The 144179-nt window shown below is 39.5% G+C and overlaps 6 protein-coding genes across 10 annotated transcripts; 4 read left to right on the forward strand and 2 right to left on the reverse strand.

The window, feature by feature from the left end:
* Window positions 1-1763: 1763 nt before the first annotated feature.
* On the forward strand, window positions 1764-26393 carry ttc29 (tetratricopeptide repeat domain 29). 5 transcript variants are annotated; one of them, XM_079626992.1, is made up of 11 exons: window positions 1764-1845; window positions 1989-2097; window positions 2186-2269; window positions 4012-4187; window positions 4759-4944; window positions 5877-6089; window positions 6323-6408; window positions 6492-6583; window positions 22528-22651; window positions 25814-26042; window positions 26124-26393. In XM_079626992.1, coding segments are annotated over exons 2-11 (1284 nt in total). In that variant the 5' UTR covers window positions 1764-1845; window positions 1989-2005; the 3' UTR covers window positions 26126-26393. The 5 variants fall into 5 exon arrangements, with proteins under 5 accessions (XP_079483118.1, XP_079483119.1, XP_079483121.1 ...); XM_079626993.1 differs by having other exon boundaries at window positions 1787-1845; window positions 2005-2097; XM_079626995.1 differs by having other exon boundaries at window positions 1787-1845; window positions 2005-2097; window positions 25817-26042; window positions 26124-26242.
* Window positions 26394-28184: 1791 nt separating this feature from the next.
* On the forward strand, window positions 28185-50581 carry cyp4t8 (cytochrome P450, family 4, subfamily T, polypeptide 8). The gene is made up of 12 exons (XM_079624878.1): window positions 28185-28439; window positions 31412-31556; window positions 31656-31700; window positions 33905-34032; window positions 34942-35066; window positions 35159-35313; window positions 37317-37423; window positions 37566-37756; window positions 40761-40894; window positions 42581-42645; window positions 43845-43927; window positions 50216-50581. Exons 1-12 carry the CDS (start codon window positions 28254-28256, stop codon window positions 50391-50393), a joined length of 1542 nt encoding a protein of 513 aa, XP_079481004.1. The 5' UTR covers window positions 28185-28253; the 3' UTR covers window positions 50394-50581.
* A 12985-nt stretch (window positions 50582-63566) lies between these two features.
* Window positions 63567-73922, reverse strand: ppp1r8b (protein phosphatase 1, regulatory subunit 8b). Its single transcript, XM_079624930.1, has 7 exons — window positions 73727-73922; window positions 73349-73409; window positions 70855-71008; window positions 70553-70770; window positions 67070-67214; window positions 64946-65010; window positions 63567-64858 (listed from the first exon to the last, which is right to left on the reverse strand). The coding sequence occupies exons 1-7, from the start codon at window positions 73774-73776 to the stop codon at window positions 64505-64507; spliced, it is 1047 nt and encodes a 348-aa protein (XP_079481056.1). The 5' UTR covers window positions 73777-73922; the 3' UTR covers window positions 63567-64504.
* Window positions 73923-75981: 2059 nt separating this feature from the next.
* Window positions 75982-87075, forward strand: themis2 (thymocyte selection associated family member 2). Its single transcript, XM_079624925.1, has 6 exons — window positions 75982-76159; window positions 77408-77548; window positions 80337-80762; window positions 84322-85493; window positions 86690-86798; window positions 86937-87075. The coding sequence occupies exons 1-6, from the start codon at window positions 76063-76065 to the stop codon at window positions 87017-87019; spliced, it is 2028 nt and encodes a 675-aa protein (XP_079481051.1). The 5' UTR covers window positions 75982-76062; the 3' UTR covers window positions 87020-87075.
* rpa2 (replication protein A2) lies at window positions 86495-117470 on the reverse strand. The gene is made up of 9 exons (XM_079624932.1): window positions 117084-117470; window positions 116787-116881; window positions 115832-115933; window positions 110698-110811; window positions 107447-107521; window positions 107200-107316; window positions 95569-95691; window positions 94067-94161; window positions 86495-87415 (listed from the first exon to the last, which is right to left on the reverse strand). The coding sequence occupies exons 1-9, from the start codon at window positions 117094-117096 to the stop codon at window positions 87328-87330; spliced, it is 822 nt and encodes a 273-aa protein (XP_079481058.1). The 5' UTR covers window positions 117097-117470; the 3' UTR covers window positions 86495-87327.
* Window positions 117471-133738: 16268 nt separating this feature from the next.
* LOC307005999 (ladderlectin-like) lies at window positions 133739-140626 on the forward strand. The gene is made up of 6 exons (XM_079626586.1): window positions 133739-133977; window positions 134088-134170; window positions 138616-138730; window positions 139133-139252; window positions 140051-140162; window positions 140306-140626. Exons 2-6 carry the CDS (start codon window positions 134106-134108, stop codon window positions 140371-140373), a joined length of 480 nt encoding a protein of 159 aa, XP_079482712.1. The 5' UTR covers window positions 133739-133977; window positions 134088-134105; the 3' UTR covers window positions 140374-140626.
* The last annotated feature ends 3553 nt before the right edge of the window (window positions 140627-144179 follow it).

Raw genomic sequence — 144179 nt, forward strand, 5'->3', positions numbered from 1 at the left:
CATGTTAATTAATATAATTATAAATTATTACTATTAATTAGTTAGTTTAATTATTAATTATTAGTTTAATTATTTATTAAATTATTTATTAATGATATATTACTGAGACATACAGTAACAACGACGATTTTTTACACGCATTACAGAGTATACAGCGACCCCGTGTGGTAACCAGGACAAGTTCCAAAATTGTTAAAGGGTAACTAAACCCCTGGTCAGAGCCTGACTCCACCCACTGGCAATATTTGAAAAATGCTGGAAAAGTGGGCAGAGCCCAACGGACGAACCGAGGGCGGGGCTGAGCGGGTGATTGACAGACCCGCAGTGACTGACAGCTGCTGTCAGACTCGCTAAGATGGAGAGTGACGCAAGTAGCTTTGCAACAGAGCGGTCATTTAAAGTTGAGGACTTTTCTCACCTGAAGTGGAGGAATTGTCTGTGGACACGGAGCTAAAATCATATCAATTCGAGCCGCTAGCTCAAACTGCGGTGTCGCATCGCATTAACTCCCGCCTCGCGATCGGCATCCGACGATGCTAGCGAAGCAGCCACGCTAGAGAGAATGGGTCCAGTATCTGAGTGGATTATTATTACTATTGACCTACGTTAAGCATATTTTGCCGCTATGTGAAAAAAAATATCCAGCAAAACGCGCCGGCGGTTGTGGAGTCCATGCAGGAAGAGCAGCGTTTGGCACACAAGTGCATGTAAACACTGGCGCCTAATTTCTAAGTCTGGTGGGAAGTTATACAGTCCAGCAGTGCTGTTGCAACCGGCAACATTACACCTATACCAGCCTAACCACTGTACTAAATACAGATAAAGCTAATGCTAAAAATCTACACTATCCTAACTGATGCAATACTATGCTACTAACAAACTTCTAACAACACTAACAACTATGCTAAATAACTACCTAGGCTACACAAAATAATCTAAATAACTATAAATGCTATGCTAACTAGATGCTAAAATACGCTATCCTGATCGTTTTCAAAACTCGTAATTCCAATTTCCAGCTCCTGACTCGCTCTGGTGTTGACGGAAGCAGATGCTTTTATACCAGGGGCTGCCAGGGGCGTGGTGAGCTCGCAGCGTCAGAGAGTACCCTACGTCAGAGAGTACCCCTGCTTCAGGAGATTCCGTTTAACCTGAAGAGGGCAGCACTCAGACGTTTTTACACCATATATTTGAAAATTAAAACACTTTATACTCAAATGTTAAAAAAAGTACTCGAATCAATGAACAGCATTTATGAAGCTCCATTCGTACAGATCATTAACTAAAAAAAGTTGGTTTAGTGTTTAGTTACCCTTTAAGGTGCCTCATGAAAATGTGGATGCACTTTTAATAATAACAGAAGTCTCAAGATTTATGGATACAAAGTTGAGCCCGTTTATGGTTAGGAAATAGTATACTGTGGTAGGCGCCTATGTATGTGTTTACGCGTACATTTAACGACCACAAATCATTCCATCTTTTGTAAACATTTATTTGCTTTTCTGGAAATTTTTAGAACTATAGGCTATACTATTTCACATTTAGTTATTATTTAAGTGCATTAAGTCATTTTAATAAAAATAATAAATAATTATTTTCAGGATTCTTATATGCTCATGAGGAACCTGGAAATCAACGTCAGGGAATTTTAAAGTAAATTGTGTTTTCTTGACATACAACGTACAAAATCAGTGCAAGTAAATATGCTTAGTCCTAAAATTTCCCTCACAAAATAAAAATAATATACAGACAGTTGAGCGGAAGTAGTCAGTTTGGTCGCCATGGCAACGGAACTCCTTTCTGTTAACGTTAACAAGTTACAGAAATCACAAATCTGACAAACAGGTAAATCGCAGCTAAGTGAGCTAACTTTTCGTTTTCGTAGTGAACTTATTCGTGTCTGTTTTAAATTATTTGTTGTCACAGAATTGTTGTTACCTGCCATTATCGGAATGTAAGTTATTAATTTGTTTTCACATGTGTAATAGTAACTTTAACCCGCAGCATGTCTTCAGCAGTGGCTCGCGGCTCGAGGACTCCTCTCCTCCTACCAGACATTCATAATCCACAGAAACACAGGACAACATCAACATCCAAGTAAGCTCTGATTATTAACTCAGAAACTTCACTGACTTGACACGTTTTGACTTCCAACGAGATGCAGACTGTTTGTTATTAAGTTTAGGTCCTTCCGGGAATGGATGAAGGAGAATCCCATCGATCCTGCTGAAGAGAAAACACAGATCCTCACCGAGCACGAGATTGCGCAGTAAGGAGTCTTGCTTTCTTCTTCTTCTTCTTTTATTGAAGCAACATACATTTTGTACAAATACAATTATTAAACCGTATGCATAAAATACAAAATCAAAGCAATATAAAAAAGAAAAGTGTATGGGATAATAACGTAAACATCAGAATAAAGGTGCATTCAGGTATAAAAATATCAAATAAATATGGTGTAAAGTCTTGACAGCTTTCTTATTCAGAGAGTCTCTACTGTTTACATTCAGCCTTACTTCAGTCAACAAACTTATAAAATTGGGTTTCTGATTGGTAAACTTGCATTCATCAATATAAAATTTGGTCAAGTTAATTAATTAAATAAAATAATTTTTCATCTTCTTCAGGATAATCCGTGAAACCAAAGAGTACATTTTCCCATGAGGGAGAGACTGGTCTTGAACACTAAATATATTCATTAACAAAGTTCTGTACCTTACACCACAGTAGCCTATTACAGAAAAAGTATATGCCTAAATAAATGCAAGGTGGTTCCGTGATAATTATTACAGAAAGTACAGTTTAAATTAATATCTTTGTAATTTTTTTTGTAAATAAAGATTAGCTGGGTCAAATCGGTGAATGAGTTTAAAATATCATTCTTTACCTTATTTCTAGTATGAAGTTAGAAGTCATGTGTGTTATAGAAGGCCATTTCTGACACATAAAAACAAAAAACAAATTGAGTAAATCGAAATTAGATTATCGAAATTATGACATACTAAGTTATATTTATGACGGAAAGTCAAAATTATGACAATACACAATTTCACAATTAAGACATAAAAAGTAATGAAAATGTAATAATTATAACATTAAATTGTCTAAATGATTACATAAAAAGTCGGAACCTGACAAAGTCTTATGACATAGAAAGTCATAATTTTTAATCTCATAATTATGACTTGGTATGTAATTTAGGCTATGAATTTTTGTCATAATTTTGACTTTTATTTCATAATGATAATCATGGCTATTTATCATGTCGTAACTGTATGTTCTCTCTCTTTCTCTCTTTCTCTCTCTCTCTCTCTCTCTCTCTCATGAGAGATAATGGGAAATGGGCTTTCTTAGTATTTATAGTTGTTCTGACTAAACATACAGTAATTGTTTTATGTTATTATCGGCTGCATGTTTTCACATTCTTTTATTTTATTTTTTTCGAACAAATAAAATTAAATATAAAAATACAATAAGTGTGTTGCAACATACCGAAATAAAAAACAATATCTATAAAGTATTTTAACAATAATTACAATATGTTCGAAAAGAGAAGCTTATTATTTTCCCCACCCCTTACATAACTCTAAATAGTTCCAGTATATATATATAATTCTATATTCATAGCAAAATAACAATCGTAATTTTTAACACCAACCAAACTTTTACATTTTGCACCAAACAATCCTTCACCCTATATTCACATATCCCAATGCAATCAGTATTATTATAACTCACAATCACCTCTGTTCCTCTTCATATCCTTTTAATAAAGTGTGTTTATATAAAGGGTTTAATGTGTGTACAATGTTTTAACACCTGCTCCAAACCATTCCACATCCTCACCCCACAAATAGTGATGCACATCCCTTTTAGAGTTGTTCTTATTTTAAGCTTTTTTAAGTTGAATTCTTCTCTTAAACTATACCCACCCTGCCTTTCAAGTTTCAACAAACATTTTTTGTAAATTTCCCTCATTTTTTGTAAACATTACAATCCGTATCTCTTAAGATTCAGGAAGCCTTTGCGTCAGAATGTGTGTGTGGTGGTGCTGCGCGAGGGCTTTCACCGCTCGTTTGCGGAGCTGTTTGCACTTCTGCTGCGCTGGAAAGACGCGGAGGAACATCCACACAAAATACAGACAATACAACACCACCTCATCCGGGCCGAGACCGCAGAAAGAGCCGGTAATTACGTATCAATGCACACTATGTCGACTGAATCAAATATTACATTCATTTGTGGGCACAGAAATTAGATTGGGTTGAGTTGTTACTGTTTTGTAATATGGATTTCTAATAAAAAATGGAAACATCTTTACAAACATAACCTATATTTGAGTGGTCATTCTGAATTGATATTTATTGTCAATATTTTGAGATGTAGCCTGTTTCTTTGATTATGTGATTTGATTGTTCAGTCACTTCATTTATTAATTTAATGTACAAATTAATGTGATGCATTATTTTAAAGAGGCATTTGATTTAGGGGTAATAAATGACATTAAAGGCTTATTCAATTGGCCAACTTTATTTAGGCCTTTTTTTTAAATCTGATGACAGCTGGGAGTTTACTCAATCTTCTTTTCTTTTGCAGTTTGTAACAGTTGTTACTTTTGCTAAAATATCATATATCATCTTGAGCATGCTTATATCTAAATAATATATATAATCAGTAAGTGTACATTGGCTTTGTATGTACAAAAGATGGATATTATATTATATTAAATCATCTGCATCTCTGTCTTTCCTGCTCTAGGACAGTATGCAGAGGCGTATGAGGACCACTTGTTTTTGGCCAGGTTTTTCACTGAGCCGGAGGACGAATGGTTGAAGCGTCATTTCTTTCAGCTGGCCCTACATTCGGCTCGCAAATTCAAAATGGACTCTGGCAAAAGAGAGGCTGAGGCCAACTTATACATGGGTCAAGTGTATTTAGAGAAGGGTAACACGCAACAGTCCTCAAATATGGCAGTCAAGTCACCTTTATTTATATAGCGCTTCTTACAATGCAGATTGTTTCAAAGCAGCTTTACAGTGATAACAGGAAAATAATGCAACAAAGATTGTTTTGGCTGTACGGCAGCTCTAGTGATTGTAGTGAAGAAAGTGATTGTCCAGTTTAAGTAAGTTCAGTGATGATTCATTTCTGTTGTAAAATTCATTATTTGTTCATTACACGACACCGTTTGTTTACACGACACCGTTTTTAACTGAAAACAGAATCTTTTAATGCGTTCTGGCTATGCGATATCTATCTATCTATCTATCTATCTATCTATCTATCTATCTATCTATCTGTCTGTCTGTCTGGAGGGGGGGGGAATGTCCCAAATTTTTATGAACATGTAAGGGTTAATGCCCGACGAGGTGTCCATTGTCAGGTTTTAATGGACGACGGCGAGGTGTGAACCGGCCGATGCGCAGCGGAGGATGGTTGCCTCCGCCGAACACTTGCCAAATAACAAATTTTTAAAACATTAGTTTATATTTTAATTAGTTTTACAATCGAAATCTAAAGTTACAAGTTACAAACAATAACTTGGTTTCCTTGGTTACGCCTGGCAGTTTATTTAGGTGTCCTCTATCACTTTTTAACGGACACCCTGCAGCCAATCAGAATCAAGTATTCACCCAGACCATGGTATAAAATATTACAAGTCACACTGCAAACAAATCTTACTGATCCTAAGATAGACTAAATATAAGTTCTTATGTCTTACTTTTGATTGTGGAGAGAAAAATTACCGGTACCCACTTTGTAAAATTCACCCAAACAGAGGAAAGAGAGAGGAAATGCTAGGCATATAAAACCGATGGACAATTCTCAAATCCTTTATTGATTAATTGTAGCAATGCTGTGCATGTGTGTTGCAGGTCAGCTTGAGCCAGCACGAGAGCATTATGAGGCCTTTTACCACCTGACCATGGGCCGGGCATGGCAGGACACCAGCGGGCGCATGCATCACTCACGCTCATGTGAGGAGCTCCAGAGGGTCTACACACTGCTGGCGCAGACACTGCTTCAGGACCAACACTATGCAGACGCCATTAAGATGTTCAACAAGGCCTATGAGATGGCTAAAGAGTGTATGCACACCCACTTCACTCCTCCTTCTGAATGTTCATAATTAGCGATTCCTTATCCAATTAGAATGACGTGTTTTATATCAAAAGTTTGGCCAGTTGTGCAGTCCAGAATAACGTTGGGGCAGCAGCACTAATTTCCACTTCAACCAACAATACAGTCACTTCAGACCTCCAGCAATAAAATCACAGTTGACTCACTCACACCCTTTGTTTCGATTCCTGCTGACTTCTAGCGGGAGACCTAGGACCAGAAGGAGAGGCAGCCTATCGACTGGGCCTGGCCTATCAGAGCGCAGGAGACCAGAAGACTGCTAAACAGGTCCGTATAGACTACAGCACTCACAAACTCTGTTTATTCATTCTGCATCATTTGATCTTTGAGGTTTTTGTTGCTTGTGTCAGCTTTTTAGCGTGTATATTGAGATCTCCACAACACTTGAAAATACAGACAGCCTGGGAAGAGCATATGAAGCCATTGCCAAATCTCTAGAGAGGTATAGAGGCACACACTTTCATATAGTCATATATACACAATCACACAATACAAGTACTGTATACATAGAATGGATTAAACTTGCTGTGGATAAAAGTCAAATGCATAAATGTAAATGGTATAATGTGAAACTTCCTAAATGAGGAATGTGATAGAGCAGACAATTAGATATGTGGACTTTTGTAATTATATTTCATGACCAGGCCTCATTTACTCTGCAGGTCTTGATGCCCAATTCCGATTAGTTGACTAACCAGCTTACATCTTCCTTTAAAAGTGACTCATATCTGATATCTGCATTTACACTATACATTTAGCAAAACAACCCAAGGTAGATGCACAGACCCGGAAAAGCTTAGGCCGAAAAGGAAGTGAAAATGGCGTGATTTGCAATGGATGTAGATAAAATTATAATACAAGCAAAACAATGGGTAGAGACTTTGTCCTCCATTGTGTTTTTGCCACTGTCGCTTTTTCAATGACGGATGACTCGCATTGACAGAGGAATATCCGAGCTTACATGCCAGACGCCATTGCACGTATCCGATTCATATCAGATTTATTTCCACAAATGAATGAGGCCTGAAACCATGTGCTTTTTTTCTGCTTACACATTCTTAGATCATTTCTAATCTGTGCCATATGGGAGGAAAAAAAATCTGAATTGTGTCACTTGAACCATGTAATGAAAATGCGACCTTAAAACGTGTCCTAACTACACGCAACACGTGGTAAAAGGTATCTTTTCCATGTAGAGGTCCTTGCTAATTTTCGTATGCGTTTTTTCGTATTCGTGATTCGGTGGCTCTGAATTGTGAAACACCATTGCTACGGATGCGAAAAACGCAATAAATCGAACCCGATTCGAAAAAATTTTATGACGGACGAAACTTTCGGAGGCAGTGTGTAAGCTGATTGACATAACGTGAGGTCGTATTTATTTTTTGTTACGTGCGAAAACTGCGACGTCGCGGAGAACAGAAAGTATGATAATCTCAGGTAGGCCTACTGTTTATGTGCTTTATTTAATGTTGAAAGCGTCTGTGTGAGTTTTAATATCATGTTGTGTGTATTTTATAGCCATACTGAAAGCAACAATTCACCTCAGATCTTCAAAATAAATAAATAAAAGTGAACAAGAACGTTCAAACGGTCAACTCATTGTTAACAGACAAGTGTATTCTATTACAACGATTGTTTCAGTAACTCAGTATGTATTTTTAATAGTATTAAAATGGTGTAATATTCATGAATTTGATTATGTACTTATCAATTTTGTTGAGAGTGCCGCATCCTGCGTCCAGACCACTCTAGTTAGGTGTTATATCCAGATCCACTGGTGTATGCCCCAGTGTCTATATATCTATCTTATCCAAAATAATGTCCGTCATATTAGATTTAAATAAATAAATATTATTAACTACTCACTTTTTTTTCTTTTTTGTCAATACCCCTGGCCAATGAATTGGTCTGGTGGTGTTTTTTTTTATTTTATTTTTTTTGTTTTTTTATTGCTTTGGCACATTTAACATTCTCTAAACTATAAGTTCAATTGTCACAACTATTTGCTTGAACATCAGAACATAGTATTGAATGTAGTAACTCACCCAAAACATTTAATTCATGCTTCAAAACCTATTTATTGTGTCAGTAAATTGTCAAGTCATCTTCATTTATATAGCGCTTTTAACTATGTAGATTGTTTCAAAGCTGCTTTACAGAGATAAACGTACAATTTAAGTTGCCCAATGGCACCAAAATAAAAAGTGTTTTTGTCATCGTCTGAGCCACACTGGTCAGAATGTTTAGATGTTTTCCCACCATGAAAATATTTGTTATGCAAATTTCATATTTTTTTGTATGCTTTTTTGTTGACACTAACTGCTTTCTATACTATACAAGAATGTCAGTTTTGTCTGTGTTTCACACTGAGCATTTTAAATACAGATTCAGACAGTAGGTGAAAATTGACTGAGAAAAGTCAATACTGTTGTACACAAAAAGAAATAGAACATTATCAGTACATTTATTTTTGCATCAATGTGTTACATGTAAACTGAAAAGTTGCTTGTTCATTTTTACACACTCTATTCCTTCTTTCTCTTACACATACAGTATACATATCTTTGTACACATTATCCTATTGTTCTTCCTTGACAATAATTTTCAGTTTACATGTAACACATTTCTACAAAATAAATGTACATTAAAAATACAAATGTATCTGTATCTAAAATGTAACTGTATCTGCTGCTGTTTAGAGTTGGGATGTCCCTCCTTGTTCAGAAATGGTGTGATTGTGCTGTCAGCAAAATTCATGTACCGTACGTTTACTGTATAAATGCGACTTACGAATGAGGGGAGCAATAGAAGCAATCAGACTAACAATAGAGCAGCAATATGCATGTGCTGTGACCAGTCCCAGTTAGTCTAACACAGTACACGTAGCAAAGTTTTTTATCGATTTTTTCAGTTTCAGTGCAGTTCCTGAGATGCCCTTTGTCTTGAGGATTGATAGGAGGATCTGGTGGTTAACTGTGTCAAACGCAGCAGACAGATCTAGCTAGAAGAGTACTGATGAGCTGCTCTTCCCAGTCTCAGAGCTTCAATAACCGAGAGCAGGGCCGTCTCAGTTGAGTGACCGCTTTTAAAACCAGACTGGTTGTTGTTCAGGAGGTTGTTCTGTGTGAGAAAGGTGGAGACTTGGTTGAAGACGACTAGTTCAACAGTGGGGTTATTCGAGCCTGCTTAAATGCTGTGGGGAAAGTACCAGTGTGAAGAGAGGTGTTGATATGAGTGAGTGTGGGTACAACTGAAGAAGAAATGGCTCAAAGGAGATGAGTGGGGATAGGATCAAGCGGATGATTAAAAAAGGATGAGTTTTGAGACTTCTGCTTCCGAGAGCGGAGAGAAGGAGGGGAGAATGTGTGTGTTTACTCCGTTAAGATGCGTGTCAAATTGTGGTGTGTAAGAATTGGCCGCTGATCATGGGCGGTTTGGTTTAAAATGTGCTGGGGACAGAGACGCATTCGGAAGTGCATTTTCAGAAATGCTGGGTACTACAATGACGCATTAAAAAAATATATATTTCATGCAAGTCATGTTTTGAAAGATGATGTCCTGTAGCTTACTAATGTAAATAAATAAAAATGTATAAAAAAAATGTGATGTCCGACACGTTTTATGAAGAAGAAAGCCTTAAGTTTTCAAAAAGCATTAGACATATGACCCACTATTCTGAATCATAAGTACCATGTGGACAATATGACATGACGTGGTTTAATCTACCTAAACAATGAATTTCTCTCTCATATTGCTCCTCATAACCACTGAAAACGGTCAAAAAATCGAACCCAAAGTCCAATTATTATGGACGTTATCTGACATTAAGCGTTTCTGCTTTATTGAGGCTATTGTAGGAAAAAGCTTAATGGTTTAATGTACCTAACAACGATCCGTGATCACCAAATTTCTGGTTCGATTTTTTGACGGTTTTAAGTGGTTATGATGAGCAATATGAGAGAGAAATTTGGTGATCATTGATCGTGGTTTAGGTAAACCACGTTAAGCTTTTTCACATTAAGCGTTTTAGAATGTCCCAAGGAAAATAGTGGTGGGAACAAAATGGCGAAATCTGGTGGGTACGCACCTCCACCGAAATCGCCGCCTATGCCGCTGATGGTGGTTTTATTTATGAAGAATGTGGCAAAGGAGGAGGAGGGGTTTTGAAAAGCATGCGAGGGTCAGAGGAATTGTTCATTTTGTTGTGGTAGTAAGTCATTTTAGCAGTAGAGATATTAGCAGAAAAGGAACAGAGGAGGGATTGAAAGTAGAAGTTAGAATGAGAAAGTGCCTATGCTGTTGACTGATATGTACAGTATAAGGGCCATTCATTATATATACTAGCAGTCAACAGCATAGACACTTTCTCATTCTAACTTCTACTTTCAATCCCTCCTCCTTTAGCCAGAAGATGGCAGTATAGCAGTGACAATCTGCTCCTCATCAGCTGCGAAAGGCTGGGTCTGTTGATGGTGTTGCATTGGAGTTTCAAAGCAAATTCAAAAATCTTGGTGTCATATTTGATGCCGCACTGTCATTTGAGCCTTTTGTGCAGAATACAGTTAAGACACCCTTTTATCACCTCAGAAATATAAATGTTTACGTCCTATGTTGTCCTTCTCAGTTGCTGAGAGGTTGATAAACTCTTTTGTCTTTCCACGTGTTGACTTCTGTAATGGTCTTCTAGCTGGAGTATCTAAATCATCAATTGACAAGCTGCAATATCTACAAAATTCGGCTGCTAGAGTATTGTCTGGGGTCAGGGCTAGGGCTCATATTACCCCTGTCTTGGAGTCTTTGCACTGGTTACCTGTCAGGTACCGTATTGATTTTAAAATCCTTATGTTGGCATATAAGGCTTTGGATAATCTGGCTCCTCAGTACTTGACTGGGTTATTAATGCCTTACACACCACGTCATAATTTGCGTTCCTCTCAGAGCGGTCTCTTGGTTGTTCCCAAGACATGGCTTCGTTCTAGGGGTGATAGAGCATTTTCTTCCTATGCTCCTAAGCTTTGGAATTCTCTCCCGGCCAACATCAGGGAAGAAAATACATTAGTGACTTTTAAATCTCTCCTTAAAACATTTTATTTTAGGATTGCTTTTACTTGATTCTTCATTTTATTTGTTTATTTTTGTATTTAAAATGTGTAGTTTTTCCTATTGTTATGTTTGCCTGTAAAGTGCTTTGAGAAAGCAACTTTTAAAGGCGCTATATAAAATAAATGTATGTATTTACAGTGATAGACCTGTATATAACTGCACGGTAAATGTAAATACTTTGGTTTTAATAGATTGACTTGTGAGTCAATTAAAAACAGTTCATGGTACTTTGACCCTAATTATTGCAGCTTGTTCTTGCTTGCTGAATGTATATCTACAATGACTTAAGCCCCCTTTTCTTTCTATGACTTAAAGGCCGTGTTGCAGGTTTAATTTTTTCAACGAATTTGTGCAATTTGCTTGTTGGTAATGAACATTTAAACTGTTATCCATTGTATTTTATGTTGTTGGGTATCACAAAACGGAATATATTTTCTCTCCCTTCACAGTGACTGCTGCAGAGGTGAGTGTGTTTTCACCCGCTTGCCTCGTTGTTGTCCCCAGTCTGTTCAGTGGTTAGCGTACTAAACTGCGTTGATTACATTGCGGACTGGGTTGTGTTGTGAGCCTGGTTGGCTAACATGTAGCATTAGCGTGGTGTTGCTGTGTCGCTTGTGGCAACCTTACTGTGTCGGTGTCATGTTTCCCGCTGGCAGCTTGATTAATGTCCTCTCAGCTCGCTTTATGCTGTGCCTGTGTGTTTTTTGTAATCTGTTAATGGAGCCTGTTTACACCCCTGCTGATCTCAAACTTTTACGCTCCCACGCCCCCCTGGACCCGTCGCTGTATAAACTCTGCAGCTCGCTCGGAATTATTCGTCGTCCACGTTATGTTCATCGCTTCAAAAGAAAACCGACTCTCATCTATGGACATGTTGCTCACATCCCAACTGTTTACACGCCCGATCGTTGTCAACGATACCAGCCAAAGACCAGGGGAATTAATTTTGACAACCTTTGTCACCCTCCAAGGCTGCCACCTCCTGCCTCGTCATCATGCCAGAACTTTAACATTGGCCACCTAAATGCGCGCTCAATCACAAACAAAACGGCCCTAATAAACGATATCATTGCGGACAAAAAATGTGACTTGTTTTGTCTCTCAGAGACCTGGCAACAACCTGGTGACTGCATTAATTTAAACATGCTGACCCCCCCTGGCTACTGCTACTTATCCAAACCCAGATCTGTAGGGAGAGGGGGTGGGTTGGCTGTAGTGTACCGCTCAGATCTGACTGTTAAAGAACTTAGGCCATTTGAAGTGACATCATTTGAATATATTGCTGTGAAAGTTGTTTCTACTCCATCCCTCTTACTATTGCTAATCTACCGCCCCCCTAAACCATCTGTAAATTTTCTGTCTGAACTGAATGAACTTCTCACTGTCATTTCATCTCTTTGTTCTGCTGTGATTATGTTAGGGGATTTTAACATTCATTTTGGATACTAATTGTTCATACACCTCGGAGTTTAACTCTGTATTGGACTGTTTTAGTTTGACACAGCATGTTGACTTTCCTACTCACACTCATGGCCACACTTTGGATCTGCTCTGCTCTTCTGGTCTGAATGACATCTCTGTCTCTGGTTCCATCTCTGGTGTCTCCGATCATAAGCTCATTGAATGCCATTTCCATATGATTACCCCTCCTCCCTCCTCAGAGAAAACAAATATTACATGTCGTAACATCAGGTCAATAGACCACAGCATGTTTTCTGCCTCTACACAGGCCTCGCCACTTTTCGACCTTGACGAGCTCTTGTCCGCGGATGACTTGGTTGCTATGTACAATGGCACCCTGACCAGCCTGCTTGATAGCTTAGCCCCTGTCAGGACTAGGCTTGTACCAGCAAACCGTACATGTCCCTGGTTCACCCCTGAGCTCAGGCAACTTAAGGCCGCTGGCCGGCGTCTTGAACGGCTATATAAGAAAACTGGCCTTACAATTCACTCCATGCTTTACACCGAACATACTCAGGCATATAGGGATGCCCTCAATGCTGCCCTCTCAAACTATTACTCATCACTCATAACCTCCTCCATGTCCAGGCCTAAAACCCTGTTCAGGACCCTGGACAAACTCCTCAAACCACCCTGTCACCGCCTGTCCTAAGACCCCTGAGCAGTGCCAGGCCTTCTTACACTTCTTTGATGACAAAATTAGCCAAATCTACCACTGTTTCAACCCAAATGCTATCACTCTCTCTGCTTCTCCTCCCTCTCTTGGCCCTCAGCTCTCCCATTTCACCGCTATAGACTCACTCACTATCACTGACATTATTAATAAGTCCAACTCTACATCGTGTCAGCTTGACCCTGCCCCCACCCCTCTACTTAAAGCCTGCATCACATCCTTATCTGAACCCATTGCATTGATTGTAAACACCTGCCTCAACTCTGGTGATGTGCCTGCTGCCCTTAAAACTGCTGCAGTCACACCCATCCTCAAAAAATCGAACTGCGACCCTACATCACTAGTAAACTACCGCCCTATCTCCAACCTCCCCTTCCTGGCCAAGGTATTGGAAAGAGTGGTGGCCTCACAACTACACACCTTTCTCAATCACCATGACCTATATGAGCCTTTTCAATCTGGCTTCCGTTCATGTCACAGCACAGAGACTGCCCTTCTACGTATAACTAATGACCTCCTTCTGTCTGCTGATTCTGGTTCACTTAACATTCTCATCCTCCTTGACCTTAGTGCTGCTTTCGATACCATCAACCACAATGTTCTAATAGCCCGTCTGTCTGCTATTGGTGTTTCTGGCACAGCCCTCAATTGGTTCCAGGCATACCTCTCAAACTGAAAGCAGTTTGTAACACTTGGTCCACATCAGTCTTCCATGTCCCCTGTCACTCGTGGTGTCCCCCAGGGTTCTGTACTTGGGCCCCTCCTCTTTCTCATATACATCCTGCCTATTGGCCAGATTATACGCAGCCACGGTCTTAACTTCCACTGTTATGCAGATGACATCCAACTCTATTTAACCACTCCCTCTGCCCCTGACCTTCCACCACGCTCCCTCACTGACTGCCTTTCTGATTTAAAACTATGGATGCAAAACAATTTTCTCAAACTCAATACAGATAAAACCGAAATTCTGCTGATTGGCCCTAAAAGCATCCTCTCCAAATCTCCCAGTTTCACTCTTAACATTGATGGTTCACCTGTCCATCCTACCCCCGTTGTTAAAAACCTTGGCATTCTACTTGACTCCACCCTAAGCTTTGATCCTCATATCAAATCACTCACTAAGACTGCCTTCTTTCACCTCCGTAACATTGCTCGCCTCAAACCTTTCCTCTCTGTTAGTGATGCACAGACTTTGATTAACTCGTTCATTATGTCCCGTCTAGACTACTGCAACTCACTTTTCCTTGGTCTCTCTGCTAAATCCCTTCAAAGGCTACAATATATTCAAAACTCGGCTGCCAGGCTCCTCACCCACACCAGACGATCAGCACACATCACCCCCATTCTCCACCAACTCCACTGGCTACCAGTTTCATCCCGGATCAAATACAAAGTCCTACTACTCACCTTCAAAGCCCTCCACAACCTTGCTCCCCCCTACATCCGCGACCTCCTGACACTCCTTACCGCTCACTCAGATCCTCTGACCAAAATCTCTTGACCATCCCCCGCTTCAGACTTTCCACCCTGGGTGGCAGGTCCTTCAGTGCCTTGGGCCCCAAACTCTGGAACCGCCTCCCACAACCTCTTCGTGACTGTCCTTCTCTTCCCGTCTTTAAAGCACATCTTAAGACCCTTTTGTTTACTGAACATTTCTCCACACCAAACTCATAGCTTCATCCAGATAACCTGTCTTTGTAGTATTGTTTTGGTTGTTTGTTGTTGTGTTTCCTTGCCTTCCAACTATGTAAAGCGACCTTGGGTTTGAGAAAGGCGCTATATAAAATAAACTTATTATTATTATTATTATATTATATACTACGAAAAAGTAGGTACTATCTTACAGCGCCAACGATTCTCCTTTCCGCCACAATGCATTGCATGACGTCACCTTGGGGAGAGAGTTTACCAAAGCCCGCCTGGAGAGCGCTGAGAGTGACAGTGACTAGAGAGACGAGAGTATTCAGATAGCGCAGATTATATAACATGATCATTGTCTATACAACACATCTATAGTCACCTATAACTGTTTAAGTTGGTTTATAAGACTTCGTGAAAAAAGTAAACAAACAACATACTCGTGCGTGCTGGCTTGAAGGGGACCATGATCCTGCGATGTGTGTATGCTATCTTCAGCACAAACGGATTCAGGCAGCATGCATTCAGCATTCAGTCACATATGTCACGGGGTGAGCTCCTCGACCAGCGACCAAAACGCACTCACTGCCCTACAGCACAAGCTTTCCAACACAGTTTCCACGGGACAGCACCGCCCGCGCGAGCACCTGCCAAACACCGCGACAGACGCGCGGCGGCTACGTTTGCAACAACATTTTCACCGGAGGAAGAGAAACGCTTAGAAACGCCCATATAGCTAGCACGATGCCTTCTATTTCTAGATGACAAAGACAAAGTTTACCAGTAGGCTATGTAGCGTATATGCCTCGGACTCTGGGTCCGTATGAATTAGCTCAAATGATCTATAGGGAATTTTAATAACTAATCATGAATATGATTAATATTTTGCATATTACAGTTACATTAAATTATCGAAATTGAAAATGTATAGATTATATGAATATATGAATAATCGATCACAACGTCTTATAATTCCTCATTCATATATCAATAATCTTATTTAACTTCGATTATGAGACAACCCTTAAGGGAAATTCATGTACCGATCAAAGAGGTGTTTGTCCCGCAAACCCATCAAAGATCAATCCATCAATCTCTCAGTAAAGCTATCTCCTTATAAACTCCCAGAAACATTAACTTCCGGCCGGGAACATTAATTTTCCGGTGTTTATAAAATTAAAACTACTTAATGTAGTAAACAAGGAGCGCGGTAGCTCTTTTGGATATATCTCATTGACTCGTATTTATTAACTTTCAACACCCTTGTTCTGATTCTGGATCAGAGAATACACGGATCAAAGCTTGTCGCAGCTGCTGGTAGTCCCTTTTGACAGTCTCTGGTTGACGGTCTAGGAAGCTGCGCACGTCACGGCTAGAAGTAATTCTGAGCAGGTAAAACTTGTCCCAAGCTGTCATGTTGGCGACAGTTTGCAGGTGAAAGTCAATGTCTTGAAGGTAAGCATGTACATCATGGCCTCCTGCAAAGTTTGGAGTGAACGTGGGGATGTTTCTGGCCAACTTGTCAAAGTTTGTGGGGGAAGAGCTGTTGCTGGGGGCCCAATCCGTCTGGAGGGGATTCTGACCCTTTTCAGCTCCGCCCCCTTCAGCTTTGGGAGCCGTGCCGCATTTAGCAGTAAGTGTTCTCTGTGAGGGCCCCCCCCCCTTTCTGCTGACAGGGGTTTTTGTTGGCTGGCTGGTGTGTACCGGCTGGTCAGGGGAAACTTTGTGGTGTTTGTTTCCCCTACCCGGTCACTGTTAAGTCTGTAAGAATGTCTCAGTTCTCTGCGAACAATGTCAAGTTCATCTTGGAGATCGTGTCTCTGCAGAGTAAGCTCATGGATTTCAGCTCTGGCCACCTGTAAGTGTTTTTCACAGGCTGTGGCTTTAGCGTTTTTGTCTCTTAGTTCAGTCTTTGCTCTCTCGAGGAGAGCGTCACTTTGTTGGAGTCTTTCGTCGAGTTCTTTACGGGTTTCTTTCTCCGACTGTTCTCTTTGGTCTGTGGCGTCCTCTTCCTTGGTCAGGAGAAGTAGCTGTTCTAGACGACTTTGGGTGTGGGCCTGGTTCCTCCGGGCCTCCTCTGCTTGAAGCTTTAGCGCTGCTGCTTCCTGCTCCAGGTTGATGTGGCTCCTTTCGCTGAGCCGTGCCTGGGCGACGAGTTTGTGTGCGAGGCTTCCGACGATCTTGGCCCAGTCCTTGTAGTTGTAGCTCTGTGTCGGATCGTGGGTCATCAGTTCGACCAGGTCGGTGTCCAGCTGTTCTCGGCTCCGGGGCTCTGTGTCAGCGGCGTCTCCGGGCAGGAAGTCGGTCGTCATGGCTCTCAACCACAACTCGAGTTCGTCCTACTGGGCAGCCATACTGGACGGCCGTGACCTTGGCACACTGTGGCGAGAGAGAACACAGAACACACACACAAAGAGACCAATGCAAGTTCGTTTTAAGGTTAACGAATTATGATCATACGGCTATGCCGTTTATGAGAATTTTGGGGCTAACTGATGCCAACAGTTAGACAGTTCACGGAGCCAATTAACTTGGGTCGTCTGAGGACCTGCACTAGAGGTTGTGACGAGCAGTAGCCTGGCGGGTCACGTGGTGGCCCCGGCTGCTGGTGGTCACTCTACTGCTTAGCTTCCTTGATGGCTCTCTCAGGTTACTGTTTCTAGGTGAAACGAAAGAAACAAATCACAACAGAACAAAGGATAGAACAGATCAAAGTGAAATAAGATCAAGTATGTGTTAGAGAGAAGAAGGAGGCCTAAACCTATTACCACTGCCAGAGTTTACGATAGGGCCTACAGGTGAGTGGGGCTATCGGGGTAGAAAACCTAGGAAGATAGTGAGGCTTGGAGAACAGGAGATGGGCCAAACACTTAAACGACCGGGGAATATCTAATATTCTGTGGCTTGTACTAAGTGTATGGGTTTTACCTTATTTAGTTTGCCTGGGGTGAAATGAGGTCACTCAGGTGGGAGCCGGCGGCGCGGTCAACCTTCTCGACGGTCCCAAACACTCGAACGCAGTGGACCCGGGCCCTCTGTTACTCTGTGTACCACGGTGCGACCTTCTCAAACAACTTGCGACCTTAAACACAACCTGGCAACGCCAAGGTGTCAACTGCCAGACAGCACGACAAAATTGGGTTTTCCCCGGAACCCTGCCCCTGCAGCAGGCCCTGGTTCAGGTAATTGTCCCGAAATTGCCTTGTGTGTCAGCTGGCGTGGTTGACTTTACCCTTGGAGTGCTAAATTGCTGATGTAGCAGTTGCGTGCCGCCCCAATGGTAAGAGACAGAAGCGTCCGAGGTTCACTCACGGCTAGTGTTGGTAGTGAACGACCAGGTGACCCCGCTCGCTGGAAACCAACCAGAGATGACTGTCAAATCACCACAGTGCCCTAGGGAGAACTACATATGGGTACACAAAGAGGGGTAAACAGGTGAAAGTTAATGTAAATTAAGGCTTTCTTGTTTAAACCAAATTTAGTAATTAGTATGTAGAAATAGAGGCAAAGGCTTTGAAATAATGATAAAACAAAGAGGGAATTATGATAATGTTGGTGATTATCAGAATAACCTAACCTAAAAGAGAGATAAGAAAAATTAGGAATAAAAAAAAAATTGTAGTAATTTTTTTTGGAAAAAAAAAAATTAATAATAAAATAAAATAATAAAAAGACAGGATGACCCCAGAAGAAGAGACAGGCCGCAGTAGTGGGTTTGTCCCAAAAAAGGGGCGTACCTCCTCTCAGCGGTCAACCTGTTTGAACAGACAAACTCATTCAAATTAAATTCAAACTGGTTTAAATTCAAATTTAAATAAGCCTGTGCAGAAATGAGAAAAAAATATCAGAGTGATATTTTATAATAATCCAGATAACATTGAAGTATCAGTAATTATTATGAAATAATCAGAAGGGAGAGACGAAATAAGTACAGTCTTCACAAGAGTGAAAGGAGGAAAGAGAGTGGCACCCACTATCCACAAGGCCACGCGGTGGCGCTGTTTCCTTCTAGTGGATATCCGTGGCTGACAGCCACACACAATTTAAATCCAAATTTAAATCTGGTTTAACTCGAATTTAAATAAGCGTGTAAGGGAATTGAGAAATCAGAATGATATCAAATAATAATTTAGATGCATTAAAGTATCAGTAATTATTATAAAATAATCAGACGAGAAAACAGAAATAAAGCAATTCACACAGAATTGGAAACAGAAAAGCGAGTTGAATGAACCGCCTTAGCGGGAGGCGGCCACTAGGTGGCGGACTTCCCTCTAACTGGGCTCTCAATGGCTGGGCTGGGATTTAATTTAAGTTTTAATTCAAGTCTTGTTTGAACCAAACTCAAAGTAAATGTACCAGTCACAAGCAGAAAAATTGTCTAACACAAAATAATATTCGCATGAGCAAAGCTGTAACTGCCAATAATTATTTAGAATTTTAGACAAGCTAATTCACCATTCATTATGACACTTGAATTTGGAATTTAGCAGTACGAGAGCATTATCTGAAACGGCCACGAGATGGCGTAGTTGCGCACATGCAGGCTGACGTCAGTGGGAGGCTGTGCTCACGCAGGGTGACGTCGGTGGGGCGCGTATTTTGAGGCTTAAACACCTAAAGGACCTCTGGTGTTTAGTCCGCGGAATTACAACCAATTTTAAATGTGACTCTCGGTCACGCTCTGATTTTCTGCCATAAAAATCACAAAGGAACAAAGATCTCTGCGGATCTTTGGGTGCTATTGCACAAGAGCGTGAAGCAGGGTTTCTTCGCTGTAAAACACAATTGTGGGCAACAGGACTTTTCGTCTGTTGCTAGACTCCCATAGACATTTATCCAAATAGCACGGATTTAAATGTATTAGGTTTTCGATTGATTAGCTACGTCAATGTTAACCAGGAGTTTGATCGTTTTGTTGAATATCACTGGGTTAACCACGAATTCAATAACGACATTTGCATGCAAGGCCTAATATGTTTGGAAGGAATCTCGCTTAGAAACATATTTATTAATACCGGTAATACGCACGTGAGAATTATTCGTTCACAGCGGTTTCAACAAATATTAGAAATGTATCGACTGCAGAGATATTTATTTATCTCTTAACAGGGCATTTGTAATATTAAAATACTGCAGTTAGCATTTAACAGTGCTAAAATTGTCTAGGCATATTTTTAGCAACTTGTTAAAGTATAACGTTACTGACTTAGGCTTTTTGCCTGGTCAGTTAGGAGTGAGTTCGCGTTTGCGGCTTATCTCACAATTTCATAACACATGTGCACAAAAATTATTAATAACCATATAAACAGACTGGAACTGGATATTGCTCATAAAAAACAGAGTTTGAGATTGCCCGCATTCTCCACCATAAAATATGTAGCATATATGCCTCGGACTCTGGGTCGGTATGAATTAGCTCAAATGATCTATAGGGAATTTTAATAACTAATCATGAATATGATTAATATTTTGCATATTACAGTTACATTAAATTATCGAAATTGAAAATGTATAGATTATATGAATATATGAATAATCGATCACAACGTCTTATAATTCCTCATTCATATTTCAATAATCTTATTTAACTTCGATTATGAGACAACCCTTAAGGGAAATTCATGTACCGATCAAAGAGGTGTTTGTCCCGCAAACCCATCAAAGATCAATCCATCAATCTCTCAGTAAAGCTATCTCCTTATAAACTCCCAGAAACATTAACTTCCGGCCGGGAACATTAATTTTCCGGTGTTTATAAAATTAAAACTACTTAATGTAGTAAACAAGGAGCGCGGTAGCTCTTTTGGATATATCTCATTGACTCGTATTTATTAACTTTCAACATTCAGAAACAGTCATATAATATATGGTTTTAATAAATGCACAACTACAGAATATAAGTACTACACATACTGATTATATGTTTGTACATATCTTACATGTGAACAAACAAGACAACGAATAACAGATGAGAGAGAGAAGGTGAGAGAGATAAAGTTCTGAGAATGTGAGAGCGAGGTCAGGGGCGCGCGCTCGCTTTGAGTGCGGGAGAGAGAGAGAGGGAGAGAGAATGGTCACGAGTGACCATATAACAACAACATCACAGAAACCTTGAGAGCCATCAAAATGCATCGAACCTTAAAACATTAAAACTCGTTAGAGTGGATACTTGCAAAAGTTCTTTGTGTGAGTCTGAGAGGAGCGCGCGTTCTCGTGCTGAGGCGCGTTCTCTAGTGGAGGCTCGGACAGGGTGCGTGCTCTGTCTCCGGGGCGCGCTGGGCGCGGGAGTTTTGAAGGCTTCTTGAAAGTGAAGTGGCTGAAGGGATAATTCACGCTAAATTCGTTCACTCTTAGGTGAAGGCGAACCAAGGAGAATTTGAAAATGAAACAAAAGAAACTTTATAAAGAAAACAAAAAGGAGGGAACTCCTGAAGGAGTTCAGGTCCGAAGATTTCACATGCTGAAGCAGCGATGAAGGCAGGAAGCGAGAGAGAAGGGAGGAGCTTTGGCTCTCTTTTTAAAGACTGTATGGGTTACGCCTTTGTTCGGCGTGATCAGCCAATCACCTTCAGCATTTCGAAAGCGGGAAACTCTCTTTGTCTGGTCGAGAAGAGACCCCCTGCTGTATAATTTATGATAGGGCTTTTAGTAATTCCTATGACTGGAAAGGATGCATATAGTAATAATCATATCATTGCAGTCTATTATCGAGATTCAACTCCGTTAGGTCTCAAGATTTAAAATGATATGAAACACATCAGGTTACGGTTAGGAATACAACGTTTGATTATTATGCATTAGTATAGACATTTAAAGTTCGATTAATGTTACACTTGGACATATATATGCTTTCCTATGGTTTATAAACACATCTTAACACAAAAAGGGATATATTTATTACATTTAAGAGTGACTATTTAGCAGTCCTTTTTCTCTGTGCAAGACACGTGGGTGTCTTGGTGTGTGTGTGTGTGCTTCTTTGGGAAAGGAATGTTTGGGTGTCGCGTTACATGTTGGTGTGAGCCATGTTGGTGTCCTGTCCTGTTGAAGTGTGTGTGAGGATCACGATTCATTAATTTGACCAGATGTCAATAGTCAATGTTGCTACAGCTACTATGACAAAGACTACCGGTACTTATCTGAACTAACGTCATGATCACCGCCACTATAAAGAAAACGTTGATTTTTCACTCGGTGCTATTCAATGACAGTTAAAAAAAAAGTGTCACTTCACCAACTCTCCACTCATTCTCCTCGGACCATGCATTTCATCGGCTTTGACGGCCATCAGGCTACCTTTCCTCCACTTCTCCCCAACGTTACGTCATCACCGAATTGCGTAGAAAAAAACGTTAATACCAAAAACGTAAAAAACTGGTATTTAAGACCATTTTTGAAACATTTTAAAAATGATATACATATCTTGAGTGATTTATGTACCCATTAATTGACAGTGGTGGTTAACCTGCAACATGGCCTTTAAGTGTGTTTGTATGTTCCAGTGAAGGCAAACTAACAGAAGCAACAGAATATTTGGAGAAGTTTGCTGAGATTTCTCTAAACAGCAAACAGGACAGAAACCTGGAGAAAGCCTGCATGTGCCTCGGAACCACCCTCAACTCTAGAGTAAGGCTTGATAACTTACACTAATCATTTTGCAATTGTTTAAATCTGCATATGACTTAAAGGTGCTATGTGGAGTTTCTCTACTAAAATTAATCCATTTTTTATTGCCTGTGCTGTGTGTGAAGGGGTTGTAATCTCACAATAAAATGATCCACTTGGCGGGTTTTGCTATTACCTCTGAAAGCAAGTATTCCTATTTCTATGTGAAGGCTCCGGGTCGGATTTGCCGCGAAATCCAGTGACGTGACTGAGACCTGCATGCGCACTCCCGAGCGTCTCGCCTCTCGCCTCGTCTACTGACTTTGCACTCAACAGCGACGACACTGCAATTTTATGACATGGAGTCTGCTAATACTAAGAAATGACCAGCACAACACAGACTCCAACACAAACTCCACATAATAATAAAAAACAAAAAAAAGCACTCGCACTCACACTCGCTTGTAAACGTATTGGTTGCAATCCAGGGTGGGAAATTAACTTTTTTGCCCACCAGCCACAGTGGCTGGTGGATGCCCAATTTTACCAGCCACTTATATTTTTTACCAGCCACTTTTTCCGGAATTCAAATTTATAAAAGAAAGTGCACTAGCATATTTTGAATAGCTTCAATAATCTATTTTTTATTATTATTAATACATATTTTCTTAATGTAGGCAAATAACAAGTTATGTGAAAAAAAGCCTGCAAGACCATGGTAAAATTGTGTTTGGTCATATTCTACAGTAATTGTAGGCCTACATGTTTAATGAAAAAAAAATATATATTGACTCATCTCTCAGTAATAGGGTTGGGCCAATAGGGCCGACTGTGAATCTGATATGAATAAAACAAGTCGGCAAATATTTGAATGGATTGTTATAGGCTCTGCACGATCGCTTCTGCGTTTTGTCTCAGCCCGCCCAGTTACATCCGGTGCTGCTGCGTCAGAAGCCGTTTTTGCATTAGGTGGAGATAATGGCAAATACACATTATTTGCCCAGATATTAACATAAATACATGCATAATATTCAATAAAAATTAACATGAATAAGACTTATTCATGTTCATTTATTTATTTTTATCGATTGCAAAAAAATTAACTAGATTAAACACATTTTTGCTCTGATTATAGCCTACTCACGATGGACCACCGTTAAAAAATTTTTTAAATATATTTTATAATGTAATAATTTCACATTTAATCTCCAAATTAATGTAGAAACAACAAAGACAGTCTATTTTAAATATTTGTCTAAAAGTTAGGAAATATACAGAAATTGAATAAAGTTAAATGTTAAATTATACACAGATTAATCCTTATTAAAATTACAAAAGTTTTTTAGTCAAGAGCAGGGAGTGTTTTTCTCTGTTCCCTTTGTTCTGTGATTAACTTTACTGAAAGAAAGCTTTATTGGCTACTGTCCCTTTAAGAGCAGCCGCTGCTGACAGAGACGCGGATCTCACACGCGCCTCATTCTCTCACAACTCTGTGTTAATTTAAGACTTTATTTAACTAATTTAAGAGTGCTCAGTCTGCTCTTATGAGGATACCCGTCAAAACGGACATGTTGGCATAATTGCGTGTGTTAGTTCGGTCAATTTCAAGCCGAAAGAGAAATTGATTCTGGCGCTCAATTTGTCTTGAATGGTTTAAAAGCATTTGCTAGAATAAAAGTGCATCATATAATGTAACGCCAGCCGAAAGGATGACAGAAATAATGGATGATGCGTTAATTACGTTAAATATTTACCACGGAGTCTTCTCTTCCCATTTCTACCAGGGCAACCATGGAATAATATTGATGTGATTATTCATATAACGACGTTTGGGAATACAGATTACGGGAGTTAGTTTCACGGGAGAAATTACAAAACGGGAGGGGGCGGGAGATGGGTGTGAAATACGGGAGACTCCCGGGGAAAACGGGAGTGTTGACAGGTATGATTATGTGGTAGCCTATATGACAAGCACTGAGCGCGTCAGGTTTTTATCGACTGAAGTGAGATCGCTAGTCGTTCGCACCCGCCACTGTGGCTGGTATACAAGTCTAAGTCTCCCGCCACTTTGAAAAAGTACCCGCCATTGGCTGGTGGCGGGTGCTAATTTCCCACCCTGTTGCAATCTGAAACATCACCGCTAGATGCCGCTGAAAACTCCACATAGCCCCTTTAAGAATTCATAAACAATGCTCTAAAACATTAGGGGCCCTATCTTGCACCCAGCGCAATTGACTTTGAACACCGACGCACGCATTCCTATTTTGCACCCGCGCACAGCGGACTTTTCCCTCCACAGACGCACGTCGGTAAATTAGGGAATGAACTTGCGCTCGCGTGGGCGGTTCAGCGCAAAGAGGAGGCGTGTTCCGGCGCAAAACTGCCCTGGTGCTATTTTCCAGTTTTAGAAAGCAATTGCGCCACTGACCAGGATAAAAACAGTCTAAAGACAGTGGCGCGTTGCGCGTTAGTGATATGGTATTTTAAGGGCGCGTGCTTGGCCATAATGTAGCGTGTTAACGCGCATCCACTTTGATTCTCTAATAATTATAAACAGACGCAGCAGTTTTCATTTTTGCAAATCATACATTATTACAAGGAAAAATATTAACACACGAGGGAGGTTGTGTCCGTGAAGATGTGAAAAAGATCTATCTAGATTTTAAAAAAATATCTAGATTAGGCTACACATTTACCCAAATTATACGCCTGTTTAACCGAAGCTAATTTGGGTGGGTTTCTCCCATCATCCCCAATGTCACTTCTCTGTGTTTTACGGCCCTGACGAGAACGTCGGTTTCCTCGGCTGTGAATCGCTCCTGGCGTGCGCCGGCAAACCCGCCGTTATAATAGCGATCCGCCGTGGAACAAGCGCGTCTGCTCTTAAAGGGAATGTGAGAGGACGCTCTGATTGGTTTATTTCACGTTACGCCCAAACCACACCTATGAATAATGAAGCTACTTCAGACCAACCCCTTTTAGATTTGCGTCGGGCGCAAGAGTCGTTTATCCGCCGGGAAAATAGCAACAGCATCGGGATCCGCCCACAAAGTTACTTGCGCTTTGCGCTTTGACACTTGCGTTTCAGATCGTTAAAATAGGGCCCTAGGAGTGTTTGTAGTGTGTCGAGATCTTAGTATTCTTATAACAAGTGTGTGTCTGTGTGCTTATTTGTGTACATAGAAGCAATATGATGGAGCTTGTGTACATTTTGAACGTGCATATGAGATCGCATGTAACCTGGCATCAGTGCCCAGACTGCAGAAGGCTCAGGTGTGTGCGGGCAGTGCCCGTGCTCTCGGCATGATGCAGACGTATCACATGATCATAGAGAATCCTGGACGCCAGAACATCCAGAAAATCATCAGCTGGAAGGAGAGAAGAGAGGATAACTTCAGTGCTGCTACATCATGTGAGTGGCTGTATTAGAGGTTTCTGAATTGCTTTCGTGTGTTAGATAATGCTCAAACTCACACTCTTCTTTTCTTAACAGAGAGCAAGAAATGAAGACTGTGAGCAGTGGACAGACAAGATGGAGGGGGAATGTTTATTTGAAGGCTGAATAAAGAATTATGTGTTTTAAATCTGTCTTTTAAACAAGTACACTTCAAGAGACTTTTAAAAAGAGTAATTATTACTGAAATAATGTAATAATTACTAATATTGTTTTTGGGTAAAATGTACTGCCGAATGTACTGACAAGCATTTATGGTAAACTAAAATATACTTTAATGTAATTTCTGTTGAAACGTGTATATAATCCAAAAGACGAAAGGAAATGAAAGCAAATAATTTTTACGAACAGAGTAACACACCAGCATAACAATATCAGCATCAATGCAAGACAAAAGACTGAAGAAACTGAGGGCTTAAATACACAGGGATGGCAATCAACTGAACAACAGACAGGTGAGGACTAATCAGGAACCATGACAACAAACAAGTGGCGGGAAAACTGGTAAAAACCAAAACACATGGACAAGAACTCAAGCAAATCAGAAAATACATGTGACAATGTACTCATATTTGTAATAACACATTTGTAAAGATGAAGTTGCAATGTACATTTAAAATGTATTAACTTCAAATGTAATATTAACATATATCAATATTATTAAAATTATAATGAAGTACTTAAATGTGCTTTAGTGTGTTAGTCAACACATCAAAATAAGTGTCATTTTTAAAGCATGACAAAAGATTATTAAAACATTATGACTTGAAATATTTTAAAGTTTAGCATATGTTCGATGATGATGCGTTATTTTAGGAAATAAATGGACTGATTTAGTTGTTATAGCACACAATGCTTAATATAAAAACATATATATTTAATTAATATATTATCTGCAAGTCAAACATTTTAGAATATACTTTAACATTTTAATGACAAATGCACATTCAAGTGTCATTTAAAACATGACTTTCTCTTATAGACCACAAAATGAGATGTTGGGTTATTACACAATAACAATATTACACATTTACAGACCTACTTTGAACCTACTGAAACTTATAAGCCGAAATGTTTAATAGCATATTACTCTGTGCCCCGCTGTTAAACTTGTTATCTTTATCTTCTGTCTACTGTGAATGAACTAACTAAACAACCTGCCAATTGATTCTGATAACACTTTGCCTTTTTAATCAGTAGGCTAGTATTAACAAACGTTATAACATTGTAAAATGTGTCACACCCAGATAAAATGTAATTAAATTTGATTATATAAGAAGGTCTGATCTGAGAAGCGTTATATAATAATAAAGTTAATAATCGCTTAACCCTCTGGTGCTGCTTGAGTGGCTGTCAAAAATAAATACATGTAGGCCACTATATTTTAGTTGAATTTATATTTAATATTTTGCATTTTTAGGTAAATTAATTGTAACTAAATTAAAGCCATGGACTAGTTATGATCCATTTATTATTATTCATCACTTTTTGAGTTTGAACTTAAACTGTAATAAATCGTGAATGCTTGGAGCACAGACAATTACGTTTGGTCTCTTTTAAAAACAACACTTGGCAGATTGCTTTAAAGTGAAAAAAAAAAAAAGTTGTAGAAGTTTAATTTTATTATTGTGAAAAATGCACAAAAATACTATTTGAAATAAATAGTTTCTTAAACATTTTTATTCTAAAACTGTGACAAAATCAAAGCCATAATTCTAAACAAGCTGCGTTTCTTGAGGATGATATCTCAAAACAGGAGCTTTTAGTGAGCAGTAAATATTCCACTAGATAAAATTCGCTTCCCAATCTTTTCCAATGCGCACATTTTTTGACCGCGAACAGTAGAGTGTGTGTGTGTTTTATTTTTATTTTTTATTTTTTTGGGCCATACCTTTTCAGATCACGAAGCATTTAGCTGTTACAACAATAAAACACTTTGTTGTTTGGGTGTTTTGTTGTTGTTGTTGTTGTTACCTGTATTTTTTTCACAGTGTATCTACAACAACTAGCTATCAGAAAAACTGATGAAATTGTTTATTTGTTGTATAAAAGGTTGTTTGTTATGTCCAGCAGCAGAAAGTCCGTCCCTCTCTCTCCTCATCACTTCCTCTTTCCCACATCAAGATCAGACCGCGGTCCACCGAGCGAGATTGACTGGCAGCTCGTGTCATGCAGCTCCACTGGATTTTCCCGTTGAATTTGGAAGTTCTCTCATTGAATCATGCCTTTGCACTCGCATTGCTTGTGTGTGTGGTGATAGTGTTTAGATTACTGTTAATAAGGAAAAATGGGATGCGAACTATGGAGCCTTTTCCAGGACCACCTGCTCACTGGCTCTTCGGACACGTTAAGGAGGTAAGTTAAGTCTACTATTAATGAATAACTAAATCGCATCAACTACCCAGCTAACAAACAAGTTTTTTCTATAAAAACAAACAAACTTGGTAACACTTTAGAATACTGTTCCGTAATTACTAATGAATAGCCTAACTACACAGGATATAACTACACGCAATATATTAACACTCGTAGTTACTAAGTTAGTTCAAGAAACTCCGATTAACGAATTTAGTAGCCTATAGTGCTTAGTCGAATGTGGTTTATTATTAGCTAATCTCATATCTCCCAGAGGACTACTATAAGAACTATACAGGTTCATAATTGAATAAAGCATCATGTATCATTAATTATAATGTGAGATAGTAACCTACTAGTAATGACTCAAGTTAGTATTACCAAATCCTTCAGATTTGAACAGTATTCTAAAGATATTGTAAGCTTTCGAGGTTTTTGTAATGTTTTGGTAAGTAATTTCTTCTGATGGATTTGGCAACACTTGAGCCAGTGGGTTACAAATGATCTTCACTTTAGAAGAATACTGTTTAAAATAATTAGTAGGCTAATTATTTGAGTAAAACATCCTAGTAAAAGGATGTAGTAACACTTGAGTCATTACTATCCAAAACCTCAAAAGCTTACAATGACTTCAGTCAATATTAGGGAGTTTTCATGCTTTTCACTTTAGAATACTGATACAAATAATTAGTATTTCCTTTCTGGAGGATCTGTACTTGAGTCTTTAGTGGGTTACCATGATCTTTAATTTAGAATTAATTATAGCCTATATTATGCTTTATTCACATCAATTATGAACCTGTATATAGTAGTATTTATTAGTAGTCCTCTGGCAGGTATGAAAAAATAGTAGATGATTAGCTAATAGTATACTAGTAGCCTACCACATTCAATGAGCACTATGTAAGGGATAATGTAGAGCGAGGCGGACGTTATAGTGAATACAACCCCGACGGGTCTTGAATCAGCCTGAAGGGGTTGTATTCGCTATAACAACCGCCTCGCTCTACAATTTCCCGCTTGGCTCCATGGGTACCTACCAAATAAATTAATAATTGATTTAAAAGGGAGTTATTGATTTAAAGGTGGGGTATGTAATTCTCTTTTTTGGCCATTTTTTCAAAATCACTTAAAATCCTATTCCTAACCCACTTACAGCCACTGAGTTAGAAGCACTGAAATAAAAATTAAGCAATTTAATAATCTGTGGAGCAGGCAGGACTCAAAAAACACCAGCCAATCATTTCCAAGACCACCTAGAATCATTGGACAGTAAGTGTGTCAATCAATCGGTCGTACCATTGATTGGCCCATGTTCTTTGAATGGGTGGAGTCAAAGGAAAGAAGGTAGGACCATTTTAGTTGTGTATTTTCAAAATCTACCGGCCGTTTTGCAAATCACATACCCCACCTTTAAAAACGATTGTATTGCTTCCGCTAAAGAACACCGTGTCCATGGCAACGCTCTGTTTTTCATAACTACGGCAAAGTTGTGTTATCCTTAGCAGCGGTCTGTTATGTAACTGTGCGTTCACACCGCACGCGGCGAGAGCGTCAAAGTGGCCGGAACCCATTCATTTTCAATGAGAGCCGGCGGCGAGCTCCGGCGAGAGCGGCGCGGCGCGTCTTGGACGGCGAGAGCGGCGAGAAGAGTTGAAATCAAGTCAACTTTATGGTAATAAGCTATGACGCGGTTCGGCGGCAACCAGCGGCAACCAATCGGAATGTAGAAGTGCTCCGCCTGAGAGGATACCAGAGAACACAATCCTGTAAACTTTGGTTCCGACCACATTAGTTCCTAAGCAAAATGGAGGAAAAGTTCATTATTTCTGTTGCGGGTTTCCCGTTATTGTACGACGTGTCCCTGTTTACATACAGGGATATTAATAAAAAGAACGACGAATGGAAAAAGGTGTCTGAAATTGATGGTGTTTTGTTACTTTCACATTTAAAAGATTTTAATAGGTTAACTTTTACCCTACGTGTGGCCAGTATGCACAAAATAGGATACTGATTTATGTTCAGTTCTTATTTGCTTTGCGGCTCCTTTAAATAAAGTTTAAAAAAAATCACGCATTCTAAAATCTACGTCAGAGCGCCAGAGAGTCCCGAATCTCACGGCGTCGGTGGCAGGGCGGCGAGAGCGAATTTTGCCGCTCTCGCCGGCGGCGGTGTGAACGTACAGTTAGGGTTAATGCCCGACGAGGTGTCCATTGTCAGGACGACGGCGAGGAGTGAATGCGCGTCGGACGGTTGCCTCCGTCGAAGTCCATTAATACCTGACAATGGACACCTCGAAGGGCATTAACCCACTTATACCGTGTTCACTTGCCAAATAACACATTTTTAAAACATTAGTTTATATTTTAATTAGTTTTACAATTGAAATCTAACGGTTTTAGATCTCCTTTACTAGGTGTCCTACTTCACTTTTTAATGGATAGCCTGCAGCCAATCAGAATCGAGTATTCACCCAGACCATGGTATAACAAGAAATAACAGACCGCATTCTACAATGACAGAACAGTATTCTAAAGCAGTACTGAAAACTTTATTTCTGATTGTCTTCTGAGCGTTCAACAAAACATTCAGTTTATTAATGGTTTTAAAATACTTTTTTTTCTTGGTTATAGAAACTTTAAGGGAACTATATATCATTGTATTTCAATATCCATTAAATATGTTATGTAAATTATATAAATGTTAGGTTGATCCAAGTTTTCACATGTTTTTTGTTGCCAATTCATGAATACTACAAAATGTCTGAATGAAAATTCCTCTGTATTTATTTAACCCCGAGGACAGTAACCTCATGCCTGAGCCGTTGTCTATTCACTGCAACTAAACAATTACATTGTTACATTGTAAGGCAAAAAACAGAAGAGCCTTGCATTGCACTCACATTCTTCAGCAGGAATTGGAAGAATTCACGTGAACTTAATAACTTTAGAGGGTATAAACTTTTTTTATAGTTTCACCAGGATGGACATGATTTGGAAAAGATTATCAGGTGGAGTAAACAGTATCCATTTGCTTTTCCACTGTGGTTTGGCCCGTCACTGTCCATTTTGAATATCCACCACCCATCATATGCGAAGACCATTCTCACCACAACAGGTGCTGATCTTTGATTGGTTGTTTGAATGATACATTTCAGATTTAATTCATAACCAAAACCAGCATTTTTAAAATGACTTTATTTTGCTTTTTTGACAGAACCCAAAGATGACTATGCATATAAGTTTTTCATCCCTTGGTTAGGTAAGATTACACAAAATATCACACACACATATATACAAAAGACCATTGTTCAATAGTTTATTATCGGGTGTTTCTTCAATTATGGGCACTTTTGGATTTTACTAGTTTACTTTATTTACTAACAATGTCCAACAGTCTGAGACACCATGTTAGAATTCTGTTTTTGTCAGTTTTTCTGTCGTAAACAAATGTAATGTTCACCATCTCAAGTCACCATTCATTCTGTGGCAGACATGACATTTTATTATATAAGTGAAAATAGCAGTATTTTCTTTGCACTAAGTGTAAATAGTTGTGAGATGCTATTTATACTTAGTGCATATTGTCAGATAGGCCTACTATTTGCTCATTAGTGTATTGTAGTTTATACTACAGGGTCGTTGAATGCTTGAATCTGATTGGTTGACAAACGTTCGGAGGTGTGCAATTATTTTCAGGGAACCGCACGGCTAAAGTAGTTCCGGCAGGTCTTGACCGCATTACAGCTCCATATCACTTCACATAGTTAAATGTAATAACGGAAAATAGGATACAATTCATAACAAGAAAAGCTGCAGCCCCATGCGCTTGATCTGCCATTTTCAATGTCTAACTTCACAATCAATGGAAACATGCAGTTTAATTTTAATAAATAAAGTATAGTCCTATATATCAATAGAAAATTAAACTGAATATTTAAATAAATTGATAGTCCTGCTGCACGGGCTTTCGTAATTATTGCAGATAATATAACAAATAAATTATTATTGATAGGCCTATACTTGTTAAAAGGGCTTTGTTTTTCATTTATTAGGCTAGTCTACTGTCACTAATAGAAAAAAAGAATGAACGAATTAATTAAAACTAATTGAATAAAAAAATATATATTGACGCACATGCTTCCCTCTCTCTCTCTCTCTCTCTCTCTCTCTCTCTCTCTCTCTCTCTCTCTCTCTCTCTCTCTCTCTCTCTCTCTCTCTCTCATAACTGCATTAATAACTGGATAAAGTCAGAGAATGTTTCTAGTCGAAGCATGGGTTTAGATGCGCAAGGAATTAGTCCTACATACAAGAGTGTTTTAATGACAAAAACTTTACAAACGTCTTGAAATACATCATCTGAACAATATTTTGAGGTGTGGTAACTGTAGTATAAGCGGAATAATTTACTTCAGGCCGTTGAATTACTAGAAAATTAATGCACACCCGAGGTGTAACGGCCACTCCGCTTTGCGTCTGTATTTTTTTTAGTCTATGGTCATGACCGCATTACCACCTCGGGTGTGCATTATTTTTCTAATAATTCAACGGCCTGTCGTCAATTATTCCTTACATATTATAAAACAGTATGCAGTAATAACAACATATTCCGTGTATATGATTATATTTATTAAAATCATAAACAGATGCTTATTGGGACATTACTGCCCCTAAAGCTACCCCTACCCCTATACCCGTTAAACACTTTAATCTCATTATTAAATACCCATTTGGCTCTTTATGTCCACTTTTTGAATTTTTTTTCTTAGTTTTTATTTCAAATAAACACTATCTGAGCTGATATGCGATGGGAAAAGCCAAGGGAGAAGAAAGAGTTCGGAAAAAGGCAGATTCAAACTCGGGTCGATCGGGTCAAAAGCCAACGCCACTCGATCCTGCTATCAAACGGGATTTCTTTTGTCATTTCGTCTGGCTTAATCAGTCAATGGTGGATGGAGTTACAGTTGTGTAAAGCCTCTGCCAACAAGGCTGACTATTTGCATTTGATGTAAATAGACACTCTGTTTTAGTTTTCAAATAAAATGGCAATCTCATTTAAAATGTATTTTTGTATTTTAACCATTATGTAATTTACACAGTTAAATAATATGTTCGTGCTTATTGTTAAATGTGACTAAATTCAATAAAATAAAATAAAATTCATATCAAAGAACTTGACTGACAATGTTGTCCCCTTGGCAAACATATAAACAAACTTTATTAGGAAAAATGTAACTTGGCAAGTTAGGCATCTGTAGGACAGTTGTTAAAAAACGGATTATATTTCACATTTTGTCTCTGGGTTTGGAACAAAGGTAAAACAATGAAATCTTAGACATAAACAGCATTTGAAAAGTAGTGTAAAAACAGCTTTAATAAGAATCTACCCATGGGACATACAAGTGTGTGTAAAGTGTGTAAAGAAACACCCTGTTATCATCACTGAACTCTTCACTGTCTCCTCAGGCGATGGCTTGCTTGTGTCTGCTGGACAGAAATGGTTTCGGCACAGACGACTCCTTACTCCTGGTTTCCATTATGATGTTTTGAAGCCTTATGTGAAACTTATTTCTGATTCAACCGAAGTCATGCTTGTACGTGTAAAGGCACTTGTTGAGTGTGTATTTTTCTATGTTAAAACACTTTGGGCCAGATTTACTAACAGCTCAAGCACAAACCCTCTTTTGCTGTTGAAAACTACTTTTAGGATTTACTAAAGGCACACAGTGTTATTTAGCGGCTGCACTTATTACACGTGCACTTGTAGGAGTTTCCCTTTCAGATGCAAGATTTATAGGAGATAAAATATATATTTTTTTAAAATAAATTGATATTTAAATGAATCACGCAAGGTGATTTACTAAGGTTTTTTCCGCAGGAAATGTTCTCATAACTTTGGCTAACGTTCTGGCAAGGTTCTCTTAAACTTCTTCGAGTAATGTTACTTGAATGTGTATTTAAAGTTCACAAGTTGATCATTTTACTTCATAAGCTCATGGTTTCTGCCCTAAATTAATACATTGTTGGATAACTGCGTGATTTGATAGTCACCTCTGGTAACAGATCACTCTAAATATTAATGTGGGCAAATACATTTTCTGTAAAGCTTCTTTGAAATTAATATTGTGAAAAGCACAATAAAAAAAGTGAATTGAATTAATAACGTTCTCACAACATTAGTACAAAAACATTATTTATACATTGATCATGGAACATCTTGTCCTTCAACGTTTTAGTTGGATGTTCATCTAACGTATTTTTAAAATGTTACTACTTGTTCAGAAAACATTCAAAAGTAGCATTGCCATAATGTTGGACAATTTAAACATTCAGAGAACATTCAGAGATAATGTTTTCATAACTTGATGGTTCTTGGAACATATTTTTGTTAGCTTGGTTGAGAAACCTGTTTGAAAACAGTCATTGGTTTTGTAATTCCTTATTGTTTGGTGATACTAGTGACATAGTATGATACACTTTAAATGCATTTTTCTGTTTTTTAGGATAAGTGGGAAGGTTATGCCAAATCAGAAGAGTCATTTGAACTGTTTAAGCATGTAAGTCTCATGACCCTGGACAGCATCATGAAATGTGCGTTCAGCTGTAACAGCAACTGTCAGACAGACAGGTGAGTAAATACTCTTTTACCTCGTCCGTGTGTACATATCCATTTCCTTTTAGTAAAATCTCCCTGATCTTTTGTTATGTAATTGATTGCAGTGGAACCAACCCGTACACCCAGGCCGTGTTTGACCTCTGCCACCTGGTGAACCTCAGGTTCAGAGTTTTTCCATACCACAGCAAGGCCATATTTCATCTCAGTCCACATGGATACAAATTCAGGAAGGCAGCTGACATAGCACACAACCATACAGGTGATGTTTCTTTTTCAAGCCACAGTCATGTCCATCATGAGCAGGCCCACAGGAGATGTAATGTCATATTTACATTTTAATCTGAAAACATTTTAATCGTGTTCCTCTGAATTTTATGAGGCTCTGGAAATTTTATGATATGGCTTTGTATTACTGCCTAAAAAGAAAAGAAAAGAAAAAAACATTATGCATTTTCTCACTGACGCAAATGGACTATACATTTAGACTCAACATTTAGTGCTATACCCTTTTTTCAAGACTCTTGCTTGTTGATTTGAGCAGTCTTGCCAGTCTGACTAATGAAAGACTGGGAAACCAGTTCGTACAACCAGTTTGAAACAAATCCATTTCTCAGAATTGTGCAAATTTTGTGAAAGATTATATCTGAGCCTGCTCACGGGCTACTATTTTATCCATACCTCCTATATATCTTAGTTAAACCAAAACGTACAGGCTCCGATATACTCATAGCGAAGTTCTTTTTTGTTCTTCGCTTTGGGGCAAAAATAAGTTCGAACTTCACCCGTTTGATCTTTGATTTAATTTACTAATATACTAATACTTTTATGCTGCAAGGATGCATTAAATTGATCAAAAGTGACAGAACATTTATAATGTTACAAAAGATTCCATTTCAAATAAATGCTGTTCTTTCGAACTTTCTGTTGTCGAAGAATTCTGAAAAAAGTACCACAGTTTCCACATTTATATGAAGCTGTTTTTAACATAATAATCAGAAATGTTTCTTAAAGGCAGGGTAGGCAGGATTTGTCTAAATAGCTTTTCCCCAAATTTGTTTAAACTGTCTTTATATACCAATACATAACTAAAATGTAAGCACTCTGAAAAAGAGAGTATAAAAATCGAGTGTCTGTAGTCCTCTCAGGGCTGCAATAAACACAGCTACTTATTTCCATTCGGGACGAATTAAATGATTGGCTGGGCAACTGTCACTCTCCCTCGCTACCATGGCTACCACCCCTGCCGCTACAGGAGCTGCCCACATGAGCGCGCCCGTTTGACTCGAGGAGGGGAAGAGGCACGGAAGATAAATCACAATTATGGCAGAAAGAGCAGTCAAAATTCCCAGTACCTGCATATACAGTCAGCGAAGGCAAACAAGGCAAAAACAAGGCAAGGACCTGTCCTTGAGCCAGCGATGCGGTACTTGTCTCTGGAGTGTAGTCCTCATCAGAGTCAACAGTGCTTTCATCGTGGAAACTCTTACATGTATATGTACATGTATGTACACCGTATATGTTATGAATCTTACACGAAATTCACCTTCATCACAGTGTAACTGATGGTAATGGGAAAACGTGTATCAATGCAACCTGTTTTTAGCTTTGCCTTATGTTACTAGCTCGTTACCGAATCAAACTCAATATATTTTAAACTTTACCAGTATCGATATGCTAGCTTGATAGTGAGTACTAACAGCCATGTTAGTTATTAGGTATTTTATTACATGTGATTCTGACATGATCACTACATGCACTGCGCTCCTCTCCGCTCGGCGCTGGTAAACGCGTCCTCCTCTAGCTGAGCGGTCGCCATCGCGCGTTCATGTGTTTTGGGGGCGTGGCTTTGGAAGGAGCCCAGAAGGGAGGGGCTGGGAGTGAATGGAATAAGTAGCTGTGTTTATTGCAGCCCTGAGAGGACTACAGACACTCGATTTGTATACTCTTTACTTACATTTTAATTATGTATCGGTATATAAAGACAGTTTAAACAAACTTAGGAAAAAGTTTTTTAGAAAAATCCTGCCTACCCTGCCTTTAAGCAGCGAATCATCCTATTTTAAAGATTTCTGAAGGATTATGTGACACTAAAAGCTGGAGTAATGATGCTGAAAAAACATTTATTTTAAATTGTAAAAATATTTTTTACAATATTACTGTATTTTTGATCAAATAAATGCAGCCTTAAACTTTTGAAAGGAAGTGTAGGACTTTAACAAGCAAAACTCTTAATGTCTTTTCAATTTCTTAATATTTTTTCAGCGGAAGTTATCAGAAAGAGGAAGGAAGTCTTGAAGATTGAGAAGGAACAGGGCCTTGTTAAAAACAAACGATATTTGGACTTTTTGGATATTCTTCTGTCTGCCCGAGTATGATATTCCCAAGCACTTACACAACTCTTATATTCTGACTTAATGAAAATCCTTCATAGCTGATATGTTGTTACCTATTGCATAGTACCGTTGTGTTATTATTAATGTCACAGATTGTGATTTTGTGTGTCGGTCTCAGGACGAGTATCAGCAGGGTTTGTCAGATGAGGATATCAGGGCTGAAGTGGACACGTTCATGTTTGAAGGCCATGACACTACAGCCAGTGGGATATCTTGGCTCTTCTACAATCTGGCATGTAACCCTGAGCACCAGGAGAAATGCAGGGAGGAGATCTTACAAGCTCTGGATGGAAAAGACACGCTGGAGTGGTACTGTCATACTGTCTCATGTCACGTTGTGTTGGACAGTTGAGTCAAGTGTAGGAAGAGTAGGATCCTGGTTTGTGGTATGATTGGAAATGTAGGTCTGTCACAGTAACAAAAAGGGCTGCTCCGTTTTGGCAAAAATCTGGACTTTTGCAAGAAAACTGATTTGTTGTCTAAAACATCGAGTAACATCTGTGAATGTTATCTCATAAACGTTAGTTAATAGGCAACCAGTAGCGGGAACGCTCACAAGCAACCTAACTGCCAGCCGAGCAGCTACACAAATTTCACAATTAACCGTTCGTAAAGACCCGCCCCCCTTAGTTACTGTCGCTATGTCCGACAAACTACGCCGCTCTCACACCACACCAAGTTCTCACGCAGTGAAAAACACATCGCGGAGCAGAGAGGACACTGACAACACGCTGACAGACAGGACAGACCAGGTTACTTTTCGGTTACTTTTGATATTAAACAAAGTCTCATCTTTCAAATTTGGTCATTTTTAAAAAGAAATTAAAAATAATTAAAATAAATTTTAAACAATAAATACCGTTTTGTGGCTCTTTAATGTGTCGTGACAGATCGCTGTTGGGCATCAGTTAAAGCTGCTCGTAAACCGATCTCTTCCTTCTAGTTCATTTATAGCATCAAATAAACATGAACATCAGAAGGAATGTTGTTTTAACTGTGGAAAGGCGTCAATACACTCCGCTTTTCAAGTTAAAATCCTCCCATGTTAATCTACTGACTCTCCTGACTGCTTTGTCGGACAAAATGGCGGATGGCGAAGTATGATTGGTCAGATGAACTGTCAATCAAGCTCCCTGCGAAGGGTCAATTCCCATTCCCAATACCAATTTCTATATCACAGCAGAAACTAATACTAGACCAACTAATGTAGGTAAAAAAGTCCTCCGTTATTGAAGACAAATAAAACAACAATAAAAAACAAAGAAGAAAATGAAACGCAATATGACAAACACAATGAAATAAACAATGCTTTAAGTTTTTCATGTAAGTCTATCTAATGCTCAGCTAGCCTGCAACAGAAATTACATGAAGTAATGAAATGTAAAAATAAAACACTGCATAGTCTTCACTGAATGCCCGTTTTATCTCGATTGTTATGTTTTCATAATTACTGGAAGTTAAAATAAAAAATGCACTCAATTAAACAGTCATGGGGCCCTATTTTAATGATCTAAGCGCTTGGTCTGAATCAGTGGCGGGCCGTGCATTTCACACCTAGGCCTTCAGTGATGTCCAACCTGAATTAATAACGAAAAACAGAGTAATTCCTGTTTTTATTTTGCACCGGCAGTTATATGGTTAATGCGGTGAGTTCGGGAAAGGCCGGGTAGAGAGAAACAAGCGAGTGAGTTCAAAAGTTTTGTGTTTGTGTACAGTGGTTCTTGCGTTCCGATTATAAATTCAGAAACGGATCCTCCCTTGTTTTATCCTTCAATGATTACAATAGTATTAATGTTTGAAAAAATAAGTTGCTTCGATCATAAATTTACAAGAAAAATTAGGAAGAAAATATTATGCACGGACAAAAACGGGGGCAAAAAATGCATTATACTCTCCAAAACTACTGACTATTTTTTTTACACAAAATCCATCCTAATTTCTTTCCTCAAAAAGACTTAAAATTACTTGGTTGTACAGGTTGTCTGTGCGTTTCAGTCCCAACAACCTATCGCCATAGAGGCTAATGTGCTGAAAGTCGAGTCTGTCCCGTCGTGTTTCTGGCATAAGTTTTAAATCGCTTTAGTGCTGAGAGTGTCTGCTCGACAGAAGCAGTAAACCGGGAAAACACCGCAAAACATGACGATGTGTAACGTTACAGCCGACACAAGCTCTCACACAGATTTTTGAACGATATCATTGAGATCAGCGGGACTTTTGCCTTCCAAATCAGTCCTGGCATAACTTTACATTGCAGTCAGTTCTGTTTTTACCCGGACAGATCGATAGAGATCCGTGACTCTGCGTAAGCTGGATAAGGGATTTTTTCCGGTAGGTTTGAACCTGCTGGTGGTCGAGGAAGGAAAGAAACATTAATTTGTGGGTTGAAAAACTATTAAATCTACAGGAATATATTCTAGTTTACACAGTTCGCTACTGATGTGGTTAGCTATCTCTGACTACCAGTAATAATAGTACACACTCTGACCATCCAATCAAAGGGCGTGAACATGCTTACGTTATTGTATGCAGTCAACTCGAAATCTGATTGGCTGCTTAAATCTGACTGATTATCTGATTGGTTAAAGCAACAGTTTCATTGCCATTCATTTTATGCTACAGGCGCCCGCACTATCGATTCTGAAGGCCTCGAGGCAGATATATTTGACCTGGCAACACATGATGGCTGAAATATGATTGGATAAAAGCGCTAAAATAAATATACACTACTGGAAGCAGCGCAACCAAGAGAAAAGCTCTGAAATTAAGAGACTGGACTATTGGGAATAATTTAATTCTCATTCATAAAAAAAAGATATATTAAAGTGCAAGGCAGTGATTCTGGTAATATTTAGGCCAGCAGAGAAGGCCTTGCTGGCCCTGACGGCCCACCACTGATCTGAATCCACTTTTGCTAGTTTAACGACGAGAAAAATGGTCGGTGCGCCCGGCGAATGGTCTAAAGGTTTGGCTCGAGGTCATGGTGCAAAGGACCCTAGGTTGAAATTACTCCGAACGATCCCTTTAAACAACATGGCGCAGGACGTGAAAATGATAACCGTGTCGGGCTGAAACTAGCAAAACACAGCGCTACATTGAGCTGGTGTATGATAGGGCCCCTAGTAACAAATATGTCAAGGAATTTTTCTAGTATTTTTGTCTTTTTAATCTAAAAAATTACATTTACAAATACGATATTAGCAGCTTTGGCTCAGCTATGCTATTTTCATAGCAAACCAACCCAATGCATTTCCTCATTATGACTTACTTTCATTGGAAATGCCTTATATGCCATCTGTCTCTCCTTCTGTTTCAGGGAAGACCTCAATAAAATTCCTTATACCACAATGTGTATTAAAGAATCTCTGCGGCTTTGCCCTCCTGTGCCGGGAATATCTCGAAAGTTGACTAAACCCATGACTTTCTTTGATGGACGGACTGTACCTGAAGGTAATTCTGTGATCACCCAGTGACTGTCAAACTCCAAATACCATAAAAGTATCTTCATAGTAGTCCATATGACTTGTGTGCCAGATTCCAAGTTTTTTAAAGCCATAACAGCTCTCCTAGTGTGTTCATAATACAAATCTCATTCACCTCCACAGATCTAAACCTGGTACGTTCACAATGCACACGAAAGGCAATGTCTTTAGCACCTTTCATTCTTTCTGGCAGTGTGCAAGTACTGTTATTTTTTTAATGAATAATGGCCAATGTTTCAGTCTGTTCCTCACACAATGGCTATCAGAAGACTAAAGAAGGCAAGTGCACAAGTCATATACTACTTTTATAGTACTTTTTTATGGCATTTTATGGTACTTTTTTGTAATTTTAAAGCGTGCCAATCACTTGGGTACCACCCAGTTTTATTGCAAGACGATATTTGGTTTTACTTTATATTAGGTGTCTTTAACTATGTACTTGTGTCCATAAAAAGAGTTTGGTACAGGACTTTTACTTTTTACTAATACTTTTGCTGCTATTTAGGTGGTATAGGTATATTTAAGGGTGAGATAAGGTGTCAGGGAAGGGGCAAATGTGTAATTATAGATGTAATTACAGATGTAGTGATGTTATAACATGCAGGTATTTTTAAAAGGTTACACATTATTTTAAAGCTACACTGTGTAGGAATTACTCCCATCTAGCGGTGAAATTGTATATGACTATCAACTGAGTATTACTTTCTAGCCCCTCCCATTTCGAGGGTGTTTTAACTCCTACGGTGGCCGTATTAGTCCAAATCTGCCGGCAGTCGCGAGTAATCTCCCCCTCGCATTCGTCATGGTGCCACTGAGTGTGAAAACGCGAAGCTTGAATTTCCAGGGATGTCCCTCTTTGGCTAATGTATTTTCAAGATGGAGGCGCAACATGGCTTCCGCCATTCGAGCAGCTCACCCGTATGTATTATAAATGGCAGATTCTACGCTTACGAGAATACATGATTAGTTGGTAGAAGTAATTATACATTAATGAGCACATATAATTTTGAAAGAACAAAGTGGTTTTTGCTAAGAATCAACTTAAAAAATTACACAGTGTAGCTTTAAGGTGTCATTGTTACAGTGTAATTATATATTTAAGTACTGAGTAATATTAAGCAACTACATGTACTTACTTACTATAGGGTTAGGGTAGGATTAGGATTTGGTTGAGGGTTAGTGTCATGTAATTATGCATAATTTACGTTTATTACTATGGTAAGTACATGTAACATATACGAGGACATTGTAAAATAAAGTGCCACCGACCAGAGCAACATAAAAATTAGTTGAGGACAGAATTTACATTTTTGGTTAAACAATTTCATTAATGGTCCAAAAAGAGGCCAAATAGTCAGACACAAAACCGCAGCACTGTATGTGAAGAAAGAACAGCCAACATGGACATGGCTTGTTTTGGCCACCAGTAGGTATGAAGTTTGAAAAATTGCCTACTGCTTTAAACCTCGTTCACTTGTAAACAGACACAATGACCTCTAACTCAGAGAACATCTGTTCAAACATTAATCTAGCTGCTTGTTGTTCAGTTACTTGATATATGCAGCATGACACTGAACATTATCAGCTCATCACAAAACTGGCTAAATACATACAGTAAATGCATGCCTTAAAACACTGTTTTACTCTTCCATAGGTTGTACCATTGGAGTTAGCATTTATGGGATCCACATGAATGCCACAGTGTGGGAGAATCCATATGTATGAGTGCTTTCTTTACATCTGAAATATGCAATGCATCGCTCACTACAAAACATAACATATTGAGTGAAAAATTAAAGGGGGTCCAAATGCTTGAGGCGAATTGTGAAGTGCTCTATTTGCATTTTCATTTTAAAATATTTTTTTCAATGCAAATTATTTTACCAGCATAATCTGATTTGTTGAAAAAGATTTGAATTGAGAATGTCTCTGTGTAGTGTGCCTGTCGTTTGCTTTAAAGTCCCCCTGGGCGGTTCAGTGAAAAGAGGAGGCGTGTTCCGGCGCAAACGTTCCCTGGTGCTATTTCGCAGTTTCAGAAAACAATTCCTCCATTGACCAGGAAAAACCCAGTCTAAAGTCAGTGGCGCGTTATTCAGATGCTATTTTAAGGGCGCATGCTTGTCCATAATGTAGTGTGTGCACAACGCGCATACATTTTGCTTCTCTCATCTACACAGACACAGCAGTTCCCATTTTTGCAAACCATACATAATTATAAGGAAAAATATTACCCGAAGTCAGCCCACAAAGTTACTTGCGTTTCGCGTTTGATACTTGCGTTTCAGAACGTTAAAATAGGGCCCTGTAGATTGAACACGCAATACGCATGTGCATGACGTCATCGTCTTCAGAGATTTGTGTTTTTGTTGTTTACACGGAGACCGTTTTCAAAAACTTGCACTTTAAGTTTTCGGGCACCCAAAACGCCGTTGTCGTGTAAACGAACGGTCTAAACACATAAAAACGTTTAAGTTTTTAGTTGTAAACAGCCCCTAAGGCATGAAGACATTTTTTCAAGGAAAAAACATTTAAATATGTCATTTTGGTGATCAAAGATGAGTTTTAAGGGAGACAATTATTGACTTTAATGAAAGCAGCACTGGAGCTACGTGAACAAAACCTGATCATGTTCTCCAGCATGATATAAGATGCATCTTGTGTGCAAAGAGTCACATGATCAATGACAGGCTTTTTAGATTTACATCACAGATTTTGGTCTCATACTGTCGGACCCCACTTTAATATAATCAAAATACCCACAATCAGAACACAACCATATTTGAACCTTAATCATTTTATTTCATGAAAAGAAAATATAAAAATAAGAGAACAAAACAAGTACATTTCATGTGTTTTTAAAGTCTGTATATATACTTTAGAATTCTGTACGTGTATTTAAAATGTAATGTCGTCCACAGGTTTTTGATCCATTGAGATTTCTGCCGGAGAACTCTGCTAAGAGGTCACCTCATGCTTTTGTGCCCTTCTCTGCTGGACCCAGGTTTGTAAGCCAGCGAGTGTTGAAGAGACATGAGCTGTTTTAGCAAGTGGGTCATTCACTCGCACAGAATAGAGCTGGAGTTCGGTTCACTGACCCCACTTCAACCCGCATGAGAACAAATAGCAATGAGATTCTTAAAACTGAACATTTGAAAAAGAAAAAAAGAAAGTTCTTCTAGGAGCTCTTTCCTGTTTAATGACAGCTCATAGTAACAAACAAAAACATAAAATTACCATACAAGTATTTGCTATGCCACAATGCTATATTTCAAGATTTCTGAACTCATATAGTAGAGCTGCACAATTCTGGATAAATGTATTTATTTGCAAGATTCTCAGTAGAAAACTAAACAAAATAACATGGAATTTACTAGAGGATCAGACAAAATGTGAAATGCTGTAGTCTATTTAAAAAAATATTTCATTAATTTGAAATATTATTTTTTCAATTGGTTTGACTGAATGCTTCAATGGTTTGCGCATAAAGACTTCACTTGTTTCATTACTGGATGAATCGGCACTTTTGAACAAATCACGAATGAATAATTCAATGACAAATTCATTGTTTTAACAGCCATTTGTCGCCACCTACTGGTGTAATGATGTAACCGATACAATCTTTATTTGAAGCATCAAGTTCGCTACCGACCATAGACATCAGTGTATATATCCAAACTTTAATCTTTCTGTGATCATATGCTTTCTGTGATCATATGCATTATTGTAACATAAATATTAATAATGTGTGGTTGAAAATACTGCTGGTGAAGCGGTTTCATACCGATACATGGCAACTTCTCAGACTGATCATAGACACAGCCGGATCATTGTCATTTAGAAATAAAATCACGTGGGTGTTTGAATCGAGATCACGATCTTTTAACAAGTAATCGTGCAGCTCTATCATAGTAGACGAACAAACTGAAATTTAAGTCATTATTCACTGAAAATATTGCCTATGCTGCAGCCTTTAAATGTCATTCTCCATTCTGCATATTTAAACAATTGCAAAAAGCAATAGCGTTTTGCAATCAGTGTTGTGCTGTGAAAAAGCAACCTGTCTTAGCACGCTGTTTTACAACCTGAGCGCAGGTGCCTTTGGAAGTTGGCAAGATTATCAGTGAATAAATGTTTTTGCTATGTTCCCTACTGAAAACATATCATATCGGAATTGGAAAGTAGCGCACAGCTCATGTGGACTACATGTGTGAGTTATTGTCCTAACAGCTTGACACACATCACTATGAACTGCTGTTGTTTGGAAAATAATTACATAAAGAAAAAGAACTGACCTTTCCTTCAACTGACCTCAGTTCAACCCTGATGTGAGCAGAGAGCAAACAACAATAAAGCAACTGATAATGCAGGTCGTTTGACATTGCTTTTGTGTCTGAAAAGGTTTACCAAGTTGGCTTAGCTAGGCTACTTGTGAAAAATAATTGTACTGAATGTGCACTTGTACTTCAAATTTTAAAAGTATACTTTAAAAAAGTACTTGTAGATAATATAATATTAATTAAATAAAAGGCCACTTAAATGTAGTTAAAGAGAGCAAACTTTCATGATGTTAAATACATGAGACGTTTTACAAATGACATGAAGTATGTCATTAAGAAATGTTATGTAATCAATTCTTGTCAGTACATTTATTTCAAATACAAAAGTAGTAATTATGAAATGACAAATAGGACCGTTAGTATTAAAGTGGGTCAAAAAGCAGTATAAGGTTCAGCTCAGTTATAATACATTTTCATTTAATTGCAAGTAACATGCAATTAAGGGCCAGATTTAGTAAACAGGGCAAATTACAGAGACCGCAATCCCATAAAAGTGCAGATGGGAGAGGATCTACTGACAGCGCACACATGAACACAGCTCATTTCTATTATGACCAACACAATCTAGTAAGAGAAGCACAGATGAGCGCAGGGTTGCGAACAAGCAGAGCCAATGATAATCAGGTGTGGGTAATCTGCAATAAATGATGGAGCAAATTCCTGTACATGACTTCCTCAAACCTTAGTAAATCCCGTTGCATGATTCATTTAAATGTATTGAAAATGCTCTTCCTTCTAATCACTCTGTTTGTTCTCCTCCTAGCAGCAACTGCCACAGCATGTCAAGTGCAAATGTGGGTTAAAACTGCAGTAAATGGCACACATGCCAGTAAATTACTGCGAACCTCAGTAAATCACTTTGCAGGATTTATTTAAATACTCTCCACCCATAAATTTTGCGTTTCAAAAGGGAAACTCCTAAAAATGCATATGCCGTAAGGTCCAGGTTACTCCCTTAAAAGTAACTACCGGTAATTGCGTTTGCGATACTTGTTATGGAAAGTAATGCGTATGCTACTTTTGAGTTACTTTTTATCACCTGGGCTGCGCTTGCTTGTTTATTTTTTAATAACACACAAAAAAAAGTTATATTTTTGGCAAATATAAAGGCCCTTTCACACCAAATTTGAAACTAATAAAGCCTCAGGCTGAAGGACATGTACATTCACATCGGTACAGTAGAGGGCGCTACTAACACTAAACCGTTAACTGCCATGCCCATTTCTGAGTGTAGACCAGGGGCCTCATTTATAAAACTGTGCGTAGGACCCTTACTAAAAGTGTACGTGCGCCCAAAAGCCAGAAATTGCGTGCGCAAAAAAATATTCAGACTTATAAAACCGTGCGTACGCCAGAACCTGCGCAGGATTCACTTTATAAATCCCACTCAGCGGAAGATTGTGTGCACATGCGTCTCCTCCCCGAAATAACCATATATGGAGCTTACAACGCCTCATTTTACTATGCATATCCTCATCTGCATATCATTTGCATGTGATTATTCATCCACGTGATAACATGTTTAACGGTACAAGACATTAGGTAAATATGAAATACGGATGTGCCGTCACATTACATTAATAAAAATAATTTAGTAGCCTATCCTTGCCTTGTTTTTGAATAATTAAATCAAATAGTGTAAAATACATTTCAGAGAAAGTTTTTCTCAATCTTTTCCACTGACCAAATAGTATTTTTAATTGATTTATATTTTTAATGGAAACATAGATAGACCTTTGTTGTGCATTATATTTGCACAATCTGCTATTATCATGATAAGCAATTATCTCTGTAGTTAAAACATTAAAACACAACATGCCAAAGGAAAAGTGTTCAAAAGTATTGCATTCACAACAAATATTTATAGGCTATTTATATATATAGGCTAAATATATATTAACTTTTCAGTAAATTTCATGTAGGCTAGTTTAAGTGTTTAACTCCATTAATGAGAATGGCAAATTTAATCTAAATGTTTATATCGGAAGTAAAACATATTTTAAATCATTATTTTATTTAAACTATAATTGTGAACATGCACTGTAGCCTATTATGATTAGGACTCATAATGAAGATTTACAGTTTTACTTCATCTGCCGGTTAGATATGCATCAGTTTCACTAAACGGCCCAACGCGCTCGGTGGCGCGGACATTTAAGATGTGGATATTTGCTTCAAGTGATAGGCTTGGTGAGTGAAATTATATTTGAATTATCTTTCTGTATATGTATAATTTAATTTCGATTTTCTGTCTAAAAAAGTCACCAAAAAGACATTTAACTCCAGCTCACCATCGGTGTCGCCAAACTACTCCGTCTCCAAAACGTTCGTACGCATGGGTCAGAGTTTGCGTGCAGGTGCGCACATTTTCCCGTCAAGTTTGTTTTTATAAATCACAACTTATGCGTCGGAAGTGGCGTACGCCTCTTTCAGGGCCGGTTTTGTGCGTACGCACCGGTTATAAATGAGGCCCCTGGAAACTGAATTCAAATGAATGTAATTCTGGAACGCTTTGGAATATAAACCTCATTCTGGTCTTGTTTTAAAGAAGACACTTTGAAGTCTGTTGCACAGGTTATAGCTGTTTAAGTTTATTGTAATAAAGTGCTGCAATTAAAAACATTTTTTGTAAAATAATATTTTTTTTTAAATTGGTTCACCCTAAAATTAGCTTTTTGTGAGTTGCTATACCAATAAAGGCCACTAGGTGACATTCTTGCTCCATTGATGATTCCTAAAGGACACTTGTTTACTACTGACCTCACACCACAACACAGATTGATATCCTTTTTTTTTTATTCAAAACATTATGTACAGGATGTAAATTATTTTAAAACAGTATTCATACTGTTTTAAAATAATTTACATCCTGTCCATAATTCACCTTTGGCTAAGCCCCGCCCACCTTAGTTACTGTTGCTACCTCCGACAACTTCATCTGGGCTCTGGTTTGGTATCAACATGGCTTATGCTGTGACGGCTCTTCCTGATGAAATTGTATCAAACTTTTATAAAGCAGCAAATAAAGTGTCCGATAGAAGTAGGCAAAAGTGTCTGCAGTGTGCGTTTGAAGGCTTTATTCAAGACAAACGGTGAAACGCAAGCAACAACAAGGCATCCAAATAGAGGCAAAAGCATAACGGTCACAGTCAAAAAATGAACACAGCATATCCTAATCGAGACGGAGGCTGTGACTAACAATATCAGGAGAAACACTGTCATGCAAAGCTGGGTAGGTCTCTATTCCCTTCTATAATCGTTATTATTTACAAAGCAAACGGACTACGCGAGTATAACGTTAAAGTTGTATTTATTAGCAGCGTGTGCTAGCGTATCAACAATTAAGTTAGGGCAGATAACCGAAATCATAACCTAAACCAGCATAAAACTGTCTAACTAGTATAACTTCACAGTAAGGTTAAAAGCTAAATGTATCTTAGAGCACAAAAGTGAGCTTGTTGATCCTTGAGGGGTTTCGCTGACGGTCAGGACGTCCACACAGTTTAATCCAAAGACGACACTTGTCAGTATTTGACTTCGGTTTTGGGAAGGGGAAAAAACGGACACCCCCTCCAACCTCTCGGGGAAACGCGTATCTGTGTTACAAATGCCCCAGGCACAACGTTTAACCATATTTTTTATAAAACGACGACGTAATAGCCTGCCGAGACCAAAAATATGAGACGCCGGTGTTAAAGTCAATGGAGCGCCGTGAAAAAGTGTCGGAGCCTCTGTGTGGGAGCTCGTTCTTGGCTGCGCTGTGATTGGTCAATCTACATTCTGGGCGTGGCTTAGCCAAAGGCGAATTGTGCATTAACATACAAACTGAAGTTTACATGATTGTGCGTTTATTGGCTTTTCATAATAAAGGCCGAAAAAGAGAAAGAAACACAAATGTTAAAATGTAATCATCTTTGCTTATTATTATGCTTGAATTGGATCATCAAAGGTCAACATCAAAGACATTGATTAATAAAGTGACAATAAATACATTTAGTATATTTATATTATTATAGGTTTGCATAATATTTGGAGTTTACATTTCACTGTGTAAATGCTCAGAACTACAATAAGCATCATGTTCACACTGGTCACATGACTCCTCTGCACTTACTCACGATTTCTCAGGACAGGAACTCTGTCAGTCAATAAATGGGAAAACAAAGCAACCAACACAGGTTGCTTTGTTTTCCCATTATTGAAAATGAACTCATTGAAAAATGAATCTAAATTTAAAAGTAATGTGTTACTTTACTAGTTACTTGAAAAAAGTAATCTGATTACATAACTCACATTGCTTATAATGCGTTACTGGTAACGTAAGCCACAAAAATAACTGTCCACGTCATCGCCAACTCTTCACTGCTTGTCTTTATTGTGTTTGTTAACTCCAAAAGAGGGTTTGCGCTGGCATAAGCTGTCACTAAATCTGGCCCAACGTGTCTGAAAAACATTACAGTTCAAAATATTTATTATTTCCCTAATAAGGTCTCATCTTAAAAGTTTGCTCAAGTATATACTTATATATATGTATATATATATATAATATATATATATATATATATACAATGATATCAATACACTGGCATTCTTGGCACTGACACAAAATGTTTGTTCAATGGTGGAATTTTATTTCTTCAGTAAGTTTGTTAGATACCCAATTTTTAGATAACTAATCTCAGTTTTCTCTGGAATGACTGTCCCTGCTGTATCATATTACTGTGTGTGAATTACAATGATTTCTAAACTCCTATGACTGTGATTGAAAAAACGACTGTAAAACCGTCCAGTAGATTGTGCTACTATATCCAAAATAGTGTTGTCTGATTTGTAAACAAATTGTTGTGAATTTATGCAATTGCTTCAGATAGAAAAAGATATGGCGTTTATTAAAAGACAGAAATGGTATAAATAAACAGCTAATAAAGCTTCTGATGTATATCTGATTACAGAAACTGCATTGGACAGAACTTTGCCATGAATGAGATGAAAGTGGCAGTGGCGCTGACACTGAAGAAATATCGCCTCATGAAAGACCCCAAACACACCCCGAAGATGATCCCTATGGTAGTGCTCCGATCACTCAATGGAATTCACATCAAGATCAAATTAGTGGAAAATGATTCATGAAAAGATGTGTACATTGAGGCTGTTTGACGTGCTGGAGGCCTATTTGCTCTGAGAAGAATGACTTAATTGAAATATTTACTGCACACTGCGCACAGCCTTATTCAGCACATTTGGTGCCTGGAAACCAGATGGTTATTGAATAAAATGATTTCCACACGCTAAAGTGGTAAAACTGCTTAGCGAATTCACTCCATCGACAAGTTTCTTTAGTTTTTTTTGCACAACAAACGTTTTTCCTCTGTACAGAAGAAAACATTATCAAAATCTGTATTAGCTATGCATGCCAGAAGTAATTGGTAATGTCACTTTGTAAAGACACTCGCACATAGGCCTACGCATCAACCGCGCATGCCTATAGACTAAACTCGTAATGCGAATGTGCATGCCGTCACCGGTTTCAAAGATTCAAGTTTTGAAGTTTACATGGAGATGATAACGGTGTCTCTTTCAAAATCCGTTTTCAAAAACTTGCACTTTGAAACTTATTTCAAAGTTTGCATTCTCGGGCCACCAAACACCGTTGTCGTGTAAATGAATGGCCAGAAAACGCATTCAAGGTTTTCTGTTTTCAGTTAAAACATGTCGTGTAAGCGCCCCCATAACTAATGATTTTTACAACGGAAATGAATCAATTAAAAACTTAAGCCAGACAATGACTTTCTTCTAGAGCTGCTGTACGTACAGCCGAAACAATCTTTGTTGCATTATTCTCCTATTACCTCTGTAAAGGCTTGCTTTGAAACAATCTGTATTGTAAAAAGCACTATATAAATAAAGGTGACTTGACTTAGGCTACGCCACAGTCAGCAGTTTTGTCTCTTGTCGTCAGTACGGGGGGTTGCTGTCACTCGTGTCACCAGCTCTCGTTGAATATATTCTCCTGAGGTCTGTTATATTTACAAGCCATTTAAAAGAAATCTAGGAAATATTTTCAAGTAATATGAATTAATTTGATACGGATTAATATTTTGCCTCAGCTACATTACATTCATTCTATAATTAGAACTCAAGTATGGAATAAATACTGTAGGCTACCAATAAACTCTTGTGATTTTTAACTAGTGAAAAAGAGGAAAATGTTTATTAATTAGCTTGCTTTAGAATTGTTTCACTGTTTGATGCATGTAAACTAATTTTAATGGTTATTGTGAATAGTTTCCTCTCATTTGCACTACGCGTTTTAAATAAAAAAATCTGTTTTACAACATTTGAAATTGTGGTGATTCTTAGAAGTATAAAACCCAAAAATTATAAGTATTTAATTTACTCTCCAAGGCTGTAAAGAAGATATTTTAAGTATTTTGAAGTTTTGTAATGGTTAATAAACACCCTTTGATTGACCCTTTAACAGCCTTAGGGTCCTTCAAAAAGGACTTATTGAAGGATATACGTTTTTTAGAGCCACTCACCGGACATTTAAATTCAGAACTGCAGTGATATGTACAAACTGCGACATAATATAACATTGCCATATTCACGTTCATCTGTTCTGGAAGCAGTGAAACAAGCTTTAAGCGCCACTTAACTTTGGTAACTTTGAAACTGTCACGAAACGTGCACGACGCATCGTATTTTGCGTTTTGCAAAAATGTTGCCACAGGTACGTTTTTCGAATGAGCCTGGGCTGAAAAAAATGTGTTATTAACCACCCAGACAAATTTGAATGATAAAAGAACTGCCAAGTAAATAAAATAAGTCATTGCTAAGCTACATTTTAAATTCTCCTGTTGGTGTTTTTGATGGTTATAAAACCAAAGGAGAAAGATTGTTAACCTGCACGGTTGTGAAGATTGAGTTTGGAATAAACCACATGCTAAGTTTGTTCAAAGACTGCTGGGAAAAGCCACAATGTGTTCATCAACTGGGATGCTCCTTTTAGGGCAAAGACACGTTTCTTTAGTGACTACAGACTACAGATGTTGTGCATGTTTGGAAGTTGTTTGTTGATGCTAGCAGTTTTAGCATCTAACATGCTACTGGCCATGTGCACTAAGTGGATGTGATTTTACATTGCTGTTAAGTTGCTATGTAAACTGAGTATTTTAACAATGTTGTTTGTACTTTAAAAATCATTGAATGTACAATGATCTAAATGCTGTGTGTAGTGACTCATTACTCATATATTTGTATATTTTTTTCTGTATAGGTTATTAAGCTAACCATCTGAAATAATAATTGAAAACCAGTACAAGAAGATCAAGTCATTGCTGATTTTCAATAAGTTGCTTGGATGATGAATAATCAGATGTTCATGCATGTTTTTTTTTTTTTTCAAGTTTGGGCAGACATTGAGGCAAAGAAACCCTGATAACTTGACAGTCATCAAAATCTTAAAAATGAAAAAATAAGCAGTATTCTCTGATCTAAAACGCTGGGAGCATGTCCGCTATCGCACGGAAGCTGCCACCTCTCTCAATCGTCAAATACCGCTACAAGGGCGGCCTTACAATACGTATATAAATATAAACGGAGCAATGATATGTTGAGGTTTTGCAACACTTGTACAAACTCCATTGTAACATTGAGGGCTAATCGTTGGAAGACCATGCTTTCCATATGTGAGAGGCAGAAGAGGATGGCTGTCAAGAAAATAGGCTACTTGCATTTGGTCAAATGTTGAATGAATGAATATCAGGGGCTCTCTCCTCAACCACCACCATTGAGAGCATCCACTTGGATGATGCAATGGCGGCCACAGTAGTACACCGGCGGCAGTGCGCTCACCACACACCAGCTATAGGTGAAGAGAGGAGAGAGAGTGATAGAGCCCACTCAGTGGATGAAGCCCATTCAGTTATTCTTTACGAGAAGTGCCATGGGATTTTTAATGACCACAGAGAGTCAGGACCTCGGTTTAACGTCTCATCCGAAGGACGGTGCTTGTTACAGTATATTGTCCCCATCACTATACTGGGGCGTTAGGACCCACACAGACCACAGGGTGACCACCCCCTGCTGGCCTCACTAACACCTCTTTCAGCAGCAACCTAGTTTTTCACAGGAGTCTCCCATCCAGGTACTGATCAGGCTCAATCCTGCTTAGCTTCTGTGGGCAACCAGTCTAGGGCTACAGGGTGATATGGCTGCTAGCCAGTTTTCCAGTTTTAGACCGCGTTTAGCTGTCCCAAACAATACTTACGATAACCTGTTTGTACCGGTTTGTTAGCGAATAAACACACACACACAGAAAGGTTCGGGTTCTCTGGTTCGGCTCCTCCAGCATCGGGATCTGGTTCGGCTCCTCCAGCATCAGGATCTGGTTCGGCTCCTCCAGCCTGGGATTCTGGTTCGGCTCCTCCAGCATCGGGATTCTGGTTCGGCTCCTCCAGCCTGGGATTCTGGTTCGGCTCCTCCAGCATCGGGATTCTGGTTCGGCTCCTCCAGCATCGGGATTCTGGTTCGGCTCCTCCAGCATCGGGATTCTGGTTCGGCTCCTCCAGCATCGGGATTCTGGTTCGGCTCCTCCAGCATCGGGATTCTGGTCCAGCTCCTCAAGCATCGGGATTCTGGTTCGGCTCCTCCAGCATCGGGATTCTGGTTAGGCTCCTCCAGCATCGGGACTCTGGTTCGGCTCCTCCAGCATCGGGACTCTGGTTCGGCTCCTCCTGCATCGGAACTTCGGCTCCTCCAGCATCGGGACTCTGGTTCGGCTCCTCCAGCATCGGAACTCTGGTTCGGCTCCTCCAGCATCGGGACTCTGGTTCGGCTCCTCCAGCATCGGGACTCTGGTTCGGCTCCTCCAGCATCGGGACTCTGGTTCGGCTCCTCCAGCATCGGGACTCTGGTTCGGCTCCTCCAGCATCGGGACGGCTCCTCCAGCATCGGGACTCTGGTTCGGCTCCTCCAGCATCGGGACTCTGGTTCGGCTCCTCCTGCATCGGGACTCTGGTTCGGCTCCTCCAGCATCAGGATCTGGTTCGGCTCCTCCAGCATCGGGACTCTGGTTCGGCTCCTCCTGCATCGGGACTCTGGTTCGGCTCCTCCTGCATCGGGACTCTGGTTCAGCTCCTCCAGCATCAGGACTCTGGTTCGGCTCCTCCAGCATCAGGACTCTGGTTCGGCTCCTCCAGCATCAGGATCTGGTTCGGCTCCTCCAGCATCAGGACTCTGGTTCGGCTCCTCCAGCATCGGGACTCTGGTTCGGCTCCTCCTGCATCGGGGCTCTGGTTCAGCTCCTCCAGCATCGGGACTCTGGTTCGGCTCCTCCTGCATCGGCACTCTGGTTCAGCTCCTCCAGCATCGGGACTCTGGTTTGGCTCCTCCAGCATCAGGACTCTGGTTCGGCTCCTCCTGCATCGGGACTCTGGTTCAGCTCCTCCAGCATCAGGATCTGGTTCGGCTCCTTCAGCAACGGGACTCTGGTTCGGCTCCTCCTGCATCGGGACTCTGGTTCGGCTTCTCCAGTATCAGATTTTAATAAATTTATTAGACCCCAAGGGGGAAATTCAGTTTTTCAACCAACCCATCCATTAAGGGTTAAAGTTAAAAAGTGCATTAGCACACAATGTATATAATATAATGGTAAAAAATAATAATAAGTACTGCAGCAGTCATACATCCCCCTGTATACAGATGCTTCTCTCTCTCCCATAACATCCACACACACACGACCCAATAATTGGACGGACGGATGCCGAACCAGAGTACTGATGCTGGAGGAGCCTGGTTACAATCCTGCTATGGGAATAATTAAAACCAATTGTCTACATTTATCCTGATAGTAAAATACAATGAACAAAGAGTCATTCAGAGAGGTGTGTTGGGATTGGCCACCTGTGCAGTGTCACCAGGGATGCTGTTCTGTTACATAGAACACAGAACTTGACTTCAATAACACAAGAACTTCTCGCTCTGGCCGCGATTTCTGTCTCCTCTTTGTGAACAACTTATTGTTTGCTATCTCTTGCCTGCAGACATGTGACTAGGGAAGCGCAGTCTGTGAAGCCTCCATGTGCGTCTGAAAGGTAAAGAACCGCACAGGAGGTTATAGAGTGGCACACCCAGAGACCAAACAGTAGCTGGTCCTGCATGATAACTGTGGGAATGAAACCACTCAGGAGGGGTGTATGAAAGAGTGTCTGAGAGACCCAAGAAGAGGAAGAAATTAGCTGAAAAGGTTCTGGTCAAAAACAGAGACCAGATGTTGATCACATACATATCCACGTATAAGAACACATCCACCTGCAAACAATTTGAACTCCTAATCCTTCAGCAGGTGTCCACAGCCAAAGTCCACCAGCTTGATCTTGTGTGAATCGGTGCAAATGAGCAGGATTTGTGGCTTGACGTCCCGATGGAAAACCCCGTGGCTCTCGCAGTGTTTGAGAGCATTGATGAGCTGCACCAGCACTTTCTTGGCCTGGCTCTCATCCAGACAGCCATTCCACTCACAGAATCTCCAGGATCATGACGTAGCGGCCGGGATGGTCAAACCAGTCCACGAGCTGTAGGACATTGGGGCAGGCAGGAGCTGAATTGACCCGGGTCATCAATGCCACCTCCAGCGGCAGCAGACCCTGACCATCCTGCAGTGGCAGAAGAGGACATAATATTCTTAAACTATCGTTGGAGGGCTAAATGCGGATGCAAACCAATAAGACATCAAACAGCCACAACTAATTAAAGACTAAACTTACAACTTACATCTCCTCGAGCTCCTTATCTTTAGAGATATACTTGATAGCAACCTGCAGACAGATAAACCACAGTAAATTACACCTGCTATTTTTTACAATAACCTCATGCTCTGTAAAGATTACGGGCCATTGCACAGTGTCATGAATAAGAGCTGTTGAATAAAGTTGTGGGTCCCAGCATACACAGAGCCAAATCCCCCTCGACCCAGCAATGGGCCCTTTATATACTCTTCTGCAACATACGATGACAAGAAATTTCTTCAAATGAAAACATGTTACTAAAATTCTAAAAGAATGTTACTTTAGATCAATCAGTGAACTTACATTTTCATTTGGAGAACATGTTTTAAGAATAAGCCTGACCTTTACGAGAGCATTTGGCGGGTCTCTCGTATGAAGTAGTGCGATCTTCATCTTCCGAGCTCGGCCTCTTCCTCTGAGTCGACGTAGAAGGCAGAGGACCGATATAGCCAGACACCTTTTGACTCCATGGCTGGATTGGTTGTGACAGTGTTTTCTGAATGTGATCACCAAAGCCCAACTTCAAAAACTCCTGACCGACCATCTGGGTGGAAGCAGCACTGGATCCGCCTGAGGCTGAAAGACAATCTATTTCACACATAGTTCTTGTTATTTTTGAACACCATTATTATAACATGGGAATGTTGACTGCTTGATTCTGATTGGCCATTTTAAGATATAGTTCAAGGTCTGTCAACTGCAATACAGTTCCCTATCATTTAGCCAAATTATTTCAGTTATTTCAAAGGTCCTTAGAGCCTACAACAGCAAATGGACCAAAACCCAGAAAGACACGTGACCAAGAAAACAATTATGACAAACAATAGGATAAAAAAATTACAATTTGCATGTTCTTCCAATGAAATTACATTTGATCATATATGTCACACTCTCTCGCACAAAGGTGGAAACGTACACAACTGTAAAGCTACATGACAATGAGAGAAGTAGCAAAATGATAATGTCGCTGTTCATGGAGCAGTTAAACTTACAGCTTTAAAAACAAATAAATTAAATAAAACTCCCCACACAAAATATAATAACACAAAATAGAATATCAAAATCGACTGCTGGCGGTAGATCCTTTTCCTATTTAGTACCAAAACTTTGGAACAGTCTTCCTACCATTGTCCGGGAAGCAGACACACTCTGTCAGTTAAAGCTAGATTAAAGACACATCTCTTTGACCTAGCATACACATAATGCATTATAGACTTATATAACTCAATGTTAGGCTGCATAGATTAGCCTAGGTCAGCCGGAACTGGGAACACTTCCCTGAAATCCTGATGTACTCGTTACATCATAAGAAGAATGGCATCTACGCTAATTTTAGTGTTTTTGTTTATCCCGAGGTTTTCCCGCAGCCTGCCGGATACAGGCCGTATCCAGATCTGAGGAAGGACCTTCGCCTGGACCCGATGTCAACGCAGTGCTGAAGTGCCAACTAGCCTCTCCCTATGGAGGATCCCTTTACAACTCTACAGAAAAAGCATTGTGGAAAATTTGCGTATCCACCCGTAGTGATAAAATAAAATAAAATTCTGTATCAAATTTATAGGCAGGACAAGTAGTTTGTTTAGGCTTGGTTTGTAGAGAATTACAACCATGCGCACATATATTCAAACGCATATAACTATATAATTAATTCTTGATGCGCACATGAGCGCCATCAGTGTTTATCACAGGTTCACGTTTAAAGTCTGTGTAGAGAGAACGGTGTCGTCTGGGCGGCCCCTAATTTAATAACAAATTATCCTTTCGACGGAAGTGAATCAATCAAAAAAACTTTAGCTGGAAAATAACATTATTCAAGAACCGCTATAAAGCCAAAACAATCTGTTACCTTAAATTATACGTTTATCTCTGTAAAGCAGCTTTGAAACAATCTACATTGTTAAAAGCGCTATATAAATGAAGATGATTTGACTTGACAAAATGCTCCGAACTCCTTAAAATAACTTTCTCCACACAGTCATAGACAAGGCATTGCATAGACAAGTATGTCTCCAAATGTCTCGCCGTCAACCCAACAATCGAGTTTAAGCTTAGGTTGTGTCGTGCACCTGAGACCCGCAGTGACGGAGTGATTGACAGCTGCTGTCAGACTCGCTAAGATGGAGAGTGACTGGAGTGACGCAATTAGCTTTGCAACAGAGCGGTCATTTGAAGTCGAGGACTTTTCTCCCCCACCTTCCCCTGAAGTGGAGGAATTGTCTGTGGACACAGAGCCAGAGCCATATCAATTTGAGACGCTGGCTCAAACTGCGGTCTTAACTCCTGCATCACGATCGGTATCCGACGATGCTAGCGAAGCAGGAGACAATGGGGCCAGTATCTGAGTGGATTATTATTACTATTAACCTACGTTAAGTATATTTTGCCGCTATGTGAAAAAAATATCCAGCAAAATGCGCCGGCGCGTTTGTCGACACCAAATATAGGCCTATCACTCACTGGAGTCCATGCAGGAAGAGCAGCGTTTGGCACACAAGTGCATGCAACCACTGGCGCCTAATTTCCAAGTCTGGTGGAAAGTTATGCAACCAGCAACACTACACCTACGTACCAGCCTAACCACCAAACACAGATAAAGCTAATGCTAAAAAACTATACTATCCTAACTGATGCAATACTAAGCTACTAGTACTAACTAACTATGCTTCTAACCATACTAACATCACTAACAACAACTATGTGAATTAACTACCTAGGCTACACAAAATAAATAACTATATAAATGCTATGCTAACTAGATGCTAATATACGCTACCCTGGTCGTTTTCAATACTCGTAATTCGGACTCCTGACTCGCTACAGTGGTTCTCTTACGAGAGTTCTCTCGTACTGCGTCGAAGACGCTACGGGAAAGATTCTTTCTCGAGATGTTGAAGCCTAAAAATTAATCCTTAATTTTGTAATAATTTAAAACGCATTTCTGCAGCATACAGCCTTAGGCGGAACAGCTTGCGCGCCTATTGGCTGCTCTGCCAGAAAAGCACAGCCTATGCGAGGCCAGTGACGCCTTACCCAATGAGGGCGCTTCTCGCCCTCTGCGTCACGTCCCGCCGAAACGGGCGTGGCCTAGGCCTATAAATATTTGAGCATAGCTGTCTCCAAACTGATTTCTTTAAACTTCACGAAGCTCTCGCATCGTTGGATCTGGATAGCAAGCCACCACCGCCGTTTGAGAAAGCAACTCTGCAGGACGCGCTCTTCACCTGAAGCAGCTCACCTCGCCGCCTTCAGTAGCCGTTCCCTGCAGCGCTATCCGGCGTTGGATATCTCCTTTTCGCTTTGTGTGTGTTTTGTGTGTGTGTTTCGCCGCTACGTCACACACTTTTTCCTCACAAAAAGAGTACGAGTGTCTTTTTAAAGATACCTCGTGATTCCTGCGGCTCGTGCAGAGCCACACTCATCGACGGGGACCACCACGTGCTGTGTGCTTCCTGCTTGGGTGAGGAACACGCAGCTATCGCTCTCGGTTTTTACATTTACATTTACAGACTGAGCATCCTGCATATGCTGAAATCCTTCCGCAGCGGTCGCATAGTCCCGCTCAGGAAGTTTCAAAGGATGCTGGGCCTTATGGCCTCAGCCTCGTCAGTACTACAGCTGGGTCTGTTGCGCATGCGCCCACTGCAGTTCTGGCTGAAAGCCCGAGTACCGCGCCGAGCATGAATCCACGGTCACTGTCGCCTCAAGGTCGATCAGGTGTGCATGACAGCCCTGACACCATGGAGTGCGTCAGACTGGTACCGCTCAGGTGTAAGCCTGGGGACTTCCTCAAGCGTGAAGGTGGTGTCCACGGACGCGTCCACCTCAGGCTGGGGAGCATTGCTCGAGGGCAGACCGCGCTTTGGCCAGTGGCCAGAGCGGGTCAAATCACTACACATAAACTGCCTGGAATGTTGGCAGTGGACTTAGCGCTGAGGCGCTTTTGTCCTCGGATAAAGGGACACCACGTCCTGGTCCGTTCGGACATCATGTCGGTAGTGGCCTACATAAACCGCCAGGGGGGTGTAAAATCCCAAAACCTATACAGGTTGACGGAGCGCCTCTGTCTCTGGGCCCAGCACAACCTGCGCTTACTGAGAGCAGTACACGTGCCAGGGCGCCTGAACGTAGGCCCGGACAGACTCTCACGGAACAACGTTCCTGCGGGAGAGTGGTCTCTACACCCACAGACAGTACAACTGCTGTGGAGGAGGTTCGGCAGAGCACAGATAGACCTGCTTGCGTCTCAAGAGAATACTCACTGCCCGAAATTCTTTTCAAAGAGCACGAACGTGCTTGCCAGTGTCTGGCCCCGCTGTCTGCTCTATGCTTTTCCTCCTGTCTCACTCCTGCCTCAGGTGTTGGAGCGAATCAGAGAAAGCGGAGGCTCAGTGCTACTCGTTGCCCCATAATGGACGGACCAAGCATGGTTTCCAGTATTGATGCAGCTGACGAGCACTGCTCCATGGCCGATACCGGTGAGGAGGGACCTCCTCTCTCAGGCCAAGGGCGCGATTTTGCATCCTCGCCCCGATCTATGGTCCCTACATGTGTGGGCTATAAACGGGTACACGCTAACCTCCCGAAGGGAGTATTAGACACGATCGAGCAGGCTAGAGCCCCATCCACTAGGCGGCTCTATACCTCTAAATGGTCTGTGTTCTCTGGTTGGTGCTCAGACCGGGGTCTGTCACCCATGCACTGCGGGGAAACGGAGATTCTCTCCTTCTTACAAGAGCTGCTGGATAAGGGTAGGACCCCATCCACGCTTAAAGTTTACGTGGCGGCCATATCAGCGTTCGTTAATCCGACGCTTGGCCGTTCACTGGGCAGTAACGACCTGGTGGTCCGTTTCCTGAAAGGAGCCAGGAGGTTGAATCCTCCCAGACCTCCTTCAGTCCCCATCTGGGACCTTTCTACGGTATTGAATGCCATGAAGGGTGCCCCATTCGAGCCTATACACTCAGTTGACATGAAACACCTGTCTTTCAAGACCGTGTTTCTTTTGGCTCTTGCTTCAGTGAAGCGCGTGGGGGATTTGCATGCACTCTCAGTCAGAGCGTCATGTATGGAGTTCGGGCCTAACGACTCTAAAGTAGTGTTAAAACCGAAACATGGGTACGTGCCTAAGTCCCTCAACACACCGTTCAGGGCTCAGGTCATCTCCCTGTCGGCTCTGCCGGCCTCCGAGGACGGAAGTAGCTCCCTTTGTCCGGTCAGGGCATTAAGAGCTTATGTGTCCCGCTCTGCTGTTTTTCGACAGACAGAGCAACTCTTCGTTTCGTTCAGTGGGCGTTCTAAAGGGCGAGCCGCAACGAAACAGAGCCTGTCTAGATGGGTGGTGGATGCCATAGTGCTGGCCTACGCATCTGAGGGCTTAACATGCCCACTGGGCATCAGAGCACACTCTACGAGGGGCATGGCCTCCTCGTGGGCCTGGTATAGTGGAATCTCGTTACAAGATATTTGTATGGCGGCAGGCTGGGCCTCCCCGTCTACATTTATAAGGTTCTACAACCTAGAGGTTCCTGCGTTGCAAGCTAAATTGCTCTCAGTCTGAAAGACTAAAAAATGGTGTCCCTGCCCCGCAGGGCGGCCCAGGTCACCTTATGTTTTAAGCATCACTCACTGACAACGTGTCCCATGAGCATGCTATGACCCCCCATATATATCTATCTGTTACATATATATGCTTTTTTAAAGGGATGATGCTATTCTAGCCGCTCTCCTTATAAAACTCTTTGTGAGTTGTTGTGTGTAGGCACTTGCATGCCCGGGCGTGCGCGCCCTTGGGTGTCTGTGCTGAATCCGAGCACGCACGGCGTTTTACAGGCGTTCCCGTAGCGTCTTCGACGCAGTACGGAAGAACTCTCGTAAGAGAATGTACTCGGTTACTAACGTAACCTCGGTTCTCTCTAGAAGAGGAACGAGTACTGCGTCTCAGTGCCGTGCATGCCCACTCTGCGTCGCTTCAGTGGCGAAATCAGTTTGGAGACAGCTATGCTCGAGTATTTATAGGCCTAGGTAACGCCCGTTTCGGCGGGACGTGACGCAGAAGGCGAGAAGCGCCCTCATTGGGTCAGCGTCACTGGCCTCGCATAGGCTGTGCTTTTCTGGCAGAGCAGCCAATAGGCGCGCAAGCTGTTCCGCCTAAGGCTGTATGCTGCAGAAATGCGTTTTAAATTATTACAAAATTAAGGATTAATTTTTAGGCTTTAATATCTCGAGAAAGAATCTTTCCCGTAGCGTCTTCGACGCGGTACTCGTTCCTCTTCTAGAGAGAACCGAGGTTACGTTAGTAACCGAGTACGTTTTGACGGAACCAGATGCTTTTATATCAGGGGCTGCCAAGGGCGTGACAGAGTACCGTCACAGAGTTCACTACGTCACAGAGTTCCCCTACTTCAGGAGCTTCCGTTCAACCTGAAGAGGGCGTTTTTACACCTTACAGATCTTACAGATCATTAACTAAAAAAAGTTGTTTTAGAGTTTAGTTACCCTTTAAAAGAAGCTTTGTAACATTACACTACCATTCAAAGTTTAGGGAGAGTAATGTACTTTTTTAAAGAAATTAATATTTTATTAATGACATTTATAATGTAACAACAGTTCTGTTCTTTTAAACTTTCTATTCATCAAATAATCCTGAAAACAAAATCGGACACAGCTGGTTTCAACATGACTGTTTTCTATGTGAATACATTGTAAAATGTATTCCTGTGATTAAAGAGTAACTAGACTCTAAACCAACTTTTTTAAGTTAATGATCTGTAAGACTGGGGCTTTATTAATGATGTTCATTGATTCAAGTAAAATGTTGACATTTGGGTATAAAGTGTTTTAATTCTACAATACAGTATATGGTGTAAAAAACGTCTGAGTGCTGCCCTCTTTAGGTTGAACGGTGGCTACTGCAGTTGAATTTTCCTATTGGATGTTGTGGTACTGTGAGGTAAGCAGGAACCAGCTCACCACGCCCTGGCCTACAGAGAGATATGGGTCTCAGGTGCACAAATTGGTCACATTTCTGTGAAATGTAATAGTGAACAAGCATGATAAATTTGGCTTTCTAATAATCCTCGAGGTTTCATTACTGGAGAGCAGAAGTATAAAGCAGAAGTGAGCAGCAATGTGAAAATCATTGAGGCATCACAAATACAAATAATTTCCTGTCAGTAACAGAAGGAATCCTAGGGTCAAAATCCCATTCATTCTATCCACGTAGAAATGTAGTATACAAAGCTTTCGGATCATGTCAGTGTAACTACTTTTATCTTTAATTTTCAAATTCCTGGTCAAAAATAAATGTGAAAAATGCTTCCAGAATTGTTTCACGCCATTTTCAATTATAATTATGCTTTAAAATGCGATGTTTGTTTTTGTTCTTCTGCACCCATCATGCCTATACCTGGACTATTGGATTGCTAGGAATTCTTATAGCATGCTTCCCAGCATGCATCTCTATTAGTAAAAATACAACCACCACCACCAAAAAAAAAAGAGAGTCTGAAATTGGTAATTACAAAGTTTAAATATATAAAAAATACACAAGGTTTTATTGTGAGTGATATGTACAAACAAATGTACCAAACAGAACATAAGAGTATAAAACATCATATTTTTTCTTTCTTCAACAGTGAAGACAGTCTGGAGGGAGACACCTGATGAACAACATTACCATCATCTAAACACTTCACTCTGCTCGTATATTAAGGGAAAGAAAACCGCGTGGAACAGCTGAGGAAGGTCAAAGCATCTTCACGAAAGGTCAAGTGTTACAGTAATGCCGATTCTCACCAGGTTTGTGGAAGATCTATCTCATCTGAATTAATGATGCTAGTGGAAGTGTATCGGACACACAGCTAACGGTTTCAAAATGTGTACATAAAAAGCCTGTGCTTGTAAACATTTTACATAAATAGTAATATAAAAAAAGAGAGTACACTATAAAAGGTAAACCCTTGTGAATCTCAAGCTAATTATGACACATTTTGCTTATTTGGGTCAAGTGATGTACTTTTGTTTCCTTTTCATTATGCTGGTTTTTAAGTCCAACCAAAAATGAAAACTGTCGTTTACTCGCCCTCATGTCACTGTGAACCCTGTTGTTTTTCTGTAAAGCACAAAAGTTCTAAAGCACAATATCCAAACAGCTGTTTTACATTTAAAAAAAAAAACCCGGATGATTTATAAGGCCAGAATCAGATTATCTACTGTGAGGAACAGAGTGAAATGCTCCTACTTTTAAATTGAAGTGAATTGAGCAAAATGACGACATTCTGCCGTTTGTCATCATATACAGAATATGATACCAATCTGGAATGATGTGCAAGTCAAATGTTCATTTTTGGGAAAATCATTCCTTGAAAACGTCCATTTCTTGCATTAAAGCAGATTGCAGTCCAGTAGAAGCCAAAGCTTCTTCGAGATACCGTTCATGAGGATAGAAGAGTCCGACTAAATAAGCAGAGACGGAGTGGGCTTCTTGCCAGGCCAGGCTTCTTTAGCATACTTCTTCTTGCGGGGTTCGTTGAGCAGCTCGGAGACGTACGGGCCGGTTAAAGGAATGGGGTTGAGCTTGAGCGGGGGTGGCGGGGCCTCCTGGGCCAGGTCTACGTCCGGCGCCGGGTTGGGCAGGGGTAGCGGCAGGCCTCCCAGGATCGCGGCTCCGCTGGGAGCTCCTGCGGATTGAGCTTCGTGACCGGCAGGAGGAAGGTCTCTGTAGAGTCCACCTTGCAAGGGGAACGCGTGCATGTGTCGCGTTACGCTTTCCTCGATTCCCAGCGCATTACTACCCCCCATTTTCTTCCTCTGTTGAGTAAACCAACATAGACGTTTATGTAAAACCACACTCCCTTTTAGCATTTGGCAGAACGACTCGAGATATGAAGACGTTACCTTAATAGGAACGACAGCTGTTGAGACCATGTTTCTGAAACGCCCGACAGAGGGGTCGATGTCCTCTAAAAGAGTGAACACAAACACGGTTAAAAAGAAAAAAGGTAGTATGAAAGCTTCACAAAAGTAGTGAGAGATGCTATAACCCAAGTCTTCTGAAATCAAACAACAGCTTTGTATGACGAACACAGCAATATTTGAGTCATTTTATGATGATCTTCCTCTCCATCAAAAAAATAAAAGGCACTTCGGACACCTGCAGGTCTTGAGTTCAGATTTATCCAATTTAAGATCAATAAATGTCTTTAAATTTGTGGACGGAATGGAAGTAGTCGCAACACGGATGAAGGTATTTACTAAACTTCAACAGCCGATTATTTAATTAAATATGAGATCTGCACACTCCGAAGTAGAAACACGGCACTGTAGTGCGCTCTACTGTTTGGCAGTTCGCAATCAATAGAGACAGAGCGTAACGCGTCATAATCTGAAGACCAGGGGGGGGGCAATCCAACCGTCTCCATTGACTTTGCATTGCGAGAGGCTGCCTCCTTGTCATTTCTTGCTTCTAACTAAAGACAGAAAAATGCCTAAAAGCTGCTCTGTGATGATGTGTACAGCAAACAAGCTAAGAAACCCAGAAATAAGTTTATATAAGATGTCGACCCCAAAAAAAGGACTTAAAAGTGGATACAGGCTGGAAGGAATGGGTAAATTGTGGGATCCTGACACTCAGTGTGCACTAAAAACACAGTTACGTGTGCAGTAAGTTCAACATTTGGTCACTGGTGAGTCAAATATCCAAATGTCAGTTTTATATATTATATTTATGTAAGATAAGCGATCCTGTGTTGCCGATTACGTTCTCCTCCAGCGGGCGTACGTTAGTTCTCAGAGTAATGAGACACATTACGCTCTGTCTCAACTTTTAAGACCTTAAACACTCGTTTTTTGGGGTCGACAGCTTATAAAAACTTATTTCTGGGTTTCTTAGCTTGTTTGCTGTACACCTCGTCACACAGCAGCTTTTAGGAATTTTTCTGTCTTTAGTTAGAAGCAAGAAATGACAAGGAGGCAGCCTCTCGCAATGCAAAGTCAATGGAGACGGTTGGATTGTTTCCGCCCCGGTGTGGGCGTGGCCTAAATACACTGTCTCTATGAATGCCATGCATTTATGCAAAATGATTGCTTATTGCTGTTGATGAATTGTGTCAGCGTTTACGTCATGGTGTTTATATAGTAATATGTTGTAGATGGTTGTAAGAGTGAGTATTTTATCTTCCTCATATGTTTGAATAGTTGAAGCTGTACTACGAGGCCGTTGAATGCTTGAATCTGATTGGTTGACAAACTTTCTAATGAGTGTAATTATTTTCAGGGAAACGAAGGCTTTTTTCCAGGCTTGGACCGCATTACAGCTTCATATCACTTTGCGTAGTTAACTGTAATAACGCAAGATAGGATACAATTCATGAAATAAAACCGACAGGCTTGATCTGCCATTTTCCATGTCTAACTTCACAATCAATGGAAACGTGCAGTTTAATTTTAATAAATAAAGTAAATAGTCCTATCTATAATCAATAGAAAATTAAACTGAAAATTAAAGAAATAAATATTGATAGGCCCTACTTGTTAAAAGGGCTTTGTGTTTCATTTAGGGTAGACTACTGTCAATAATAGACAAAAAAGATTTGACTAATTAATTAATTAATAATATTGACGCACATGCTTTTTTTCTCTCTCTCTCTCGATCTAAAATTACATTTTGGAATTTGCAACGGAGGCTTGGGATTAGATGCATAAATTAGTCCTACATATAAGAGCGTTTTAATGACAAAAACTTGACAAATGTCTTGACATACATCATCTGAACAATGTTTCGAGGTGTGGCAACAGTAGTGGAAGCGGAATAATTGACGGAATAATTCAATTATAAGCAGAATAATTGACTCCGGGCCGTTGAATTATTAGAAAAATAATGCACACCGAGGTGTGAACGCATTACCAGCTCGGGTGTGCATTATTGATGGCCCTTCGTCAATTACCCCTTACTTAAGCATCTAGTCCTAAGTGGCTCAGTCGTGGATTGGCTCAGGTTTTCTTTACGGCGGCTCACTCTACCTGGGTTAATGACCTCATCCTCTTCATTGAAGGTCACTCTGGAGTTCTTCCTCTTCCTCTTGGGCCTCTGGATATCCAGGTTTCCCTCTTCTATGGTGAGGGTGGAGATGCGCTTGTTGTGAGCGGTGTTGAACTCGGTCAGGTTCTGCCGAAAGAGGCAAAATTCATTGAAAAATTATAATTTCAGTTAATTCACTGCAACATCTATTCATTGCAAAATATGCAAGTTTAATCAAAAGCCTGAAAACAGCTAAATAATTGAGACAAACGTGAGCAAAAAAATATGATCAGAAAATCAACATGCCTAATAATTCTGCACACACTGTATTAGGGATGCTCATATTGACTGCTTAACCGTTAACCGAAAGTAAACATTTTGACCGATTAATACAATCAGTTTAAAGGTTTAAAAGTAAAAAAAAATATATATATTTTTAGCTTTTTTTGTTGTTTGTTTGCTGCATGGTTAAAAAAAAATAGTATATAGCCTATATTTGTTAACTCAAAGGGTGCGTTGGCACGCGCAACCGCACGCGCCTAAAGACATATTTCGCTGAGCAAGCTAAATGAAGCAAGCGAAAAGTAGCAGCCTACTGTGTGGGACCATTTCGACAGAAAGGGCGACGAAGTTACTTGCAAAATATGCTACGCGGTGTTAAAATAAAGCAGTAGTGCAAGTACAATGCAAAAGGCTATCACTTGCGAAGCAAACATCCACAAACAAATAAAAGGCCACTCTAACGATACGTTATCTCAGTGTTGTTTTTGGCAGCCCTTTTAGTTTTAGTCTTATTGACGAAAATGCTTTTTAGTTTTAGTCACTTATAAACTTGATAGTTTGAGTCAAGTTTTAGTCGACGAAATCGCAAAAAGGTTTTAGTCAATTTTAGTAAAAAAAAAGAATTAAAAAGTAGTCTTTAAGTAGTCTCTTAAATTAATTTAGGTTAAAAAGTATTGGAAATGGGCTTAGGTTTGACAGGTTGCAGCAAGTGTTGCAATTCATAAAACAACAGTTAACCTTAAAACCTTTGCATAATAAACTAGACTTTCTGAATAATTCGATTGGTTGGGTCCTTACATGCGCTTCGTGAGGCACACACGCACACTAGCACACACACGCAAGGTCTCTCGCTACCTTTCTCTGCTGTGTGCGCGCTACACATGCGCGCTCTTGCTCGCTCGATCTAGATTCCAGGAGATTTTAACTAATTTGCGGGCAATTCTGAAATTATCGTACATTATGGGATTTGTTCATTATTGATCGTACATCGGTCAAAATTATCGTATTTACAGGCAGAAATGACATGCATTGTGAACGTCAGACTTATAATAATTTTCGTTCCATCTTGTCTCGTCAACGAAAACTAGAAAACGTCTCGTCATGTTTTAGTCACCTTGGAGCCATTTTTAGCTAGTCATCGTAACGTTATCGTCGTAAAAAAAGTGCGTCAACGAAATAATTGCGTTATCGTCATCGTTGACGAAAACAACATCGCTCTGTATTCCCGGGACATCTGTGCCACTGGGGACCCAGACTAACCCCACATCATGTAGACACGTTACTTTTTTTAAATAAGAATTAGACAAGCTGTGGATTGAGGTAGGCCTGCTATTTTTATTTGACGAAAAAACGTAGTCTGATGGGGAAAAACCCTGTTTTTTTTTCAAAGCTTCAACCTGATTCAGGGTTTTCTTCTTGTTATCTTAATTTGTTAATTATTTAAGTTTAAAATATATATTTAGTGTAGGCCTATTTTCAGGGGTGCACATAACTTTTTCAGTGAGTTACTCAGATGAGGACCAGGAGATGGTGTTTGGTACTCACCCCATATGTAGCGTGGCCACAGCTGTCGATCATGACGTCACATTTCCATTTTTATAGCATAAAATAACTAACTAAAACCAAACTTATAAAATTAAAATAAACGAACACTTAAATTTACATCAGCGTGAAAAGAACGACCTAAAATGATAGAATTTTTTTTTATTTGAAGTGTTATTTGATTGTTCAGATATATGTATTTGTATAAATTAAATATAATTAATCCTTATTAAAGATATTAAAGAGCAGTGAATTTTCTCTTTTTATTTTGTTGTTTGATCAATATTAAGTGTACAGAAGGCATTAGGTTTATTACGCACTGTCACTTTAAGAGTGTGCAGATCCAATTGCACTGATGCACGGTACGTTCTGTAAAGACATAACCGACTGTGTTTACGTGAATACTCTCCAAAACGGATATTTAGACATAATGTTGTGTGCATTTGTCCATTCAGACGCGAAAGAGAGCTCGATTCAGTCCTTGCGCGCAGCGTCTATGTGCGGGGCTGCACGCTTCGGGTCGTGTGTGTGTGTGTGTTCGCACAGAAAAACATACCGAATAAAGCTGTCTTTCGCGTCGTCACTCTTATTCAGATCTATCCATATGTCTGCTCTTCTCTTTCTCCCAGACGTTAACATTTTTTAACGATTTGAGACATGCATGAAGCGCATGCCGACTCGGTAGATCAGCACGTTACAATTCAAATGTGCGCATCTTCCACAAACGCAAATCAGTTTTGACTGGATCACTTCCCCAATCGTCCCTCCCTTACATTTCCGTCTAGTTTTTATTCGTCATAGTGGTCGTCATTTAAAACAAGGTTTTTATTTAGTTATCGTCTCATTTTCATCTGTGAAAAAATTTAATTAACACTGCCTAGGTTGCATTTTGGCGACAGTACGCAAAGGCGCGTAGTAACACAAGTGGCATTACGCATTCCTGATTTTTGTCGCGCATGCGTACCTGCGTACCAGTTATGTGCACCCCTGCCTATTTTAGTTTTTTTATATATATTATTTCATTCTGTTTTTCTCTGTTGTCACTGTCAGAAATGCTGCAGGTGCGTGATCATGTGGATCCAGGTTCTGTTGTTGATCTGTTCTGCTGCTGTTTACACGTTAAAATAAACCTGTGATCTTTTTATTTTTGAATTTTAAACGGGTCACAGACACTCGTTAATTTTATTTTTATTTAATGCCAATTCAATATTATAATCTTATCAGTTAACGGTTAATAATCGGATAACGAGCGGCGGTTGTCGGTCGGGGAAATGAACCGAAATGAGCATCCCTACACTGTATAAATATAGTCCAATGCCAAAATGATAGCATTTGCTTCTGCTGTAAAGTTGAGCTGTTTAGGGATGGATATTCCTCTTTTTTGATGGTCAAATGCAGATGATACACGGTCCTCGGATTTTGATCCGTCAGTATATATATATATATATATATATATGGATATGTGATGGAAACATTTCTCTGATGTAGAGGAGTTGTTGTAGTGATAAAATGTCAAATTTGACCTCTATTGGTGGTGACAACTGAAAATTTGAAAACTGGACACGGAAAATAGCCTTTCACTACAGAATTCCCATTCTTGTGTTATTCAGTTTTTATGAATATATCAAATATAGAATAAGAGGAATAAACTAGTTATGTACCTCCAGTTCAGTTTCTTCCTCTGGAAGTCCCAGAAGTCCCTTCAGCTCCTCGTCGTCACCAGTTTTACTTTCCCCGACGCCAGAGCCCGGCTGACTCTGAGGTTTCTCCCGAATGGTGTAGACGCGCGTGGATGCGCCAAACGACATAGTTGAGTCGATGGGAACCTGCTGGGGCTTGTGGGGCTCCAGGCGAATGTGTCCCAGGAACGTACCATGAGCTACAGGACATGCATGCATGTTTAGAGACTTGTATATTGTTGATCTGACTGATAAATGTTTCTCATTGGTCTAGATGCACTTACTGCTGTTGAGGTCGATGAGAAACACCCGCTTCAAATGCCTGTGGTAGACGAGGGCCGCATGCACGCGGGAGCACGACTGGTGGTCGATGGTGAAGTCACAGACATCTGGGTTCCTCCCAAACAAATAATACTTCTTTTCATCAATGATCAGTTTCTGCGGAGAGAGCGCTTCAGTCGTCTTACATTCAAACTTGTTTTGTGAGCTCAAAACTACTTTGTCAACACAAACAATTGGGCAGAATGAGAAATGAATTGACCATTTAATAACCTTCTCTTTTGGATTGTGTCCAAGTTCCAAGAAAAGTAAAATAACTAATATAAAATGGAAAATAATAGAAATATGCCTAGTGGAAAAAAAACTTGTATTGTTGCATTTTTTTAAATGATTTGCAACAGAAATGGTGCCGAATCTGAAATATTTCATAATGTTGCTTTGTTTCTCAAAATCCTGCAACTTTCAATTTGATTTTGAATATCAGAAATTAAGGCAAGACACTACAGTCTCTAAACCATTGTTTTGTCAAGCACTGGTACATGTTGGGCTATTTTGCTTCAATAACATCATCATATTTCAGACTAGTGGAAAAAAATATCCAAAATACATATTTAAGTGTTTATTTCATTATACTTTATACATTTATGTATGCAGATTCAATTATAATACACATCTTTAAAGATAGTTTCCTCTCCTGCACCGAGACATAAATCTCCACTTTATTTATTCCTATAAAACTGTCCAAGTTTTTCCATCCAGTTGACAGTTTTTCCATATGTATGGCATGATAAAGAGAGATATCCAAACTCCCCTCTGTAAAAAACCTTTAATATGTCAACAAAATTAAAATAAAAAATTCAACCTGGCTTTATGACCAGATTTCAGTGCTGTAAATGTATGCATATTAGGGCATTTTTATCTAGATGATTAAATGAACATGTTATTTTTAAACATCAGATTTGAGGAAACTTGTACAAAATGTACAGTCTTAATGTACTGTGATTAATAAACTGGGGAATTATGGTGATTTCTATGAGTTAAAAGTGTTACCATATTCACCTGTGGTGTCTTGCACTGTATATATTAAGATTTACAACAACATTTTCAACCTGGCTTTATGTCCAGATTTCGGTGCTATAAATGTATATACATATTAGGACATTTTTTATCTAGGCCTAGATGATGCCTCATATTTAAACAAACTTTTCATTTTTATTTTGTCTTGCGACCCATTCCTACAGAAGTACACATAGCATGTCATGATGTGCCCTGGAGTTATAACACCTGAGGAGTGACTCCTCTCTCAGAGCTTAAATCTCAGGGTCTTGTGTTTCTCTAGCACCGGTTTTGGACCCGACAGCCACCATCACGCACGCGTCAGTTTGGGGAAAATAAAGACCTCAACTGAGCGGCAGGCGGTCAGGTCAGTATCTGGTGCATTTATTTTATTTTATAAAAAGGTATGGTTTACCCAAATAATTAAATAAAACCATATGCTGTTATGTTATGGTTATATACATGTCATATGGCCCTATTAGGCATATATATATATATATATACAGTACTGTGCAAAAGTCTTAGGCACGTTAGCATTTCCACCCCCCAAAAAATGGTTTTAACCCAGTTGTTTAAATCTTTTGCTGTAGTGTGTCTTTAGGAAACATCAGTTTACATTTTCAAACATTAATTTTGCCATTACCGGTAATTGTAATAATCCAGTGAGATTGTTGTATGCACAAGGAGTCTGACAATAGCCGGTATGATCTGATCTCACGGTCAGCGAGTCTGTCTGCGATTACATGAAGAAACAGAAAAAACTGAGACGGACTAAATCCAGAAGAACTGCGGCAACGTTTCCAAGACGCTTGAAGAAATCGACCTGCAAATCTACAGTACTGTGAAGTTTCAGGCACTTGTGTAAAAACGCTGTAAAGAAAGGGTGCTTTTAAAATATGTAATAAATAGATTTTTTAAAAATAGCTTTTGTCCAGGTACATGTGCACATAGTTTTTCAGGTAGATTTGCAGTTAAGTTTCTTTAAGCGTCTTGGAGACGTTGCTGCAACTGTTCTCAAAAAATCTCACTCAGGATTATTACAATTAACGTTAATGGCAAAAGGAAGGTTTGGAAATGTAAACTGATATTTCCTATTGACATACTACAGAAAATAAGTGACTTAAAACCATTTTAACGTGGCATCTAACGTGACTAAGACTTTTGCACAGTACTAATATATTATATACTGTATATATATAGCTTATGTTTGTCCTTTTTGGAGGTGTGGTCACTTTACACTTTGCATGGAAAAGACTTGCATCAAGAATCTTTAAAAATGATTTTCCCTTTTGTCCTCCATAAACAGCATTCAGGTTTGGAAAGACACAATGTGGAGTAACTTACTAAGAACAATTCACAAAATATGTGATGGTTAAGTTCTTATTAACAAGTCCACTTAAGCTATTAACCAATATTTTTATCAGTGCAAAATCAGTGCAATACCTCAACAAGTTTGTCTCCTTTCACCACGTCCAAATGCAGCCCTGCCGGAGGCTTCCCTGCCCTGCAATGCAAAACTCATGAACTCATCTCACTCCACAAATCATCCACTGTGTAGATTATGATCATAAATAAAGCATTTGGCTGCTGGGATGTTCCCTAGTTTGATCAATTAACATTGATATACTCTTCTACACAAAGAATGCTCTTTGTAAAACAAGTTTCAGTTCCATTAGTGTGACGGTATACGTTATATCTGCTAAAGAGCAAGAGCTAACAGTTCGGTGTAAGATTATTGGTTTAATGCTGGGTAAGAATAAGCCTTTTTCATGCACTAAACCTAGCATGTACTGCAATGTTTTGTTTTGTTGTTGTTTTTACCATGAAGGACAGTCGAAATTTGGATTAATCTCTGTAGTATTTGTTGCCATTGTCACACATTCTTCAATGCTATCGACACGCCGAGCATCCTGGGTAAGCTGCTAAAACGGCACGTCTTCCGGCTCATGAATATTAACGACGCAACGCGCATTTCTCTCAGTAGTCGTGACTGATTGGCTTACAAATATACGTCAGTAAGTGGGCGTCAGGTCAACTAGCGAATTAACGAATCTCTCTGTGGTGAAAGGCGGAACGTGTGTGAACCATAGAATATATACATAGATTCCTCATTATTGGCCGCTATCGTAAGCCGTTCGCCATATTGGAACGGTCAAAACACCGGTCTGTTGTCATGGGAAATCTCCTTTAGGACCCAGGCGGTAATGCCCGATTAAACGTTATCGCGATGTCTTGACTAATTATTACCTATTTAACTATTGTATGTGGTTTATTGCATTAAGTACACAAAAACATGCTTGAAATATAATAATGAATGCCTATGTATTGCATAATAAAACAAACTCAACCATGCGTTAACAATGTATTTTTTTATAGCTAAGGATAAGGATTGTTGCAACATGTTCTGTAAAAGTAATTTAATATAAATTTTACACAATAGTAATGTGATACAGTATATAATAATAGGCTACTATAATGTTAATAAATTAAATGTCAACACAAACATAATTAATTTGAAACATGTTTGGGAACTATATTTGAAGCAAAAAACATACCTAATATAATATAAGCTAAGCTAGCAGGCTAATCGGGTAGATGTATTCTATGCTAGTTACTAGCTATAAACTGTAAGAACGAGAAAAGCTTGATTTATAACGCATTTTAAACGCTATAAATCATAACGTAATTTTGCAGGAATTGTTTAATCAGGTGTTAAAAATACTACAGGAGACCCAATTTCTGGAGGGACTCGATTTCTCACAAGGGGGTAATCCATCAGCCGGAAACCGAAGCTTCCCCGGGGCCGCCATTAATTAACATCCCTGCTGTTAGCATTCCATTGACTCCCATTCATTTTGGCGACAGCGAATAACTTTACATCTGAGGCGTTTAAAGACTCCATTTTGTCCATTATTTATTTCTAAAGAAACACAACAATGTATAAAAGGCTCCATTACCTTGTATCTTATGGCCCCGTAGAAGCAGTTTTTGTAAAAATAGGCTAACGATTGCGTCATACCACTCGACTCTCTGTCGCACATTCAAGAAATTACGGAAAAGCTTGCAGGCAATCGGGGGGACGTGGAGGCATAAAGCCTGATAAAATCAGGGGAGAAGCCCATAGAGAGTGATAAAGTTGATCCTGCTGCTAGCTCATGGACAGCTAATACTCACGCTCTCCGTCTCTGCGAGATTCGGAAGGGAATGACTCAGATTTCTCTCGGCACAGCGACTAGAAGACTGACAACTGTCAGACACGTTGCTCACGTCACATCTACTGTACGTCATCAAGCTCAGTTTGAGCCTGCGCAGTTCGCCTGGCGATCAGGAAGTGAGTGCTTCTAATTGACTTCACTTTTCTCCGTTGAAACCTATGGGGTCGCTGAGTCCATCTTATATACTGTCTATGATTTCTCACCACATCGTGACACTCTAGTCTTGAGAGTCTGCAACCGTAGTTAGACACATGTAGACTTCAGCAGATGATTTTAGTAAACTAACACAAAACAACAAGACGAAGGTGTCAGCTAACATAAAATGAACAAACTGGAGTTAATACATATAAAAACACAAACAATGTTAAAGGTTATCCCATTTCTTCAGAAATTTAAATCTACCAGAATTTACAACCAGAATCTGCAGTGTTGTGGTATTATTGAGTGACCACATGTTCACCGTTACAAGATGGCGGACGCACTGATGTGCCTGGAGTGGTCGAATTTTGAATCTATGTATCTATGGTGTGAACGCCCTTTTAGGGAGGTTAACCAATCAATATCAGCATTACTCAATTAATATTCATGAGCTAAGCCTTCACCATAAAAGGATTTGTAATTCCGGGAGATAGTTGCAAGCATTGTATAGACAGGATGACAACAGTTGTGGTCACACAATTGAAACCGCATAAACATTTATTGTTAATGCAGTTATTATATGTTGAAACAGAATATTCAAGTAGGCTATAATACAATACATCAAATTGAATATTTAAATAAAACAGTAAATTAAAAATATACAAAATAAAAAGGCTGTGCGCAGTTCACTATGGTGTTTGTGGTTTCTGGGTGAGTCACTTTTGAGACTTCCTCTCTTGACTATATGAGTGTTATGTGTGCAAACAGCAGATCAGCGCAGTGTGTGACTGTCCGTCGTGAGAGATGGGAGACCTCCAGTCCTTGCGAGTCTTTATCAACTGTCTGGATCAGCAGTCTCTGCCCCGCATCCTACAGGTCTGCTCTGGGGTTTATTTCCAGGGTACGTTTCATGCTTTTATCCTCTCTGCATATTCTGGATGACTCTTTTTAAAAGGGAAAAATATAAACAAGCAATATACTAAATCCTACGGTTCTTTGTTCAGAGTTTCGTCCAGGCTTTCCATTTCTGTAAATGTATTTTGCATTGTAATTGTTAATTATTACAGTTTTGTATATTTTAACCATCATCCTTTAGTAAAAATAAGGAACAATAATGTTATAATACTCTTGTATTCTTTGGAATTGATTGTATTGTTTGTACGTTTTGGTCCAATTGCATGTGAAAACATGAATTCACCGCATATTTTAATCTCAAACAGAAGTGATTTGACATTTGTCAAGTGTGCCATCAATTTAAATTTATGTTCACACTTCACACTAAAGTATGTTTTGGTGTTATTAAAATGGCTGTGAGGTCCCTTCGACCACAAACAGGACATGACCATTTTCCCCCCCATCAAAGTAGTTTACGGCGTGCGTTGTTCACTACAAGGAAATATGTGACCGGATCTAGTTTAGTATTGTCTGCATTGCATCAAAACCCAATAGCCTAACGATTGTTTAAAGGGGGAACTCAAATCAAATGTGAACAAAAAGTGAAGAAATCATGCATTAAATCAGTGGTTGTCAGCTGCTTTCTGTTTGTCAGATTTTAGGTCAAATTCAAAAATAAAAATATCCTTAAATTCCCAAACCGAAATGTATTAAAATTAAAATCGGTTTTGAGAATGAGGGCATGTCTCACGACCTGTCCAGGTTGGCATCTGCCTGTTAGGCTTCGAAAGTGACATATTTGTCATTCAAATTAATTAGATAATTCATATTGAGATTGATTAGACGCATTTGAGATCAACAACAATAAATGAGTGTTTTCTCTTCACTTTTAAAATATGGTTTATTTTCCTTTCCTAATTATACACTGAATTGTTTGATTTGAATATAGTTTGTTTTCCGCTGCTGCAACAGATTTTGGGGTTGCAAAAGTTGAAATCCACTGCTTTAAATAAAGAGAATGTATATTTGAGTGAAGTACAATATTAAAAATGAAATAAATAGGCCTTTAAAAATAATATATAATCCATACCACATAAAGAATTTACTTTCAGACTTCAATGTAATAAAAAAAAATGGTCTGACTCCCTGTGGCATGTTTGACTTTGTTTTAATGCGATCAAATGTTGTCGGAATAAACTTTTCAAATGAACGCAGATGGTTATGCAAATAGGACATGATGATGTGTTATTTTCAGGGTCCGTATATGAGATTTCGGGAAGTGAGGTGTGTTTATCTACTGGAGATTTCTTGAAGATCATTGGCTTACAGCTCCTGTCTGTATCTTGTGAGGAGATTGACACTGGAGCTTCATATGAATTGCCAACTGACTATTCAGGTGAGCCTCTAAACAACAACAGCAATACACACAAACTATTTGATTTAGTTGATTTAAATAACGTCCTGTATTATTCAACATATGGTCTCATTAGCAGGTGTAAAGTCCAGGTTCAGAAAGTCAAAGTCCTTCTCAGTATGTTGTTCCAATCACCTGGATTTGCTAATTATCACAGTTTTTCATGGGTTGAATAAACATACGGCAGGACTTTTACTTTCTGACCCCTGGACTTTACACCTCTGTACATTAGCATATGTGAATAACAACCCACATGATTAGAGGTAACATTAGCATATGTGAACAGCATTCATGGAGACAGGAATGGCTGCAGGAAGGAGTTTTTTGGTTCTATTATTGTCTGGTTTGTTGATTATTGTGTGTTAATTGTGTACTGATAAAACCAAGACAAATTTCCCCATGTGGGATAATAAAGATGTACCTTACCTCTCTGGTCGAGGAGCTTAAATATGCCATTGAGGGATATATACAACATTTTAAAATAAATATGGTGGGTAACAAGATTAATTTGGAAGCAAGGGTTTACAGATCACAATGCAAACGGGAGAAACCTCATGTTACGGTCGTAGATGACAACATCCAGGATCAACACTGTTCATGTACCGCAGGGTACAATTTAATTAATTTACATTTAACCAGTTTAATAGAGGCAATGAATTGTAGACCAGTCTGTACATGACTTGAGAACAGTTAGCTATTTAGGTTTGAATGCTAGCATGGACTCATTAACTTTAATTGTAACTTAATGAGAGTAAGAACGTTTTCGTCTTCATTGGGATTGGGGTTGAATCTTTAGGGAACCAGGTTACTGCGCCCAAAACGTCAGATTAATACACAGCTTAATCCAAAGCACATGGTTTGGGTTTAGGAAATGGAATAAAATAAATCCCCTTGCCCATCCTCTCAGGATACCTGGAATCAGTGATACAAATACCCCTGGCACATCGTTTTACCATTTTTGTAGCATAAACACCATCAAACTGATGAGAGCTTCAGATCTTCCAATGTTTCTCTATGGCGCTGAAACCTAAAGATGTCCGAGTTCCCCGTGCAACTGATACTCAACTCCCATTGGCTGTTGGCTCATCTGCGTTCAAGTTCTGTTTATTTCTAAAGCACATTTACTACCGGCCACCGGCCGACCAAAGTGCTGTACACTAATTACAATATAGATACACAAAAAAATAGTCACAATCACTTAATAAAAACAGGATAAATTACATGTTAAAAGCCGAGACAAACAGGTGAGTTTTAAGAGCAGCTTTAAACTCAGACAAAGTGGAAGCCATTTTAATTTGGGTCGGGAGATTATTCCACAGGCTCTATTTCCACTTTTTTTCAAGCGGTTTCTAGGAATGTGAAGAAGAAATTTGTTTCCTGATCCAAGTCCTCTCTTAGGAGTGTACAGGTGAAGTCAGTCCGTCAAAAAAGATGGTGCAAGATTATTAAAGGATTTGTAGACAAGTAATAGAATTTTATATTCAATTCTATACTGAACAGGTAACCAATGTAGAGATCTCAGAAGGGGTGTAACATGATCAAATTTTTTACATCCCTTCAGGAATCTGCATTTTGAACGACTTGTAGACTGGAAATTTGAGTCTTTGAAACACCATAATACAGAGAGTTGCAGTAATCCAGCCGAGATGTAATAAAGGTGTGGATAGCAACCTCTAGAGAGGCGTTAGAAAGAAAGTTTTTAATTTTAGAGAGAGAACGAAGATAAAAAAAACTAGAGCCCACAGAGGCAATTTGTCTGTCAAATTTCAATCCGTTGTCGATTTCCACACCCAGATTTCGCACTTTGGATGAAATAGAAAAATGTAAGAACTTAAAATGTGGTACGTTTTGTGTTCTAGTTTCAGAGGGGCCAAAGACAATAACTTCCGATTTATCTGAATTTAGGAAAATCATTTTTTTTTTTTACCATGATTTACCATGATTTTACATCATCCAGACACGCTGATAAACTATTAAGAACATGCTTTTTTTCTGTGGACAAAGGCAGATAGATTTGCATATCATCAGCTTAACAGTGGAAAGAAACATTGTGTTTCCTGAAGATGGACCCCAAGGGAAGTAGATAGAGGGAAAAGAGAGTAGGTGCAAGAACAGACCCCTGAGGTACACCACAGGTTAGCTTGCGTAAAGACGAAGTGATTTTTTTTTATTTTCCTATTTTAACTGAGAAAGTTCGATTTGTTAGGAAAGATTTGAACCAATTTAAAACCGCCCCTCCTAGACCCACATAAGACTCCAAGCGAGAGATGAGAATTGCATGATCAATAGTGTCAAAAGCTGAAGACAGGTCAAGCATAACTAAAATGACAGAATCACCAGAATCAGTAGCCATCAGAATATCATTAAGAACTCATTATCATTAAGAAGGGCAGTTTCAGTACTATTTTAAAGTAGATTAAAAGCAGAACAGAAACAGGCCGAAAATTGCTAAAATAGAAGCATCCCGTGAAGGTTTCTTTAGCACAGGGGTGACTGTGGCCATTTTTAAACTCTCAGGGATGAAGCCTGATTGCAAACATTTTTTGAGTAGAACAGTTCGATGGGAGGGGCTTACGATAGGTCAATTGTAAGACCTTTCGGCACGTCAATTACTCCAACCTACAGATACCCACACTTGTTTCTCCATTAATAAGTCATGATGCTGGTTCTTCAACTTAAGCTCAAGGTGGCTTTTATCCTATTGGGAATTAATTCTAAACCAAAAGCTAGGGCAAATTTATTGATTTTCCCACACTGTGAATCTCTCTAGGCCAGTTCAGACTCGTCGCTGAGGACCTCCCGTACAATGCAATTGAGGAAATTGTGGGTCTGTGTCCGGTTGGAGTGGACGCCTGTGGCTCCTTCATCTTCACAAGCAGAGAGGATTTGACTATAGACAACTTCACGGTCCCCGCAGGAAAAGAGTTGACCCTGCTTTCAGTGGAGGCCGCTGTCGATGGAGAAAGACTTGCACGTTGTCATGTGGTGGGGCAGAACAAGGCGTCTGCAGAGATACTCCTTCCTCTATCCCTGAAAGGGGAGTTTTATGAGTACGAATGTGAACGTGGTTTCACTCTACAGGAAATCATGTCATCAGCCAGGCTGAGCTGCCGGCACTTCCGCAGCACAAATATGAAGAACTGTGGAGCCTTGATGGTTTTCAGCCCAGTGTATGAAATCAGCGCCATTATGCATAGTAAGTACCACAGTGTTACTCTACTTTGGAAATCTTTGTCAAGTCCTTTTTCCACTGACATGGTGCTGGTGCCAAAGCCAGATATGTACCTGTCCAGAACAGAGTGCTGCAGTTATGATATATTTTTGTAGGCCGGCCTGTATATTCGCATTACCCTGGTTTCCTCGTCAAAAAACAAATAGGATTTTTCTATTGGCTTCTGTGCAGATTAAGCTCTGTGACCAAGAAAACAAATGAACACAACTCATGAATGTTGAAGGCTAAATACAATCGCCAGAAATAAAATAAAATGTTTTATACCAAAGTTGCATTACTTCAACTCTTTCAATCTTTATTTTTTTTAAAAACAAAAAAACATTCACCCTGAAAGTTTGAGTGTACAATAGTTTACAAGAGCGTGATTATAAACACAATGAGGCTGAAATAGTGGACTAGTGCTGTAGGTGAGTTTACCTGTTCTGTGTGATGATGCTTAATGTCCCCGACAACCTCTGAAGTCCCATTTAGACACTTCATAGCAACTGAATTTTTCAAGACAAATAAAACCTTTAAAGAAATCACAAGGGCCCGGTTTCACAGGCAAGGCTTAAGCCTAGTCCCAGACTAAAATGCACGTTTGAGCTGTCTAATAAATAAAGCAACTTGCACTGATATATCTTAAAATATGTCAGCACCATTATTTTGTCTCAAGATGCACACCACACATGTCCTAATTTAACTAAGGCCTACAACTGGCTTAATCGAAGCTCTGTCTGTGAAAGCGGAGGAAGGGGTATTACTGATACATTTTATGTCATAGAATAAAACGTGAAAACATCCTGAACTTGTGTTCACTAGAAACCTTATTTCAGGCTTTTAAACAAAAGGTCAATGACTTCAGGGCAATGGAAGCAGAAGTGCCAAAATGCGAACTCTTTTCTAGGGTTTAGCATACAAAAATACAACATCCCTCCGTCCTAGCTGTGGGCCAGACAAATTGGCTCCACACTGACCCACAAAACCTGCTGGCCTCAAATAAGGAACTGCAAGCGTCTCAGACTGGAAATCTGCACTAAACGTTTTCTAAAAAGCAGCAACTCAATCTATCAAGAATGAAGCAAAAATAACTAGATACACAAACCAGATTCCTTGAATTAAAACAAACACTATAACCACCAAGATAATTCACTCATTAATATGAATGGGAGAAAATGCAGCGTGCACAAATACTATCTTATTAAAAAAGAGCCAATCTGTTAAGAAGCTCTGGTTTCCATGGAAAAAGTTGAGCTCTTGGGACTGCACATGTGCATTGGCTGGACCAAATTGCTAATTGAGGATAAATATTTATAGAATAGCGCATATCAGACTTTTTTTGTTGTTGCTAATTTTGCATTATGTTCTTTAAATGTGGATTTGGCCAGACATTTTTGAGATTTTGATATTGTCCCATTAAAGTAAATAGGAATTGGTCTTGCATCCCCCCCTTCCCCTTTCCTTCCTTTGATTATAATCAATGAAGCAGTCTGAACTGAAAATGAGTTGCAATTAATTTTGTTATAACTTTCATCGTTTTATCAAAAGCATCTTGTTATTTCATTAAATTATTTTTTAGGCTAATACATGTACTCAAAATTGAAGCACTCATAAGGTCTAATGAGCACAAATAATTAACGTATGTGATCAATTACTGTACATCACTGATTGGCACGATAATGGAAGCATTGCCCGGTTCCAAGAGAGGTTTGCAAATACCCCAACACCAATAAGTGCTTTCGCACCGGGTAGTTCTAGGAACTAGACACCGGGGTGGTTCCCCCGAGAATTATTTATTCCCTTAGGAACATTTTCCTGGTTGCATTCGCACCACCAGTAGGAACTCTGAAGTGACATAAGCCTTGTTTGTTGTTGTGACCTTTATTTTAACTGCGCTGAGAATGCCAGAGCCTCTGAATGCCATTCTCCATGTTCATTAGTTTACGATCTGTCTAACAGTCCTGCCTAAAAACTATTAGATAGAGCTGTTATACATAGAAAGTAGACAGTAATGAAAAGGTATTAACGTTTGTCGTCTGATTGATATCCAATGTTGCTAGCTGAGCAGAAATACATATAATCATGTTCTCTTAGTCCCCTCAAAGTTGCGTTGGATTTTCTCAGTTAAGAGGTCCACCTATCACTGTTTTCCATTTTTGCACACCTTTTTTAAAAATGGTGGGTGCTGGTGTTTCGCGTGAGTTCGGCCAATCAATGTACACTTACGTCACTGGTAGTTCGTATAGTGCTGGTTTAGGAGCTAAATTAGTTCCTCCAAAAGGAGTTCCTAGATCTAAAATCGTTCCCAGTACTTGCGGTGCCAAAATCCGGGAATTTCCGCCAATAGTTCTAGGAACTATTGCCCCTAATGAGAACCACCATGTTGGTGGAAATAGGCAATCAGCTTTCACTCAATCCTGCTCCTGGAGGTTGAAGAATAACAAATTTATTAAATGTTTAATTTAGGAAACTGCAAAAGTGAAGAGACTATGTTTAGATCAGCTGCGAAACTTCCAGCAAGAGAGTCCGGTCAGTCCTGTTTTCGGTATTTGTTAGATTACTGAAAACTGGCTCTTGGAGCTCCTGTTCCAGCAAGAGAATCTGCCAGCCCTGCTCTCGCGTCTCAGCGTTTGAATAGTTATGCTAACTGGGTCTAGGGCAGGTTCCAAAACCTGTAATACTTAATTTCTCCCTGCCCCTAAATGTACATAAATTGAGAGTTCACTGTTACAGATTCAGACCGTTTGAAAGAATTGCAGCCGCGCTCAATAAAGAATAACTTCTGCTTGAACGTGATCCAAACGTCTCCTGGTCTTTGCTTAGAAGAAGGAAAAGTTTCCTACAAGGTCCACCTTCCATCGCCTTCCTAATCTAACCTACATTAGACCCAACTACTCAAGTGTTTCGCGTGAGTTCGGCCAATCAATGTACACTTACGTCACTGGTAGTTCCTATAGTGCTGGTTTAGACCCGACTCTGAAGTAGGAGCTAAATTAGTTCCTCCAAAAGGAGTTCCTAGAACTAAATTCGTTCCCAGTACTTGCGGTGCCAAAATCCGGGAATTTCCGCCAATAGTTCTAGGAACTATTGCCCCTAATGAGAACCAACATGTTGGTGGAAATAGGCAATCAGCTTTCACTCAATCCTGCTCCTGGAGGTCCACCTTCCATCGCCTTCCTAATCTAACCTACATTAGACCCAACTACTCAAGGTCTTTGGCTTTACCTGAAAACTACAGGCTGGTGTGTTGAGTTGGACTCCTCCAGGAGTGGAAGGGAGTAGACCTGTCAGAACAGGGGTGTCCGATCATCCGCCTGAAGGGCCACTGTGTTGAGAAGTTTAGCTCCTATCCTAATAAAAACACCTGAACCAGCTAAGCAAGGTTTTAAGGATTACTAGAAACATTTAGGCATGTGAGTTTGGGCAAGTTGGATCTAAACTCTGAGCCCTCCAGGAGTAGATTTAGGAACCCCTGTCATATAGGCTTGATACATGGAAATGGTACTGGAATAAATGATTGGTAATGATTTTTTTTTGCATTTAGTGAGGAAGAACGTGGTCAAGTTCCCCTCCAGCCTGGAAGTGGATGTCCAGGACGTGACAGACGAGTTCCAGGATTTAGTGTTCATAACTCCACTATCGCTGACCGAAGTTACAAGTCAGTCAAAGGAGTCGTTCCCCACTATGGCAGAGATCATTGATAGCCCAGAAGGTGATCCGTTTTTTAATTGCAGCTGGTTCAAAGAACTGCAAAGTGGAAGGCAACTCGTGTTGCATGGGTGTGGCCACACAACATTGCTATTAGCCTCGACTCCAAAGGGAAAGAAGGGAAAACAGTACTACTGCATCTCAGAGAGGTATGGTGGACGAATGAGAAGAAGGGCCCGGGAATTCGGATCAGTGTACGAGCTATACTTGGCATCTTCTCAGTCTCCAGGTTTGAAAGTAAGCGTGACCCGGCACAGCGAGGCGGAAGAGGATGAGGGAATTCCTGCGCTCAGCGTTGGCGAGCAGCTAGAAGTGTTAAGGGTGGATGGACTCAAGGATAAATCTGGAGCTGCTAAGAAAGTAGAAAGTCTAATTTGTAAACGGACCATGGAAGTGGGCGACGAGGATGATGAAGAAGACGAGGAAGACGACAGTGAGGAAATCTCTCTGCCACTGTTTATGGCAGGTCACTTTGTGGAAAAGCTTTCGGACAACAAGAAGTATAAGCTAACTGATTTAATGAGCAGCTCTTTGCCTCTGGATGTCAAAGTGGTGACTCGGGATAAAGACCTAGAGAAAGATCCCCTGATGGGGTTAACAGCACTTAAGCTTGAGGAGACTTTCACAGAGACCACAGTATTGGCAAGCCTATGCAATAAACCAGATTGGTGTTTTGAGTTGCCGGTACGTTGGCTACAAATGTCTCTCTGCTTCACCTCTGATCATCTGCCGTGGTCTAGCGATGAACCCCCAGAACTTCATATAGAGAAAGTCACTGAGGTGACAGAGAAATTCTACTATGAATATCACAAACTCATAAGCAAAGTTGAGGAACCCCCTCCTCGTCCACCAAAGCGGAAACCATCCACTGCGAAAGCACCTAAGAGGTCCCCCAAGCCTAAAAACGTATTACCAAATGTAAGGAGCAATGTGACCGAACAACTGGACGACCTCTCGCTTCATCAGACAAAGGGTAGACGGGCCCCTGCTCCACCTCCGCCAGATGATGTAAGCACACACTTTTATTCACCCAACTAAAATAGAAATGTAGGAATCAAACAGTAATGGTTTTGTTTCCGAGTCACATTCTCAGATTAGCTACTACAGGATTATCTATTAAAGCATTTCCCAAATTCCCCTCCGTAGTTAATGTTTATGATGAGTGATGGAAAAATCGATTGCTCACATACTTCCATGGTCAAGTTAACAAGTTATCAATTCTTTTTAAAGGAATAGTTCACCCAAAAATGTGATCATCTTGTCCAAAATCCATTACTTTTTTCTGTGAAACAAAAGTTCTGCTGAATTATTAACATGCTCTTTGCTTTGCTTTACAATGAAAGTGTAATTGAGACATTTCTACCCAAAGAATCATGTAATAAAGCAATTAATAATAATTACATTTTGTCAGTGACATAAATTAACTTTTTCCATTAGGGGATGATATTTGCCCATTCAATTGATTTCCAGGGGCATTTTTACCTTGGCATATGGCATAAGTCAATTGAAATCAGTATCAACAAAATCATCTTTTCATGGAAAAAAAGTGGCATTTAGATGCATTTACAGACTATTGCAGTTCAAAGGGCAAGGATGCATTTTCACAGCGACTACAAATGCATTGATTACTGTAAGAGATTCAGGTTTTAAATAAAATTTTAATTAAAAAAGATGAAATTATGAGAAAAAAAAGAGAACAGTTAAAAAAAAAAATTGCAACTGGTTATAAGAACTACAAAGAAATCATTCATTCAGGAATAAAGCAAGCGACTGGCTTTATGAATAAGTCATTGATTAATTCACTAAACTATTCCATTCAAAACAGAGACAAAGTTCAGATAAGGCTTGGGAAGGCATTGCACAAATTGTATTGACCACTTTTATGGTGCTGTTATGTCATTGGAGATGGTCTGTTTCCTTATTTTCAATGTATGAACTATAGCATGTAATGCATAATCGCATTAAAAAATGCATGTTTGGAACAACATGAAGATGAGAAAATTATGATCGAGTTTTCATTTTTGGGTAAACTATTCATTTTTCTCCTAAGATGGTAAAAACATAAATCTGCCCTTATAAAGTCTTGTATGTAACCATGCGCTTATGCATACTGAACAGGAAAAAATGCATTGTGTTCCTCTTTTCTTATTTGATAAGCTGACTCAGTTTATAAAGTGACTCTTTTTTTCCTGTGAAACTCCCAGACTGCAGACCAGCCCCCTCCAATCCTGCCTAGGAAAAGCATATCAATAACAGAGAGCGTCAGTATGCCCAATATGTACGTGAAAGGTCCCACGAATGCACGAAATGCAGGTTGGTTTGTCTTTACATTTAGATATTTGATAGTTTTTAATGATTTTTAACATCTTTGAACAGCAATGACCCAAAATCAGGGAGCTAAAATATGTAGATTTTAATCTTTTCTTTTCTTTCCTTCCACCAAAAAAAAAGCAAGGAGACTCTCTGACTCGGACCATGACTATGAGTCTATCGAGGACACATTTAAAAATCCCCATGAAAGCATTTTCTATTAGAACAAGGACACTTTGTATTCATGTTAACAAAGGAATATTGCTACTGTCAATGCGTCTAAAAACTCAAAGTTGTGTCAATGCAAGGTTTAACAAATATACACTTTAATGTAAATTAGGCAATGTCATTTGTACTGCTAATTCTTAAGTAAATGCTGAAATGTAAAGAACAGAATTAAGTTTGTGAATGTGTATGCTTTTATTAAAAATTACCAAAAAGAACTGAAATTATGGTTATATATATATTGTGCACTGTTTTCCTTGAAAACTACATAGATATGAAATGGGTAACAGATATGACAGAACGGTGGTTAGGCTTCATTGTCTGTTGATCTGAAGTGGTCCTCGTCAATGGTGGAGAAAATGTGTCCCTCGTTGCTGAGAAAGTCCACAATTTGTCTGTAAACCGGTAAAGAGAAGCGAGAGTTAAAAGGACTGTTTCGTGACAAGTTGAATGTGCAGCAGACAGATAAGACACTTCATTTATCTCATTTTTTCTGTTCTGAATAAGGAATTGATTCACTTTGAATGTCGGCTTGGGTCGTGTTTTTTTTTAGATGGCTTTTGCACTAGAAAGTGTTTAAAAAAAAAGGTGCTGACAAGTGTTTGCATATTGTGAGCTGTGAAGCATTTGGTGGGAAATGAGTGAAGTTCACAAATGAACAAGTGTGTGTCTGAAAAAGCCTACGTTCACACATGGTATATAAAAGCTAGGGTTGGCATTGTTTGAATTTTTTTTAAACTATTTGAACATTAAATAAATTAAATTAGTTAATGTTTAATGCTATTATTGATCTTAAGTAAATAATTCATTAAAAAAGGGCATCTAAAACGGCAGACTGCGGTTTGGTTCGGACCGTGAGACAAAATGACCACTATAGGACCATTGTACAGTTTCTACAGCTTAAAGTGAGCAGCGCATCAAAACAATGGAGCGGTTCATACCACAAGCGCTCAGGGCCGTTTACGGTAACACCATATCTGCTAATATCATCATCTAAAGCTTAACGTGCTATTTATGGTCTTCCGCTCAGTGTGCGTCAATTCTCTCTCCTGCTTAAGTTGAAAGCACTACAAGATCAGAAACAAGATGCTTCAGAAAATGAGAATACATTTTCTTTAAACAGCAAGTTTATAAATTATTATAGTTATTTCTATCTGTCATGTATACAGTACATGACTCCAAACCAGATATGTGATAAGACGGTTATACATATATACACACACATTTAGCATTAGGCCTAATAATAGAGAATTTCATGATAAACAATGTTATAACTGGGAACATTATTTGTATATGGCAAGGAAAGACAAAACTTTGAAATTACTAGTTAAAGGGAAACTGACGCCAAAATTGAACCTAGGCTCTTTTTTTTTTTATCTACCCGAGTCAAACTTTCATTTAAAAGCATAATTATAATGGAAACGCCACTTTTGAGATTGACTGTATTTTCGTTTTAGGCCAAAATGCCTTTTGAATGGGAGTGCTAGGGGCACTACACTGATAGCATTTCTAGGTTCAATTTTGAAAACAATTACCATTTAAACATACTATATTAAGTATGTTGTTTGTTTGTTTTTAGTAAATCCTTATTTTAAGCTAAATATAAAACTGGTCCAGACTTCAAGAGGAAAACCCTGAACGGTCTCTTTTCTGTCACGTGTCCTTCTGCCATAGTTATCTAAAATGTAAAAACAATAGCCTGATAAAACACCTGATCCTAATATTCATATAAAATTGGTCTCAATAATAAAATATAATTTGTTATATTAATTTGTAAATATAATTCACACGCCCCTTCAAACAGAGCGTTCAAATCAGAGGCTATAATCAGGCTAGGACAAAAATGCCTTTTATTTCTAAATTATGCCTATTTTTGATCTAAAAAACATACTAACATTATAAGGGAAACATTATAAAATAATAAAATAACCCCATGTCATGGGACCTTTAACAGTTGATAAAATCATCTAGGGTAACAGCTCAGTACGAGAAAACGTCACTTTACGGTTTTATTTCTGTTATTGGCACTTTACATTTACTAACAAATCTTCACACTCACACACTTGTGTTTTTCTGGCACGGATATACCGCAAGACGTGCAAAAGAGCATTCGCTTCTCTGCTTAAGCACATTGGTAGCAGTGGCATAAATTATTTGTCAAGAAGATAACAGATTCTTAAACATGAGAATCCGTTTTAATGCTGCAATGAATGATCCACACTACAAAATGGACATGCAGAATGTTTCTGCTTATTGTTGACAAAACACAATCACATATTCGAAACGGGAATGGCCTTAAATTAGAAATTATTCAAGGATTATTTTGCATAGATGTTACATTTCAATCAAATGCCAATGCAATAGATCTGTGTCCAGAGGCAAATGAGCAATTTATATGAGCATCAAAGACTGGTTTCAGCAACTTGTTTTTGGACTAATCTGTTCATTTAATGGTTCAATTGTTCACTCATGAAGACAGTCACTTGTCGCCACCCACTGGCTGAATGATGCAAGTTGCGCAAACACTCCCAATGCTGATACTGGGGAAATATAACATATTCGAGGACCATGTACAAATATTAATATATATACAATACTACTATTATGGCATTATAATTAATAGGTGCTTGTGTTGTTAAATTGAGCTTATATTTTCCACTGTAATTAGCAAAGAACATTTATATGCAGGGCTTTACAGTGCGACATATATGTGCTAAATACGAAAAAATTGGTCTGTGCGCTGAATACATTTACCACTGGAGCATGCGTGCGATACAGTTTCGCATGTTCATAACACAGCCGCTTAAATAGTGTGAAGTGATTGTTGTGCTTATTTGAGTGTGAGATTGATGGCGCACTGCTATTATAGTTGGTAGTTGTAGTCTATTGTGCGATTAAAACTTGCCACTGTTGCCTTTGGCTTGCTCAGTTGGGGATATTCAATTTAATTAATCAATGAATAATACTATTGATTAGCATTACCAAACATGGATGTTTTATTATTATTTTTTAATACTGTGAAGCTGCTTTGATACAATCTGTATTGTGAAAAGCACTATACAAATATTCTTGACTTGACTCGTGTCCCGGCTGCATTGAGTCATTTTGTCCAACTCCATTTCCCACAATTCCTAAGTAACGCACCCATAATTTCTACGCAGCTGCTAGTTGACGAGAAAATGAAGCGCTATTTTCAAGTGATCCACGAAAACCCCAAACAAGCCCGCGAGGAAGAATCAACAGAAGCAATTTTACAAAATCCAAGTAAGAGAGAAACAAAAATGAAAATGTATAGATATAACCCGAGTGGGAAAAGGATTTTCCGTGGCTAACTTCCGATGCTGACTTTTACTGTTATTATACTGTTTTGTCACTCCGGTTTTAAGGTTTCGGTGTGCTGCTCTTACTTGTGTTTATGTGTTGTTATGCAGGTCTTTATTTTAATCTGGTTGTTCTGTAAAGCACTTTGGTCAGCCTAGCGACTGTTGTAAATGTGCTATACAAATAAAGTGAACAAGAACTTGATCTGTGACACACACACTATGCACTAAACAAAGGAAACGGTTGTCATGGAAGAGCCCTGACCCTCCATCTCACACTCGCTGGGTTAGAGATGTTCTTTATTTCATGAAATTAGAGAAAATTAGGTACTCTTCACCGACCTAGCGCTATTTTTGTCAAGATTTGGCAACCCCTTCGTGAACATGTCCAAACTCTCCAGCTTGACCCTGCTCTCCGTGTTTGATTTTGGACCCTATTCTCTGACCCCAAGCTCACCAATCAATCTCCAGCCTAGATGATACTACTTCTGTATTGTCTGGTCATTGGGTTTACTTTAAGCAGGATTGTATTGGATTGCACTCGTAAGTTTTTTTTTTTTCTTTTTTTTTTTTCTTGTGGGACTTCGGTGTGTCTATTTACTGTTACATATTTTAGTGTCTCTTTGTCTCCCATTGTTTTGTAATGTATTTTAAAATGTAAAAATAAATCATAAAAAAAAAAAAGAAAAAAGGAAATGGTTGTCATGGGTTGTTAGTGCTAGTCTGCAAACGAGAGTTTTTATTTAGTGATGTCTTCCCGCAGATCTGTTCTACTTTGATGAGTAATGTTGAGGTTTTATGTTTCTGCACGCTTCCATTTTTAGCAAATAAATAAAAAGTTTGTCTAAAAATAATTTGTGTGATGGTTTGTATTTTTGGTGCACTTTATGGAACATCTTTAAGTGATGAACTCCATTACTTGTGTTTGTTTTCAGGGATGATAACAGACGTTTTATACTTGTGCTACAACTGTTTGGCCTGTGCTACAAAACTTTCAACCTCTGTAGTACCAGTGCTGTGTATTGTAATTGTAATAATGCTAATCTCATGGGCACACTATGCAATACCTGCTCTTCCTCTCTCATCTCCATCACATTCTCTCTTTCTTCTTCTCGCAGTCTCCTAATCTTTACCTGTACCGTATTTTCCGGACTATAAGTCACACTTTTTTTTCATAGTTTTGCTGGTCCTGCGACTTCTAGTCAGGTGCGACTTATATATCAAAATTAATTCATACTGACTGAGATGAACCAAGAGAAAACATTACCGTCTACTAGGGCTGGTATGGATTTTTTCTTACCGTGGTTGAAAAGCAAGAAATTCCCCCGGTATATAAATAAACCGCTTTAAATCCCCCAACCACCCCCTGACAACAGATTTTCACGCAAACACCAGAGGCTAAGGCAATTAAACATAATAAGGAAAACGTTTATTACATTTTATTATTTCACATTTAGGACAGAAATGGAATGATGTCTAAATAAAGTGCTGGCAAAACGAAATATAGGCTAGGCTATGGTTTACATTTTTTGCTAGACAGACTTTGTTAAATGTTGTTACCTCAGAAAAAAACAAGCACACTTTGAAATAGTCAAATTTTCATCAGGCAGTAATTAAATTATATTCCATATTTATGTTTACATAATATAATGTTATTTTATTATTTTAATTTAATCTATGTTGATTACCGGTATATGAAAAGTGAACAGCAGGAGTAGGATCATAAGATGGGTCAGAGATTATTTTGACCACTTTATTAAGATTTGTTTTGTAGAAAGTCTTTCTTTAAATTGAATAAATTGTATCTTCATTTTAATCAATGTTTCATCAACCAATTGTCTGGAATTAATAAATAAGAAGCAAATATAGCGGACATATAATCAGGACGCGGAGGCGCCCGTGCGATCTCTTGCATTGCATTTCGTAGAGAAGACTTTACTCTGTGAAAATATTTATTTACTTTTGTCTAGGGCTGAACGATACATAGAATTTTCATCGTCATCGCGATATGAACTCCCGCGATGAACACATCGCAACAGACAGCCTGACACGATGAATAATGCCTGGTTCAGATTAGCACTAACTTACACGTTTTTGACTCCTAAAATCTTGTCGTGGACAAGAAACATGTCAGACTACACGTTGCTTTCCGACCAGTCATCGCGTGCCGTCACACACACACATTCACTCGCAAACATTCACTCGCACGCACAGACACACAAACACACACACTCACTGTCCCTCGCTCACTCACGCACGCACGCACGCACGCACGCACACACTCACTGTTGCACTCACTCACGTCTCGCCTCGCTCACATATTCAACCCGTCGTGGAGGACTGTTAAAGAATTAAACATGCTATATGCTATAGTCTTTCTGTCGTGAAGCATCGCAGACGCGACGTAGGTTGTCGCCCACTATAAGAGATGAAACGATCGAATCTTGCGTCCCGATGCCCGTTGTCGTTATTACGAATCTCCACGACACCCATACGTCAAACGGATCGTGCCAAAATCGCGCTAAAATCGTGTATTCTGAACCAGGCAGGTAATAAACGTTTGACCTATCACGCAAATAACCTATTAAAGCACTAAGACATGGGAACAGTATAGTTAACAATCACATTTATCGCAAGTCATATCGTCATCGCAATATTAAACTGTTATCGCACATCGCAGCTTTTCCTCATATCGTGCAGCCCTACTTTTGTCCCTGTGCACCGATCAGAATCTGGAGATACAACAGAGCCAATAGGCTATACTACGGACTTTAGCCGTTAAATATCTTTGCTGCATTGGATCAGTCTCCTTTCAATCAAAAATCAAGCTTTTGATGTTTTTTATGTCTATGTGGAGTTTTTAATATGCTTTAAGACAAACCATGTGCAAATTCATAAGTCAACACCATTGCTGAGTATTTTCTCCTTAAAACTGCAGTGAACCAAAGACAGTCTCAAAAACACGGTTTGAAATCGCTGGTGTTTCTGACGTCACAAACTACCTTGTAACCAATCAGATCAACGAGTGATCGTCAACCAGTGGATCTCTGAGCTGAGTGAGTGAGTGGAGGTGGGGCTCATTTATATATTCATAGAACTGGGTATACTAAATGAGGCAAGGGTGTAGGGTTACATTCAAGCTATTTTAAGGCATAACAAAAAAAAATTGTAAAAAGGAAAAAACCTGTCATTTTGATGATCAAAGAGGAGTTTTAAGGGATAAAATGATTGACTACAGGGGTCTTTAACTGAATAAATCTTAGTATGTACATCTAGAAAAGTTTTTTCTTGCACCACATTATCACAACGATTTCACAATGAAAACATCTCTTTGGTTTATCCGCTAAACAATTGCTTTCACGAGACTGATTTATAACGGTGAACTAATGTGTCAGCTTAAGATGTGCTGCTCTTATCATTGGAAAATCTGGAAATGTATCTATCCAAGAACAGACTAGGAAACAAACTATTGAGTCCCAAGTCTTGTGAAACTGGAGCTCAAGTTCATGAGAAATAACATATTAAGTTTCCTATGACAACCAAAAGAGGAAGCCCTTTCAGAGAAATTTAAGGACGTGCTATTCTCACAGCTCATTCGGGTTCAAAGAAGAGAAACGGAAACTAAAAAAAAGAGGAAGAGAAAGGTAGAATCTTTTCTTTTGGGTCAAGGTCCACTACAAAAGCTCTTTGTTTATAGACGCATATCTCAGGAGGAGAAGTTTGTACCTGATAACATTGACGCTCATGCTATTCAGCTTCTGCTTGAGGTCTTGCATGCTGATGCCTTGAGGCTCGTGACAACTCTTGATCAGACCCAGAACCTGCACAAAGACCACAACTCAACATCAGCAAAACACAACTCTAAACGTATAATGACAGTCAAAAAGGGCGCAGACAATGGAAAAGAATAGCAGAGTTGTATATAAAAATATATGTTATATTTAAGATCATATTTTATGATCTTTTGTGGAAGAAAAGACAATATAATGTCTGATATGTAGGGCTGGGTACCGAGTCTCGATACTTTTTAGGTACCGACCGAATTGCCTCGATACTATCGAGTATCGAGAAATGACATGTTGTTCGGTTCCAGATTTCGATACCTAAGGAGTTAACTCGTCAACGTCAGTGCTCAAACACATACATATGAAATGCACAACGACACACATAAAGTCGCTCACGCACATACACGCGGAACTCTCCACGCGCATACTCATATGAGACGCGAGCACACACACATACCTTAAAGTTGTGGAAAAGTCGATCAAAAGTGTGGGTGCATTTCTCCAGGCTCGATGCCAACAGCGCGCGATGCAGTATTTGCGGTAAAATAATTGCTGCAAAGACCGGTACCACGACAAATATGATGAAGACCTTGTCAGTGCACGGAGTAAACATAAGAGCAGAAAGTTGATCTGTCTTCGACTGGTAAATTAAGAGATACCTTGTTGATCACTCCAGTGTTTATACTGCAATAAATAATAACCTACTGAATGCACACTGCCGTTCAAAAATGTGTTGGTTAGTACGAATTTTTTTCAGTAAGGATGCATTAAAGTTATCAAAGGTGACATTAAAACATGTGTAATGTTACAAAATATTTCGTTTTTAAATAAATGCTTTTCTTTTGAATTTTTTATTCATCAAAGAATCATGAAAAAATTTATAATATTATACATTTATATCCAAAATATTAAGCAGCAAACTGTTTTCATATTTCTGAAGGGTCATGTGACACTGAAGTAATCATTTTGAAAATTCAGCTTTGACATCAGAGGAATAAATTACATTTTGAAATATATTCAAATAAGATTTTAAATTGTAATACTATTTCACAATATTACTTAAGTTTTACTGTATTTTTTTATTGAGTATGAGCTCTTTATAAAAATGTTTTTGTATGAATTACTTTGTGCACTGGCTAAGGAGCATGAGTCAAACTGAAAAAATAAAACCAAAGTTTTTCTGAGATGTAATCTTGTTAAAATGGATTTCATAAAATTGGTATCGAAAAAAGTATCGTCAGGAACCGGTATCGAAACTGAGGTATCGAAATTGGCACCGGATCGAAAGATTTTGAACAATACCCAGCCCTACTGATATGTAATGCATGATCTCTAGATAACCATTTAAAATATATTTTGTTGTTACATATACATGTCATCATCACATACAAATACATTGCGTACACATACAAAACTCTTGCACAATGAGGCACTTTGACTCACCTGGTTCTGGTTGGCACTCAAACCATTGACTAGCATACTAGCACCAGAATAGCTTCCTGTGGACCCAATGCTAGCCATGCTGGTATGTGAGACAGCCATCGTGGTCATCCCTCCGCCCCCTCCCTATGAAGAAAGAGCATCTATCATCAAACACAATCTAAACAAAACCGTTTATGACATAATGAGACATATTGGCAAGGTTGATCACAGTATCCAGTCATAAAGATAGCATTTACTGTATAACATGTCAGAATTTGGATGAAGAAGTCAAAAGTATGACTACTATTAATCAAATCACGTTATAGACTAGTGGCTGTGAACATTACTGCGCAAAAAAGACTAGTCAAGTCAAGTCAAAAAGACTAGTCAGCATGTTGTGCTGGTCAGTTTGGTCTACTACACACACTCAAGCAAGCGTGGTGCTCGTGCTGTTTTTAACGTCTGCCGTCTCGTATTTGAGGAACTGAACTTCATCTCCAGAGCTGCTCTGGGAGTCACTTCAGCAGCATTTCAACATTTCATTTGAGAAAACTAGCATTAGATAAACAGAACCTCAAAGGCCTTCACTAAAACCCACCACACGCTTTGGTTAAAGAAATTGTGACAGACATGCACTACCAGTCAAAAGTTTTGGATCTGTAATAATTGTAATGTTTTTAAAAGAAGTCTCTTCTGCTCACCAAGGCTGCATTTATTTAAAAAAAATATATATATATATATTGTGAAATATTATTAAAATGATAAATAACTGTTACATTATATATATATATATATATATATATATATATATATATATATATGAATATAAATGATTTGATTACCACCTTTATTTTATAATAATTTTATTAAAACAAACACAAAAGAAAAATTTAGACAATTAATTTAAAAAGAAATAAAAAGTTTCATAGGATAGGGCCCAATTATTGTTAAAATTTTAATAAATCCTTTAATTGCTAAACTTCTATGAATTCATCTGATTAGACATTCCTTTTAATTATTCATTTAATTAAAGCCCAATCCAGGAAAATTTAAACTGAAAAAAAAAAAAACTGAATTTGGAAAAAAAAAAAATATTTATTTCATAGGGCACTAATTATTATACTATATTATACCACGGGCTGTTTAAATACTCGATTCTGATTGGCTGGAAGGTGTGCAGTAAAACCGTTTAATGCACAGGTAGTTCCAGTCAGTTTGATTACAGTTCGAAATGAATCCGCTACTATAAACATTGGTAACCATAGTAACACTTTTCCACCAAGGCAGAGCTGGTGCTGGTTCGGAGCCAGAGCCTAGTTTCAAATCGGTTCTTTGTTTTTCGACCACCAAAACACCAGCTCCGAACCAGTAAAAGTGGTTCTTAAGAAGCACCAAAACATTGCTGGGCTAGAAGCAAGAACCGCTTGCGTCAGGGGCTGGGGGGCGGGGTTACCGTGACCACAGAGGAACAGAAACTTGTGACCACCATTTTTTAAATAGCTGCTAATCGAGCTAATAGCAGCTTGATTGTAATCTCCGTCTACGCAAGTTACGGCGAGCTGCACGAACGCGTTGGATTCGCCGTGTTTGGATGCCGATGTAGGTTCGCAAAGCCATGAGCATCAATAGTAACGCAACGACCACCATTGTTGATGAGACTTGTTCAAGAAGCATCGGAGCGGCGCGGACCGATCAGAGCTCCGGGAGTGTTTGGAGAGCATACGACTCCTTGTGCTTTTGGATCGCTTTCGCAGTGCTTTGATGTCATGCGGCGATCGGTCTGCGAGAAGCCGGACCATCTTGAACAAGCCTGGTGTGTTTTTGTTTGGCGCTGCCGTGCTAGCGTTGCTGGGCAACATGAGATGTATACAGTGACGTAAGACCTGGCTCTGTGGCGGCTCTCTAGCCTGTGGAAAGGCAAACCGGTTCTTAGAAGACCCGTCAGTAGAACCAACTCCGAACTGGCTCTAGCTCTAGCTCTGAACCAGCACCTGGTTCTTGCTGGTGGAAAAGGGGTAACAGTTAACACTTGCAAACAGAGTGAGAGACACATATGAACACGTTTATTTAGGTTTATTTACCCTTTTCCATGTCTAACTTCACGATAAATGGAAATGTGGAGTTTAACATCAATTAGTATAATGATGAGTAAAACAATCCCTTATCGAAATTTCCAACTGTTTTATTTTATTTTTTCGTTTAATTTAATGAATTTCAATAAATGTAATGAGTCTTTATATAGTATTCGTGGTTAGAGACGCCTAAGAGAAAACCCTAATCGTAGGTTTTATTTCACACTCTACATAATTAAATAAATTACATGATTAGTTCAAATAAAGATTGCCTTGTCACTGTTGCCTGTCATTCATAAATAATTTTAAAGCAACGAGGGGAGTGTAACGTTCGACCTCAAAGAAGAGACGCACACAGGTAACTCGCGCACGCACGCACGCACCTCTCTCTCTCTCTCTCTGTTCTCTGTCTCTCTCTTTTAATAATGAATTTAAATAAATGTGATAATTCATTCAAATAAAAGCAATCCGATGGCTCTACTTTATTTAAAGCGGACGGAGTGCTAGAACTAACGAGTCATAACTTAACCCTCTGGGGACTAAGCCCTTTTTGGTCCGTTTTCTTTATTTTTACATTTGGGCTTATAAACCATATGTAATGGAGATGGAACACCATGTGTTTGGTATCTATGGATTCAGAAGACCCTAAGCTAACATAAGCATGCATGTAATGTGTTTATAAAGGAAGTATGTGTGAAAAATGTACAATAATCGAGAGAATTTCAAAACCGAAAATTAGATTTTTGTCATTTATTACTGAAAATCACACCTCACACAACAATAGTGAACAGTTTTTGAACCAAAAAAATATTTGTCAAACCCTTTGCTTGACAGCCATTTGTAATTGTTCAATCAAATGTGTTAAGAACAATGAAATAAGGAACTTTTTTTACAAACAGTCCCAGGCGTGAAAAAGCGTCTGCTTCGAACTAAATGAGAACTGCTTGCTCTGAAGAACATGACACACTCACAACCTGGCAGATTTACTTTCCACTAACTGTTCCAGAGCTTGTTCTGCCGTAAATCTTACTGCTTGCCATCATAACAGTGCTAAAACAATACAATAATAATGCTATTTAAGTTATTCTGTCTCTCTCTTATATAGATCTCTGTGCGCTCTGTAATACTCTGCTCCGTTCGCTATCTGTCTCATTCTCCGTCCACATGACGCTGTTTGTTTGTACATGTTGAAGACTACAGAGTCCTCTGATTGGCTAGAATACGTCATGGTAACCTTCCTCTGATTGGGTAAAAAAAAAAATCCTCCCAGCGGCAATTTTTCCATTGGTGGAATTTGCCTAACAACATCGATTTCATTGGCCTTTTTATGCAGTGGTATTGCGCAACAGCGAAGCGTGTGTATAATACAAACGGGATACCACTGTTTTCAGCGGAATCTGAGGAAGACGGCAAAAAAGACCGCACCTCTCTATCATTAATAGTTTTGAAGATAATTGCACATTTGTAAAAGTATGCCATTTTGGGCGGTACCGCCCAATTTGTCTCCAGAGGGTTAAGAAAATAACCGTCATTTTTACCCGTCTGTTAAAAAATTACACAGTAACAGCTTTAACTTTTTAACTTGGCAAATAATCAAGGTATAAGTGGGATAATCCACGGCTAGCCATGCATTAAAGGATTTTCGTTCTAAAAAAAGTGGTATCGGTGTATTCCCAATTAATATTTTTTTATTTTAATAAAAATAATTAATCGCTCCAATAATTAATTTTTTTACTATTTCAGATATTTAAGACTTTATGGGCTTAAATTCTTAAAAGTAAGTTAAGACATAAAGGACCTTTTTTTTAGTTTTCGTTAATACCATCATCAACAACTAAAACATTTATTTATAAAGCACATTTAAACAATATGATACAAAGCAGGTCTACACAATAAAAACAACAATTACAGGTTTCCAAATTCTAAAGAACATTGTTGGACCGCACATGGACTGGTCAAAGATCGCTAGTTGTCTGCAGAAGAAGGATGAAACTGTTAGTGAGTACACTGAAAGATTTTGTCAGACAGCTGCAGCATACAGCTGACACTTCAGAGAAGGTGCTAGATGCTAATGGTCCCCTAGTTCGCACATGGTTTGATGTTCTATTGTTAGAACATAGAAAGGCATTGCCTTTCTTAGACTTAAGATGGTCCAACAGAACCCTACAAAACAACTTGGAGAGGTTAGCTACTTGGGAAAGAGATTCTGATGTCAAGGCAAGAGTACAAATTGCAGCAGCATTCATTAAGGTCAACTCAGAGAATCAACAGAAACGCAAATGTCCTAAGAGAGAGGGCAGTTGTTATTGCTGTGGTAAGCATGGACATGGGAGAAAAGAGTGTAGGAAAAACAAAAATAACTTTAGCCAAGTTAACAATGTTACTGAGCTTCTACTCAGTCTGCTTGCAACTCTGAAGCTGCCCCTCCCCTCGTCATTAAACTCGTGGGTCAGCTTGTTGAGGTGTTAGCCATTTGGGCTGTGAGTGCTTAATTTCCCCAGTAACTTACAACAAAGATGAAAGACTTGTTTATGTTTAATAGAACAAAAGAAAAGTGACTGTCTCAGTTTTCCTTTGAGGGACACTGATTAAGTAAACTCACAGCCTAAAATGTTATCCTACAGCACAGGCTTCATCAGTAATGGTGTTGGGTCAGTCTGTAAATGTAAAATGCCCTCCTGCAGTGACTAATGAATCAAGCAAGTCACTTCTGTCACCTCCTTCCGTTGGGGAAATTGGTTAACAACCCCCAGAGCCCGAATATTGTATTACAGCGTGCACCCGTCACGAACCCATCCTCATGTATGATGTCTGCCATGACTGAAGTTGTGTTAGAGGATGAAGCCGAAATGACTCATGATTGTGTTACGCTTACATACGCAGCGACAAGTGCAGTGGGGTGTGTCAGGGAAAGAAAACTTGGACTCATGTGTCACTAGGGCTGTCACTTTTGTGAAAAAATCCTTTTCGATTTTCGAGACATAAGTGTTCATTGAATCGATTGTAAAATCGATTTTCCATGTCTAAAGACGTTTCCATTTTCAACGCCAAATATAGGCCAATCCACGGACAACTAACAGGCATTAGGACGAACGTAAAGAGGGCGCTTGAGACGCACAATATTTCTGATGATTTATTGGCATGAAATTTCGTGTACAATTACAAACAGGAGTGTAACATTCTCGAAAAGCAGGGTGGACTGCCATAACATCAATGTAAAACATTACTGCAGGCTTTAACATGGCTGTCAAACAAATTTCACCTACGTAGCCTGTAGCCCGAGTCTGTTAGCTATCTGTAGCCTATGCTTGAAATTTTCTAAATACTGGCGACACCTTATGCAGAAGTAGGCTATAATTTGCTGTTATGGGTGTTTATCAGAACCTGCAGTTGCTGTGTGATGCGCGTTCGCTGCGGGCGTATCGTGACGAGCTGGACACGCTCTGAGAGAAAGCGCCTTTCAGACAGGGCACGGCATTCGCGGCGCTATGAGAAACAATGAACAATCCTTATACAATCCTGTTTTGTGAAAGCAGCTCTTTTGTTTTTACCTCCAAAACACACCAACAATTGGTCAGATCTATGCCATTGGACTGTGCGGTTCAATGCCTGAGCCATTCAATAGGCTACAGATAGCGCGAGACGTTTTGTTGCTGTGTCGACCAAGCGGTGCGCACGCCGCGGTCAAAGTTCAATCGTGCAAATCGCGTTGTATCTGAAGCGCAACTCTAAACCCAGCGGCCAGCGCCGCGCATTCTGCGTCCTGAAAGCCATTAAAATCGATTCCCTATTTTCATTTTCGAAACTTGTGTTGGTTGGTCCGATCGATTGTGCAATCGATTTTCGAACAAAAAGTGACAGCCCTATGTGTCACACTGTAAAGTTGTGCTTCCCCCTGCAGGGATAGGATAGGGCGGACACATGGACCAGTGAGGAGCCCAGGGAAGAACCGAAAGCAACAGGCTTCCCTTATAGGCCCTTCCCCTCCACTAGTTCTTTAGGTGTCTCATGAATTAAGAATTAGGGAAAGAAGGAACAACAAATAGCAGACTCAGATTGAACAGAGGATACAACCCTAATGTTGCAGTCTTTACAACGAATCCTGCTCTGTTGCCGTTGTTCTCTTTTGTTTTCTTTCTTCCTCTGTACAGATACCACTTGATGGCTGTCCTGAGACCCATATGCACCGACCTTCTGACCTGCGTATGAAGCCACAAACTTCCAGGAAACAACTAGACCCACTGCTGAGCCAACTATCACTAAGTAAAAAAAATACAACGCAGAGACTCACCTACGGGAACTTCAGTCATCCATCAACATTAAAGGTCGACCGATTCATCGGTTTTGCCGATTAATCGGCACCGATAGTTGACTGGTGGAACTATCGTTATCGGCAAAAATATACACCGATAGTTTTTCCTGGTTGCGTCCATTGCTGGAGCGGCTGAGAAGCGCACGCTGTCATTCATTACACAGTGTAAGAGCTGAGAAGGGTCTGCTGGCATGATGCAGTACAAGAGCGGCCTCTAGAGGTGTAATAAAAACTATCGCCTCGTGTTGTTTATTTCGACACGTGATGCTGCGTGCTGCACTGAGAGCACATGCTGCGTGGAGAGCGCTGACATCAGATGCACGTTTAAAGCACCGACAGCTAAAAGGTATGTATACAGTACATTTTGTCATATCATTATAAAGTGATTAATTTGTTGACTAAATGCTGCATTAGTAGAGAAAGAACAGCACAACAGTATGTTTGTTTGCCTTCGAGGCTGAGAGGACGCTAACATTAGTAGTACCAAGCGGTTAAAACACTGACAAACATAAACGTAAGTCCGACCCGAATGTTTAATGTCACTATTGTTACCTCTATTTGCATTAGTTCATATCCAGCTGGTCACTTTTATTCATTAAATATGCAGAGAAGTTGCATATTTAAAGCTAGAGACGTAAGCAAACTGATATGTTCATACAGCCGACAGATACATAAACGAATCAGAAAAGCATTCGATTTCGTTTTTTTTTTATCTTCACTTTAATACATATTTTGTTATTTTGATTAGATAATCATCAAGTGTTTATAAAATAGAAGCAAAAGTGTGAGACTGACTATACATGAAATATTTATGTCATTTCAATGCTCTGGCATTGTAGATATTTAAACTTGGCCATCTTTAAGTATGACTGTTTGGATTTATATGAAATGAACAAATGATAACACTTACAATAAAATTCCATGTGACATTAACTAAGGTTAATAACTGCTGTATAAGGATTGTTCATTGTTTGTTAATTAACATGTATTAATACATTTTTAAATTAAGGTTTTTATTTGTTAACCATAGTTAATGTACTATTAAACTAATATGAATGATCAAGGTGCAATTGTATTGCTCAAATATTAATACATGTTGTAAAAAATGTATATTGCATAATGTGTTATAAACACACATTTGACATATAATATTTTAATGTTTAAATTATTTTCAGATGGCAAATGCTTTGAAGAAAGTGCCAGTGTGGGAGTATTTTAATAAAGTTCAGCACTGTTTTACTTGGAGTGTTATGTTTGTTTTTATCCCGTATCAATTTTAAAAACTATCGGTTCATTAATCGGTTATCGGCAAGTATGGCCCAACCTAGCTATCGTTATCGGTAAAATCCACTATCGGTCGACCTCTAATCAACATGATCAAGATTGTCGTACTACTAACCTTCATGGACATTGCGCAAAGTGTACACTCCAGAAACAACATATTCTTAGAGCTGATGAATATGTCAAAGAACGCCTTGTTTGCATGCCACACGCACCTTTAGCTTCTACCACAAACAAAGAAGATGGCAGCATTCCAGGACTCACTTGTGCACAAACATGGTGGTCAAGAACTTTGAGCATTAATCCCGTCTCACAGGTTTAATGGATCCAACAGAGAACTTGAACAAAATACAACAAGACATTCTTGATTTTTCAGCAAAATTACACCAGATGACTGAAGATACTTCACGAACTAATTGCATGCAATTACAGAAAATCATCACAGATCATGTGCTTTGTGCCTGTAACGATCACAAGTTACAAGAATGAACTTTTAAGTGTCTAAATTTGTATTTTGTGAGAGTTTTTAAGAACTCTCAAACAGGGGACTGAAGAATAACAAATTTATTAAATGTTTAATTTAGGAAACTGCAAAAGTGAAGAGACTAAATGTTTAGATCAGCTGCGAAACTTCCAGCAAGAGAGTCCGCTCAGTCCTGTTTTCTGTATTTGTTAGATTACTGAAAACTGGCTCTTGGAGCTCCTGTTCCAGCAAGAGAATCTGCCAGCCCTGTTCTCGCGTCTCAGCGTTTGAATAGTTATGCTGATTGGTTCCAAAACCTGTAATACTTCATTTCTCATCACAATGTAAATCCCTGCCCCTAAATGTATATAAATTGAATGCATACTGTTACAGTTCAGACTGTTTGGACGAAACTGCAGACACGCTCAATAAAGAATAACTTCTGCTTGAACGTTATCCCAACGTCTGCTGGTCTTTGCTTAGAAGAAGAAAAAGTTTACAACATTACAGACGCATTTTGAACAACTTTCAATTGTGATAATCAAGATTGAGGGAGACAAGAGTAAAGAGAGTTACACTAATCTAAATCGATCAAAGATCACTCCAAGGTTTTGATTTGTTTGCGTACACTGGTTGAGAGAGGACCTAACTGAGCTTCCAGAGCTGTGGAGGAATTTGCAGGACATTTTTTATCCTCCGTTTCATTCTCTACCAAGCACAAATAATCACGCATAAAAGTCAAATAGCCATCAGCTACAGTGGCTATATTTACATGCACACTTTTTGTTTCAATCTGAACGAATTCATCCCGATAGATGAATCTGAACATAGCGTTTACATGAACCATAAATAAAGTGATCGGGTTGATGTGCATGTCACAAGCTTCCAATCAGAATTGATTTTTGTACATGCACACACACACTGCACAAATATAGTTTCTGCTGTTTGCACATACTATTCTCCTACATTGCTTCTTTTCTTTGTTTTAAAGAGACTTAACATTAATCTATTTCAGGTCCTGATTAGGAGACGGCGAGCGCATGAACCGTTATGCCGTGCATTTATATTTATCAAACAGTAAAAACTCATGCAAACAAATGCAAATCATACGTCATTGCACATGCGCAGTCCTTTCCAGCTTTAGTTTTCAATCCGACAAAGTGCTCACATGTCGTCTCGATTGGATTAGAAATGGAATAATCCCCCCCTTTCAATACGTTCAAAATTTTATTCAGATCGAGCTCAATTGGATCGATTAAGGTGTTTACATGAACGCTCTTCAGTCTGATTGAGCCGTCAATTTGATTACTAACTAGGGCTGAACGATTTTGGAAAATAATCTAATTGCGATTATTTTTACCAATATTGCGATTGCGATTTAATATGCGATTATTTTTTAAGCTCTTTTATCTTTTATATTATTCAACAAACACAAGCAATACATCATTGTAAAATATGGATGGGAATCTTTAGGCACCTCATGAGCCGATCAACTTTTTTTATTTATTAATTAATCTTATTAATAAAACTTTAAATATTTATTTAATTACATATGTACTTTTAAAAAATAATTACACATTAAAAAACTAAATTAATACAATTACATGTTAAGAATTTTAAATAGGCTATATAAGCGAATAGCTTCAAAACATAAAACCTATCAATAACAAAGAGGGGAAAAAACATTACAAGCAATAAACAAAGAGTGCTTTCAGTATTTTAAGAGTAGTCTGAATGTTTTCCACTCGAGCTGTGATTAAGTGATTTTTCTTTCTCAGTTTAGATACGATAAGCTGCTTCACACTAATGCACAGATCTCTTTTGAAATATAAGATGTGGTTTGTCCTGTCTGTTTAATATACATAACTGACTGTTTACATTAATTTCGCGTCATAAACGCATTTTGAGATGCAAGTAGCCTACATTTAACCACGTAGACAGAGTCGCTCACAGCCGCATGTGATAGCGCTCTTCACAAAGCGGGCGTGAGTATTTGAAGTTTAAAGCAGCTTCTGTCGATGGTTTTCATATTTTTATTTTTAATATATAAGCTAACTGCATTCCAAAAGACATATAATGCCTTTATAGAGCATTTGTAAGGAAAATACCGGCGGGCGGGACCGCGCACTACTAGAGTAACATCAAGCGCGCGTATTTCACAGCGAGTGCCATATGATCTTCTAGTCAGTGCAATGAAGCCCGCGAATGTCCAATTCGCTTCAACTTTTCCGAACTGTAGGCTATGAAAGACTATTTTTCGGAAGGTTCGAATGTGTGTGTGTGACAGAGGAATTAGAAGCAAGCAGAATATTGTGTATAAAGCACACGCAGCGTCATCACGCATCTGTGTTTAAAACTAAGCTCAGACTCGATTCTGAAATTATCTGAATCCATACAGAATCGTTGAAGAGAATCTATAACACAATCACATAAATTAAACAAACTGTTCTTTCCTGTAGCCTATGCCAGGGCTATATGCGTAGCGTGCCAAGTTTATGCTTCATTTGCTGCAGTGCAGACTGCTTTACTATCGCGTGTCACGTGACCAGAGTGTAATCGCAGCTTCTGCGATTACAAAATCGCGTTTCATCATATCGCGATATTATCGCAAATGCAATTAATCGTTCAGCCCTATTACTAACGGACTGTTTGTTTGCATGTAAACTTAGCCAGTAGTGTTGCACGCTATACCGGTACCAGCGATACCCTGCTATTAAAAATGGTATGATATGAAATTTTACTAGTACCGGCACTTTAAGAGTGTAAGTATAATAAGAGCGGTCTTAATTTACTGTGTCACATCAGGAGTCAGGGTGTGTGTGCAGAGCTCTGCTTCCACTCTTCACGTTCACTAAACAACGGAAAGTAAAATATATACGTACAGCACTTGACAAAGAAACATGCATGTGTGAGAAAATAAAGTGTGGGATGTGCTCGCGCTGCCGGACTCAGACCTGTAGCGCACACGCCTTTCACACAGCATGCGATCGCAACTTCAGTTTTCTTTCATGGATTAAAAATGCACGTCCTAGTGAATATTCACGTAAACACAGTCGAGTATGTCTTTAGTGAACATTAACCGTTTGTAAAAAGAAATCGGATGTTCCAATGAATTAGGTACGTGCAGGTCTTAAAGGAACAAATAATTTTGTTGCTAATTTGAAGCTAATTTTCCAACTCCCCTAGAGTTAAACAGTTGAGTTTTACCGTTTTCTAATCCATTCAGCCGATCTCCGGGTCTGGCGGTAGCACTTTTAGCATAGCTTAGCATAGATCATTGAATCTGATTAGACCGTTAGCATCTCTCTCAAAAATGAGCAAAGAGTTTCGATATTTTTCCTATTTAAAACTTGACTCTTCTGTAGTTTTATTTTTTCCCATGGTATAGATTCAGTATTGGTATTGAGGTATTTTTTTCTGGTATCGTATCATAGTCATAATTTTGGTATCGTAACAACACTAGTAGGCAGTGTGTGCTAGTGAAAAGCAGAAGTGTCGGGTGGGCAAGTACATGTTTGTCTCACCATGTTCTGTGGTTTGCTCAGCAGCATGTGAGCGTTCACAACCTCCAGCATATGTGAAGTGACTTCATTCATGTCCTCCAGCACTCGCACACTGAACGCAACCAAAGACCTGTTATTCTGCAACGACAACCAAAAAGATTCAGTTTGACACTTTGTGAAGCTGAAAATGCAAAAAAAGTGTGTGATCTGTTCACACTTTCATATGTAAAAGGAAGCAATATGATGCACATTAACATTCAGTTCTGACCTGAAAAGAGCGGAGGTTGCCGGAGACTTTGACATACGTGCTTGGAGGAATCACAGAGTTATCCACACCCATGTCCTGGAGAGATTTAGGAATAAATATATGTAGGTAGTTAACTTTCTAATCAGTGAATTTCTATGACTTTTCCACGCATATGTGGTTACCAAAAAAAGGACTTTTAAAGGGTTTTTAAACACATTTTTATGAGATGTAACATATGTACAGGTTGTACGTCACTGAAAATGATGATAGCACTCATTATGCTTATTATTAAGGGGAAAGTGGTTATTTTATTTATTTTTTCACAGCCATTTCATTATTACGGTTTAAAAAGGGACGTTAAACCACGAAAGTCACGAAAAATTATATGCGTTCATCTAGAGTGGTGATTTGCTACATCAGTTTCTGAGCTTTTCTCTGCATTATTTGTAAGAACGAACTCTCTTAATTCAATCACTGTGCTGTATTATGTATTATGAAAGACTTTTGCAGAGGGAATGTTAAAGGATTTTTTACCTAAAATTTGGGTATTAATGAGGAATATACTCTCAATTGTTTTTTATAAATGTTTTCTATAAATGTTGTTTATGCATTGCAATGTCTAATCATGTGACGTGTAGGGATGATGATAATAACCTTATGCGATATTCAATAATGGGAATGAGTAAATGCATGTTCATGTTGATGGTCAGATTATTATTATTTTTTATGTTACTAAAAAATTTTTTTGGAATGGAGGATTGTTGTGATATGTATATATTATCATGTAGATTATTGATGTGAATATCTGTATATGGGATGAAATCAGATTCCGGTATGCTACATGGATTACGGTAATGAGTATGTAAATGACTGCAGGTGTTGAGCTTGGGAACATTGCATTTTTGCACTCTTGCACTTTATTTGATGCCTCTGGAAAAAAAATTTTGTGAGCTTTTTGACCGATATTCGTGTGCGGATCTTTCTTCTTATTTTTGAATTCTTTTTTGGATCTACGCACTGCAAGAATAGATCACTCATCGGTTTGGGACTAATGTTTGGCGCTACGCTTGTCCATCTCCTTGTTTCGCATTATGAAAGAGATCACATTACAGCGAAGAAATTCAAACTGTCACTGTTTTTTTCCTCTGCCTGTATAGCTTTGTGGTGTTTTCCTTTAGACGTATGCAGAGGTGTCAAGTAACGAAGTACAAATACTTCGTTAACTTTCTTAAGTAGAAATTTTGGGTATCTATTCTTTACTGGAGTAATTATTTTTCAGTCGACTTTTTACTTCTACTCCTTACATTTTCACGCAATTATCTGTACTTTCTACTCCTTACATTTAAAAAAATAGCCTCGTTACTCCTATTTAATTTCGGCTTGTTTTCATTCCGGCTTGTCGTCACTCAAAAAAATGGCCAATTACACAATAAATCTGAGTCCCGCCTCCTGAACACACATCGCTAAACTGATTGACTGAGTTTTCTTTCTAACTTGTGAGAGGCCTTCCGCTGTAGTTGTGCGAAGCGGCAAAACTCCTCCGAAGGAAACCTAGATGCGGTAAGCGAGGGAGAAATCAACAGTTTTGTGCTCAAGAATACGGGCAAACCGCGTCAAATATTGATTTGGGGACAGACGTTTTTACAATATAGCTTACTGTATGACAATCGTGGGATAAGTGGCAAACATAATCGTTTGTGTGTGTGTGTGTGTGTGTGTGTGTGTGAGGGAGAGAGGAGAGTGTGTGTGTGTGAGTGTGTGAGAGAGAAGAGAGAGAGTGAGTGTGTGTGCATGTGTGTGTGAGAGAGAGAGGAGTGTGTGTGTGTGTAAGAGAGAAGAGAGCGAGTGAGTGTGTGTGCGTGTGTGTGTGTGAGAGAGAGAGGAGTGTGTGTGTGTAAGAGAGAGAGAGAAGAGAGAGTGAGTGTGTGCGCATGCGAGAGAGAAAGAGAGTGTAAGTGAGTGTGTGAGAGAGAGAGTGTGTGTGTGTGTGTGTGTGTGTGTGTGTGTGTGTGTGTGTGTGTGTGTGTGTGTGTGTGTGACCATTATAGTGTCAAAATATCCCCACAAAGATGCCAATATCCAAAATCCTTATATGCGGCTGAAACAGGGAGCCTAGTGCCTCACAACATTTTTCAACATTAACATTTTAATATATATAACATTATAGTCATTATGGCCTTAGATATTTTTTTTTTTTTTTGAGGTGGGGTCACTATAGGCCCCTGTGGCGCGGTCTAAGCTTTTGTCCTTAATGGCATTTTTTTCCTTTTACTTTTATACTTTAAGTAGTTTTGAAACCAGTACTTTTACACTTTTACTTGAGTAAAAAGCTTGAGTTGATACTTCAACGTCTACAGAAGTCTTTTTAAACCCTAGTATCTACAAGAGTAATGAATGTGAATACTTTTGACACCTCTGGACATATGCTTTCTAAGTGTGTGTTTCATCAGTATAATAACAGAAAAGTGTTCTTTGCATTTCCCCTACGATGCGGTGAGAGCTGGATTTGAATACCAATATGGAAAATATGACTATTGATTTTTAGGTAACACTTTACAATAAGATTCATTTATTAAACATTAGTTAATGTATTAACTAACATGAACTAACAATGAGCGATACATTTGTTACAGTATTTATTAATCTTTGTTAATGTTAGTTAATATGAATAAAGCTGTTCATTGTTTGTTCATGTTAGTTCACAGTGCATTAACTCATGTTAACAAGATTTTAATAAAGTATTAGTAAATGTTGAAATTAACATTAACAAAGATGAATAAATGCTGTATAAGTGCAGTTCATTATTTGTTAATGTTAACTAATGTAGTTAACTAATGTTAACTAATGAACCTTATTGTAAAGTGTTACCGATTTTTAATATGTAACAGACACACGTCAAGAGAGCGGTTTATGCAAAGAAAACTGTGATGTTTAACAACACTCACAGCACAAATCACATACTGGTATGTGTCAAAGCAAGAATGTTTCAAGTTATTAAGGACATGTTTCATATACTCGTGCTTTAAACATGAACCAGCACCATGTATGGATGCATACCTCATCATGTCTTCTCTCGAGTCTTTATCAAATCTGAGGAACAACCAGTGCTAAAACAGGGGGTTTCATGACACTTAAAAAATAATTTTATAGAGAGACAATTTGTAATTCATATAACAAGCTATAAAAACTTCCATGACCTTATTTACTAATTTCTGTGGCCTGGAAATCACATTTCAATGTGATTACAGCGCTCGAAGGCATCTGAACAGTACCTCAGTGTCGATCCACTGCTTGACGTCCATGGGAGCCGCAGTCATGTCGTCCACCTTATACTGGATGTTGATCGTGGATTTATCAGTGCTTCTGATAACACCAACAATAGTAACCTAGAAAGTGTCAGACAAAACATCCATCAAAACGTATCGATGGATGAATGAGTGTGTTAGTTAACGTTACGAGTCCAGGGGTTTATAATGTTCAACACACTTACACACAGAGAGGTATTCAATCCTGTTTGAGGGATTAACATGACTTCTCACATTTATAACGGCACTCTAAGTTAGTGTATTTTCTCTTTTCCAAATGTAGTGGGTTTAGTTCCTGATAATAAAATCGATGTATGGCTCTAGCTTGCAGCAGCCTGTGTGTGTGTGTGTGTGTGGGTGTGTGTGTTCATATTTATGCCTCTAGCCTGCATCAGTGCAGTGTTGGTCTTCTCATGTATGGCATGATTGAACATATCATTCCTGTTATAGACATAAATCTACCTTTAAGATGGATTTGTGTGTGTGTGTGTGTGTGTGTGTTGGTGCTCTTATTTCTGCCCATAAAATCAGTTGTAATGTCAAACTAAATACATTTTAAATGTGTTAAATATCATCTCATGTTGGCAGCCTATTTCTTTTAAACATGTATGCAAAAATACTATAGATAGAAACTTACATTTAATTAAATAAAAGGGGTGTGTTCGTTCTTATCTTTTCTGGTCTGTTAAAAGTATCACTGATTCTCTCTCTCTCTGGTATTTTAAGGGTAGTTGTATAGAGAAGTGGTTCTCTGATACATGAACCACCAGTATGTAGAGATCACCCTCACTCAGGAGGTACAAAGAACAACCACATACAGTATATTTACACTTTTAAAAGATTTGATGGGTGTGACCGGCATCAAGGGTATTTCCTTGATGCTTATTGGCTCACTGACGTTGACGAGATGAACCCCTTAGGAATCTAAATTTATACTCGATGGTATCGAGGCAATTCGGTCGTGCCGGAAGAAGAAGAAAAAAAAAAAGGAAACAAAAACAAAAAAAACCCACACCCTTTGCAAAATTGCGGTTTAATGTTGATTAACCGTGCAGCCCGCATCAATTCCGGAACGGGCCCCACTGAATGTAGTGAACATTATCTTAGAGGACTACTTTTTATTACTATAAGATTTATTAATAACCTTGTTTCTATGTTGACTGTACATTGTAATGGACTATTTTTCTAAACAGAAGCTACAGTGCTCAGCATAAGTGAACACAGCAATGCTAAAGTTGCCTAAAAAGAGGAATAAAAAAAATATATATATATTGGAAATTTATCTTAATGCCTTAATTAAAAAAATTAGGAAAACTCCAACCTTTAAGGACACCAATTTTCTTTGTGAATGAATAATGTATCGTAAATAAATAAATGTTCTTCCTTAAAATACAGGGGGCATGAGTCAGGACACCCCTATGTTACATTCCCAAAGAAGCAGGCAGATTTGTATCTTTAAAGGCCAGTTATTTCATGGATCCAGGACACTATGCATCCTGATAAAAGTTCCCTTGGTCTTTGGGATTAAAATAGCCCCACATCATCACACACCCTTCACCATACCGCACTGTACACAATAGTACACAGAAAAACTTTTAAATCATTTAAGCTTAATTTATGTCCATGTTTTTATTGTGAAATAAGTAGGGTTGGGAATCGAAAATCGAATACTTGTTTGTTTGTTTGTTTATTAATTTATATAGCACAATTTAATACAACTGACGTTGCCCCAAAGTGCTTCAAAATAACAGAATAAAACAAAACAGCAGGATAGGTAAACATATCACAAGAAGAAGACAACACAAACAGTAACCCATTTAAGATAGCTCTCCATTAGAGTTTAAAAGATGTTTTTTTTTAGCATAGCTTTGAACATGGATAGGGTTTTGGCAGATCTAATCGATTGTGGGAGGTCATTCCATAGTTTTGGACCTGCTCGAGAAAAAGCTCTATCACCCCTATGTTATATTTAGTCCTGGTGGTACAGAGCAGCTGTTTATTTTCAGGGGTGTAAATTGTCACCAGGTTGGATAGATACACTGGAGCTAATTTGTGCAAGGCCTTAAAAACTAGTATGAGGATCTTATAAACAATTCAACAGCTTACTGGCAGCCATTTTAGTGAAATTAATAGTGGAGTCACAGAATCATATTTCTTTGCCGACTTTATCATTTTAGCAGCAGCACTTAAAGGGATACTCCACCGGTTTTTCAAATTAAACTATGTTATTCTAAACTAGAATAACTAGTTTATAAGTGGAGTATAACTAGAATAAGTAACTAGAGAAGTAACTAGAATAACTAGTTTATAAGTGGAGTATAACTAGAATAAGTAACTAGAGAAGTAACTAGAATAACTAGTTTATAAGTGGAGTATAACTAGAATAAGTAACTAGAGAAGTAACTAGAATAACTAGTTTATAAGTGGAGTATAACTAGAATAAGTAACTAGAGAAGTAACTAGAATAACTAGTTTATAAGTGGAGTATAACTAGAATAAGTAACTAGAGAAGTAACTAGAATAACTAGTTTATAAGTGGAGTATAACTAGAATAAGTAACTAGAGAAGTAACTAGAATAACTAGTTTATAAGTGGAGTATAACTAGAATAAGTAACTAGAGAAGTAACTAGAATAACTAGTTTATAAGTGGAGTATAACTAGAATAAGTAACTAGAGAAGTAACTAGAATAACTAGTCTAAACTATAGCACTTGGGAGCACTTCGACTCAGCGCAATAATATCATCACACTGTCGAAGTGCTCCCAGTGCTATTCCGCCATACATTATAGTTATCCTTTTTAACCTGCTTAGAAAAGCGCCACGTTTTATTTTGTGTCACCATACTTGGTCGTGTAACTACTCGTGTAACTGTATTTAAATAGGGAAACCGTGGAGGTGTTTGGTCGCTTCTAACTTCATCTCTGTTTGGTCCCTATGAATGAGCTGGGCTAGTGCTATCAAAGTGCCGCGGCGCGCCAGAGCGATTAAGTGCATGCACTGAGACGAGAGAGGTATGCATCAACTCGTATTAGTTAAAGGTCCCATGACATGAAATTTTCACTTTCTGAGGTTTTTTAACATTAATATGAGTTCCCCTAGCCTGTATATGGTCCCCAAGTTTCTAGAAATTTCAATCGGAGTAAATCAAGTTTTTGCTATCTTTCTGAAAGCGGAAGCTCAATCGAGCTGATCTTGAATCTCCTCCTTATGACGTGGTAAGGAGGAAATGTTACCTCCCCTTTCTCTGCTTTGCCCGCCCAGAGAATATTTCCCGCATGAGAAAATGAGCTAGGAAGTCGTGCGCGCGATTTTAGTTTGTCCACGGGATACATCATGGCTTTTGAGCGAGCGAAGCATCATAATTGCTCAATAATTGGATGTACAAATGAACACCGAAGCCTTTTTTTAGTTCCTTCATCCAAGCCCCAGAAGAACCAGTGGATTCATTTCATTTTCTCTGGAAATGCGTCGACACAACTCCCCAAAGTTTTGCATGTCTGCGGCAAACATTTCACCGACGAGTGTTTCCTGTGCTGGCCTCGACGAACTATCTGGACTAGCTGGCCTCGACGAACGTCTGAAAATACATCGATCGAGCTAACGTTACCAAGCAACACTTTCTGATGTGTAATTGTTCAAGTTCAGACAGGTAATCTTCCTCTCAAAATCGTTCAATAGCCTACTACTGTTTATGCATCAGTAAGTCAAGCCAGTGACTAAAATATCAACTTCACATCGTTTCTTTTAGTAGGATAAGAAGAAATGATCTTATTTTTTTTTTTTATTTTTTTTTTTTATTTTTTTTTTTTTTATTGCAAGTTAAAACATTGTAGCTTATACAAGGTAAAATATCAATGTCATATATACACATACAGAAGAGAGAGGAACATACAGAACACCAGAAAAAAAACAAATAAATAGACAAAAAAAACAAAAAAAACATCAATATAGTGCTGTATGCAGGTACATTGGTAAGTTTAGGCAATGAGGTACTTTAGTGATATGGATAGAGACAATTTAAGAAAATCATAATTGTGAGTTGTAGTAAAAGTAGTATTCATACTATTAATAAAAATAACTAGAACAAAAATAATAATAGTAGTAGCAATAGTAGTGGTAGTAGTGGTAACACTAATATTCATGATGATAATAGTAGGGGTAGTAGTTGTGGCAATACTGTAATTATAATACTAACACCATATTTTAGGACATTATTCTCTAGGCCTGGGGGCCACTCCACCACTGAAATGAGAAATGATCTTATTTAAATTGTGAATAAATTATATACAGAAAGCGATCAAAGAACAATCTTTCCACACAGCGCGAGTTTATCTGGACACTTGCCAAACTCGTTATGAAATCAATGACGCACGTTACACTGCACATGATCGCTCTTACTGTATTTACATCACCGTGTTTGCATTGGTGAAAGCAGAGAGAGTGCAGAAACTGCGTTGCAATGATAAGATCTTCATTCTCGCGATCAACAACAAACTGACATCTGCTCAATGCTCTTCACAGCAAGTCGGCAACATTTTATATGATGGGAATAGATCTAAATACTTTAAAAACTTCTGACGATTCGCTAGTCTCGATATCTGTAATGGTAAAAACGTATAATAGCTGTAGTAAAAGTATTCGAGAGAGTTTCACATGTAATAAGTAGCTATTTCATATGCAAGCATGTCAGCCAATCACAGCAGTGGCCGGTTACACTGAAGTCTCACACAGACACGCCCCTTCAAACAGAGCGTTCAAATCAGAGGCTAAAATCAGGCTAGGAAAAATGCCTTTTATTTCTAAATTATGACTATTTTTGATCTAAAAAACATACTAACATTATAAGGACAACCCAGGAAACATTATAAAATAATAAAATAACCCCATGTCATGGGACCTTTAAGGGAATAACATAGTTTAATATGAAAAAACAGTGGAGTATCCCTTTAAGGTCAGGAATCGGATACTTGTTATAAAATATTTCCCCCCCGACGCAGGCGACAACAGTCGGCTTTCATCAGCGCTAGTTCTTTGGTGTCGGTGTGGTGTGTCCCTACCTTTAGACACTTTGTGACCGGGTGTTAGAGACATCAGACTCACCTGTGCGATCTCCACCTCTCCCACTTTAAAGACGTCCTCCGCCTGCACTGCAGACATCAGCTGAGACACCGTACAGGGAACGATCTGCTGCGCTCGGGATCGCTGCACAACACACATTTCATTTCAGTAAAAATAGGAAAACTTACACATTATTTTACTATAATAAACTACTATACATTATTTAACATTCTCATTCCAGTGAGCAAAATTGATAGATGCTTCTGAGAAGGAGTCATCAATATTTTTGGTCTATTTTCTCAAGAGACAAGACTGGAAATAATTAATACATCTGATAAAAGATAGTTCAGATGACTCTGAAAGCCTTTCATTTTGAAGTAAAGCAAATGCCACAATGCAAAAAATAGTTTTCCCTTAAAAATGTATTACAACTTTTTTTTCCACATTACAGTAACGAGATTTTAATGTGCTAAACTGTCATAAAGTTAATAACTTTAAATAGGCTTTTTTAGACAACATTTAATTTCTTATTTTTAAATTATATATATATATATATATACATAAATAGTATCACTTTACAATAATGTTACATTTGTTAACTTCAGCTCACTACATTAGTTAACAAGAAATAACAACGAAAAGTACTTCTAAATCATTTATTAATCTTGGTTAAAGCTCATTTCAGGTTTTTCCATTATTAAAATTAAAAGTCCATTATTAAAAACAAACACTTGTGTTTTTATTTGTATTTTCCATTATTAGTCATTTATATATTTCCATTATTAAAAACAAACACTTGTATTTTTACTTGTATTTTCATTAACGTTATCAACGGTTAATAAACAATGTAAAGCATATATTGCTCATTGTTAGTTGACCTTATTGTATATATATATATATATATATATATATATATATATATATATATATATATATATATATATATATATATATACACATATATTTAGACATTATTGTCAGGTTGAGTCACACTAACCCCTTTCTTGTCTCCTCCTCCCTGAGAAGCGGCTGGGGATCCAAATCCTCCTGGAGACTGTGTGTATCCGACCATACTGGCCTCACCATATTTACCTGCAGAAATACACACTTATATTCTGTTTCTATCAAGACTGGTGCATGTGTGAAAATAACAACATCCTCTCAGTGACCAATGCCTGACGACAACATGACTAACTTACATCACACTGTTAACTGAGCTTTCGGACCTCAGATTAGCGGGTTATCAAGCCAGGTATTGTCACACACAAATCATTAATAAACAACATAACGTTACCTTGGTTCCACATTTTACTCGCGAATGTTTTTCTTCCGAATACGAACTAGACCGACAAAACTACTCTCGAAAATCTCCCGCCACCACTGATCGCACACTGTTTGACGTCACGTCTCTAAGTCCGCGCGCTGACTGTGCGCATGCGCATTGCGCATGTTTGCCTGCCAGTTATCTGCCCTTCTAATAAATACCAAACGGTCATTGTAAATACTAACATATTATATCATATACAGGGCTGCGGGTGGTCCTAAGTCATTTGTTATTTTAATATAAATCTGATAATTTTCCTAACAACATTTTATTTGCGTAGATCTTTTTCGAGTCTCGAGGAAAATTGCTTACTGGGGACTTTTAATTTGAAGATATTTATTTCCTGATGTCACGGGTGTGTCGCGGAGATATGTTGTCACGTTGTTTTTGTGTGCCGTGTCACTACCAGATGATTACTAATTTTTGCAACAATCTTAAAGTATTGGATGTATGGAGACATCTTAACCCTAACACCAAAAAGTTTTCTTGGTTTAGACCTAATGCCTCCAGCAAATCGAGGATCGATTATTGGTTAATTTCAGATAATTTGTTACATTTTGTTAAGGATTGCTCTATTTCACCAGCGCCTCTAACAGATCACTGCGCTATTGTGTTGGTTGTTAAGCCAAAGGGTAAAATTTCATATAATAAGGGATATTGGAAATTTAATTCTGATTTGCTTGAAAATGAAGGATTTTGTACAAAGGTAAAAGATTTAATTAGAGTAATCGAGAATAGTAATGATTTCAGTTCTCATAAAGCCAGATGGGAGTTTCTTAAATTTAAAATTAGTGAATTTTCTATAAACTATAGTAAAATGCTTGCTATAGTAAAAATAAGAAGACAACATGAAAACAAGATTATATTTGAGATTAATAAACACTGCAATAAAAGTGCACTGAGTAGCGCTGAAAAAAGCAACTTTATTTCTCTTCAAACACAATTGGATAACTTATACATTAAAAAAGCTAAAGGTGCATACATTCGCTCAAAAGCCAAATGGATAGAGGAGGGAGAGAAAAGCACGTCCTATTTTTGTAGGTTAGAAAAAAGACGGCAGTCTAAAAACAGTATTACTTCCCTAATGGTGAATAATATTGAAAATACAGATCCTACAATAATAAGCAAAGAAATTCATAATTTCTACAGTGACTTATATCTATCTGATTTTTCTCCAAAAGAGTGTGATAACTTCTTTGGAAAAATTATTAATTTTATTCCTAGGAGGATTGACAATGAATGAAGTGATCTGTGTGATGCACGATTAGGTATACAGAACTCGATTTAGCAGTTCAGAAACTTAAATCAAATAAATCCCCGACGGCCTTACAGGAAATTTTTATAATTTTTTTTGGAATAATTTGAAAATGTTATTGTTTAATGCTCTTATTGAATCTATTGAAGATGGATCTTTAGGCCCCACAATGAGTCAAGGCTTGATTATAGGCTATTAATCCCCAAACCAGATAAAGATCATAGACATTTAGATAATCTCCGCCCAATCACTTTGCTTAACAATGATTATAAAATTTTTACACACGTTCTTGTCAATAGATTGAAAGAGGGCCTTAATGGGGTAATTAATGAGGTTCAATCGGGATTCCTTAAAGGAAGATCTATTCACAACAATGTAAGACTGGTAATGGATATGGTTGAATACAATCATTTGATAGGATGATGGATATATTCTTTTCTTAGACTTTAAGAAAGCCCTCGACACGTTAGAACATAGGTTTTTATTTAAAGCTTTAGAGCACTTTGGTTTTGGTGAGCACTTTGTCAATATTATAAAAATGATTTATAAAGATATGAACAGCTCCATTTCTCTTCCTTACGGTACTTCACAAAGATTTCCTATTAGTCGTGGAATAAGACAGGGCTGCCCCTTATCCCCTCTTTTATTCATTTTGGCTGCAGACATGTTGTCTACTTTATAGTTATTCATGATCGAACGGAACAGAAATTAAATGTATTTGATAAAAGTATAGCAATCAGTCAATTGGCAGACGATACTACGTTATTCTTAAAAAACAAGGATCAAATTTCTCTGGCTATTTCATTAGTTAACACCTTTTCTAAGGCATCAGGACTCCAGCTAAATTTAAACAAATGCGAACTTTTTGCCCTACACCAGAGTGATATCACTTCTCTGCATAATATTCCGGTTTAAAATAAGGTGAAATATTTAGGCATTACAATTACCAAAGACCAGAAAATCTGTACAAAAGATAATTTTGAAAATAATCTACAAAAAGCAAACCAAATCTTAAATAGCTGGTTACAAAGAGACCTTTCTATTTTTGGTCGAATTTTATTAACCAAAATCGAATACTTATCCAGATTGATTTATCCCGCTCTGTCTTTAGCTCCCCCTGCGAATTTTATTAAAACATGCTCCCGGAAAATGTATAATTTTATTTGGAGGCACAAAGCTCATTATATTAAAAAAGCTGACATCATTAAAGCTTACGAACAAGGTGGTTTGAATGTGATTGAATTCGAAAACATGAATATTTTGTTAAAACTCAAAATGGCTAAAAAATTTTGTATGTAATGAAGACATATGTATGTATGTCCTTCAGCTTTGTTTCAAGAATTTGGTGGAATTACATTTTTTCTCAAATGTGATTTTGAGTTATCCAAACTCCCGGTGAAACTATCAACATTCCATCAACAAGTTCTCTTATTTTGGAAATTGGCACATACACACAATTTTACACCTCATAATGTTTCTATTTGGAACAACAAATATATATTGCACAGGAACAAATCCTTATGCTTTAAGAATTGGCTGAGCAGAAGTATATGGTCGGTGAGGGATCTAATGGATGAAAAGGGTAACATGAATCTAGACTACAATGCTTTTACATTGAAGCATGGATTTAGCTGTCACCCAAAAGAGTTCTTCACTGTCATTAATGCAATTCCTTCTGGCATAAAAATGCTGATGAGATGCTCCCTTTCTTATGCTAAAGTTAAACCAGTTCTTCCCACTTTATTCATTGGAGATATTAATTTTAAAAGTGCTAATTGTACTAACAAGTATATAAGACAGCTTGTCTTAACAACTTGTTATCCCTGTCAAATTAAAAGAAATAAGTTGGATCACATGTTTGATAAGATTACTGTAAAATATCTTAGAACTGCTTATTTAAGTTTTCCTATTCCTCCTAAAGCAAAAGAAACACACTTCAAAATCTTAAATGAAATTTATCCTTCTAACAAACTCTTAAATCAAAAATTGAATATAGATATTGTCCCCTGTTCTTTCTTTGATAGCCATTCTGAAGACACTGACCATATCTTCTTTACATGCAATTTTTCCAAAATCTTCTGGATATCAGTTCAGGACTGGTTGATAGAAAAGGAGGTGGTTGTTGATGGTTTTGTTTTTACTTTACAACATATTTTATTTGGAATTCCCAAAGACTGTTGTGTTAATTGTTATTTGATCAATAACATTGTAATAATGGCAAAATATTTCATTCACAAATGTAGATTTTTTAAATCCCTCCCACTACTTGTTGTGTTCAAAAATGACTTAAAATGTTTTTCTAGAGCCCTTAAGGGAATGAGAAGTGGAAGTGCGATAAAGCTGCTTGATCTTTTGATTTCATATGATTTGATTGACATTGCCCTTTAATTTAATTTAACTTTATTTTTTTATTTTATTTTATTTTTTACCCTAAGTTCATGTAAGATATGATTTCAAATTTGTATTTATTTATTTTCTGTCTTTTTAAGTCACTTTTTGATTTAACTGTGTTGAGCCTTTAATTCGTTTTTGAATGAATACAATTGCCTTTGTTGTATGTATAATTTTATATTCAAAAAAAAAAAAAAAAAAAAAAAAAAATACCTACCAGATGGACACAGCGACCCCATAGACTCATAAACAGTATATAAGATGGACACAGCGACCCCCTAGATTTCAACGGAGAAAAGTGAAGCCCATTTGAAGCACTCACTTCCTGACCGCCAGGCGAACTGCGCAGACTCAAACTGAGCTTGACGACGTAGATGTGACGTGGGTCTTCTAGTCGCTGTGCCGATAGAAATCGTCTCCGGTTACTTTTGTAACCTCGGTTCCCTGAAAGGCAAGGAACGAGACATTACGGATGTCGTATATGGGAACTCCTCTCCTCCTTCACTTCCGCTGAAATCTTATAGGCTAACGCCAGCAAAGCTGGCCAATTGACGCAAATATGCAAATACTGAAACACCGTTGCAGTTATAATGCAAGTGCAGCGTCAATTACATCAGAATCGAACAAACGCTAAAATCAATAGCGAACACGGCGGCGAACGTAATGTCTCGTTCCTTGCCTTTCAGGGAACCGAGGTTACAAAAGTAACCGGAGACGTTCCCTATCAAGGCTACGGAACTTCGACATTACGGATGTCGTATATGGGAACTGTATAGAGAGCCTAAGTCCCGCCCCTCCGCTTCCGGCTCATGGGACCTTATTTCGGAAAAAATATGTATGGAAGTCAATGGCGAGAGATAACTTATCTTTTTATTCCGTCTGAACTGTCCCCTGAACTACACATATGATGTTTGTCAATTTAAAAGGTAAATATGAAAGTCAAGAAAGTCGCAGTTTGTCATAAAACAGAAGAGTAACGTTTAGTTGTATGTGAAAATCGCTCGATGAACTACATCTCTCGTCTCACACTATGTAGCCTACGTCACAAGATCCGTTGCTCGTATGTGTGTATTCTGGCTCAAAACACGAGTCAGGCATGACGGCGTAACGTTACGATTATAATGTAAGACTATAGAAAAAATGACAGACGTTAGCTTCAGTAAAGTTAGCTTCATTCATTGAGAGAAAAGGTATGACGTCGCATGTGCGCCTTCTGGGTTTGTAGTCTTTGTAATTACGTATTTTCACAGTCTTACAGCTCAACAGTTTTACATCAAACTGCGACTTTCTTGACTTTAAAATGTATCTTTTAAATTGACAAACATCATATGTGTAAATCAGGGCACAATTCAAACGAGATCAAAATATTTGTTGTCTCTCGCCATTGACTACCATACAATATTTTTCCGAAATAAGGTCCCATGGTGGTCGACCGGAAGGGGAGGGACTTAGGCTCTCTATAGAATCCCGCCGTGGCAGCATAGCGACCACTACAACAGAACAACAGAACCCAATACCAAGACCGCCCCGCCCAGTAAGCGAGCATCTGATAGGCCGAGATTGACCAATAGTGAACCTCAAACCTCTGATTGGTCCAAAGAGACCAATCACAAGCTCACAAAATACTGCCAGAATTTGCATATCCCGAGCAGATTTAACCAGGGGAAGTTTGCACTGTCGAGCAACAGGGCAACAACAACAACAACAGCAATAGAATCAACGCATAGCGGTGACAACTGCAAAACATACACAATAGCACATAGAACAACTCATGAGCAAGCGCAGAGCAGCTCACACATGCTATATAAAATCAACTCACCGAAAGCATCCGAGACGCTACAGAGGGTAAAAATCCAACTTATAAAACCTGGCAAACGTGTTCTGAGAAGACCAGCCAGCTGCAAGACATAAATCCTGAATAGACATACCCTTAGTCCAGGCCCATGAGGAAGCGACCGCCCTGGTCGAATGGGCTTTCACGTAAAGGGGGCATTCCTGCCCCAGGCGATCATAAGCCAAAAACAATAGCGTCCACAAACCAGCGAGCAAGCCTCTGTTTAGAGACCCCCCGTCCTTTGTTGCACCCACCAAAGCACACAAACAGCTGGTCGGATTGTCGAAAAGCGGCCGAGCGAGAAATGTATTCCCCGAGCGCTCTGACTGGGCAAATAGCACTTTGACCATCCGAACCCTAAGAGGTTGATGGCTCCGCGGACAGGGCAGGCAGAGAAACGGTCTGCGCTCTGAACGGGGTATCGAGCGACTTAGGAACGTAACCCGGCCTCGGTCTGAGAGTTACATTACAGTTTCCCGGTCCAAAGCGAATACAATCTTCACTTACAGAGAAAGCTTGTAAATCCCAAACCCGCTTCGCCGAAGCGAGAGCGAGAAGCAGCGCCGTTTTAATCGATAGCTCTTTAATGGTAATCGAGGCTAAGGGCTCGAAAGGCGGTCGTGACAAAGCCTCCAAGACCAAGGCTAAATCCCACGGCGGCACCGAAGGCGGCCGTGCAGGGCATAATCTCCTAGCTCCCTTGAGGAACCGTGTCACCGACGCATGTCTACCGATAGACTGTCCGTCAACATGGGGGTGAAAACGCGGCAATAGCGGCCACATATACCTTCAGAGTGGATGGTAGGCTCCCTTCGTCCATCCTGAACTGAAGGAATCGTAGAATATCCGACACAGAACAGTTCGCTGGGTCTATTCCGATATCCTGACACCATTCCGAGAACACACCCCACTTCAGAGCATACAGGCGCCTGGTGGACGGAGCTCGCGCCTCCGCGATGGTATTCAAAACTCGCGAGTGCAGCGCGTCCCGCCCGCTCAGCGACCTTGCAGCGGCCACACATGGAGGCTCCACAGCCCGGGGCTGGGATGCCAGATCGTTCCGCTCGCCTGGGACAGAAGGTCCTTCCTGAGCGGGATCTCCCATGGCTGTCCTGCTAGTAACTCTACCAAATCCGCGAACCAGGTAGTAACTCTACCAAATCCGCGAACCAGGGCTGATTCGGCCAGTTCGGGGCTACCAGAGTCACCGCCGCCTTTTCCTCCCTGATTTTGCACAACACCATGGGCAAAATTTTCACCGGAGGAAAAGCATAGAGACAGACTCTCGGCCATCGCGCAGTCAGTGCGTCCACCTCTGACAATGCGCGTTCTCGCTCGTCGCAAAGAGGTCGACCTCCGCTCCGCCGAAACGATTCCATATCAGCTTAACCATCCCGGGGTGAAGCCTCCACTCCCCATGGGGAATCCCGCTTCTCGAGAGCATATCCGCCCCGCGATTGAGAACACCGGGGATATGCGCCGCTCTCACCGAGAGGAAAAACCGGTCCGCCCACAGCAGAAGGGATTCCGCCTGCCTGAATAGGGCTCTGGAATGTACACCGCCTTGGCGATTTATGTACGAGACCACGGAAGTGTTGTCGGTCCGATAAGAGATCTGGGTTCCTCCACGGGGCCAGGGCGCGGGCGCATCCGCGGGTGGCCATAATACGCTTGCGGCCATAATACCACGCACTCGGGGGGACGCGCGCAAACCTCAGGAATCATCTGTGACGCTTCACTATCTGGATAAGAAAGTAAGCGTCCTTTAAATCCACCGAAGCGAACCAATCCCCGGGGCGAATTTGCGCCAGGATTTGCTTCAGTGTAGTCATCCTGAAGGCGCGCTTGTGAAGCGCTCTGTTGACAGGTCTCAGATCCAGAATGGGGTGGCCCTTCTTCGGCACAAAGTAGCGGCTGTAGAACCCGCTCTCCTGCTCGCTCGGGGGAACTGGATCTATAGCCTTCTTTCGAGCAAGCTGCCCACTTCTTGCCTCAGCACATGAGCGGTTTGGGGCAAAGTTAATGACTGAATTACGCCGCGGAAGCGGGGTGGTCTGCATTTGAACTGAAGTGTGTACCCGCGCCGAATTATATTCAACATCCACGGCGAAATTCCCGGAATAGCCTCCCACGCTGCCTGAAAACGACTGAGCGTGGGCTGAACTAAACCTGCGGTCATCGCCGCTATGTGAGTGCTGGGAATAGTTATTGACCGTGACTCTGCGCTGCTCGAAGGCAGGGCGGGAACACAGTGTTTGGTGCAAGAGGAGAAAAAAAGCTCTGTTTGTGAAGTATTGATTTGCTTTATTTCTGAAACATTGACAACATTCACAACACAACTGCACGCGTCGCTCGCAGAACGCTGAGGGACCAAGTGCAATAGAGCGCGCCGCTCGGACGCGGGGCCGACCTGGCGCTCTCTTCTCTTGCCCGAGCGGTCAGGACGACTGATTGGGCCTCGCAGGGGACGCGGTGGGCTTTCTGCGCGGGCTCCTCTGCCTCTTGCTACCCTGCCACTGGCCGCTACGGCCTCTACGGGCATCCGGTCTCGGGCGGGGCGCTGTCTGTTGTCTGGCCGCAGCCTGGGGTTGGCGGCCCGAAGCTGAAGACGAACGAGAGCGAGGCTGCTGCGGCGGCGGCGGCGCCCTCCGAGGAATCACGTGGCTCATAGCCTTCGCCTTCTTCTGCGTCTCGGAGTAACGATCGGTGACCTTCTCCACGGCGTCTCCGAACAGGCCTGCAGGGGAGATCGGTGCATTCAGCAGCGTCTTCCTGTCGGCCTCCTGCACGTCCGACAGGGTGAGCCACAGGTGTCTGTGGAGGACCACCAGGAAACCCATCGAACGGCCAATCGCCTGAGCCGAGCGCTTCGTGGCCAGGAGCGCGAGGTCCGTGGCTGAACGGAGATCCCGGATGGCGTCAGCGTCAATAGAGGCGGCGTCATCCAGAGACTTCAGCTGTTTAGCCTGCAGCACTTGGAGAACGGCCATGGCATGCAGCGCAGATACCGCCTCCCCCGCAGCACCGTAGGCCTTGTCAGCCTGGTGGGCCGTAAATCTGCAGGCTCGGGACGGCAGGCTGCGGTCCGAGCCCAGGGCGGGAGCCGACGGGCAGAGGTGTGCGGCGACGGTCTCCTCGACGGGGGGGATGCGGAGGTAGCCGTGGTCCCCCGCCTCGTCCACGGGGGCAAACATGGCCTGGGTGGAAGTGAGGGTGCGCGCCGATTGCGGGGCCACCCATGGCTTCACCACGTGCTCATGCACGTCAGGGAAAAACGGTGTTCCTCTTTTCGAAGCGGCCTGACGGCGGCCCGATTGGAGGAACCACGTATCCAGTTTGCTCTTCGAAGGTTCATCGGGAGCTTTCCACGAGAGGTCCAGTTCCTCGACGGCCTTCGAGAGGATACGGAAGAGCTCGTCCTGCAGGTCCGTCGGGGTGTCTTGCTCCGCGGCCGCCAGCGGCGCGGCCTGCTCCGTACCCCAGTCGTTCTCGGAGGCTGACAGAGACATGGAGTCGTCTTCCTCGCTCGCCCCGAAGGACACGAAGTCAGCGACCTCGCGAGGGGGTTGAAAGGTGGGGTCGGGGAAGCTCACCGGGGGACGGACCTCGACTCTGCGGTTGGGGGGGCCTACCAGCGGCTCGGTGGCGGCGGCAGGCCCAATCCCCGCTGCTGCGCGAGCTTCCTCCCTCCTGGCTTTGAGGGCTCGAAGAGACATGTCCGCGCAGAGGTCGCAGGACCCTCCATCCTTGAGGGCGGACTCAGCATGGGCCAGCCCCATGCACGCGACGCAAAACAGGTGCGTGTCGGGGGGGGCGATGGGGCCCGAGCACAGGTTGCAAGTAGTTGCCATCGGATGCGGGAGACAGTGCAAGTATCTCCGGTGCAACTTCAACGACGGCGAATAATCCAAGAGTTGTAGTATCAGCTTTCTAGCACACGATTTGAGCGTGAAGAGAGAGATTCTGATGTAATTGACGCTGCACTTGCATTATAACTGCAACGGTGTTTCAGTATTTGCATATTTGCGTCAATTGGCCAGCTTTGCTGGCGTTAGCCTATAAGATTTCAGCGGAAGTGAAGGAGGAGAGGAGTTCCCATATACGACATCCGTAATGTCGAAGTTCCGTAGCCTTGATAGGGAACTGAATCATTCCCTTCCGAATCTCGCAGAGACGGAGAGCGTGAGCATTAGCTGTCCATGAGCTAGCAGCGGGAGCAACTTTATGAATCTCTATGGGCTTCTCCCTTGACTTTATGTCTCGACGTCCCCGCGATTGCTTGTGAGCTTCTCCGCCGGTCTATACGGTAATTTCTCTACAGTGCGACAGAGAGTCGCGTGGGTATGATGCAATCGTTAGCCTATTTTTTACAAAAACGGCTTCTACGAAGTCATAACGTAAGATACAAAGTAATGGAGCCTTTTATACATTGTCGTGTTTCTTTAGAAATATATAATGGACAAATGGAGTCTTTGGACGCTTCAGATGTAAAGTTATTCGCTGTCAAAGTGACGCAAAAATGAATGGGAGTCACTGGAGTGCTAACAGCAGGTGAAGTTCTGCTACAATGGCGGCTCCCGCGGAGGCTTCAGTTTCCGGCGGATGGATTACCCCCTTGGGTCACTACTCGATCCGTACCGGAAACACGATCTGTATGTGCAGGAACGCGTCTGCTTCCTCTCTGAAGTATGTCGAAACCATTTACGGCAGTTGTTGTTCGACACTACCGATCTTTATCGTAGTTATTTACTAGTGACTATCTTGACATAAATACAGTTATTTATTTTATATATAATTACATATACATTACATTTTGTAATGTTGAGACCCGTAATGAAAATAAATAAATCAGACGAGAGGAATAGTTGGTTTTAACTTCTTTAACTACTTCACTCTACTTCTTCTTTTCTCCCACACATACAATTCTGTCAATCAGCCCCTGGCGGACTGGTTCAGTATTGCAGTCCTTGAACATAAATCACAGAACACAACATTCCCCTCTTTCTTTTAGGAAAGACACTTAACAAGTGAAATTATTCAACCCAGTTTCCATCCACTTATGAACTGTCTATAACTATAAATTTACTTCTGTATCTTAAACTATCAGTTAACAAACATATGAATAAACACATGAACACATTCACCATATATTTCTTGTTACTTCCCTACTACAACTCTAGTGTTCTTTCATTTACTTTTCCTTTCGGTTTCCCTTTACTCTGTAGCATAGTCCTTTAACCATACTGGAGGCTGTCTAGCCTGTGTGCTCTTAACTGGCTCATACACCACATTCTCTGTTCCGGGATTAACCTGAGTATTCTCTAATGTCATTTGAGTGGTTTCTGGAACCAGAGACAAGTGAGCCGCATTCCATTTCTTCCCATCACTCAAAACATAAGTGTTCGGTCCCAATTTCTTATTCACTAACATTGGAACAGTGAATTTCCTTCCAGCCTTCGGTACATGCATAGGTTTCCTTACACGTACCCGATCTCCACACTTGAAGGGGGGTGGTTTTGCCCCACGTTTCTTATCGGTGTACAGTTTCATCTTTTGCTGAACCCGCTGTACACGGTCACGTATGCCCATTGTTCCTTTCTCACCCTGAGCTGCTGTGGTTGGTAGAGTGTTTAGCTTTGTACGCATCTTCCTCCCTCTTAACAGTTCAAAAGGTGATACTCCGAGTCCTGTGGTTGCGTGCGGTGTAGCTCTGTAGTTCAGGAGGAAATCTGTGACTGCTTGCTTCCATGGAAGTTGTTGCATTTCAGCTACTTGGATGCAGTTCTTTAAAACACGATTCCATCTCTCCACAGCACCATTCGCTTGGGGCCAGTAAACACTGCAACGAATGTGTTTTATTCCTCTTTCAGTCAAGAAATCAGCGAATGCCGAAGAAATAAATTGAGGGCCATTATCACTGACTAAGGTCAGTGGGTTACCTTCTCTCGCAAACACCGATGCTAGAAACTTTGTAACAGTGTTGGTTGTAACATTTGAGGTAAATGCAACCTCCGGCCACTTACTATAATAATCCACCATCGTAATAGCAAAACGACAGTCCTGTGTGGCTCTCTCAAAAGGTCCTACAGTATCTATTGCGACTTTCTGAAATGGACCATCTGGCAGGTCCACTGGCTGCAATGGAGCTGGACACGTCCGGGCGGTTTTGTCACAGGACTGACAGGCGGAACATGAAGCAATGGACGAATGCACTTCATAGTCCATACGAGGCCACCAGTACAAGTCTCTTAGCCGTTGCTTAGTTCGTACCACTCCCTGGTGCCCCTCGTGTGCTAAGTGAATTAATTTAGAGCGCAGTGCAACTGGCACAACTAGTCTCTGCCCTCTCAAGATATACGTATCATCCACAGCTAACTCATGCCTGATCTGAAAGTACGCCATGATCGTTGGATCCATTTGTTTCTGTGATTTAGGCCAGCCTTGTGTGATCTGGGCATGCAGCTTGGACAACTCTGGACAAGATTTACATGCTTCCAGGAGATCCTTCATATGAATGGCTTTTGAAAGGTCCTTTGAAATCTCTGCTACAAGGCCTAATTCCTCTTCCTGGCCAGCATCTGAATCAGGTAACGGTAAACGTGACAAACAATCAGCAACACAATTTGTTTTACCTGGTCTGTATTCCAGATTGTAGTTGAAACACAGAAGTCTGGCTGACCAGCGCGCTATCCTCATTCCAGCTCTGTTCATTCCTCTGGTGGCCAGCAATGTGGTCAGTGCTTGGTGGTCCGTCTTCAGTGTAAACTTCCTGAAAAAGTTTAAAGTTTAAAGTTTAAAGTCCTCCAACGTTCTACTGCCCAGACACACGCTAATGCTTCCTTTTCAACTGTACTGTATTTTATTTCGGCTGGAGTCAATGTACGAGAAGCGAATGCTATTGGACGCTCCGTCTGATCTGGGTGCCGTTGAGAGATGACACCTCCAATGCCGTAATCGGAAGCATCAGTGGACACAAATGTTGGCAAGAAGGGGTCGAATAAAGCTAAGGCTGGGCTTTGGACTAACAGCTGCTTTAGCCCTCGAAAACTCGCCTCAGCTGCTTCCGTCCATGTAAATCCATTCTGAGATGATCTGAGTATCTCACGCAGAGGGTCTACTACCAATGCATAGTTCGGGATGAACTTGCTAAACCAAGATGTAAGACCTAAGAAGGACCGTAATGAAGGTAGGTCGGTTGGTGCAGGTGCATTTGCAATGGCTTCAACTGAGTCAGGGTTAGGATGTAGCCCCTCTTTTGAGATGTCATGGCCTAGATACCGAATTCTGCTCTGGCCGAATTTGCTTTTCTTCATATTAAGTTTTAGACCAATGTCTGTGAGTCGAGTCATCACTGCCTGTAGATTGGCGTCGTGGGTGGCTTTGTTTTGACCATACACGATGAGATCATCTAAGTAGTTCTGTACTCCTGGTAAACCCTCAAGTACAGTTTTCATCATTTTCTGAAAGGCGGAGGGCGCCGAAGCCAACCCGAAAGGAACCTTTGTGAATTTGAATAACCCATCGTGTGTGATGAATGCAGTCAAGTTTTGACTCTCCTCATGAAGAGGAAGTTGATGGCATGCGCTTTGCAAATCAATTTGGGAGAACACCGTAGCGCCTCTGAGCTCTGTGAAAAGATCCTCCATATGAGGCAGTGGGTAGCAGTCAGTAATTACCGCTCGATTAGGCTCTCTCAAATCCACACACACCCGAATTTCTCCCGACTTTTTTCTGGTTACGACAATCGGTGACACCCATGGCGAAGCATCAATCTTTTCAATTACTCCATCACCCAGTAACCGATTAATTTCCTTGGAAACCTCCTCCCGTACACTCAGTGGTAATCTGCGTAGTTTGTGCTGCACTGGTTTTACAGACTCATCAATCTGTACTTTGTGCACAAATCCTTTGACACATCCTGGTGAGCTGGCTGCTGTATTACCTATTTCTAGCACTGGTGAAGCAGCGGGGCTCGATAATGTAACCATCCTATCCCCCACAATGTGACATTTTAAGGCTTTAATTAAATCCATGCCCAAAAGTGGTGAACCCGTTTTGACCACATAGAAATTTGCTGTGGTTGCAACACCGTCATGTGACACAGAAACAGTAAAACAGCCTAAGGTTGGTAAGTGTTCACGTGAGTATGTGACTAACCTCACTTGAGGTTCCTTCAGTTCACAATTTGCAAAGTATTTCATGAACAGGGTCTCTGGTAGGATGGACACACTTGATCCTGTATCAACAATCAATTCAAGTGGTATTTTATTTCCTTGCGGTCCTTCCAACTGTACTTGGCAACGAATTTTGCCATGAGACTGATTTACACACAGTACAGTCAGTTCAGGCACCCCCACTTCTCTGACAGCAGCAGATTTACATACCTTTGCAAAATGTCCTTTCTTTCCACACTGATGACATGTGGCAGACGCAGCTGGACAAGTGGGTGCGTTGGCCAAGTGAGTATTTGATCCACAGCGAAAACAGCGTCTTTTATTTGAAGTCTGTGGCTTCCCAGTTTGTTCTGGCCTTTTTTCATACTTTTGTTTACCTCTTTTGAAACTGCCCTTTGTCTTCGAGATGGCTTGCACCTGGGCAGGAGATGAACCAGTGGTTGAAAGAAGTGTAGCATTTTGTACTGCCGATTCGACTTGCAACGCTAACGCGGAAGCGCGTTCCAATGTAAGTTCGGGCTCAAGTAACAATCTGTCTCTCACCGCGGCCAGAAAAACCTGTTCGATCAGTTGGTCCCTTAACATTTCGTCCTCCATTCCTCCGAACTGACAATCCACCGCCAGATGACGTAACTCCGCTATAAACTGACTTACTGTTTCATCAATGCGCTGCGCGCGTTGTCTGAATTTATGCCGTGCAGCGACAACATTCACTCTTGGCGTGAAATGAGCATCAAGTGCCGCCATGGCCTCATCATAAGTTGTACCACCGTTTGGCAGCGTGTAGAAAAGTCTCTGGCCTTCCGTACCGAGACAATGTAAAAGAACTGCACGAAGTCTAGCATCAGGCCATGCGTCACCTCGCGCTCCGATGACAAGTAAGTAGTTTTGGAAAATTTTCTTCCATGTAGAAAACGGTATGGCAGGCTCTCCTACCGTCGGAAGAAAACATGCAGGCATAGGTACGGATGCAGACATCCTCGTCGCCAAAATTTGTAATGTTGAGACCCGTAATGAAAATAAATAAATCAGACGAGAGGAATAGTTGGTTTTAACTTCTTTCTCTTTACTTCACTCTACTTCTCCTTCTTTTCTCCCACACATACAATTCTGTCTATCAGCCCCTGGCGGACTGGTTCAGTATTGCAGTCCTTGAACATAAATCACAGAACACAACATATTTATGTCAAGATAGTCACTAGTAAATAACTACGATAAAGATCGGTAGTGTCGAACAACAATATATATATATATTTACCATTTACCAAAATGTGGCACATTAAATTGATTAAATAAAAAAATTGAAAAATTAAATAAAAGTACACTAAATAGTTTACATTTGCTTGATCCCATATAGGAAATACAGATGTGCATTAAGTGTTTTTGTTTACATTTAATATTTCATTTATTTTTTCAAGGTTTGTTCTACTTATTACCCATAAATGTCTATGGGAAGCCGTTCAGGAAATAATACAAGTGTAGTGTGTGAATATGGATTGGTTTACTGGTTGAATGTATGGTTTAATGACAAACGCATTGGTTTCTAATACATTGGTATAACCAGACATATATTGGTTTAGATACATCGGTCTGATCAAGTGTACATGGGTTTGCTCCTTTATATGCTGGTTTGTTCAAGTAAACATTGGGCTCCTCAAATTGGTTTCCTCAACTATATATTGGTTTAGATACATTGGTTTCATCAACTATATATTGGTTTGTATATATTGGTTTCATCAACTATATATTGGTTTGTATATATTGGTTTCATCAACTATATATTGGTTTAGATAGATTTAGATTTACACCCAAATAAAAATATCTATATCGCAAGTCAGAACCAATCAATCACAGAGAGCGTTCACACACTGCCGACAATGCATTCAAACAGAGCTGCGTTTCTCAGAACAATATTATGCTTACAGAAGACAGAAAAACGTATGTTTGAGCTATTTCAACTACTGTACCGTCAGAACCGGAGTTCGGCTGAATGGATTCGAAAGCGGTAAAACTCAACTGTTTAACTCTGGGGGAGTTGTAAAATGAGCCTATTTCCAAAAAAAGTGGAGTATCCCTTTAATAACTGCACAAATAGTAGTATATAGTAGCCTATATAGTAGGCTAACTATATGTTTTATAATTACAAATTGTGTAATTTGGGGTTTCTGTAGCCAGTGACATTTCGTTATATGTATTTTATTTTCAATGCAGATGTAATGGCATTGCACATTTTTTGTTTTTATTTGAAGGCTGAGGCTTCATTAATAAACACAACCCCAATTTGCATCATTGGTTTTGAGATGTTACTTGCTGTGAATACCTTGTCTGATAGGCTACAGTATTGTGGCATTATCTGGCATAGTATCAGGACATCCTGATTAGTCTGTCGCGTACGGCTCGAGGCGAATGACCGGATGATGGGCCTATTTGGGAGAAAGTCCAGGGCTGTTTTTTTAGCCCCAGTCCGTCCCTGATTAGTGGTGTTAAGATCCTCTTTAGATTCTTCCACCATTAAAGATTAAATGATCCAGGGGGCAATTTACCACTAATCCATGAATAAATAGGTTTGTTTAAAGTCTTTGTAAAGGCAATTCAGAGATTTGTTTCTGATGAATCAGATAAAGAAAAATATTTCTTGCTTATGTTTTATCAATTAATCAAATGTCATTATCATATTTTAAGAAATCATGTTGATGTGTTTCTCATTACTATCATTTTGATGTGTTTACTATTAAACACACACACACACACACACACAGACACACACACACGCGCGCGCGTATATAAAGCACATTTTAAAAACTTTTTATATATAAAAATAAAATGTATTATTTATTTGCAACAGTTGTGTTGACAGCAATAATAATAATACATTTCTGTCTTAAGAACAGCTGATGGATACCGTGCTGCGTTGTCATGGGAACATGACCAGGTGAAGATAATGAGGAAGTTACGGCTTTTAAACCGTGATTTTTTAGGTGATATTCAAATGCCGATTGTTTTCAGCCGCCACATTTATCCACGTCCGATCACTCGCACGATGTGATTGGCTGTATTCGAATGTTTCCTGAATCACACGTGAACCCTGTCGTAAGATGATTTCTGCGCTCGGATCTAAGTAAAGTAGGCTAGGCTATAAACGCAGGGCTCTTTCTGGAACTTCACATTAACTTCCTCTGAGATTCTGAAGGCTACAATCTGAAAAGCAAGGTGAGTTTTTGGAACCGAAACCTACTGAATAACATTTGCTTTATCTTTGAAATACATCGAGAATCCACAGCATTTGAGTGCAGACATTTAACTTTCTTATTCATTTTTAGGTTCATTTCAGGATCATCATGGCAATGCTGAGAAGTCTTCTGCTTCTTTCTGTTATCTTCTCCATGGGGAATGCAGCCAAGCGGTAACCAAAACATTTAATTGTGAAAACCCTTGCTAGTTTAAATACATTTTGGGAATGTACAAGATTCCGTTTACTAATATTTGCTTGATTAATGAAGGATTTCAGTGTCAAAGTACACATAGAAATAAGCTACATTTATATAAAATAAAAAACCTTTTTTGCTGTAAACACAAAAAATCCCCATAACATTTATGTACTGGATCAGGGGCGTGCAGAGTTCCTCAGGGGCTCAAATGTAAAAAGGGGGCATATATTAGTATATTAAAATAGAAAACCATTATTTTAAATTGTAGTTTTTTATTTATTTATCAAATAGCCTAAATGCAAGCTTGAAGCGCATAAGACTTTTATATAAAAAGTAATGTGTGTGCAAAAATGTAATATTAATAGTCACCATTTCGCGTGTTGTTGTCAGCCTACACTTCACATAATAGGCCTGGGCTTCATTTAACAAACTGTGATAGTTTCCTAATGGTAAACGGTGTATCAATATAGACTAAATACATTACAAGTGACTTGAATACTTGCCATTTAATGCTACTTTTGGTGCTGGTTTTGTGCAGTGCTTTAGTCATTTTAACATCCATTAGTTCAACGACGGAGATTCACATCGCTTCAATGTAAATTCGCCTTTGGCTAAGCCACGCCCTAGAATGTATATTATTGACCAATCACAGCGCAGCCAAGGCGCAGCCAAGAACGAGCTCCACAGCGGGTCCGACACTTTTTCACGGCGCTCCATTGACTTCAACGCAGGCGGCTCATATTTTTGGTCTCGGCAGGCTATTACGTTGTCGTTTTATAAAAAATATGGTTAAACGTTGTGCCGGGGGCATTTCTAACACAGATACGCGTTTCCCAGAGAGGTTGGAGGGGGGTGTCCGTTTTTTTCTATGGAGCTTATATTATGACAAAATGATTTGAATTTGAATTGTGTAAATCTGAATTATTTGCAAGTGTAATCTAACAAAATTGAATTTTAGGTGGTAGTTTAAATAGTTCTGAATTTGAATTTTTTTAAACGAATATTGAACATTTGAAATTTAACAAATTGAAATGTTTTTATGGCTGAATTTTATAGACATGTATTTTCAAACAGTAATATTCAGTTTTAAAAAATTCAGATTCAAGTTTTCAAGATGAAGAAATTCAGAACTTCAAATTCAGTTTTCTAAAATTCAATGTCAAAAATTCAAGTTCAAAAATTCAGATCTGACAGAAAGTAGGTCACAGGTCATCCACAGGGAAGAGTAGATGATCTCAGAAAAGTCGAACAGAGCATTTTGGCCAATTGGGGACTGCGGAAGTTTTCCAGCGCGAACGTGGTGGTGGTTCAAGAGGTTGCCACTCTCTGACTCTTGTCATGAATCGCCCGGAGGTCTATTACATGTACGACGCAGTCTAGACCGGACGCGAACGGTGCGACGCGACCCGTGAAATCCCCAACAGCACACGGATTCCCCATCCTATTTCTGACCTAGTCCCAGCTCTTTGCAACAGTCGCTTCAAGCTGTGTTGCGTCGCGCCGCTCGCGTCCTGTCTGTGTAACTGAGGTCTAGTAGACAAGCTGGCGTTCTAATCAATTTTACACAAAATGTAGGCTACTTTAAAACAAACACCAGAGACCGCTTAGACAAATGTCCCACGTGCTGAGAACGCTAACCTAACTAAACACAAAATCATTCATGTTTAAGAATCTTAACGTTACCTCCGGGCGATTCATGACAAGAGTGGACATTAAAACGCTTACGTGAAAACCGCTTAACGTGGCTCACTGTACGAAGATAGTGATATTAAAGGACCAAACTCAGTACAAATCATATTAATAAACCATACTTTGTATAAAAAATCAGATGAGCCCAGAATACCTACGCAACGCGTTTAATTGTGCGTTAGCATTTCCTTACCATAGAAAACCGTTATAAGAAAACGCTTAACGTGCAGGCTACTGTACAAAGACAGTGATATAAGGACCGTACACATCATATTAATAAACCATACATGTATAAAAAATCAGATGAGCCCAGAATATGAACGCAATGCGTTTAATTACGCGTTAAGCATGTTCTTACCATAGAAAACCGTTATAAGAAAACGCTTAACGTGGCTTAATAAACCTTAAACCTGATTTTTTTATACATATAGGCCTATGGTTTATTAAGGACCATTTAAGGTTTATTAAGCCAAGTTAAGCGTTTTCTTATAACGGTTTTCTATGAATAGAACATGCTTAATTAAATGCGTTGCGTTCATATTCTGGGCTCATCTGATTTTTTATACAAAGTGGTTTATTAATATGATTTGTACTGAGTTTGGTCCTTTAATATCACTGTCTTCGTACAGTAAGCCACGTTAAGCGTTTTCATATCGGTTTTCTATTAAGGAATTTGCTTAACGCGTAATTAAACGCGTTGCGTTCATTCTGGGCTCATCTGATTTTTTATACATGGTTTATTATTATGATGCGTAGGCTAGCCTACTGAGTTTGGTACAGTAAGCCACGTTAAGCGTTTTCTTATAGGTTTTCTATAAGGAAATTAACGCGTTGCGTTCATATTCTGGGCTCATCTGATTTTTTATACATAGTAGGCTATGGTTTATTAATATGATGTGTACGGTCCTTATATCACTGTCTTTGTACAGTGAGCCACGTTAAGCGTTTTCTTATAACGGTTTTCTATGGTAAGGAAATGCTAACGCACAATTAAACGCGTTGCGTAGGTATTCTGGGCTCATCTGATTTTTTATACAAAGTATGGTTTATTAATATGATTTGTACTGAGTTTGGTCCTTTAATATCACTATCTTCGTACAGTGAGCCACGTTAAGCGGTTTTCACGTAAGCGTTTTAATGTCCACTCTTGTCATGAATCGCCCGGAGGTAACGTTAAGATTCTTAAACATGAATGATTTTGTGTTTAGTTAGGTTAGCGTTCTCAGCACGTGGGACATTTGTCTAAGCGGTCTCTGGTGTTTGTTTTAAAGTAGCCTACATTTTGTGTAAAATTGATTAGAACGCCAGCTTGTCTACTAGACCTCAGTTACACAGACAGGACGCGAGCGGCGCGACGCAACACAGCTTGAAGCGACTGTTGCAAAGAGCTGGGACTAGGTCAGAAATAGGATGGGGAATCCGTGTGCTGTTGGGGATTTCACGGGTCGCGTCGCACCGTTCGCGTCCGGTCTAGACTGCGTCGTACATGTAATAGATCTCCGGGCGATTCATGACAAGAGTCAGAGAGTGGCAACCTCTTGAACCACCACCACGTTCGCGCTGGAAAACTTCCGCAGTCCCCAATTGGCCAAAATGCTCTGTTCGACTTTTCTGAGATCATCTACTCTTCCCTGTGGATGACCTGTGACCTACTTTCTGTCAGATCTGAATTTTTGAACTTGAATTTTTGACATTGAATTTTAGAAAACTGAATTTGAAGTTCTGAATTTCTTCATCTTGAAAACTTGAATCTGAATTTTTTAAAACTGAATATTACTGTTTGAAAATACATGTCTATAAAATTCAGCCATAAAAACATTTCAATTTGTTAAATTTCAAATGTTCAATATTCGTTTAAAAAAATTCAAATTCAGAACTATTTAAACTACCACCTAAAATTCAATTTTGTTAGATTACACTTGCAAATAATTCAGATTTACACAATTCAAATTCAAATCATTTTGTCATAATATAAGCTCCATATCACAGCATAAGCCATGTTGATACCAAACCAGAGCCCAGATGAAGTTGTCGGAGGTAGCAACAGTAACTAAGGGGGGCGGGGCTTAGCCAAAGGTGAATTGGTCTGTCCATGAAATTTTCAAACGATTTATTTATAAATGACCGGAAAAAATTACGCTCCACTTCACATTGTCCAATAAAATTTGAACTTCTTGTGCCAGATGACGATTGGTCGGTGTAGCCTAGTATACATGACAAACAGCTAGGCTTCTAAAATGTGTTATGTGGATTTTAATCGACAACCTTTTATTATAAAAAATTTAACAATTGTTTGGTGTTTTTTTTTTTCCTGCCGTCGAGCCATATACTCACTAAAAAGAGGCTCGAGAGCGATCGGTTCCCGAGCAGACTGTGGGATAAGTTTACACAAGTGCAGTTTCATTTTAAAACGTCTAACTTTTGCTACGGTTATGCCTGCCGTCCACACACACTGCTCCGGAGTTTTAGACCCTCGAAAACGGAGACCGTCAGTCAAGACCGAAGCACGCACAACTTGACAAGTGACGCAACCCATAGCAACGCGTTATAGCAACAACACCTCAGACTGACAGAAACGTAAAAATTAACGTGAATTTAGGCTACTTTAGTTTTGTACACATTGTCATGTTAATTATAAGCAAATGCATTTTGTTTTATTGACCACAATATTACCAGAATATTATCATTGATATATGTTTGAGACGGGCACTTTTGATTAATTTTTAAATAGAATAAGGTATCGATCACGATCCAGACTTGATTTAGGATGTCCACATGAATGGACAAGTTTTGGACTCCGGTGCTACAAGTACTTCTCTCAATCGGTTAACTGGATCACAGCAGAGGTAATGTATTAATTACAACAAGGTTATTTGGATAACACTTTATATTATGTGTCTTTAACTAACGTTACATCTAAATAAATAGTTTGGTACAATGTATTTATTGTGTGTTTGTGTGGGACATGTTTGATGCTATGGTTAGGTTTAAGGGTGGGTTAAGTCAACAGAGTAATCCTATCTAATTACAGCTCTAGTAATTGCTATTTTTATTTTATAAATGTAGGCTACAGATTAAAGACTCTTAATAAGTGGGATTGTTGCTTTTTTTTTAAAAGTGAAATGCTCTTCTGCAAATAATCAATCAGAGCAAACTTTGTTTGCATATGACTAAAATGTTGATTAAAGTCATTTATGCTTTCTCCTAAAAACGATTAGATTTTGAAATGACAAAATCTGTCTCTTCAGAGAAACTGTCAAAGTCTTGAGGCGAATCTCGCATCTGTGCATGATCAACCAGAGAATGATTTCCTGCTCAGTCTGTTGCCTTCCACAAGATCTTGGGTTGGTGCTCATGATGGTGAAATGGTAAGTTAAATGGTGCCCTAAAGAAACCTATTTGTTTGTCTAAACTGAAATATCTGCTTTAATCAAAGGCAAAGTTTCTAATGAGGATAGTTTGACTTCAAAGCTGAACTTCATTAGCTTAAGTCTGACTACAGTAGTGCACTTTTTGGCAGAGGTGGACAAAGTACACAACGTCCTTCCTTGAGTGAAAGTACAGATACTACTGGTAAAATATTACTCTGTTACAAGTAAAAGTTGCAAAGACTTGTTTACTTAAATTAGTACTCATGTACTTTTACTTAAGTACTTGAGTATCAAAAGTACATTTGTACAAAAGTACAAAACATTTATTTCTAGAACACAGTTCCAGTCGTGAGATTGAATGTGAGATTGAATAAGTGCACTCGATAACCTTCACAATGGTTTAGGACACCCAAATGGCTGCTCCCTCAAATAGTGCCGTATTTAAAGTTTTTTGGCTTGAAGTGTTAACCTTACTGTTATCTATAAGCTAGTGTGCTCCAAAACAATGACAAAATTTACAGTTAGAAGACAAAACCCAACATTGAAAATGAAAATCCGGTTGCTGTCAGAATCCAACATCAGTTGGTTGTTACTATATACTTTCTACTCTACATTTGAAAGACAAATATCGTACTTTTTATCCACTACATTTCTGTCAAGGAAATTAAGTTAAAGTTAAAGTGAAAGTTTCCAGAAAAAATAATACTCAAGTACAGATACTCAAAGTGTACTCAAGTTAATGTGTTTTGTCACTGTCCACCTCTGCTTTTTGGATTCATTCTCTTCACTTATTAGGACGGAGAGTGGTTGTGGAGTGATGGAACTGTGTATGGTTATACCAACTGGTGCTCTGGAGAGCCGAACAATGCTAGTGTTCCTGAGAACTGTTTGGAGATCAACTGGACCTGTGAGTGCAATCCTATAATTTCATATCATACGGTAACGTTAAATGAATTGTTTGGATTTCACCAAGTGCCTTAAGTTGAACACCACTGATTCTAACACCACTGTAATGATCCGAGTAACTGATTTCTTTATTCCACCCTACAGCGAACCATTGCTGGAACAATGCACCCTGTTCAACCTCAATGGACTATATTTGTGTTTTGGACGCGTGAGGTCATATTCTGTCATCCTGCTACACATTTACATTGTGCTACATTTACTCTTTCTGATCTTATCTTTACAAAAATGTTATTCTGAAGTGAAGTCCAATCTCTTCTGAATTTGAATCTCTTCTCAATACTTTTTCTGAAACACTCCTCAAATGAATAAAAGCATTGAATCAAAGCAAGTGCATTGTGGACAATCAAATAAGCGTATATTGCTTAGCAAGGTTTAAGGATTTGGTTAGTAGCTGAATATACTATCATTAAAAAAAATAAATAAAAAAAAATCTTTTTTTTCTTCCCCCATGTCTGCCACATAAACAATGAGCCAAAACTAAATTGATAATTTTCATAGTCATATGTAACCCGTTCCTACATGTGCTTGTGTTAACGCGTTCCTATGGCGACCGGTCAGAAGTGAGTAACTGATCGTTTTCCCAATAATAAAAAAAATGGGTCACCTTTTTAAAGTCCACATGAAATCAAAATTATCCATATTTACTTTGTTTGCCTAAATTGATCGTTTTGTGGTGAACAATTCATCCATGCAAGTTAATCCATACAATTATTTTTGGCTTCATATTTCAAAAGTAGTAGACAGGCTGAATGAAACACCTACTTTTCTAGATCCAATCAGGTGCTAGTTGGAAAAAAAAGCCACGCCCACTATTGTTCCTCATTTAGTATTCCGTTTCTCTCGGGATAAAGTCGGTTGCAACTTCCGGTTCACGAGGACTTTAAGTGTTACTAAAATTAATTTGGTTTTTAATAACTTTGAATAGAAGTACACTGAAAAAACATTCAAATACATGCAAAATAAATACTCCATGTCACCTGACCCACGTACATGTAATCAATCAGCTCGTGCACAAAAAAAACTTGTGTGCAGTTGAAGCAGCCATTTTCTTTTTACCACTGAGATGATGCAAAATCTTCTGTAGCATGACCTGTATTGAATTTATTTTATGCTGAACATAAGTCAAAAAGCAATTAGGATTTTTTTCACAAGAAAAAGAGGGCCCGAGACCCCTTTAAATGAAGCAGCAGAAAACGTAGTCAACCATCAAACCCTGCCGCAAACAGCGGAGATCAGCAGGGAAGATAACGAAGGCGATGAATGTGAACAGAGTAGCAGGAGGCCTACTTGCCCAGCAAAGAAAAAGCAGAAATCTGGAGTAAGTCCATATAGGCCTAAAGGTGATTGTTATTTTTTTGGGTTTGTCAATTGTTCGGACGCAGTCCGTGCTGCAATACCAATGTGCATAATATGCGGTGAAAAGGTGTCTAATTAAAGTTTGAAACCAGCGAAGTTGGAAAAACATTTTTAAGTACACGCCATGCAGATCTTGCGGACAACCCATTATCTTGTTTTCAGAGGAAGTCTCAAGAAATTCAGTCATCAGCTCAGTTACTCAGCAGTGACACACAATCACAAATTGCACTTGGCATCTTATAAAGTTTAATATTGTGTTGCCAAAGAAAAAGCGCCAAACATAAATGCGGAGCGATTAATATTGCCTGCTGCACTACATAGTTAATACTGTTCAGACGAGACTACTTTAAGTTACTTGAGTTTATTGAACACAATTTATCTTTGGCGGTATGGTTCCTTATGGGGTTCTTGCTCCATAAAGCTTTGACCTACACAGCTTTAGCATTAACCCTCCGGGACGTCTATACTGCAGCTTGGCTATGAGGATGATTGTCTCTCGGCGGTGATGTCCATGACGCTAGGACTTGGAAGCCTTGGTAATCTGAAACAAAGACAACAGCCAGAAAGTGCACAGAAGTATGCTGGATACATATGAGGCGGGGTTGCGAGCAGTTTGTATGGCGCTCGCTTTGTGTCATTTCTTTCCTAACCAAGCTTAAAGACGTGTTAACGTGCGTGTGACATGCGTGTGGAGAACGTTTGAACGTCTGCCCGTCTGAACGCAATACTTAACATGCCTTTGGCTAATTTCAAAATAGCGCACGTATTTTTATGCCGCTACTTGTAAGATGGACTTTTCTTATTTGAGACACTGTTTAAACAGTGTGGGCTAGAATCATTTTCAACAGAGAAAATCACATTAATAGCTATTTAACATATGCCTAGCCTATATATTTAAAGGGGTCATGACATGTTTTTTTTTATTTCATTATTATGTTCCCTTAGGTGCAAATATAGTATTACTATAGTTTTTTTTACAAAAAAACTTTTAAAATGTAGTGATTTATGACCTTTTCCCACCCAGTTTCTCATCCTCTGATTCAAACAGTCTGTTTTTGGGGGTGTTTCCCCTTTAAGAGTTCAGTGTTAACGCCCACTGTTATGATTGGCTAACGTCAGTGCCTATGCATCAATTATTAACGCCCCCAGACAGAACATTTGCGGATTCGGCGCAACTGTTTAATAGCGGGTGATGCATGCGAAGCGATGGCTCTTGCAATGATAAAACCTTATTATGTTTGAGCCAGAATCAGAGGGAAATGAACGATCACCACAACAACGAAGACTGGATCAGCCCGTGTCCACATGGAAAGTGAAACTATTTTGAATTAATAAAAAAAAATTAACCCGAGACACTTGAAAACGGATTAGCTAACAGTTTAACATTATTTAACTAATTCCAATGAAATGATAGGGTGTACCACGGACAAAAATGCATGCACAGGCCATATTTGAAGATGCAGCATTGATAAAGGCAACATTTTTAATTTTCTATCACATGTAGGCCTACTAGAAAGGCGACATATTTTCAAGATTCTCTTATACAAATGTGTTTATATTAGCCATGGTAAAAAGTAGGTTTGCGTCGTCGTTGTTGAGCCCAGAATATTCGGCACGGACTTATCTTTGAGCAACAGTTTTCTGGCAAAGCCAAGCATCATATTGGGATTTTTTCCTCAAAACAGTCATCCTTAAATGTATAGACCAAACGCTTAAACTAACACTGCCGTGACTGGGACGTCCGCAAAAAATAAAGTGCATCCATTTTTTCCCTGACGACTGGATCTTTCAGCGTATTTAAAAAGTAGTTTAAAGTTTTAAATACATTACTTACAGTTTGCGTCGTCGATGTTGAGCCCAGAATAGTCGGCACGGACTTATCTTTGAGCAACAGTTTTCTGGCAAAGCTCAAAACAGTCATCCTTCAAATGTATAGAACAAACGCTTAAACTAACACTGCCGTGACTGAGACGTCTGCAAAAAATAAAGTGCATCCATTTTTCCCTGACGTCTGGATCTTTCGCAGCGTATTCAAAGATGTTGTTTGTCCTCAGCCAGGAACAGCACATCTGCGTGGCATCGTAATTTCCCTGTACACAGACCCACTCGCTGTCCGTCGACTGAACGCTTGTGAGGCGCGCAGCGCGCGGGCGCGACAATGATACGAAATGAGCGTAGTTGTCTTGCGCTTTAAGCGTAGTTGTCTTCTGCTGGAGGCGGTCTATATGCAAACGCTGGTACGTCACTTCGTACCGTGACGTCACTTCTTACCATGGATCCAGAACGAGCTGTATTTAGAGCTTGATTAAATAAATGATTCGTTTATAATGGGGAGGACGTCTTAAGCTATGAAACTTGCAGGACGTTTTAATGGTACAAAGACCTCTTATATACCAAAAGATCAAGGCAAATTTGGTTTCTCATGTCATGACCCCTTTAACATCCTCGAATAATAAGAAAATACTATTTACTGTAGGTTTGTATACATATATATATATATATATATATAAAACTTATCTCAACAGTAAAAAGCTTTGAATGTATTTTACAATATCAATTATGCATGAGCATGCATGGGAATAAGAAATAGGCTATAGGCCAC

The sequence above is a fragment of the Phoxinus phoxinus genome (genome assembly GCF_949152265.1).
Source record: "Phoxinus phoxinus genome assembly, chromosome: 10".
Taxonomy (NCBI): Eukaryota; Metazoa; Chordata; class Actinopteri; order Cypriniformes; family Leuciscidae; genus Phoxinus; species Phoxinus phoxinus.

Coding starts and splice junctions, on each gene's coding strand:
- ttc29 (XM_079626992.1), top strand. CDS start 2,006: ATGTCTTCAGCAGTGGCTCGCGGCTCGAGGACTCCTCTCCTCCTACCA. Junction 2,098..2,185: donor AGGACAACATCAACATCCAA/GTAAGCTCTGAT, acceptor TATTAAGTTTAG/GTCCTTCCGGGAATGGATGA. Junction 2,270..4,011: donor ACCGAGCACGAGATTGCGCA/GTAAGGAGTCTT, acceptor GTATCTCTTAAG/ATTCAGGAAGCCTTTGCGTC.
- cyp4t8 (XM_079624878.1), top strand. CDS start 28,254: ATGCAGCTCCACTGGATTTTCCCGTTGAATTTGGAAGTTCTCTCATTG. Junction 34,033..34,941: donor ATTCAACCGAAGTCATGCTT/GTACGTGTAAAG, acceptor TCTGTTTTTTAG/GATAAGTGGGAAGGTTATGC. Junction 37,424..37,565: donor ATATTCTTCTGTCTGCCCGA/GTATGATATTCC, acceptor TGTCGGTCTCAG/GACGAGTATCAGCAGGGTTT.
- themis2 (XM_079624925.1), top strand. CDS start 76,063: ATGGGAGACCTCCAGTCCTTGCGAGTCTTTATCAACTGTCTGGATCAG. Junction 85,494..86,689: donor CTCCACCTCCGCCAGATGAT/GTAAGCACACAC, acceptor TGAAACTCCCAG/ACTGCAGACCAGCCCCCTCC. Junction 86,799..86,936: donor CACGAATGCACGAAATGCAG/GTTGGTTTGTCT, acceptor CCAAAAAAAAAG/CAAGGAGACTCTCTGACTCG.
- ppp1r8b (XM_079624930.1), bottom strand. CDS start 73,776: ATGGCAACAAATACTACAGAGATTAATCCAAATTTCGACTGTCCTTCA. Junction 71,009..73,348: donor AAGGAGACAAACTTGTTGAG/GTATTGCACTGA, acceptor CTCTCTCCGCAG/AAACTGATCATTGATGAAAA. Junction 67,215..70,552: donor AGGAAGAAACTGAACTGGAG/GTACATAACTAG, acceptor CTCTTTCGGCAG/AACCTGACCGAGTTCAACAC.
- LOC307005999 (XM_079626586.1), top strand. CDS start 134,106: ATGGCAATGCTGAGAAGTCTTCTGCTTCTTTCTGTTATCTTCTCCATG. Junction 138,731..139,132: donor TTAACTGGATCACAGCAGAG/GTAATGTATTAA, acceptor CTGTCTCTTCAG/AGAAACTGTCAAAGTCTTGA. Junction 139,253..140,050: donor GTGCTCATGATGGTGAAATG/GTAAGTTAAATG, acceptor TTCACTTATTAG/GACGGAGAGTGGTTGTGGAG.
- rpa2 (XM_079624932.1), bottom strand. Junction 115,934..116,786: donor GAGGAGGAGACAAGAAAGGG/GTTAGTGTGACT, acceptor TGTGTTGTGCAG/CGATCCCGAGCGCAGCAGAT. Junction 94,162..95,568: donor TGAGTGCCAACCAGAACCAG/GTGAGTCAAAGT, acceptor GTCTTTGTGCAG/GTTCTGGGTCTGATCAAGAG.